The 121,896-nt window shown below is 40.0% G+C and overlaps 1 protein-coding gene across 3 annotated transcripts; it reads right to left on the minus strand.

The window, feature by feature from the left end:
- Nucleotides 1–9,064: 9,064 nt before the first annotated feature.
- LOC139156372 (calcitonin gene-related peptide type 1 receptor-like) lies at nucleotides 9,065–112,914 on the minus strand. 3 transcript variants are annotated; one of them, XM_070731907.1, is made up of 14 exons: nucleotides 60,972–61,036; nucleotides 60,001–60,042; nucleotides 54,041–54,123; nucleotides 47,295–47,454; nucleotides 44,128–44,238; nucleotides 40,084–40,196; nucleotides 34,300–34,391; nucleotides 32,948–33,074; nucleotides 26,606–26,759; nucleotides 20,416–20,476; nucleotides 20,230–20,296; nucleotides 14,835–15,053; nucleotides 13,771–13,812; nucleotides 9,065–11,398 (listed from the first exon to the last, which is right to left on the minus strand). In XM_070731907.1, the coding sequence occupies exons 3-14, from the start codon at nucleotides 54,089–54,091 to the stop codon at nucleotides 11,174–11,176; spliced, it is 1,422 nt and encodes a 473-aa protein (XP_070588008.1). In that variant the 5' UTR covers nucleotides 54,092–54,123; nucleotides 60,001–60,042; nucleotides 60,972–61,036; the 3' UTR covers nucleotides 9,065–11,173. The 3 variants fall into 3 exon arrangements, with proteins under 3 accessions (XP_070588008.1, XP_070588006.1, XP_070588007.1); XM_070731905.1 differs by lacking the exons at nucleotides 60,001–60,042; nucleotides 60,972–61,036 and adding an exon at nucleotides 112,644–112,914; XM_070731906.1 differs by lacking the exons at nucleotides 60,001–60,042; nucleotides 60,972–61,036 and adding an exon at nucleotides 112,176–112,440.
- Between the last annotated feature and the right edge of the window lie 8,982 nt (nucleotides 112,915–121,896).

Raw genomic sequence — 121,896 nt, forward strand, 5'->3', positions numbered from 1 at the left:
GACGATCTCCTTCTCCTGTTTGGGAACCTCACGGTTCAACAGCGAGAAGAGATCCACATACTCGCCCCGCCAAATAGCCTCCTTGACCGACGGGTGAAGGTGGCAACCTAGAGGGGTGGATGGAAGCCCGCACGGTATGGCCCCCGCTTTAATACAAGCGAAGGGGTCCCACACCGAGTTGGCCGCCACACCAAAAACACCCGCCCCATGGGGATATGGGAAAACCGGGAGCGGGGGCATGACAGGAGGAGCCGGAGGAACCCACCCCCCTGCCCCGGACACCGCTGGTGTCCCCACAGGACCCGTCCCAGACACCGTAGCAGCGCTGGCCGCCGGCGGCCCCGGAGGAGGTACCGGCGGAGCCCACACCTGCCCACAGGTGCCCGTGGGTGACCCCAAAAAGCTGGACCCACTCCCGACCCCCGCCGGGGGAAAACCCGGGGCGGGGGGAGGAAGAAAAGACAGGGATGTGTTGTGTGGTGCAGCCTCACCTGCCCCGTACGGGGTTGAAGACATCCACGGGGGGCCCAATGGTGCGGGGCCCGGGAAAGCCGCCATCGGCCCTGCCGGGGCCTGCCGCCCGAACGGAGCCGGCTGCCCAGCCTGGGCCGCCGCCGGCTCCCTCCCCAACGCTGCAGGCACTTGGTTGCTGGCCGCTCCGGGGACTGCACCGCTCCTCCACTGCTCGAGCTCATCGAGCCTCTCCAACACCCTGGCCCAAGACAAAGCAGGAGAAATGTCAGCTTGAGGGGCAGGAGGCAACGAGACCACCCCCCCCTGGTCAGGGACCACCCCAGCAGTCCCCTCCCTGCTGGCCCGGGCCCGGGCAGAAGGCCTAAGGGCCCTTCTGGGTCGCACCGCTGGCGGAGCCATCGGAGTAGAGGCAGGCCTCTTCTTAGGAGCCATCACCCTGCTCCTTGTATGCAATGAGCCAATAAAACTAGGCCACAACCCACCGCCCAGGTGGCAGGCCCAACTCCCCCAACGCAGGGCCCAACCTAAAGCCTAAGCCCCAGCAACCCTTCACCCCCTTTATCGGGGATAATACTAATGCGAGATATGACACAGTATTAATTGATCGATATCCCCCCAATGGCAAGCCTCCCTGCGCAGGCAGGCCTCAAAGGCCTGCAATCCAACCTCCCAAGACCGGGGGCCCAGACAAAACACCCCCCAGCACGCCCTCCTCCCAGCCGGGAGGAGGTTACCAGTCCCCCTCGGGCCCGAGGGGGATCCTGAAGCCTGCAGCCACGCGAAGAGAGGATAAGGCCACACGTCGTCCTGCAGGAGAAGAGCCAAAAAACCTCGTTGCGCAACGAGCAAAGCACTTTTCACCCCCTCGGCAGGCCACAAAATGGCGGCCGCGACACGAGGGAGACCCAAAATGGCGGCCGAGCAGCACCCAAGAAGTGTCTGCTCAGGCACCAGGTCCGGGCGAAAAGGCTCTCTTCCCGGCCTGCTGTCCCTTAAATAGGGCCAGCAGGCCACGCCCGGACCCGACGTCATGCCCAGCCACGTGGGCAGGGCCTTCTCGGCCGAAATCTCGCATCGCGAGATTTCGGCCGAAACCAAGATGGCGGCCGCCATCGGGAGGGCCCGAGTCTGCCGGCCCTCCAGCAAAAGCGCCGGGAAGCCGGTGAGTCGGCCGGCGATAATCTCATGGTTGAAATGGTTGAACACTGGGTCCTTGGCGCTCACTGAGTTCCTTTGGTTTTTTGCAGATGTTTCATTACCCAAACTGGGTAACATCACCAGATCTTAGACAGTTTGGGTAATGAGACCTGTGCAAGAAAGCAACCAAGCTCAGACACCGCCAAGTACCCCTCATGGGTGAGTTTTCCATAACAGTCTTTGTTTCACATCTGTAACATGAACACTGGTAGGAATATAAACAGTTGTTTTATTGTCAGCTCTTTTCTGTCTGATTCAAAGTTAACTGCACTTGCTAGTAACATTAGTATAAGGTTTCACATAAGGTTTCAGATAAGATAAGTTTCAGATAAGGAAATGCCAAGATTGAATCTGAGATCTTTGGCACACAAGTAACTGTTCTATTCTGCACAATAATAATAACAGTACAACTCACAAGGTTGTTGTGAAGTTTTCTGAGAAATACTGTGCACATAGGCCCTGTAAAAGGGCTAAAAAAATAATTACATAACTGATTTGCAGTATTTGCTTCCTCCTATAAAATAGGCCACTGAGAATATATACAAATTTTGATTTCATAAAAAATGAAATTGATTTATTAGCATGAAATACATTCCAAATTGTCTTGTTCCATTTTTTAAAGCATAGGAATGTTTCCAAAAAGTAATCTTACAACATATATCTTAATGTCTTAATATCTCATACAATTTTTCAGAATATTGTGACTCAGAATGAGCAAAGACACATTAGTCAGGCTATGCGCAAATGCCAAAACTAGTAACAGCTTCTTGTTCGGCTTTGCTGTTTTGTTTTGTTTTTTAAAATAGAGGGGGAAAGCTAGAACCTCAGTTGAAGTTCACCATTTTATTTTTTCTGGCATTGTCGAATACTGTCCTGGGGATATGACAAGTCAAAGAGTGTAGTTTCTTTGAAAATATACTTCAATAACAAAAGGTTAAAGTAGCTCTCTAGCAAGAAAACAAATGTCACAATCATTTAAAAATAAACTATTTTAAAAAAAAGATTTTGCATGTAACTCAGATAATTATTCACTTTAAATGTATATTCAGCCTTATTTAATAAACAGCTTGTTTAAATAGTTTTCATGATTGTTTTCCTTTCAACATTAGGTCCAATACTATAATTTGTAAAGCTTTTTTGGGGGTGGGTGGGAAGGATTTGGCTGTTATTAAATATGATGGAAACGATGAATTTCTCAAAGGACTGGAGGCTTGTGCAGCTGCCTTACTTTTCTCTCTGTTGTCCTCTCTTTCATTTTAGAATAAGCTCTCTAAGGCAGACCTGTGGTTTCCCATATCGCAATTATCTGTCAAAGGAAGGTGCCCTGAAGTAACTCCTCCATGTAACATTAAAATAAAATTAAAAAACAGAATTGGAAAACTGAGGGGAGTATAGTAGACAAACCACAGCAGCAGCCGAAGGCAGCTCATGATACCAAAATAAATTCAGAAAATATCATCTGAAGAATATGAAGATAAATTCAAAATCAATTGAACAATAATCTGTAAAAATAAATACTTTTTGTATAAAAGAAGAAAACTGAAACAAATATAAATCAAAAATAAATACACAAACATGCAGATTTTGGCACAATATGTAAACCAAGAGAGAAGCTCAGAGGGAAAGTACAGTATTTCTTATAGAAACTGAATTAAAATTATTGTGTGAATTATCTGATTTAGCCCAGGAGGAAATGATGAGCTCACTTGATGAGATCTAAATGTTTCATTTCTGCTGGACCTCCTAGGTTTTCTGTGAAGTTGACGATAGCTGTGGCTGGTGCTCTTTCAGATTTCAGCTAAAGCAGTAATTATTTCTGATTTATTTCAGTGTGATTTCTTCTTCCACTGCAGAAATATAATCTTCATCCACCATGAATGTATTATCTATTTCATTAAATGATTCAAGATTCATATTATTCCCACAGTCCCTAGATAGCATGATGTTTCTTTCCAGTTTTATGAAGATGATCTTGCCCTCCAACACATTTGGAATCAGTTCTTTTTGTTTTTGTTTTAAGTACAAGAATAAGCAGATTTTTTATTATCAGTGAATAACATCATCCAATGAATAGCAAATAAATCATGTCTAAGGACTTTGGCTTATAAAGATGCTGTCAGATTAATTATGAAGGAGTAGACATTTGACATTTTAGCATTGCATTGGCATCAAAACATGAACACAAACTTTTATTGATCTTGTCATAAAGAAGTATCAAAATTATAATTTTATGGAGCGGCCAGGGCAGTTTTGTCTAGTTAATAGTTCTACGTGCCACAGAGAATAGAATATATTTCCGCTCTGTCAATTTTTCCCCACATTTCCCACCAGAACTTTCGCCAGTACTTGGAACAAAAATCGTACAATTGTTCCCAACATATTAAAAGAACAATAGTTACAATAAGGAAAGATGCTACAGATTTGTCTTCCTGTGAGGCTTGGAATAAAGTAGTCTGAATACCAGAAAGAACAATGCTTGGGAAATGTAAAGGGTGTACCTAAAATTTTGAATGAAACTAGCTTAGCAATTTCCTCTCTGTGGGGAAGTCTAGGAGATGTTATTCTACCGGGAAAACAGAACAGAATTCCCAACAGTCAGTCAGTCAGTAGTCAATCAATCAATCAATCAATCAATCAATCAATCAATCAATCAATCAATCAATCAATCAATCAATCAACCAGTCTATCTGTCTGTCTGTTTGTCTATCCACCCATCCACCCACCCATCTACCTACCTACCTACCAAAATGTAAGGTGCTGAATTTACTTCTTGCAAATTTGAATTATTAAGGATAGATGAGTAGAGGGAAGCAAAATTCTTCCTCTTCTTAATCTATGAGGCCCTCTCATTTAAAAAGTTCTGCACAAATCTGAATGCAGCTCGCATTTTAAAAAATGATTTAAAACCCCCCAAACTTAGATATTTGATATTATCAGTTCTCAGAAAGAAAATTAAAGAAGAAAATCCACTACAAATGCCAAGCTCTTGTGAAAATCCACTTTAGTTTAATGTTTGCTTTTCCAACAGCCAATAGACTAGCCAAAGTAACCAAGGGATACTTTCTATTCATTAGCATTTTCTCATTTCTATAATTTAGAACAGTAGAATTTTACATTTCTCCTTTTTATCTGGCATTTATCATACTGTGTCAAAAGAAACAACAAATTACATCCTCATGCCAAAAATAGCACATCACTGTGAATTGCCAAAAAGGCTGACTTATCCAAGCAATCAGTTGTATTTCACATTTTAAAAAGGCCATTGATCAAAAAGTGATTTCCACAAAGAAACTGAATCATTTTTAAAAATCAGATTTGCCCTATTTTTACTTTAAGAAGCTTGAAACTACATTTAACAGAGAGAAGGGGTGAAAATCTGTAGCAGAAATTTTGAATAGTTTGGAGAACCGGTAAATACCACCTCTGGCTGGCCCCAGAATGGGGTGGCAAAGGAGATTTTGCAATATCCTTACCCTGGAGTGGGGTGGGAATAGAGATTTTGCAGTAATCTTCCCCTGCCACACCCACCAGGTCATGCCCACCAAGCCACACCATGCCCACCAAGCAACATCCACAGAACAGTTGTAAAAAAATAATTGGATTTCACCACTGCTCAGTTACCTAATTCAATTACATCAAACAGACAAGGAGATCTGATTAGCTAGAGTAGATGGATTGTCGCTATAAAATGTAAGTAACCACTGATAGCAAGGCTGTTTGAAACTGGCTACCTTTGTTCACTCTGTTTTCATTGAAATTCAATAGAATGTGCGTTGTTGTGTGTTAGTGTGGTTCAAACTACAACAGCACTGGAAATGAAAAAGTTGAGACACTGTGATGCTTAAATTTTATGCTTGGGATTGATGTTTCTTTGAAGCTCACACTCTCTTTTCACCCAGTTTATAAAACTCTTATCTTGGGTACCTCTAAATAAAGAGATTTTTATTACAACAAAGTAAGATCTCCACTATTGCACCCACTGGGCTCTGGTTTTAATCAGAATTCTATTTATTCTACCAAGGCAATGCTGCAGTTGTATGTTATGGCTCCAAAATCTTTATTGGCTGCCAGTGTCCTACAACTTTTTGAATGTAGTTGCTGGATTAATTTTCACAGCTGCTACTCTACTGTATGAAATATGTGGTGTGTAGTGTGTGTGTGTTCAATCATAGGGACTATGTTTAATTCATTAACTTATTTTGGTTTTGATCTCACCTTAAAAACCTCATTCCCTATTTACTGTAGGGCAGCCAGCCCAATATCACAATTGAAAATCTGGTTCTCATCATATGAATATAAGATTGCCTGTATCTTTTGGGTTTTAAAAATAAATTTATAGAGTAAATATTGAGAAATCCCAAATCCCAACATGATCTTTTAATAACAACAGGCACATTTTGCCTCATTTTGTATATGTATACTGGAAAATCCTTGCTCCGTGGTACTGTCTTGAAGCATAAATACTTGGAAAACAAATGAGGGAAATTGCCGAAATTTGGGGAGAGGAAACCCCATTCATGAAAAATGTCATCTCCCTACTTTTTAACAATCCCCACTGTCAGTCATTTCTACCACATCCTACTGTATTCATCAACATCCTTCAATGTTTAAGAACGGTTTGACAATGCAGTTGCAATGCAAGGAAGAACACACAGTAAATCTTCTATTGCCTTTCAACTTTGCAATCTTCTATTGCCTTTCAACTTCATATCTTTGGATACAACCCATTCATATTATCCTGCCTCTTCAATTTTTTTCAACACAGAATATTGTTTGAATTACAACACTTGTAAAATGAAAATGAAACAGTCTGCACGTTGATAACTACTGATGATGATAGTAAAACTAAAAGAAGACCAAGAATCACCCAGATGTTGAGGCTCTAGAAAGGTTACAGAGAAGACCAACCAAGATGATTAGGGGACTGGATGTTAAAATATACAAGGAACCGTTGCTGAATTGGGTACGTCTAGTTTAATGAAAAGGACTAGAGGTGTTATGATAACAGTCTTCCATTATCTGAGGGCCTGCCTCTAAGAAGAGGGAATCAACCTATTCTCCAAAGCCAGGATAAGAAGCAATAGATGGAAACTAACCAAGGAGAGAATCAACCTATAACTAAAAAGAAATTTCCTGGCAGTTAGAACAGTTTATCAATGGAATGACTTGCCTCCAGAGGTTGTGGGAAAAACTGGAAATTTTAAAGAATAGATTGGACAACAATTTGTCTGAAACATTATAGGGTTTCCTGCCGAACAGGGGGTTAGACTGGAATACTTCCAAGTTCCCTTCCAAATTTGTAATTCTCTTATTCTAGGAAACCTGAGGAAATTGTGCTTTTTGCTTATTCTAGGAATCCTGAGGAAATTGTCCTTTGTTCATAAACTGACCTCATTTTCAAAACAAAAACCAGAAATGTTCATTCATTTGAAGTAAAATCATGCAACGTTAAGAATTATTATTATTAGATACTAAAAGTAAAATAAATGCCTTTCTGCTTTATTCTCTTGCATGGTTTCAATGTCAAATTCTTATAAAACCTTTCAATTATAGTCTGAAATGCCAAAGAGCCGTCTTTTATAGTAATATTGATTGATTGATTGATTGATTGGATTTATATGCCCCCTTTCTCCGAGAACTCGGGGTGATATGTATAAAATAATAAACCATTTATAGTATTTATTATTTGCATCAAGTGCACAACAGCTACTTATGCTAGGTTCAAATAATTAAAGGTTTGGTTTATTCAAATTTATTCTTTGTCCAACATGCTCTGCTGACAGATATGCTTGAATAAGCTATCTGAGAGGGAACATTTTCATCATTTTGTTTCCATTCAAATGTAATGCTTTCAGACTTATGACAGCACACAAGTAAATTATTAACGTTTGGGGCAAGAAACAGTTAATAGATCCGTTTCCATTGTTTGCTATGAAATAAATGTTTCAGCTGCATGCATTGGTGTTCCAAATGATCTTCTTAAAACAGTGCCTTGCTCATTAATTTAAAAAAATAGTCTCAGTAAGTGGTTTAGCTGTAGCAAGTCTGTTCTGAATTGTCTTCAGATTTGTGCCAACCAAAATGACGCGACACTGTAATCTGTAGGAAAGATGATATCCTAGAACAGGATGTCAAACTGGCCAGATACATCACTTGCGAGCCATGCCCACCCCAGCTCTGCAAAGGCAAAAAAACTGTCATGAAAGTCACATGACGTGACACCATGAGTTTGACACCCGCGTCCTAGAAGATTACAACTTCTCAGAAGTTATCTTCTCCTACTTCATAGAGATGAAGTTACCATACCTATAACAAGAAGAGAAAAAGAAAAAAACCAGAACATGAGTACTTGGTTTTTCATGATGCAACTCTAAAAACAGATGGAAGAAGCATGTATTAGAATCAAAACACTACATTTGGTTGTGCAGGTTGGATCCAGATGTGATTCCAGATGTCAGCACATTGGACTTACTTTATGCAAGTAACATTAGAAGTCCAAATCCATTTTTTGAAAATATGATTTCTCTGACCTGCATTGTGTTATGCAGTTTTGCTTGTTACATTCTTTTTAGCCTTGGATTGAAGATGTGGAACGGACTTTCAAGGGTAGCGGGTTGCTGTTGTCATTGGATTCCGCTCTGTTTTGTTTCTGAGATGCAGCACATAATTATCCACTTAGATTTGGTTTGAAGGATAAAAGTTAACAATATTGTTTAAAAAAAATATCTTTTCCTAAGAAAATATTTTTGTAGCTTAAAAAAAAATAAAAATAAAATCATAGCCTGGACACAACCTTGATTGCAGTTGTGTTTTTCAAAACAAAGAGATGTGTCTGAAAATGTAATGCCATCATCAGCAATTATAATACCCCAATAAATGTAGTCCACTGTCCATGCAATGAAAAAAAATATAAGCCTTTACCAACTGTCACCTAAATTTGCCCATAGGATTATTGATAATAAAATCATCATTCTTTTTAAGTGGTTGGCTTTCTATATCAATTTTAGAACATGCCCCAAGAGCCTCAATCACCCATATGGTTAAACAAGAACTGTTTAATGGCTAAGTCGACAGAGGAAGCTAACTTGAAATGAAATCAGCTACCTTATAGCCTTAGTTGGAGGTAAACCCAGATAAAGCAGTTCTGAAGGCATCCCAAATATTAGCCAAACAACAGTTACTTGGTTGCAAAATGACAATTAGTGTGTATCTCTGAGAAAAGAGGAAATCCACATGCTTCACAATACATGGAGAGAGATTCTGCTGAAGATGAAGCCGCCTTGGACATTTTGTTCATTTATTTGGGGCATCGGAAGAACTTCAGTTATGTGCATGCATGATCAACTTGACAATTCTTGTGATTTCAAATTAAATTACAGTCAAGATGTTCTTATGAGTTTTGAATGAGTTTTATTTCACCTAACTTCATGTGCTCCTGCATCTTTATTTTGCTATTCAGTATACAAGATTTATCTTCCTTAAAAAAAAAAAAAGAATGTTTCACAAAAGCATGGGATAAAGTTCTTACCAACTTCTTTGAAAAGTTCTTACCAACTTCCTTGAAAGACATTTATCTTATTTATATCTTGCACAGTTCTGGATCAGTTAAAAATATAGCAACAGTGATTTTATCTATCTGGTGAATCACTTCTGTGTCTATATAAAGGCAGAAGAATAAAACCTGAGCACCACAAACCAGTTCTCCTATGCAAACCAGAAGAGGCTTCACTTCAGCGGGCTACAGCTACAATATTGCAAACAACTAAGATGGCCACAAATCCTGCTGACTTCGTTTGGCTTCCATGTTTGCGGATAAGAGTAGAGGACACTTTGTTAATGTAAAGTGCTAACTGTAGCCTCTGAAGGATTCTCTATAAGATCCAATAGGATCTGGGACATTTCACCCATTTTCTACAAATGAACAAAGTGAAGAAAGACAGCCCCCCCCCCAAAAAAAAATCAAAGGACTCCTGTTGGAAATCTGCCAGTACAACAATATTTTTTTTGCTAATTTCACTTTGTCAACTCCTCTTGAACTGGCCCTGGAGGGCTCCCTAATGATCCAGAGGAGATTAGTAGACACAGGGCTGTAAAAAGGAAAAATAATTTGCCCTTCTTTCCCTTCCCTCCAGTCATCAGTGGAAGGAAAAAAATGCACTTTTCTCATTAGCTCTTTTTTTAAAAGTTGAAGTCTAAACAACCCTACTTGTGCTTGGCCAACATCTATATGTTTGAGGCCAAAAGATTAACTCTGTTAGGTGTCTGAACTGGGATGCCCAGTATGATTAGACCATTAGACATTTGGCCTTTGCTCACCCCGCTAGGAACAACTCATTTCTTGCTAGGATATTGAGTGAAAATGTCTGTATCTGTGAAGGTTATAGTGGGATATGATCAACGTTGTTTATAAGTGTTCCACATTCTGGCTATCGGGATCATGGAGCCCCTGTGGGTATGCTATTTCTGTTACTGAACACCATCTTCTAATAATGATTACTCTCACCTAAGGTTCCCACTCAGATAAAAAGGGTATGAGCCTTATCATTCCACTTTGCTTTCTAGAAGGCTCAGATGTTGCACTGTCTTCTGTTGTTCTTATTAAAGCATCTGCCCAATCAGAGAAGCCTATTGGCACCTAATTTCTTTACTGAATACAAATCAACCACCAACACTGCCATAATACCTTCAAAACATGTCCTGAAAAAATACAGAGAGAGAGAGAGGGAGAGAGAGAGAGAGGGAGGGAGGAAGGAAGAGAGAGGAAGCCTACAGATGCACAGAAAATCCACCTTGTCATCACAGGAACCTAAGGGAAGAGGCATATTTGAAAATGTTGACCTTCATATGTTACTAAATTTGAATCCACTTTATTTAGAATATTGCAGATTGGTTTGTATCCATCTTTGTCAGATATAGAAGTTGCACAGTCAATCCAAAAAATGTTTTGCATTTAGTGATTTTTTTCCCCTTCCGGATTTAGACTGTGGTTGTTGGTTGCATTTAAGACAACAGAATGTGATAAATAGCGTATATACAAGTTTTGAAGCAACAAAATGGCTGCAAAATGACAACCCAGTCAAGATACAAACTGCTGAAAAAATACAGAACTTTCTTTGATTCCCTTCATACAAAATAAATTGCCCAATTTGTCTACACAGTAGAAGTTGAAGAGGCAAAATTTATCTATCTCCAGATATATTCATATGCAGAAAACATATATACAAGTACTGATCTAACTGGGGCATGATTGATCCCATTAAAATCCCAACCAGCATCTTTCTGAATGTTTTAAATCCAGAGGTTGAAGCTTAACATTCCAATGATTGGGTGTCATTAGCTCCAGTATATCAGCATTCACATGTGATTAATGCATGTGGGCATAATAAACAAATTGAAACTCATTGCATTCTTCAAGAACAGCCATTTCTGCCAAAAGTCACTGCTGCTCAGGGAGCCATCTATTTGAAATAACATATTGGTGAGAACTGACAGTCTTCTGTAATCACCCATACAGCTTTTCAGGTTTAAAAGCAACATTTTCCATCTCGTTAAAGCTTTTTCCATTTAAGTATTCACTGGGGCAGTCATGGTTAAAACTGAAGCTTTGGCCATCAGTGAAGGAGGAAGAAACTGTATAAGAAGCTGACCGGAGACCATCGGAGTGGGCATAACTATGTTCAAACTGGAGCCAGAACTGATTCCAGTGCCTCCGTAGGACAGACTGTACCTATTTTAGAAAAAAATATAAAAAAATAAGAGAAGTTAAAGGGAGGAAATACTGGGATTTATTTTCTTTCTCATCTACTCTGGATCAATAATCGCATATCATTGGTCAAGATTCAAGTCTATTGAACTCCCCCCCTTCCAATGACATAGAAGGAAGAACACAGCACTGAGCAGCTAAGTTATATAAAGACAAGAAAAGATATCTCAAAAAGTCAAGGTATAAGCGGAAAACATATACAATGACCTCATTTTTAGATGGTTCATTTGGTCACTTGAATAATTTAATGCTATACAAATTGTGGACGTAAGCTTTCTTTTTTAGCATTAATAGCTATTAAATATTGATTTATACTTATATTTCTACTTTCCATTTCCACTGCACTGAGGCCTGAATTCTGTAATGGGGGTTTACTCTGCTTAAGAACTTTATGGCCCCAGATTTACCCAAAATACCATTAATTGAATTTTAGTTGATCCCAATTCTGTAATAACAAAAAGAGCCTTTGATTTAGGTACTTAAAGACATAGAAATGTGTATGCAATGACTGTCATTTTGAATAACAGGAAAATGTTACAAAATATTTTCCAAAATAGTAGCTGTGTTAAATTGTTGCAAGAACAGTAAATAATCTCCAGGCAGCACAAAAAGATTAACACATGTATTATGCAATAACCTTTTATGGAATATGGCCCACCTGATTACTTCTAACAATTCTCATTGTTATAATTAGCGTTGAAATTGTTGGCTTGCAAGGAAGAATCTGTGGTTGAAAGACTGTTTTGAGAATCCACATATATCTCTCTGAACAAGTATAAGGTTGGAGAGATTACCTATGTATGTAATACACTACTGATAAAGTTTAGATGCTCAGCAGTGTGCGATACACTATATTTTTTTGGCTTAATCCTGCAGGAATTTTCAGTTGATAAATCTGATTTATATTTCCATCAAGCTGGTGGAAAAACTGTTTCCTGAATAGAGTTCACCTTGGTTAAAAATATGTTGGCTAATACAAATGAAGCCACAATAAGGTCTGGATTTGTTTACCCATTTCTTTGGAAGGATGTTCTGTTGTACAATAGTTTCCGTTCATACAATGTGGTAAGCCACCTGTGCAACAGGAAGTTTGATTTACTAGAGGCCTTGATGAAATGTGAATGGAATTCATAGCATCTAAGAAACAGTTGATAGCAGAAGAGAAAGACTGCAAATCTGCTTTGTTAAAAATTAAGGGATGTTTAAGGGAACCTTGCGGCTCAAATTAATCAGCTCCCAATCAGTGTTTCCCCATTCCTGATAATTATTTAGGGAAACAACAATTTTCTGTCAGGAATCATAAAGATTTATACTTTGAAAATTAATCAATACGTTGTAATGGTCTTGTGCTGGGGTGGTGCAGTGGTTAGAGTGCAGCACTGAAGGCTACTTCAGCTAACTGCTAGCTGTAGTTCAGCAGATCAAATCTTACCACTGGCTCAAGGTTGACTCAGCCTTCCATCTTTCCAAAGTGGGTAAAATGATGAACCAGATTGTTGGGGGCAATATGCTGATTCTGTAAATTGCTTAGAGAGGGCTGTAAGAGCACTATGAAGCAGTATATAAGTCTAAATTCTATTGGTATTACTATTGTAGTTTGAAACCATCAAACTATATCTGCAAAATCAGCCATGTTTACGTTTCATAGAAACATAGAAACATAGAACACTGATGGCAGAAATAGACCTCATGGTCCATCTAGTCTGCCCTTATACTATTTCCTGTATTTTATCTTACAATGGATATATGTTTATCCCAGGCATGTTTAAATTCAGTTACTGTGGATAATTCTGGCTTAAATTTATTTAGTTATTTTGTTTTTACTTGCAATAAGTTTATTATATTTGGTGCTTATATTTTAGAAAGACGTTGTTTCCCTTTTCAGCTACAGAAAAGAAATTATTCCAAAGAGAAAGTTCAGTGTGACTCATTGAAAGATATAGTGCAGTGGTGTCAAACTGGTGGCTCACGGGCCTGATGTGTCACACACACGCTACGCCCACTCCAGATCTACAAATGGGAAAATCATTATTAAATGTCATGTAATGGTAATGTGATGCAATGTTTGACACCCGTGGTATAGTGCATTTTATGTGTGAAAATGACTAAAATAGTAATGGAAGGAGGTAAAGATGGTTAATAGTTAATGGAAGACAATCTTCTTAAAATTCCAGGAAAGATGAAGGATTATTTAAGTTTGATCTGGAACCATCCTAAATGCTTTTTCTTTACTACTATTATCTCTATTTACTTTTGGAATCTTGAACACAGCTAGGTTTCAAAGCAGCAATTCAACTCATTCATACAAAAATAAATATATAATTGAATTACCATACCTCTCCATTAAAAAAACAGAAAATTGTTGCCACCAGCAAACCCTGCAGAATAAAACAAGAAATTATTACTTGCCTTACATATGTTTGTATTTATTTATTTATTTAATTTGACTTCTACGCCGACTCAGGGCGGCTTACAACAGTATGAAAAGTTACAAATAACAGCAGCAATAAAAAGATGTCAAGGAAAAAGACTAATTTCTAAAATCGTAATTAAAACTAAGACAATTAACTTGCATACATAATTAGTCATTCAAACCAATTTGATAAATGAATGATATTATAACCCAAACCAGGCATATTCTCTGAAGCCATTCCATGGCTATGCTTTTAGCAGATGCCTGAACTGCAACTCATGCCATTCCAGAGTAACCTTAATTATCAAGAATACTTTGGAGAAAGAGTGGCAGGCAGCTGGAAGCCAGTGGGGTTTTCAGGTCATACATATCATTTGATTTAATATTCATTGATCCATCCTAGTTAAATCAACTTAAATAGGACTGAAACAAGAAGATTCTAAAATATCTCCCCAGAAATGATATCTTTCATGCACTAGTTTCTCTGCTGGCTGCAGCTTTGATGTTATTTGCTCTAATGTGAAAATTGTACTTCTCTTTCTAATAATTTCACTTGGCTTTACTTTGGATTTTGTGGCTATTCTATAGCAAAATGTTACAGACTTTGCATTGGGTCATGTGGCTATTCCATAGTCAAATGTTTCTGGCTATGAAAACAGATCTTAGAAGGAGTTAAAGTTAACTACAAAGTTTAGAAGGAACTCACGCATGATTGTAAAAGGCCAGGCTATAAAAAAGAGTTTTACTCCCTTTTCATATCTTTAGAAAAACTGATCCTGAAGGCAAAAAAAATGTGAAGGACTTGTTCCCTTTCATTCTTGCATTGTCTTTTAGTTCTCAATAGGAGAAATCGGAGGAAAACAAATATTGTACTAAAATATGTATTTGGGGCTTCCAATTGCTGCTTGAATAAGAAATCAATTAATTTAATCATTTTGTATAGGTTCCAAGCACCAAAAATTCCCAACACTTCCAGATTTTTGATACCTGATAATGCATCAGAATATGCGTCACATATTTGAAAATCTCTATAGCAACACGACCTTGGGGCTGCCATGGGACCAGCACAAATTCGATGCCGAGTAGGGGCACCAATATGAGGGTGGCTCTGACTGCCTTCATGTAGAGATTGGATTCCGCCTGATGGGTGACTTTTAACTTTGTGATTAGAACACGGACAATGTTCAACAGGAAGAAGAGATTCACCTGCAAAGGGAAAGAAGAGCATTCTATGAAAGTTTATAATTTGAGCAGGGGGTTGGACTAGATGTCCTATAAGGTCCTTTCCAACTCTGTTAATCTGTAAAAAACTGACTTACAACCGTTTTTCTCAGTGATGACCATTGCTGCATCCCCATGGTCATGTGATCAAAATTAGGACACTTGGCAAGTATCTCATAATTATGGTGGTCCCTCTCTCTCCTCCAAATACAAAATAGTCATCAGAATTTGAGCCTTTTGACTCACAGCTGTAGCGTGAAACTATTTTAAGAGCAAGCTCCAGGAAAATAGAATTAAAAAAACCCTATGTCTCCCAAAGAAAAGCAATTCTGGTTCTCTAAATTAGGCTGAAGGAGGCTCCTTCCTGGAACCAGGAAGTAGACCATCAAAAGACCATAACAGCCATAGCCAATGTCACATATGTGATCACCATTCATTTCTATGAGTATTGGTTACCTAAGCTGTGACAATCATTTAATCATTCAAACTTCAATTCCTCTGATATTTGCCAGGTTCTCTACCAATCATCAGTTAAGAGGGACGTTACTGTAATCCATTTCTTTCTTTGGAAATAAAGTTGTCTTGTCAGGGAAAAAAATAAAGGGAAATGATGATTGTAGAAAGCATCCTGTGGAGGAAATGGCAAGATACAAGTTGGCTAATATGGTTGCTGATGAATGAGGACTGTGAGAATAGCCACTAGTGAAACAAATACAATTCTATTCTAAGCTAACTGTTTCATAAGAACCCTTATTACAGAAAAACTCCAATGATGAAGGCAAAACAGAAACATTGGTCTACTAATATAAACTTTTACATTCATTCTTGGCCTGAAATCCTGGAACAAATTCCATTAAATATAATGGAACTTACATTGCATTTGTTACTACTCTTTTGAAAGCAGATCTGTCAATGTTTACATCCTTTCATGATATTCATTGCCCCTTTCCATACCTTTTCCAATCATCATCATCTTCTTCTTTTAATGAACTCATAATCTTTTGCGGGGTGGAGTCTTGGCAACTGAATGGAACTAGCAAAGTGTTTGCTGGCCGGATGCCCTTCCTGTCACCAATGCTGAGTTTTGTTCAGCAGATATATTCTCATTGAGCCCAAAGAAATATCTGCCTCTATCAAACTCACAGCCTCCTGTGTGAGGCCGAAGCCATCGGTTGATTTGGAGACTGGCAAGAGCTCTTGTGAGGCGAGAGCACTACCTCTAGGCACTGCAACTTTTCCAATACTGTAATATTATATAACTCTTCAGTGGGTGCCCAGAATTACAGGAAATTTTCAAGAATACAACTGTATCAATTTATATATGCGACTTACCACTACTCATGATAATTTTTCGGATGTTTTTATACTACGGGAAGCCAAAATGACATCCAGTATTCAGTATTAGCAATAGCAATAGCATTTAGACTTATATACCGCTTCTCAATGCTTCACAGCCCTCTCTAAGTGGTTTGCAGAGTCAGTATATATTGCCTCCAACAATCTGAGTCCTCATTTTACCTGCCTCGGTAGGATGGAAGGCTGAGTCAACCTTGAGCATGGTGAGATTCCATCTGCCAAACTGCTGGCAGCTGGTGATCAGCAAAAGTAGCCTGCAGTACTGCACTCTAACCACTGCACCACCATGGCTCTTAAATTAAGTATTAAAACCAGTGATTAGGCAACAAGTGGTTTTCATTTGGTTTCTTTCCTAATGAACACAAACAACAGCTGAGGCCAGAATCTGATTAGGAAAGTGCTTGTTTCCCAAACATGTGAAAGGTAGAAATCTCACAAGGCACTTGGACGACTGTCCTGACTTCAGGCATTTATTTTTTTCAGAAGACAAGCAGTTGCTAGTAAGGAGAACTCCTTGTTCAAGCTGAGAAAATTGAGAAAATATGAGAAAATTGTTTATGGGACTTTGGCACACTTCTTGTGAATGCCACTCCCCAATGAGTTCCAGCCAAGACCTTTGCTGTGAGTATCTGCAGTGTCTACTGCGTCAGCCAAGATAGCTTTTTTCCCTATTTCTCCACAGTTTTCCTTTTTCTTCAGAGATCTCTCTTTTTTTTGTAATTATTATTTCATCACCTATGGCTTTGGCGGGTATTTAGAAGGTTATGGTGTTACAATGGCTAAGGTTGGCAGTGCTGCTCCTACTGTTTTCCATTACCGCGTTTTCTATCTTTCTGCAGTTCCCCCAAACTGTTTCCTGCTTTGAAAAGACCTCATGAAGCTATTCTCTCAGGCTCCCTTCACTGAGGATGAAAAGTGGAAAAGCTAGGAAGGCCACAGAGTATTGGAGATATATATATATTTACAATGAAAGTTGTAGCTGAAATTGAAGCCATCCCCAAAACAAGAGATTTGCCTGTCCCTCGCCCACCAACCACTTTGTTTTTGCAAGCAAGGCTGGGGAGGAAAAAACCCTGAACATCTGTTGAGCATGAATATGAATGGTAACCATAGAACTCCTAAGCATCACAGTGCTGCTATTGCATAACTAAATCAGCTTGACAGGAGTCAGGGGAGACTGGTGGAAACAGCCCCGCTCAGCAGGTACATTATCAGGCTTGCTGGAGTAACGTATCCTGCTCCATGCTAACGTCAATCTCTCCCAGGGGCTCAATAGTACAGAAACTCAACTCTTTAGATTCCAACCATTGAAACAGACTATCAGATCACAGAGATCGAACACCGACACATTTCACAACATTCACAAGAAATCCCTACCCTCAAATCAGGGGCGGGTTCCTAATTTTTTTTACTACCATTCTGTGGGCGTGGCTTATGTTATGTATGAGTGAACTTGCTGGCCATGTGACTGTGTGGAGTGGCTTGCTGGCCATGTGCCTGGGTGTGGGGTGGCTTGCTGGTCACATATTAGTTATTTCAGAGATGTTACTACTATTTTTGCTATTTTATATCTTGCATACAAAGTGTGTGTTACACATGGCAGCACAGCAAACCTTTATATGCAGAAAATGCTGTAGTTAAAAGACAAGCAAGTCTCATATAGCATTTTTGGTTCCAGTAATGGATTCCTTAGATGATTAAAAGTGTTAAAAGAACAGTACCTTTTAACAGTCCTCAATATTTTCAACTAAGGAATAATGGTATAAAACTCTATAAAATTAACAGTATAAAAGGTTATACTTTCAGAAAGCTTTGGGAAGCTTTAGGCAAAAGTAAAGGAAAAGTGTCAAATGTGAGCTTCTTATTATTTTCAAGTGAAGGGCCGGGGGAAATTCTTAAATGTCAGGTTTTCAGTTTTTCCAGGCAAGCAGGCAGTTGACTAAGCAGCTTTCAACAGGATGCAGGAAGAGAAGAAGGCAGAAAGAAACTTTCAGGACTTGCTCAGAGTTTGACATGCACAACACACTTCCACTGGATGTGGTGTAGAAACTGAGACTTTTGAGAAGGATCCTCATCTGAATCCTTAGCTTGGATGGAGCATGGGTCGATGTGGGACATACTCACTGGTTTGTGGGTTGCATATTCAATGGGATAGCCACCTCGTCTTCTTCTATCTATCTATTCTGGTCTATCGAGAGAGTCACCTTCATCCATGGTGCTCAGTCCCTCAGCTAGAAGCAGTGGCTACGGAGGTGAGGAGGGAAGCTCTTGGCAATATTGGCAGCGATGCCGCTGCTGCTCTTGAAAAACAGTAGTGCTGCGGCTAGCATCTCCTTGGATATCTCTGCAGGGACAGGCCTGGAGGCCATTATGTATGAGCCAAGGGTCTTCCCATAGCCTGGGCTCATTAAAGGTAGGAAGGGGTGGAAAGAGCTGGATGGTGGTGGCCAAGGCTGGCAGTGAAGAGGGGAGCTTGGCAGAGGTTGTAGAAGTGGGGGGACATTACCCACCCTCCAACAAAGCTCCCCGCAGGAGGAACAACAAGACCGCAGTGGGAACAGAGATAGCTACTGTCACACACACACACATCCAGCAGCCTGAAACATGCAAAGGTGCCTCAGATCACTGCTGCGCATTAAGGGCTTCTTGGGCTAGTGAGGTGAGAAGAATAGAGATAGCTCCTGCTGCCTATTCTGCCCCCTTTCACCAGCCTGAAACATGCGAAAATACCTGGGATCATCACTGGGCATTTGGGGCTTCTCGGGTTGCTGGGGGGGGGGAAAGGTAATGGAGATAGCTCCCCCCCCTCAGAATGTGTGACAATACCTGGGATCATCGCTGGGCATTCGGGGCTTCTGGAGCTGCCTGGGAGTGGGGAAATGGAGATATTTCCTACCACCTGTTCTGCCCCATCCATCAGCAGCCTGAAATGTGTGAAGACACCTAGGATCATTGCTGTGCATTCAGGGCTTCTCAGGCTGCTGAGCGGGGGACAGGCGCAGGAGCTATCTCTGTTCCCCACCCTCTCAGCAGCCTGAGAAGCCCAGAATGTGCAAAGATGCTTGGGGTCATTGCTGCACATTTGGGGCTTCTCAGGTGGCTGAGGTGGGGGGAATGGAGATAGCTCCTGCTCCATCCTCCCTCCCAGCAGTCCGAGAAGTCCAGAACGTGTGAAGATGCTTAGAATGATCGCTGAGCATTTGGAGCTTCTAGGACTGCTGAGAGGGGCAAACCAGAGATAGCTTCTGCCACTGGTTCCATCAACCACCCCCCCGGACCCCAGGAAGCCCAGAACATGCCTGGGATCATCGAATGGGGAAAAACATTCAGGCTGGAGCCCCCTAGAAGAACTACCACCACGGTCTTGATGCTCCTGCTCCCACCCCTTCTCTGCCTTTAATGAAACAGCCTGCGGCTGAGAGGAGGTGGCCAAGAGGCATATGGGAGGAGAGAGGTGGGGGAGAGCATGCCGTTCTCCATCTTCACCTCTCAGCAGGGAAGGGAGGGAATCAATGTACCTGGGCTGTCTGAGGCACAAATAGGAACAATGGGAGAGCCGCGCTCGGACTCAAGTCAGTTCCTGATGTTGGGGGGGGGGGCATGATGGTGAAATCACCAGTGGGCTGCCACTACTGGGAGGAACCCACCTCTGTCTCAAATGTAGGTGACCACATTCAATGTACTTTTTGTGTAGCCTATATCCATTTAAATAAAAGATGAACAGTCCTTCCAGAATGAGAAAGCATAAAACCAAGTATGTTCTTTAAAAAAGAAAAGAAGAGAAACTGTCTTTAAAGGTTCATACCAAAAGAGCCACGCAAATAGGACCATGGACGATGTACAGCAGATGAGTCTCTGAACTGATCCAGCACCTGCAGAATATTAAAACAAAAGCAAAAAAAAAAGTTAAAGAAGAATAATTTTGTCCTCTTTTTTGTAAGAGACTTTTTAAAAAAAAATAGAAACTCATTCAAAGACAGGAGTGACTTACTTGTCATCGAAATATAAGCTTCTGGCTACAGCATGTATGCAGGAAGGTATCAATGGGAATCCTGTGAAGAGCAAATGGTGGGTTTTTTACTGAGACGTTTCAACTTTGGGAGTGCAGAAGCAAGAGGTTGTACGGCCTTTGCCAGGATTCTCACAAGGATCACTAGGAAATACCACCTTTCCCTCCCAGCAATTGGGAGACCTCGCAATTAGAGAAAGGAGCTTCTATTGACTGGCAGCAGAAGGCAGTGTGATGGAAGAATCTTCCCATCTGCAATGGAAGAACCCTCAGAAGGGTCTTTTTAATGCCTTAATCTTGTACCTTCTTCCTCTATCTCTTATTGCCTAGGCCCCAATTCCCCTTTCCTTATGGGACTAATTGCTTTTGACTAAAAAAACACTCATGTAAAAACAGGGAAGAGCTACCAAAAGTTTTTACTACCTCACTGTGGGTGTGGCTTATACAGGACGCCCTGCATTTTCTTTCAACATCTTTCAGTGCAAATTGGGTGATCTGGGGTGGAGCTTCATTTTTGCTATCCCACTGCGTACACCCCCCCCCCCAGGCAGTAACCTACCGCTTTGTAAAAATATAATTAAATAAACGTGTATTGCGTTTCTAGTCACTCAACCACCCTTTTCAAATATATTAACCATTATGTATCTTCAGAATAATAGGCTGCTTTTGTGTCAGGCATCTCATCATGCAGCTTCCTTCATTCTGGATACCTAGCTATTGGAATACCCAACAGTCTGTGAACCCCGACTGAAGGAACAGTTTTCAGCAGGAAAATTTTAAAGGTGTAGGTTTTTATACTTATATATCAAAAACAAATCAAGAAAAAAGAGTGGGGAGAAAAGGGGGTTCTCTTAATCTTTAAGGACAGCAAGGTGCCCTTAGCATATTGCTGTCCTGTTCCCCCATACCGTTCCCTTCCTCCCAGTCCCAAGGATCACAACACAGCACCATAATCACATACATTGTGTTCATTATGAGATTTAGATGCAAAACTTAGTGAGATAGTATATACTTTGGAAGCTCTCAAATTAAGTCCTTAGTATCTGAGATTAAAAAGTTCAGGGATTGGGAGTTTTTCAACCAACCCTTATGCATGGCTACAGGTTCTTATGTTCCTATTCCTTTGTTACAATACAAGCATCAGAGCCAATTCACAGGTAGATAAAATTACTGGCAGTGGGACAAAGGTGGAAAACTGCCATTCTTGGAAATGCTTTCTTTGAATTACATTGTCAGCTGTGGTACCAAGACAGGGTCATTACTATAAGACTGATGCCCATTTCAACAGGTACTGAAAATTATCTACAAAAAGAACCAACTAACAATACAAGCTGTATGTCTATGGAGATTCTCAGTCATCCAGGTCATGGTTGTCCCAAAGGTGTTTTTTCAAGAAGCAACTGGACTTTCTTGTTTTTTCTGTGAAGACATTTCACTTCTCACCCAGAGCTGAAGAAGCTTCTTGGATGAGAAGTTAAACATCTTCAAAGAAAAAACAGAAAGTCCAGTTGCCTCTTGAAAAACACCTTTTGGAACAATATAGGATGTAGTTTATCAAAACATATGTAAATGTAGTTTATTAAAACATATAATAAATCTGCTGATCTTTAAGGGGTTATATAGTTTTTGTGGGTTTTGTTTTTCACTGGCTCTTCTGAATTTTGGGCATTTCCTTATCAGTTATTTCTACAGTTGCATCTTCTGGCTACTTTACTCTATGGATGTAAAGGGAAGATAAGACTACTTTTCTACACTTTCAATATAAGATTAATGTTGTATAGTATATAATCTGATTTTCAAACAGTTAATTGACCATGGACCATTCAGAAGCATATTGCCTAATATATGGCAGTGCAATTTTTTCCCCTAGAACTTTCTCTTAAAAAGGGAAGATTGGAGAATGGATGAAGATGATACAGTTGGGTCAGTGATGGCCAACCAAAGAGGCAGTCACCATGACCATTTTAAAAGCCGGTGAGTCTATTTCCCTCCCTCAAGGAGGAATTAACCACCCCACAACTCCTATCACTAGTTCTACCTCAGGGCCTTAATCAACTCAGGGCCTTAATCAACTGTATCATAGGTATGTACAGAGCTATCACAATATCATCATCTTTTTTTTTTTTGCTATTGTCCAAGCATGGTTATCCAGAGCTCTTCATACATGGACAATTTCCATTTTTTTTTAAAAAAAAAATACAATTTAACATCAAGTAAGCATTGTAACCATTTGACTTTGTTCCATGAGCCTGATTAGAAAGAGTTTGCTTGGAAATAGTCTTGTCAGGAAAGCTAAAAAACTATTTCTGTTTAGGAAATGAAAGACTATTGTTTGTTAAGCTTCCAATGCTTCTGCAACTAATTCTAACATTGAACAAACCTTCAGTCGGCTAAATAAGTTTGTTTTAGTTACTTTGCCATTAAGATATAATTTTAGCCAGATGTTAAAGCTCCTTGCACCTTTAATCCATTCATAAGCACACGAACTCTCCAAGTTTTCAGAGGGAGGCCACTAAATTCATGCATCCAGGCAAACATTCTAAGTGCTTTGTTGGAACCCAGCCCATGAAAGTTGACCACAACCATCTTTTCCCTTACCACCAGCCTTGTTTTCAAGCCAGTTTCATCAGAAGAGAAAGCAAGAAAGCACAAGTGGCTTGAGACCAAGTTTTTCTACTCAACTGATGTGGCAAGGGAATTATGAGTATTGCATCAGTAAAACATCTCAACATTTGACGCAATACTGGCAGTATAGAAATTCCCAAAGAAGTAGTAGACAATATATATAGAGAGACAATATATATAGTAGACAATGTACATATACATTTATATATATACATGTTTTATAAATGTACATATACATTTATATATAATATGTTTTCGTAGATTCTCACAGGTACAGATATGAAGGTCTTGGCATATTCGGGTTTCTTCCCATGTAAGTTTCAGAGATTTCTGGCGGCATTTCGATGAGGTCCCACTCTTCATCTTCAGGCTGGTGCTTTTGTCCTTGTGCTAGGGCAAACAGCCAGAAGATGACGAGTGGGACCTTATTGAAACTGTCCTTTTCATGTTGTTTTAGTTTTAGATAATGTTTTAGTCTTAGATAATGTTTGACTTCTTTTTATCGTTTTGTATCTATTTATATTGTAAGCCGCCCTGAGTCCTTCAGGATTGGGTGGCATAGAAGTCGAATGAATAATAATAATACATAATGATAGATAGATAGATAGATAGATAGATAGATAGATAGATAGGATAGAGATAGATAGATAGGTAGGTAGGTAGGTAGATAGATAGATAGATAGATAGATAGGATAGAGATAGATAGATAGGTAGATAGATAGATAGATAGATAGATAGATAGATAGATAGATAGATAGATAGATAGTGTACACACACACACACACACACACACACACAGGCTGGATGTCAGGTAGTTTACTCTGACCCTCAGGTTAGCTGAAATTACAGTTAGGTAGATACAAACCATTCTTGGTGCCTGCTCCTTTTCATTTTATCATCATTTATATTCATATTTTAATTATGTATATTTTAACCGTCTATATTTTAATTATATTTCACATCTGTTAGTTGCCCTTTTGGATGAAAAAATGGGTATGAATCAACTCAGCCAGTAAATAATTAAAATGTCCACAAGAATATTTTGGAGTATAGGGTTTTAAATTCAGATTTCTGATATTTTCCAACTCTGACTAGCTTCATCAAGTTAGTCTTGATGAGTCTTCGGAAAGGGGCGGCATACAAATCCAAATAATAAAATAAATAAATAAATAATCAATCCAATCTCATGGTGAAAGTAGATTTCAGGATGTGTATACAGGAGCTTATTACCTGCCTGTTCAAATTTCTCGGCTAGCCTTGTGATACAACAGCATCATGTGACTAGGAGTGCAAAATGGTAAAAACAGCAGGTATGGTTTCTTGGAGACAGCCACAGTTGCTCTCAAAATGCTGTCAAAATCTCATTTGAATTAAAGCAGCAACTGGCAGAAATGTGTTGGGTGGAATTCTCCACCGCAAATAGTTACTGAAGAATATTCTGGGAGAATATGTCCACACATCTGGAGGACATCGAATTTAGGAGAAGGCTAATTTTTTGCTTATTTGTTTTGTTTTATCATAAAAGGTAAAATACAAAACAGCAAAACAAACTAAGGCTAATTTTCTAAAGAAAATTTTCTCCTAATGGCTGATCCTACAGATATGTCCTCTATATATATATACACATTCATGTGAAATGAAAATAATCAAGACATTTCAAGAACTGGTTTGGAATTATATAAATCTGCATTGGATACTTTTACACTAGCAGAAATAGCTGTAAGTTTAACACACACACACACACACACACATAAACACACACACGGTTGATTTGTTTATAATTTATCGCACCACAGTTACCACTAATTACGGTAATAAGTTGAGTTGATGCCCATAGAGAATTAGAATCAACCTTAGCAATACATATGCTTTAATATAGAACAATTTATTTTTATAATACTGGCATTTGAAGCTATAAATCCAACTTGATTTAAGCCTTAATTCACCTAATTAAAGTGACATTAAAATGTCTCTGTACATGGGTCTCCATAAATTAAATCCCTCTGTTAGATCCACATTTAATGGATTGTTAATAGTTCTTAAAACAAGCATGTGTTATGAAAGAATAAAAATTGATCCCAGAAGCTACATAGCATCCAACACCCTTGATTTAAATAGTAGGCTCAAATCTAAATTACTCATTTTAAAAGCTTATGGTCATAATAACACTGCACAAGGTAGGCCTGTATTTATTAGCATAATTTTGTCTGTAACAAAGGTGGTTATTAGGAGGTTCCAATATCAAGAAAAATACCAGAGTCCTGTCCAACCCCAGAAATTATGTCTAGTCTTTGTCTCCCTGACAGGAGACCTTTTTAAGTATCATCCCTTCTTCTGGTATTAACTGTTCTTCTAATGCTGCCTCCTTCCTCCTATTTTTGTTGCCTGGGTCTACCACCTCTAATTTTCCACTTTCTTCCAAATTAATTGCTATGGATTAGCTTCTAGGAATGTTTGTTATCTCTTATACCTCTTAATTTTAATCTGTTTTCTTCCCTCTCCTCAACGGAACTCTGAAGTATTGAAGCTTATCATGTTCCCTCATGATGCCACAAGCACAGAGATCACCTCTTACATGACCCGAAATAATTCCTTTCCTATTATTTGCATACACTTTTAGCTAAATCTAGAAATCATTCCTAAATGCCTATAATATTTGATGATTAATCGCCATATCTGTTTTTCTAAAGAAGCGTTTTCAGTTGGAAAGAGCCTTTACGTGATTGGGGAAGAGAGTCAGAATAGAGAGAGATGGCACAGACTAGAATACATAACATGTTTGGAGTCTAAGATGCAAAACTGAACTTGAAATAAGCATCTTTAGTCAGCTAAAGTGATGGACCCCAGATGCATTAGCAACACATAAACAATCGCAAACAACAATTGTGGGTGTTGGGGCACGAGGTGCACTTAGATCACGGCATGATGCAAAACATCCAGGGGGAGAAAGGGTTCCTCCCTTCTGGAATTTAATGAGAGAATAAAGCAAATCAACGCCTATTGACCCATTAAAGAGGGGGGGAAAGCTTAGGTTTTTCAAGAGGTGTGGCTTCTTTTTACTCTGCGAACAAAAGAGGTCAAAGGAACTCCTGGAAAAATAAATGGTGGCCTTTTCCCCCACTGTAGGAATGGATAATACTTTTTTTTCAACAATTAATGTGGCCTGTATAAACACTCCTAAGATGGGAAACAATGAATAATCATGCCCCCATGCCCTTTTCTAATAGAAGACTACTTTTTCTAAATCAAAGAAGTCATTTCCTGCCCAACATATTCCCCATTTAGCTAAGATAAGATTTGTGAGTCAGTAAGACACACTTAAAAGCCACAAAATATATATTTCCAGTGTGGGGAGTGATATCTAATGTAAAATGATATATTGCATCTGTTGGTTGTGTGAATAAAGTAATGCAGGTTACAAATTGCTGCTGGATTTCCTTTGGATGATATTGAAATTCCCCTTGAAATAAAATGACAGTACAAGTGGGCCCAGAAAATGATATTAATATATTTAGGAAGCGGGAGGAGAAGAAGTAAAATATCTTACCCCATCCAAGGAGGTAATACCAAAGTAAATGCTGTTTTTCTGCAAATACAGCCACCACAATCAGAGTGTGCAAGTAAATGCCTTCACAGAGCATCCAGAAATAATTGCAAACCATTAAGTAAAAATGAATGAATTGTGCTACTTTGCATCCAACCTGTGGGAGAAAAGACCAATATAATTATACCGATATTCTTGTAATATGCAAAGGATAGAACCAATTCAATTTGTATTGAACTAGCAACAATGTAAACACAAAGAACAAACAAAAGAAAAGGCCCCTCTCTGCTTCAAAACACTATCATCATCAGTAATAGCATCTCTTTTATTAATTAAACATGAAACTCAGTCAACTGAACATTTTAAAAAGTGTCACAAATAACACTGACTGGTGCTAATGATTGATAGGGGTTGCTGCCAAAATCTTTGTGTTTTCATAGTTGTTGTTGTTATCATATCGTTATCATCATAATCATCTCTAATAATTTAAGAGTTTAATTTAATCTAATTTAAACTCTTGGGCAAGAATAAACAATAGATCTATTTCTGTCAATCACTCTTAGAAACAGAAATCCACTTGAACCCTTCAAGCTACCTGTCCAAAAACACAGAAATAACTCTGGCATTGTGAATAGAAATGTTCCAAATTCCATTTCTAAGACTGCTTTGTTCAAACCACTATAACAAGATGCTTATTTTCTTATATTGAGAATCTAGAGCAGTGATGGCGAACCTATGGCATGGGTGCCACAGGTGGCACACAGAGCCATATCTGCTGGCATGCGAGCCATTGCCCTAGCTCAGCTCCAACATGCATGTGTGTGCAGGACAGCTGATTTTGGCTCGCACAGAGGCTCAGGAATTTTACCCTCCCCCGGCTCCAGGGAAGCCTTTGAAGCATGGGGAGAGTGAAACATGAGCCTACTGAGCCCACCAGAATTTGGGAAACAGGCCATTTCTGGCCTCCAGAGGGCCTCTTGGAGGTGGGGGAAGCTGTTTTCACCCTCCCCAGACATTGAATTATGGATGTGGGCACTTGCGCATGCACGATAGCACGCGCCCACTGTTGTGTTTGTTTAAAAATATTCGCAGAAAATCAGCGATTGGTTAAGACGCGGCTATTCAGAAAATAGCCGCGAAAGTTAAATGTGTGTCAGTTGGGAAAAAGCCCGCGTTTTTAAAGAGTATAAAAGGGCAACGGGTTAGCCGTTGCCCTCATTCCGGCAATTCTACCGTTCCAGTGTGTTGTAATCTCTCTTGCTATGAATAAACCAGTTTGATTCAAACTACCGGAGTCCTGACTTTTTAGTGGCGACGAGGAGGTCGAACTCCCGCTAACGCAGCCATGAACTCGGCCATGGCTCCACCGCCGCCTGTATTCAACTCCGAGACGGAAGCTTGGACCTCGTATATGTCCAAATTCACATTTTTCCTGAAAGCGAGCAATCTACATGACGCCGATGACGAGAGGAAGAAAGCTATATTCCTCGCTTATTGCGGCACAGAAGTCTACAGCCTAGCCTCTACACTCGTTGACCCAGACACCCTGGAAACTGTCGCATGGTCAACTCTACAAGCAAAACTCGCCGCTCATTACCAGCCGACGACTCCTGTCCGCGTATACCGCCATCAATTCGCTCAGATGAGGCAAGCGGACGGAGAATCCACCAACGATTTTATAACTCGGCTACGCGCACTCCTTCCGAAGTGCAAATACAAGGATCCAGAGGAACAATTGATTGATCGCCTTATTTTCGGTCTAACCAATATCACGCTCCAGAAGAAATACTTAGTTGATGAGGATGCCTCTCTCCAAGACATTCTTAAGGCAGCAAAAGCCTCCGAGGTATCTGAAACATCTGTTGCCAAAATTAAACGCGCAACCTCCACCGTTCATCACATTCCTGATGAATCACCTTGGCACGCCTGCTCTCCTGATGAAAAACACTCGGAATCCGCTACTCCTGACGACACCTGTCTCCAAATCCGAAGAGCCTCCGACCATGATGCCAAAGAAGCCTCCCGTGCAGACAGATGTGCCGGCTGCAACGGAAATCACCCTCGTTTTCGCTGCCATTTCAAGGACGCCTATTGCCGCCGTTGCCAGCGCCGCGGCCACATCGCTGAAGTCTGCCGCGCCGCCAACCCAACTCCAGCAACTCAGCAGAACCAACGACCCTATTTTTCACCGAGGAATCGACGACCACCGTTTTCACGCAACGTTTCTCGCCCGGCTGACAACTCGCCCTCTTCTACCCAACGAGGTAACTCCCCTTCTTCCGTAAACTGCAATTTCCCCGCTGCGGAAAACAAACTATTTGTTTCTCTTTTCCTCAACGGCCACCCCTGCCAAATGGAATTAGACACCGGTTCCAGACATTCCATAATGCCTTGGGAAAAACTTAGATTATATTTACCTCGTGTAAAACAAACTGACTTGCAACCTTGGGAACCGGGTTTGAGTGATTTTCAGGGCCATTCAATTCCAGTATTAGGATGCTTAAATGTTCCTATTGCGTTTAAAAAATTTCAAGGGTTTTTACCTCTGTTAGTGGTTGACGGTCCTAAACACACATTATTGGGACTTAGATGGTTACAACCTTTAGGCATTGAAATTTCAGGGGTTAACAATGTATGTGACTCTTTTGACCCAAATGATTTGTTGAAAGAATTTCCCGAAGTTTTTTCTAGCACTCTGGGTAAATATACAGGCAGCCCCATATCGTTTAATCTGGACCCAAATGTATCGCCTATCCGATTAAAGCCCCGTAGAATTCCCATTCCACTTTTGCCTAAAGTGGATGAACAATTGGACAAATTGATAGCTCAGGGTATTTTAATTCCCACTGATCATGCCAAATGGGAAACCCCTATTGTAACGCCCGTTAAGCCGGATGGCTCTATTAGAATTTGCGCAGATTATAAAGCCACGATTAATAAAGCACTACAGCATAATGCCTATCCAATCCCAGTAGTGCAACAACTCTTGCACACCTTAGGAAACGGGTCCATCTTCGCGAAGTTGGACCTGGCACAGGCATATCAACAGCTTACCGTAGATCAAGACACCTCTGAGGCCCAGACAATCGTAACTCATAGAGGTGCCTTTAAATGCACCCGGCTCCAGTTTGGAGTCTCTACCGCCCCAGGTATCTTTCAAGGTCTGATGGAACGCATTTTAAATAATATTCCTGGGGTCGTCCCATATTTCGACGACGTATTAATATCAGCCACATCCAAATCTGAGTTATGGGACAGAATCAGGCGCGTTTTGACTAAATTTAAAGAAACAGGACTCCATTTAAAAGCAGACAAATGTTCTTGGGCTGTGCCCAAAGTTGAATTTTTGGGTTTTACAATAGATCGTTTTGGAATTCACCCCACAACTGACAAAGTTGATGCCATAAAAAATGCCCCCACCCCCTCAGATAAGACAGATTTACAAGCATTCTTAGGACTCCTTAACTTTTATTCCGTCTTTCTTAAACAGAAAGCGACGGTGGCAGAACCGCTTCATAACCTCCTAAAGAAAGACTCTGCCTGGACGTGGGGACCAAAAGAACAAGCCGCTTTCACAGCAGTAAAAAATTTACTTTCCTCCAACAGTGTCTTAGTACAATATAATGTAGCTATGCCCTTGTCCCTCACCTGCGACGCTTCACCGTTCGGCATAGGAGCCGTTCTCAGCCATAATTTTCCGGACGGCACAGAAGCCCCAATAGCCTATTATTCTAAAACTCTCTCGGCAGCTGAAAGGAATTACTCCCAGCTCGACAAGGAGGCGTTAGCCCTTGTCGCTGGAGTTAAACGATTTCATTATTATCTTTGTGGTCGGCCCTTTACGTTAATCACCGACCATAAGCCGCTTTTAGGTATTTTGGCGGGAAACAAACAAACTCCCGCCTTTCTTTCCCCTCGCATGACTCGTTGGACTATTTTTCTGGCCGCTTACAATTATACTTTAATCCACAGGGGGGGGAAAGAGATAGGAAATGCTGATGCATTAAGCAGGTGCCCCCAAACAGAATTAGTCAGTGATCCAGCCCCTGCCTCAAGCGTTTTATTAATTGAAACTAGTAAACAAACGTTATTAACAGCAACAGACATAGCCAATCAGACACAAATAGATCCAATTTTGAAATACATTAAACAATGGATATTAAAGGGATGGCCAATTGAACAACAACCGAACCAATTTCAACCTTTTAAGAATAGACAGTTTGAATTGAATGTGTTAAAAGATTGTATATTATGGGGAGACAGGGTTGTTATTCCAAAATCCTTACAGAAGCAAGCATTGCAGTTATTGCATATAGGTCACCCAGGAATAGACAAAATGAAGACTATTGCCAGAAGTCATTTATGGTGGCCAGGGTTGGACAAGGACATAGAGTCATGGGTGGGTGGTTGTGTACCCTGCCAGAGAACAAGACCCAACCCACCAAAAGTCACACCATCAGAGTGGCCAACACCAAGAGGGCCCTGGTCTAGAATACATATTGACTTTGCAGGACCGATCAGGGGCCAATCCTTTTTACTGGTTGTGGATGCATACTCCAAGTGGCTGGAAATTGAACTCATGGCATCCACAACTACTAGCGCAACTATAAAGGCATTAAGGAAAATGTTTGCCACACATGGTATTCCAGATATTTTGGTATCTGACAACGGGCCTCAGTTAACAGCCCGTCAAATGGAACTATTTCTTGCAGACCAGGGCATAAAGCATGTGCTCACTCCACCTCATTTTCCCCAAGCTAATGGACAAGCAGAACGAATGGTTAGAACCACAAAGGAAGCATTAAACAAAGCACCATTAGGAGATTGGCAACAACAAATTGATGAATTTTTAACCATTCAGCATATTACGCCGTCAGCGTCCACAAACAAAAGCCCGGCAGAACTTTTAATGGGCAGAAACCTCCGTTCTAAATTAGACAGAATTCACCCAAATTACCAGAATGACCAAAAAGAAATAAAAGTACAAAGTGAGAGACAGTTTAACATCGGGGATTTAATTTATGCTAAAGACTATGATTCCAACGATAAATGGAAAGATGGAACAGTACTAGATAAGACAGGTTTAAAAACATACATTGTAATATTAACAGATGGGCGTAGTTGGCATCGGCATGTCGACCAACTACGCAAGAGAATGAAGACTAACCCAGACATTTTGCCTACTGTAGACAAACCAATAGAGGACTTACCAGAACCACCTCGAGACTCCAGCGATGGCTGCTTGTTGCCCCTGGCGGCTGGCGAAGATCAAAATGCATCATCGCAACCAGGCCTGTCAGAGACTAGCCTTAGCGGAGCAACGGAGCCAGCCGTCCAGGCAAGCAGCTCCCAGCAAAATGAACTGCGCAGGTCCCAAAGATCTGTAAAGCCACCAATCCGATTGCAGGACTACGTGACGTGGATTAACACGTAATCATGGTCTCAGCTAAAGAGGGAGGGGTGTTGTGTTTGTTTAAAAATATTCGCAGAAAATCAGCGATTGGTTAAGACGCGGCTATTCAGAAAATAGCCGCGAAAGTTAAATGTGTGTCAGTTGGGAAAAAGCCCGCGTTTTTAAAGAGTATAAAAGGGCAACGGGTTAGCCGTTGCCCTCATTCCGGCAATTCTACCGTTCCAGTGTGTTGTAATCTCTCTTGCTATGAATAAACCAGTTTGATTCAAACTACCGGAGTCCTGACTTTTTACCCACACTTTTCCACCACTCAAGGAAAAAAAGGTTCGCCATCACTGGTCTAGAGGTTCCACTAAGCAACTACTTCCATCCATAAATTAAAAAGGCATATATGTTCATGGGTACAGTTCGCAACAATTTCTACCACGATCGGACTATTCTTAATCAATGGGATTAAGAATAGTCTGGTGGTTAAAGACACCTGGCTACAAAACAGAATAGTGTGAGTTCTAGTCCTGCCTTAAGAAATGGAACCAGTTGATAACTTTTAGTCAGTCTTGTTCTTTCTCTCTCTCAGTCCAATGAAGAAAGTATGAGCAAACAATTTCTGGAAAATATTGCCGAAAAAAATAGCATGGACATATCCAGTTGAAAGGACCCAAAAGAGAGATAGAAGGCTACTGTATAGATTACTATCAAGAGCTATTTTACCCCCATAAAAATATAACAGAATAATCAGGATTATATTTGGGGAGCATAGGAGGCTTCCTATAAACACTGTTCCTCTTTCATATTATTTCACTTATTATTATAATTGCTTAATTAGATGAAACTATACATATTTACATACAATGATGTTCCCCTGAGTTTAGTAGATCACATTGCTAGATACTTTATGAAGCAGCAAAAATACTAATGTGGTAGACACTTACTGGGCTATATTCAGCCATTGATTGGTTGTTGGTAACTCCTGATAGAATAATAATTGTTACAATAGAGTTGAAAACAAAAGAGAAAAAGAGATTCTTATGCAATGTGATCCTTTGGCAACTGAGGCTCCTGAAAGAAAATGAGCAAGAGAAAGTTAGAGTAGAGAGACAGAACTTGTGTTCTTATTTCTTTCCTCTGAGCAGAACAGTTTCTTGTTAGAAGTTTAATTGCTAATTGGAAAGTTGTTTTGTATTTGAAGAGCATTTGACCCTCTGAAAGAGCCAGAAAGAGCCCACAGTGACCTTATGAACTGAACACATTAACTTGCCGTTCAACGCTCTAAGTCTTGTGTGATATTGGATATTCCACAAATGTTCACTCTACAGTACATTGTGAGTGAAAAATTGGCCATAGAAATTAATTATTCCAGGAAGCCACTAATTTGGGAGAGTTATCCATATTAGAAAACTAGGGTGATCCGTATCAAGACAAAAGAAAATATTAAGCTGTATTCCGAAATAGGTTTAGTATCCTGGTTTATTTTGAACCTGACGATCATTGCTTTCTGGTTTGAATAGAACAAAAACAGAGGTTCTTTACCCAAAAAAGTAGGAATGATTTAATGGTATGCATGTTAAAAGATAACTACATATTTGTCTGAACATGATTGATGTACATTAAAGAAACAGTTGCAGGTATATAAACAACATTTATTTAAAGAAAAGAAACATTAAGGCAGAAGATGTATTCTAGATATAAGCCAAATTTCCTAAAACAATTTACTTGGATGAGATAGAAGAGCATTACGCTGAAATATTTTTGGAATTTGGAATAGTAATACATTGTTTGTATAATATAAAGAACAAAACAGAGGTCAAAGTGACTTGTGACACAGTGTGTACTTCTTATTAGTTTAATTAACTTCTTCTGATTTCTGGCATCTTGAAGGTCATTTACCACAGCAGTTTAAATCAATTGCCAGTAACAGTCATACATACAGGCTAAACACAAATTCATTTTTGGACTTATAACTTGCCAGAAAAATTGACATATAATCTATATTGTACTTGCAGGTTTGGTCACTATATACCCTTCCCAGTTAACAGCGCCTTCATATGTCTCTCCTGTATCAAAATTGCCATAAAATTAGGTACAGACTTTGGAATCATATGAACCAAACAGTTTTCTATCAAGTAACTTCAATAATTTCATAATAGGACAATATAAATACAACTCTTGCTGTATATCAGTACTCAGAATGCCAGAAGTAACCTATTATTAATTAAGTAACAGGTAATGGTTACTGTATAAGCTACAGAGGTGAATTCAATTTTAAAATGAGAATTATACTTACTTAAAATAGAAGAATATGCCAAGGGAAATAATCAGTGAAACAATTGAAAGGCTATGACCAATTATAGAGATGTAGTACAGATTCATAGCTGTCTGTAGTAAAATGTAGAAAGGAGAAAAAGCATTTAAGTACAGTTTACTAAGCATTAGCCCAAACATTATTTCAAAATAGTTGCTGGAGAACATCTAATATCTGAGAAATATTTCAGCATATCTTGGTCTAGAGGTTCCACTAGGCAACTACTTCCATCCATAAATTAATAAGGCATGTATGTTCATAGGTACAGTTCACAACAATTTCTACCACTCTAATCAATGGGATTAAGAATAGTCCGGTGGTTAAAGACACCTGGCTACAAAACAGAAGAGTGTGAGTTCCAGCTGATAACTTTTAGTCACCAGACTTTAGAGCTGGTGATAACAATTTCTGAAATTCTGCTGCTATTCTACATAGAGGCTAGCCTGATTATTTTATAAAATCTAGCTCTTTCTTTTTTTAATGGATGATCAAGTTGGCAGGAGAAGGGGTTGCCATTTTCACTTGTGGCCTCTCATTCTTAAGTCCCTCTGCTAAGAATTTATGTGGAGTTTTAAACTGGAACTTTTGTTTCTTTCTGATTGCTGAGGTTTTTTTTTTTTTAAAAAAAAAACTATTTTAAAAACTACTTCCTTTTGTCACTCTTTTTAGGAAAACATGATTCTGTTTTTTTATTTTAAATATTTCATTGTAGAAACATGGACAAAATGAGAATCTGAAAACAATATCTGAGCTTGGAGCCATTTCGCTCAAAATGTTCTACCAAATTGGCTGTGAACTGACAGACTGTACTAATCATTCCATGTCATCCCTATTTCTTTTTACAAGTGAGCATACTTTCTGAGTATATACTGTACTAAGTACAGCATACACATACACATACACATTGAGCTCATTTTCTACAAGTGAACATACTTCCAAAATGTTTTTATCAAAGCCATGTGTATTGTGGTATGATTTTGTAAACAGCCTAAGAAGGAAAAATTATACACTAAAGATGACATGGCAAATAAGAATTTCCCACTGTGTTATCAGGAGGAAATAAACAAATGCTAGCACAAATGCAAGTAAGGCAATTTGAGACACATGGAAACAACAGAAAATATTTCTGAAATAAAAAGATTAACAGCAAGCTTGACTTCTCTTATCTCTATCAAATATTTCTGTTTCATTGTAACACTCACCAGCTAACCCATCAACCTTTCTTTGTCGGGAATTATAGGGAGTTCATAGGAAGAGCACAGTTAAATTTAGGCAAACATGTTTTTTTTTAAGAAATGGGAGATTCTAACTCTAAAAAAATGTACTAACACACCATTATTGTTATTGCTTTGCATATTTTATTCTCACAACTCCTCTCTTGAGTAAGCTATGCTGAAAATGATTGATTCAAAGACTTCCAAAGAATCTCTGTGGTTGATTTTGAAGAAAGCAAGGATTTTCCCACTCCTGGTCCATCACCTTCACCATTGTACCACACAAGCTAGTGTGAAAATAACAATAGAAGTGTGTGTGTGTGTGTGTGTGTGTGTGTGTGAGAGAGAGAGAGAGAGAGAGAGAGACAGACAGACAGACAGACAGACAGACAGACAGACAGAGAAAGAGACAGACAGAGAGACAGAGAGAGAAAGGGGAGGAAGGGAGATGAAGAGAGAGAGAGAGAAGGAAGGAAGAGAGAAAGGGAGTGGGGGGAGTTTTTAAAGACACAATAGTGTCTGAATTAAAACCCTGTTGTATAATAATAATAGTATAGAAACAATAGCATAGTAAAATATAATATAGAATTACAAGTGAGTATAGAATATAGTATAATAATAGTAGTAGAATATAGTATGTAGAACAGTGCATAATATAGATTTTAATGGAAACAAAGCAGAGTACGAGACAATAGACATAAAAAGAAATCACTAATACATGTTTGCGGGTTTCACTTTTGTCTCTTGGATTTTTTTTTTCAAAATAAAGCTTCTTCCTAGCTCTCATGGGGAAATGCAAAAATCCAACTGTACAGTGTCCAGTGCTTTACAGATCTTTTGACCTTGAGTCAATCAAATTGAGTACGATTTGTAAAGCACCCATGACAGATACAAAGGACATGGAGCTGGCAGCCAAATCTGGTCATTGCAGCCCTGAATAATCCACACATAGAGGGAAGAGGCTGATAACTTAACCTTGCTTGGTCTTGAAATGATTCCAGGTTGGGTGTCACTTCTGGAAGTCAGTAGAATTGGATGCTCAGATCCTCATAGATTAAAAAAAGCAGAGCAAAGCCTGAATAGAGGTTCAGATTTCAAACCAGGCTGCATCACTGGTGAACCTCTTCATAGGTCTGCTGCCTGCCTTTGATTCTGCTGCTTAGTAGAACTTAAAAACACTACAGGATTAATTGGCCAGAATCAAAATATAGCTACGGGTGGGGTAGCAAAGTGCCTGGGGGAGGGGGGGATCACACAGATTGTCCTAAATGGAAACAGTATTATTTCCACTTTTGCTCCTGCTGCTCTATTTTTTGTTTTTATAGAACAGGTTCTCAGATTTCTTGCATATTATTAGCCATTCACAAACGAAGCTATCTCCCCCCCCCCCCCCCACTCTGGAATGAAGTCTCTAGGGTCAGTCAAGGTCTGTATTAACCGGTCTTTTAAAATTTGTAAACCAACTGCACTGTAATTCAATAGCAACTTCCTGGGAGTTAAGCTGGTAGGAATCTGAACATGTTCCTCAAGCTTCAAACAAATTTTGATTAGCCATGCTGTACTAAGGGCAGCTTGGCGAGTAGGCTGTCAATGAGGATTCATAACAGCTTATTGTTAGGATTTTACATTTGATCATTGCCCACTGTTTTTATTTTCTTGCCTTCTATTCTTTTTTACATGATTTTTCACAAATTGCAGCAAATCCAGGACATTAGCTCTATTCATACAGTTCATCCAGAATGAATGGATATTCGGACAAGAGAAATGGAAACACATTCAACTGAATGTCTAGTAAACAATACATGTTAACAAGTATTCACACTTCCCTGTAATTGGATAACCTGGGTTTTTTTATTGTTTCCTTAAATTTGTGGATGTGGTCAATCCTGACCCTACAGTACATTGAGGTTTTTAGTCATGGAGAAAATAATAGCATGACCTTCATTAGACAAAAGGCACTGGCAAAATTTAATGCTAATTGCAAGCATTTGTGAAGTTGTCAGAGTATATTCATGAACTGGAATAGGGCTTAGTAACTGTTGTATATACTCCTGGTCAGTTGAAGGATGGTGAAGAGTTTGATGACTCTGATACAGAGAGTGTTTATGAATTAGTGGCAGGTCCTGGGTTACAGGTGTCAGAACAGGTGGGAGGCCAGCCACAGGACGTTGCTATAAGTTCAGATTCCAGTGAAGAAGAGACAGATACTAGATGGTTTAATCCGCATTTCAGAAGGGTTCAAAGGCGCAGGGAACAAGTGTTAGGGAAGAGATATTAAGGGGAGGAATGGGTTAGTTACTGAAGTGACTTATTCGTCACGTCCGGGTGCCAGCGGGGAAGAAGGGCGGAGTTTTCAATGTTGTAAATTCATCATGGCCGTTTGCCGGTATGGCGACGAAGTAAGTTAGTTCTTTTTCTGAGATTTTACAGCTGTTCTTAGTGCTTTGAACTATGCTGCATAGACATAAATCTTAAGATAAGGGAGGAGGCCTGGAGGAATGTTCTTGTGTGCTCTAATTGCTAAAGATAAGGAATGTGATTGCCTGTAATGCATTTTGAATATGGAAGAGAGGAGAAATAAAGATGGAGTTTTTGTTTATGAAATCCTGCATTCAGTAAGCATTATTTCCAATTTAACCAAAGTTCCAACCAGAATCCAGAACAGTAACAAGATCAGCCAATATATAGTGGTAGCAACAGGTGAGCCAAATGGGGACTGTTTGGAAACTGAAACAGTATTTGTTTGTATGGAGGCCATAAGAGATGACTTGGAGCCTGGGCATGGCTTAAGTTCTCTGTTCTACACACACACACAGACACACATCTGTATTATATTAGCCTCTATATTATAACTTGCTTCTGTGAATATTATTTCTTTGATCATTGATTCTGGATTCTACTATATGGTATTGTATATAAAGACATTTTTATAATTGAATCCTGCTGAAGTTCATTTAATTGTGTAGTGTTCAGATGTGCTGCACACTCTGACAGGTTATGGGCCGAGAGCACACAGAAAGACTGGACTGTAATTAAGTTGAGGGACTGCCTGTGTTAAAAGAGAAACCAGGCAGAAAAGGTTTGCAGGATAGCTGCTGAATGCAAGGAGAGTTTTCTGCTTTGTTTGGGACAGAAAACTATATTGCTTGGGTTGCAAAGAAGGAATGTTTCCTGAAGGCTAAGGAGATCTGGGATATTGTTGTTAATCCATACCAAGCACCATTAGCATCTATAGATCAGAGGCAGCATGATAAAGCAATGGCCTGTATCAGTGATGGTGAATCTTTTTTTGGTTTGGGTGTCAAAAGGTTGCATGTGCAAATGATAGCATGAGTGCGCATGCCACACCAATAATGCAATGCCCTCCTCCCATGCATGCACACAACCCCTGCACTTCTCTCCTGCGTGTGCGCTCAAGCATCACTGAAACCTTCAGACTTCTGGTAGATCCATTGGACTGTTTTTCACTGTTCCCAGGGTTCAGAAAATCCTCCTGAAACACGAGGAGAGCGAAATACGGCCCAACTGGAAGTTCAGAAACAAACTTCTGGTTGGCCTGTTGAGCTGTTTTTTGCCATCTCCAGGCTTCAGGAGGCTTTCCTGAAGCCTGGGGAGAACGGAAACAGCAAAAAATCAGCTGGCCAGTGCACACACTCATGCTTGAGCTGACATAGGGCAACCCCTGATGCCCTCAGATATGGCTCTGCATGCCACCTGTGGCACATGTGTCATACATTCACCATCCCCGGCTGATATCATCTTGAGTTTAGAAGATGAACAATTTATCAATGTAGGAAGACTGCACAGGAAGTCTGGCTGAAGTTGAGAAGTGTGCATGTGAGTGGGTCTGCGTGCAATATTGTGCAATTATCAAGAAAATTATACAGAGCCCGTCTTGAATCACACGATTCTGTAGATCAGCATTTTGTACAAATGCAAACTTTATTTGTTGAGTTAGAACAGTATGGAACAAAGTTTCCTGAATCTCAAAAACTATTGTGGGTGTTAAAAATTCTGGATGAAAAATGGGACATAGTTTCTGCAGTGTTTGCATACAAACCAGAGCAGAACTTGTGTTTGGAGGCCTTAAAGGATTGTTTGATTGTGAGGAAAACCAGCGCCATTTTGTAAAAAGCCATGAAGAGAAATTCCTGATGTTACACATATTCATGTGTAAAAGCAAAAAATTTAAGGTTGAAATATGTTTATCTTTGTACTGTGCTAAGAAGTGTTGGAAATCACTGCCCCTTTTTCTTTCTTTTTCTCTTTCCCATTTTATATTGCACCCCCTTTCCCCCACTCCCTTTTCTTCCCTTAATTTCCCTTATTTTTCTTTCTATTTTATATAATAAAATAAAATCTTAATAAACATTAAGAGAAAGAGGCCTTGCTTAATTCAATGCACCCTCTTCCAGGGCAACTTATTCTAGGATGCAATCTAAATTAATTAACCTTACTGAAATATAGCAGCAAACAAATAGAAATTAACATAGGGGACATTTCATAATCGTTAGACTTTTTAAATGCTTTATTCTTCTGACAATGCAATTACCTGCCACTTATACTGTATTTCATAAGTGCAAAGGGTATAGTTTGTCCAAATTCTGTTACTCATAGGGTGCACAAACCAGTGTCCGCTTTCTTCACAGATCTTATAAACTTTTTCTTTTGGAAAAAAAATAAAGAGAAAAAAGTTAATTATAATTTCTGTGTTCCAAAATAGTTAACATTTCAATAAATGCAATAGCAAAAAGCATTGAAATGCATATATACAGTACGTATGCTAACATTTCCATTATTCCCTTTTGGTGTAAGCAACATTATGCAGAGCATAGAAAATGAGTAATAAATAGTAAGACAATTACATCTAAAGAATGAAATAAGAAAAAGAAAAGACTGCTTAAACTAATTTAAGCCACTTTTATTTATTCCATACTTTTATGCTTACAAACCACCCTTGCTTCCATCTTGCTGAAACACTGCTTCCGATATTACCATTTGATTTAGGATTTAATCCCATAAATTCCAACAAACCACAGCATTTCCATTCTTGTACTTTTTCTCAAATAATTTGAATAATTTGAATAACACATTTTTATTGTTGTTGTTGTTGTTTTTGTTGTTGTTATTTCTATATATGACGTTCAATTTTTTTAACATATTCTTTGCTCATTCGCATTCCTACTACATTCAATTCACTTTTATTTCTCTTCACTGATTAGTTCCATAATAATTGCTGAATTCTTATCTCCATATAGCAATTCCTTTATACATTGCCAATTTATTGCTTGCAAGAAATGAATATTAGCCAGTGGTGGGATTCAATTGTTTTTTACTACTGATTCTGAGAGTGGCTTGGCAGACATGGTGTGGCTTGGTGGGTGTGGCTTGGTGGGAAGGTGGAGGAAGGTTACTGTAAAATCCATATTTTCTCCCAATCAACTGGGACTCAGGAGACAGAATAGATGGTGGTGGGGCCAGTCATAGAAAGTATTTACCAGTTCTCCATAACTGGTCAGAACCTGCTGAATCCCACTTCTGAATATTATATATTTTGTCAATTTCCAGTAGTTTCAATAATCCATTAAAAAGCAAAAATTTACTCTAGTGTATCAACGATATTTCTTGAGCATGCAAATTCAATATAAAATACTTAATACTTTTCAATAAATATTTGAAGGTTTTAAACTACAGGGATACCTCGTCTTACAAACCCCTTGTCATATAAACTTTTTAAGATACAAACCCAGGGTTTAAGATTTTTTTGCCTCTTTTTCCAAACTATTTTCACCTTCCAAACCCAAGCCGCCGCCACTGGGATGCCCCACCTCTGGACTTCTGTTGCCAGCGAAGCGTCCGTTTTTGTGCTGCTGGGATTCCCCTGAGGCTCTCCTCCATGGGAAACCCCACCTCCGGACTTCCGTGTTTTTGCGTTGCTGCAGGGGAATCCCAGCAGCGCAAAAACGGGTGCTTCGCTGGCAACGGAAGTTTGGAGGTGGGGTTTCGAGGACTTCTGTATTTTTGCGATGCTGCAATTTCGCTGAGGCTCCCCTCACTGGGAAACCCCACCTCTGGACTTCCGTTGCCAGCGAAGCACCCATTTTTGAGCTGCTGGGATTCCCCTGCTGGGATTCCCCTGCAGCATCATAAAAACACGGAAGTCCAGAGGTGGGGTTTCCCATGGAGGGGAGCCTCAGGGAAATCCCAGCAGCGCAAAAACGGGTGCTTTGGCTGGCAAAAGGGGTGGGTTTTGGGCTTGTACGCATTAATCACTTTTCCATTGATTCCTATGGGAAACATTGTTTTGTCTTACAAACTTTTCACCTTACAAACCTAGTCCCGGAACCAATTAAGCTCGTAAGACAAGGTATCACTGTATTTCTATTCATTTTTCTCATATTGGCTAAGCATTCAGCCAAGGAGCACACATTTATCTGGTTTAGGTCTAGTAATCACGTATTTCTGGGCCAGTTAATTTGATCTGTTCCTTCCTTTTCCTATGTCACAAGGTTTCTTTCCCTATATATTAATTACCAAATCCACATTCTTCCTTCAAATCATCTACCTAAAAACATACAAATTCTTAATCAACACTTCTGTAATATGTTCCCAATATTTTTCATGTGTGTGTATATAAATAACCAAATGATATTATATGCACATTTTGTATCGCTCTCAGCTCAATTGTTAACCATTTGCCAAGATTTCATTTATTTTTATACATTCTTTACTTCCATAATATAGTGATTTTACTATATTTAGGAATCAGTTGGAAGTCCATATACCTATAAAATATTATGTAACTCATTTTATCATACACTTTCTCAAAGTCTGTGATGGTGATCCTATGGCATGTGTACCAGAGGTGGCAGACAGAGCCCTCTCTGCTGGCACACCTGCCATTGCTCCATGTCAGAGCTCTATGGCATTTCTTTCATGGGCTTCTGTTTCCCTGCAAACAACGAAACAGAAGCTCACAAAAGAAAAAGATCTTACCACACTGGATGGCGTTGGGATGATTAGGATTTTCCAGGCAGTGATGTCAAATTGATTAGTCTGTATTTCCTGGGTCTTCTCTTACTACCCTTTTTAAAACACTGGAAGAATGATAGCTCTTCTCTAGTTTTCAGACATTCGCTCTACACCCCACTGAGTCCGCAGTTCAGAGATCACATCAACTCTGGAGTGATGGTTTTAACCTGCATTCCTCTTCCATCCCCTAAATCCTTAAATTACTGAAAACTTCTCTTTAACTTTGTAGCAATAAAATATGCATTCAAACAGGTTTAAATGTACATAATTAAATGATGGATTATAATCAATGAAACTTCTTAAATGAAAAAGAAGCTCTCCTTAAACAGCAAAATAAGCTTTATTAATTGCTTGAAATACCCTACTTAAATGTCTGACATCGTAAGCTACCTCTGAACTTAGATGAAGTGTGGGAACAAATAACAAGTTGCAAATCTATCTATGAATGCTTGTTCTGCACATGAAAATTCCAAAATATTTCAAGAGATTTGGCACAGTTTGATTTTCTAATTATTTGAGACATCTTTGATCAAATGCCCATCTGGAATATAAACCTGCTGCTTCAAAACACAAAGAAGGCAATTTCTCAAATCCATAATATTGTTCTTGCATATATGACATGAGGCACAGTGGGCACAGCCTAGTTAGTAGCCAAGCATGAAAACAATCACAGAATCTGATTGAATTCCTATATTTGCTTCCTGCCTGGAATTATTCTCACCAGAGTTTGACAAATATTTAATGGGTCACATCATCATCATCATCATCATCATTATTATTATTATTATTATTATTATTTAGTAGACTAGTATGCCGCCCCTCTCCAAGGACCCAGAGCGGCTCACAACATCAATGCAAAACAATATGTATACAAATCTAATAGTTAAAACAGTAAAGATAAAAATCCCATTATGTTAAAAAACAGTCAGTCTACTCAATCACATCCATGCATAACATTTAACATTCAGAGAAGAAGGGGGCATGGTCTAGCTGCCCCATGCCTGGCGACATAGATGGGTCTTAAGGGTCTTGCGAAAGGCAAGGAGGGTGGGGGCAGTGCGAATCTCTGGAGGGAGCTGATTCCAGAGGGCCCAGGCCACCACAGAGAAGGCTCTTGCCCTAGGCCCCGCCAGATGACATTGTCTGGTCAACGGGATCTGGAAAAGGCCCACTCTGCCGCTGGGATTTGTGTGGCAGAAGGCGGTCCCATAAGTAATCTGGTCAAATGCCATGTAGGGCTTTATAGGTCATCACCAACACTTTGAATTGTGTCTGGAAACCAATTGTCAGCCAATGCAGGTCGCAGAGTTTTGGAGAGACATGGGTGTATCTGGGAAGACCCATGATGGCTCGCGCAGTATAATTTCTGTAGGGCTGACATGTGACACATGATACCAAATACATTCAAAGTAATAAGAATCCTATACTAGAAGAGCTTGCTTTCAAATTATTTAAAGATTTTCATAAAGATGAATTTGCATAATTCTACCCAAATTCTCAGCATTCAGAAAATATTTTTACTGGCTACCTAGTAGACACATATTACTGAAGTCTTAATCCTTACCTGAAGTGTCAAAATCCTGATAGTAGTCTGGACAGTTTTGTTCTACAGTTTTTCCTGCTGGAGTAGTATCCCAGCATAACCAACCATCCCATGTTCTGTTGCAATGTGGACCTGCAAAGTGAAGAGGCATCATTTGAAGTATTTCATCCTAATTTACCAAGGGGGGGAGGGTTACATTTTTTCTGTACGCATACAAATCCTTTCCTTGCAAAGAAACAAACCTTTGGATCCAATCATAGGTGGTATTCAGCAGGTTCTGACAGGTTCTGGAGAATCAGTAGTGGAAATTTTGAGTAGTTTGGAGAACTGGCAAATGCTACCTCTGGTTGGAATAGAAATTTTGTAGTATCCTTCCCCTATCATGCCCACTAAACCCCGGCCACAGAACCGGTAGTAAAAAAAATTAATTCCACCACTGGATCCAAACCAAACTCCTTATGATTGACATATGCAGTATTTGCTTCTAATAGCAGCCTTAGTGGTATAACCCCTTACTACCAAGAGAAAAAAACCCACCATCCATTATTCTTGCTTTGGGCTTACTTACAATTTGTTGGATGTTTACATCTTTCTAAGCTTTGCCATTCTGAGTTCTAAAACCATCATCTAAATCTTGACTATTAAAAACACTGCACTTGAGCAGAAAATAACAGAAAGGTTTAACGATGTTGTTCACCATCATGCTTTCTTACCCTGTAACTGTTACTCTACTGTAGGTTGATTATCAATAATGGCCAAGAATGTGGAATGCCTGTCTGGTTGATATTGACTGTTCTGCCGGCATCCTACTTATTTACTCAGCTTAATGAAAAGATTCTGTTGATCTAAGTTAATTAAAACTCTTCTGTTTGTCTAGGGTAAAAGTTAATTAGACACTCTTCTGCTTAGTTGGCAATTATACATTGATATGATTTTTCTGTATACTATGTGTCATATATTAACCATTTATCCATTGTAATCCAGTTAGTAAAGTTAATATTTTATACTTGCATAGACAAAATATTGTTATAAAGAAATAAACTCAAGTTCAAGAAAGAGAGCGAGCTTCTGAACATGGAGGCTGCTCAGCTCAGAGCAATTTCTTCCTAACTCGGACAAGCTCATGTCTCTGTTCTATGATACCTACACTCTACAATTTTGCTAGCATATTGCCTGGAAACACAATTGTTTTCCAGTAAATTTCCCTAAACCAAATAAACCAACTAAAGAAGGGGAAGGAAAGCAAATCTGTCTCACCATCCCAATCTCTGAACACTTCCTTTATATGCTGAAAACAGTGTTTGCCTTCTGAACCTGTGCAGATTTCTTAGCTGCAGATATCACTAGGACATCTATTACTTTTACTAGAAACTCACACCCAAGCCTAAAGCTGAGAACGGGGAGGAAAAGTTCTAAATATTGTGCCAGTCCCAGTTTCTCAGCCCAACTCTTTTCATAGCATTGTTATTAAAGGGAAATAGGAGGAGGAAGGAGTATTAGTTGTGTTGGCCGCCTTGAGTTATTTATAAATATAGAATGAATGAATGAATGAGAAAGTGCCAATGCAACCCAAATGAGTGACTATAGACCAATTTCATTGTTGAACGCCGATTATAAAATATTCATGTTGATTATTGCAAAAAGATTTAAAAAAATTCTAAACAAAATTATTCATTCATATCAGAATGGATTTTTACCAATGTGGCAAATTAGACACATTACTAGAACTATATTAAACATAATTGAATACTATGAAGTGCATCCAGAAAGACAAGTAGCACTGATCTTTCTGGATGTGCAAAAGATGTTTGACAATGTAAATTGGCTATATATGATAAAATTACCTTCCAAAAAGCCAGGGTAATTGTTAATAGTGAATTGGACAAACCCTTTGAAATAACTAAAATGGTTAGACAAGGATGTCCACTGTCATCCCTGCTTTTCATCCTAACAATAAAACCCCCATTAAATAAAATTGGCAAGGATAAAAATATTTTAAAAAATAAAGGAACAAAAGTAAAAAATGAAGAATATAAGATCCAGGCCTTTTTGATGACTTGGTGTTCTTTCAGGAGGACCCATTAGAAACAGGACAATTATTGATAGCAAAAATAGAAGAATATGGGGAATCTGCAGGGCTAAAAATTAATAGACAAAAAACAAAATTCCTGGCCAAAAATATGACAATAAAACAAAAAGAAGAATTGGAAATAAAATAAGGTCTTCAAAGCACACAGAAAACTGAATATTTAGGAATTACTTTAACTAATATGTGTTCATCTATCAAAGGAGGCAACTATATAAAATTAGTAAATCAAATCAAAATGGACTTAGAAAAATGGGGAAAACTACAATTGTCACTAGTGGGAAGAATATCAATTAAGAAGATGAACATACTTCCAAACTATCCCCATTAAATTAGACTCCAAAATTTTTATAGATTTAAATAGAGTAAAGTCAAAATATATTGGCAAGGGAAAAAAATAGAGAATTAGAATATTTGATTTGCAGGGCAATAAGAGCAGAGATGACTTTGGACTTCCAGATTGGAAAACATACTGCAAGGCTGCTTCCTTAGTATGAGTAAAAGAATGGATTCAGGCCAGCTGGAGGATTCACCTGCCATTTATTCCTCCAGCCAGCCTGAATCCTGATGTTTCCAGGACCCCCACCCGCCATTTATTCTTCCAGCTGGCCTGAATCCTGAGGTTTCCAGGACCCCCCCCCCATGTCATATATTCCTCCACCCACTCCCTTTCGTTGTCCCTCCCCGCCCTCTGTTCACCTCGCTTCTAAAGTTTTGGATTTTCCTAATGGGCTTGCACACATTATCCGCTTTTACATTGATCCCTATGGGAAACATTGTTTCATCTTACGAACGTTTCTTCTTACGAACCTCGTCACAGAACGAATTAGGTTCATAAGATGAGGTATCACTGTACTTCAATAAAAATTATTTTTTTAAAAAACCAATCTGCTCCTTTAGTCAGAAAAAAAATCCAGAATCGAAAGCTGTTATACTTTTTCCAAGTATTAAATCATTTCGGGGGGGGGGGGGGGGGAATGCAATAAGCATAGTATTAGTATGTAAAAACCATTTTAAATTCTATTTGCATGAATTAACAGATGTAATGCTTTAGTTAGGGAAAATAACTTAAGATAAAAATATATTGATATACATTGTTTACCTTCATATTCTTCAGTAGTTTGCGTAATTCTCTGATAACATTCAAACTGTGCTGTCATGATTTTATTATTTGTTACACCTAGTATTGTTTGATGGTCTGTCTGGTTCTTTTCACTGGACCAATTTCCTTTTTTTTCATCTGGAACAGCTGTGACAAAAGCCTGGACAAATAATTAGAAAAATTAGATTGTCACAGTTATTATTATTACTTAGATTTGTATGCCGCCCCTCTCCGAAGACTCGGGGCGGCTCACAACATGTAAAAACAAATCATAAGCAATCAGACAAATTTAAAATATTTAAATATTTAAAAAAACCCATATGCTAACAGTCACACACACAGACATACCATGCATAAATTAAACGTGCCCAGGGGGAGATGTTTCAGTTCCCCCATGCCTGACGGCAAAGGTGGGTTTTAAGGAGTTTACGGAAGGCAGGAAGAGTAGGGGCAGTTCTAATCTCCGGGGGGAGTTGGTTCCAGAGGGCCGGGGCCGCCACAGAGAAGGCTCTTCCCCTGGGGCCCGCCAACCGACATTGTTTAGTTGACGGGACCCGGAGAAGGCCCACTCTGTGGGACCTAATCGGTCGCTGGGATTCGTGCGGCAGGAGGCGGTCTCGGAGATATTCTGGTCCGATGCCATGAAGGGCTTTAAAGGTCATAACCAACACTTTGAATTGTGACCGGAAATTGATCGGCAACCAATGCAGACTGCGGAGTGATGGTGAAACATGGGCATACCTAGGTAGGCCCATGACTGCTCTCGCAGCTGCATTTTGCACGATCTGAAGTTTCCGAACACTTTTCAAAGGTAGCCCCATGTAGAGAGCATTACAGTAGTCGAACCTCGAGGTGATGAGGGCATGAGTGACTGTGAGCAATGAGTCCCGGTCCAGATAGGGCCGCAACTGGTGCACCAGGCGAACCTGGGCAAACGCCCCCCTCGCCACAGCTGAAAGATGTTGTTCTAATGTGAGCTGTGGATCGAGGAGGACGCCCAAGTTGCGGACCCTCTCTGAGGGGGTCAATAATTCCCCCCCCAGGGTGATGGACGGACAGATGGGATTGTCCTTGGGAGGCAGAACCCACAGCCACTCCGTCTTATCCGGGTTGAGCTTGAGTCTGTTGACACCCATCCAGGCCCCAACAGCCTCCAGGCACCGGCACATCACTTCCACCGCTTCGTTGACTGGGCATGGGGTGGAGATGTAAAGCTGGGTATCATCCGCATATTGATGATACCTCACCCCATGTCCTTGGATGATCTCGCCCAGCGGTTTCATGTAGATGTTGAATAGCAGGGGGGAGAGGACTGACCCCTGAGGCACCCCACAAGGGAGAAACCTAGGAGTCGACCTCTGGCCCCCCACTAACACCGACTGCGACCGGCCAGAGAGGTAGGAGGAGAACCACTGAAGGACAGTGCCTCCCACTCCCAACCCCTCCAGCCGGTGCAGAAGGATACCATGGTCGATGGTATCGAAAGCCGCTGAGAGGTCAAGGAGCACCAGGACAGAGGATAAACCCCTGTCCCGGGCCCGCCAGAGATCATCCATCAACGCGACCAAAGCGGTTTCCGTGCTGTAACCGGCCCTGAAACCCGACTGCTGGGGACCTAGATAATCGGCTTCTTCCAAGGACCGCTGGAGCTGGAGTGCCACCACCTTCTCGACAACCTTCCCCATAAAGGGAAGGTTGGAGACTGGACGATAGTTGTTAAGTACGGCTGGGTCCAGGGAGGGCTTCTTGAGGAGGGGGCGCACAAGCGCTTCTTTATAGAGTGATGGAAAAACTCCCCTCCCCAAGGAAGCGTTGGTAATCTCCTGGGCCCAGCTCCGTGTCACCTCCCTGCTGGCCGAAACCAACCAGGAGGGACACGGATCCAGTAAACAGGTGGCGGAACTCACAGCTCCAATGGCCTTGTCCACTTCATCAGGTGTCACCAGATCAAACTCTTCCCAGACAGGTGGACAAGTACGTGCCCCAGTCACCTCGACTGACTCGTTGTCAGTCGACTCTGTTTTACAATTGGAGTCGAGGTCGGCCCGAATCCGAGCGACTTTATCAGCGAAAAACGTGTTAAAGTCCTCGGCACTACTCTGCAAGGGCTCCCCAACTCCCCCCTGATTAAGAAGGGAGCGGGTCACCCTAAACAGAGCGGCCGGGCGGGATTCCGCTGATGCAATCAAGGCGGCATGGTACGCGCATCTTGCCGCCTTGAGCGCCACTTTGTAAGTCTTAATAAAAGCTCTTACAAGTGTTCGATCAGATTCAGACCTACTCTTCCTCCATCGCTTCTCTAGACGTCTCTTCTGGCGTTTCAACTCCCGGAGCTCCTCGTTGAACCATGGAGCTCTACGGGGTCTAGCGCCATGGAGAGGTCGCAAAGGCGCAATCCGGTCAAGAGCCTCTGCTGCAGCCTCGTTCCAGGCTTTCGCAAGAGACTCTGCCGAACTGTGGACAAGTGCCTCTGGGATAACCCCAAGCGCCGTCTGAAAGCCCTCTGGGTCCATCAGGCGTCTGGGGCGGAACATCTTAATTGGTTCCGCCTCCCTGCGGGGAAGGATTGGAGCCAGGAAGTCAAGCCGTAGTAGAAAATGGTCTGACCATGACAAAGGCACTACTTCTAAGCCCCTTAGTCTCAGACCATTACTCAATTGCTCGGAAAGGAATACCATGTCGGGTGCGTGCCCCCCTTCATGAGTCGGACCCTGTACTACTTGAGTCAGGTCCATGGCTGTCATGGTGGCCATGAACTCCTGTGCCAGCCCAGAGGTTTCGCCGAGTGACGGCAGGTTGAAGTCCCCCAAGACAATAAGTCTTGGGAACTCCACCGTCAACCCGGCTACCTCCTCGAGTAGCACAGGCAGGGCTTTTGACACGCAGCTGGGAGGCAGGTACGTGAGAAATAAGCCCACCTGAACCCCTAAGTCCAACTTCATCAAGAGTGACTCGCAACCCGCAATTTCCGGAGCAATGAGTCCACGTAGGCAAAGGCTCTCCCTGGCTATAATAGCCACTCCTCCCCCCCTTCCCTGGGGTCGAGGTTGATGCCATATCTGAAACCCAGCTGGGCAGATTTCAGAGAGAGGAACACCTCCCTCTGGGCCCAGCCAGGTTTCAGTAATACATGCCAGGTTGCCAAAATAATGGCAAACATTGTACAGAGTGTTAAGTAAATCGGATGAATTAATGCAAACCATTTCAAAGAGGGTAAATAGGTGCACACCAAGTAATTGGACAGAAGAGCATTAAAGAGGTTCACAATTTATTTTGTGAATATTATCTTAGCGGTACCTGAAAAAAAATTCTTCTGAATGTCTCTTTAAAGGTACAGTTTCTCTCTCCTCACCCCCCCTCTCTCTCCACCTCCCTCCCTCTCCCACTCTCTCTCTCTCTCTCCTTCTCTCCCAACAAAAATATCTTGATTTATAACTGTTCAAAATTAGTTTCAGGTATCTCAGCCTAATTTTGTAAATGACTCAAATCAGATATGTTAGCATTAAAGGAAGCTTCCAAAGGATTGTGAGAATGGAGCTGGATTTCATAAGACTTCAAAAGCCTGTTCGTCCAAACTGTGCAGTTTTTAGAGTGCAGCTTCTGAAAGATCATGAGAAGGGAGGCTACTTGGAAATTGGCATTAAGAAGGCCATATTGTCTGGTTTCTTGCCACCAAGGCATTTTATACTCCTTACCAATTACTGTGTCCACTTATTGACCCATGAGATTGCTTAATGACTTCATCCAGGACTGCTGAAAATATTGATCATTGAGTGAAATGATCATGTGACATCTTGCATAACGAATCAACAACCAATATTCCAGTCCCAATTATGGTTCTAAGTCCAGGACTACAATACCTCTATGATTGATATGTACACTCTTTTGTAGTGTATTTAATAACTGCAACCACTTGTAATAAAGTAGTAATTTGGGGTTTTTTACTTCTGTGTTCCACTGCTGACACCACTGCTACTTTAAGATCTCTTCTGCAACAATATTCTAATATTGTTATTTTGCCATTCAGAGTCGTTTTCTGTTAGTCCTGCAAAACCCTTACAAATTTCAGAAAGGAGGTTACGTCTGATCACAAACTATAAAATTCCAGTTCTTGTCTTGGCTAACATTCTGACTGGAGAAGTGTCCCAATGAACAATGAATATATTGACTTTGACTTTCTGTAATAGGGGAATGTAGGCATTATTTTATATTTTGCAGATTTAACATACCGTAAATCTTATTATTTTATCAATATAGCTTCAGTAAAAGTTTTGTAATTTATATATGCTTATCTTAGTTATGACACCTGGAGTTGTAGTCTCCAAATAAGAATCCTAAATTCCTTTCAGTTGAGACAGCTTAAAGGTAAAACTGATGTTATTTCCTGCAAAGGTTTTCTACTGCATTTGTTTTCATCTTTTTTCCTGTCAAAAAAACTGACCTGGGAGTTCAAATGCCACAGATTTGCCCAGCATATGATTGTGATTTTTAAATCTTCCCTGCTGGCTTCTGAAAAGCAAAGTGAACGGGGAAACTGGCAGAAAGTCAGAAGTTATGGTTATGTGAGGTCCCCACTTAATGATCCACAAGATTCTTGCTTAACAATAGTAACTGAGGATTGCTGGAAGTGCTATTGCTAAATGGTGTGGTCACATGATGTCATGCTTTATAACCATATTGCTTAATGATGGCAATTCCAGTGTCAGTGCCATTATTGAGGACTACCTGTATTGGCAGAATTCAGAAATCATAAGCCATGGTATGATTTATTTGTTTTTAGTTTTGCATGAAATGTCAGAACAGCCAGTGTGGTTTGTAACCCATAATTAATGGCACAGTATGTCATGGAAACCCAGTGAGCTGAGTATTATTTAATAAAACATGGTTAAAACATAGAATAGCATGATGCCTGTATAATGGGGCTATTGGAATGCAAGACAAGCAAATGGAAACATGCATGTTGTCATCATCACAACAACGTTGTGTGTCAAATGTCATCTAATATAATTGGGACCCTAGAATGATAACATTATTGCATATGTGCTCTCAAGAATGACTCTAAATGCAATGTGTATTAATGTTATATATATTACTGATCTATATACCATGTCTCATTAAATTAGAACTCTATAGATATGCTAAGCTACAACCCTTAAAATTCTCATCCAGAAGTTTTTGAGTGATGTCCCATCTGGAAGTCACCAGGCTGAGAAAGGCTGATAACAAGTAAATCTCCAAAATTGACTTCTTTCAAGCAGACATTTTCCTCAAGAAGTCAAAACTGAGACTATCCACACAAAGGCCATGTGCTATTTGGACAGGGAGTCTCTACTCACAATCGCTCGTGCCCTTATCACCTTGAGATTCGACTACAGTGGTACCTCGACATACGAGTTTAATTCGTGCCAGAGCCGACCTCGTATGTCGATCAATTCGTATCTCGAACCAATGCATTTAGATTTGGCTTTTCGCCCAGAGATAACTGGAAAAAATGGAATTCTTGCACCACCTAGTGGACGCTCTGCTCGTATTCCGAATTTAAGCTCGTATGTAGAACAGAAATTTTGCTTGCCTCTCTGCTCATAACTTGGAATACTCGCATGTGGAGCAGACTCATATCTAGAGGTACTACTGTACTGCAATGCTCTCTACAGGGGGCTACCTTTGAAGAGTGTTCAGAAACTGCAAATTGTCTAAAATGCAGCCACGCGAGCAGCCATGGGCCTTCCTAGGCATGACCATGTTTCTCCAACACTCCGCGGATTGCATTGGCTGCCGATTGGTTTCTGGACACAATTCAAAGTGTTGGTAGTGAACTATAAATACTTATATGTCATCGGGCCAGATTATAAGTCAGCCTTCTACAGGTCGCATCAACTAGACAATGTTGCTTAGCAGGGTCTAGGGGAAGAGCCTTCTCTGTGGGGTACCTGGCCCTCTGGAATCAGCTCCCCCTGGAGATTCGCACTGCCCTCACCATCCTCGCCTTCCGTAAAAGTCTTAAGACTCATTTATGTTGCCAGGCCTTAGCCTCCTAGCCATCAAATGTTATATATGGTAGTTGTTTCAATGGGTATGATTAATTTTTAATATAGTTAAGGATTTTAGAGTAGTTACTTACTTTTAATTAATTGGATTTAGCTTACTGTATTTTATTGTTGCTTTTTTATATGTGGCATATAAATCCAACAAACAAACAAACAACATAATTTGTGCTGTGTTTGATATTTTGATCATAACCACTGAGTGCCATGGTGGCGCGGTAGTTAGAATGCAGTATTGCAGGCAAACTCACTGCTTACTGCCAGGGGTTTGATCCTCCCCAGCTAAATTGACTTAGGCTTCTATCCTTCTGAGATTGGTAAATTGAGGATCCAGATTGTTTGGGATAATATGCTGACTCTGTAAACCATTTAGAGAGAGCTGTAAAAAACTATGAAGCAGAATGTAAGTCTAAGTGCTATTGCTATCTTGAATCACTCCAGTTACCTACTGCTAGATTTGTGCAGCTAGATTAGTTAAGGCGGTTGACCAAAGAATCCATTATAGTGAACAAACTGGGGTATCCTGCAAAGATAATGTATGTATATACCTGAATGATGATACTTTGTTTTTTACACATATGTATTTTATTACTGTCCAGCTACCTAGCTAACAGCAATCAAAATTGAAGAGAAATTGTCATTCATCTATACACACCATTATATAAACATCTGCAAATGTGCATGTAGAGGGAACAGACTCACCAATGTCAGAGCTAAGAGAGACAGTAGATGTACAGTCCAACCGGTTTCCATCACTAAATGTAGTTTGACAATTCAACAAAAAACTGTAGGTGAAAAAAAAAACAAAGCAAAGTATAAACATCTTAAAGTGTTGTGGTTTTGATCCTAATCACATTTACCAGGGAAATATCACACTGATCGTAATCTGGCTTACTCCTCAATAATCATATATAAGATTACTGTACGACTCAGCTTTCAATGGGAAGACTGAAGTTTGCTTAACTTTTAAGTGTTAACTTAACACTTAACTTTTCCAATTCAGCCAGTTAAACGTAAAAGCATCCAATATTGACTCAGTTGTGTCCTGGGGTGTTTATTAAATAGAATTTAAATAACAGTAGCAAACAGCATTTTGTCTTAACCCTTAGGGGAAACAAATCAACTGAAAAAAGACTGGCCAATTTGTCTGTGTTGTTTCCTTTTGTTTGGGAAGCTTGGGAAAAATGGAAATAAAAAATATAGGTCAATAAAGGGGAGGTCTCAAAGCTCCTGTAATATGGTCTCTAAAACCATAATGTCAGAATATTCCAATATGGCAACTCAGCTCTAATTTTGATCATTTCTCACACTCCCACCAATGGGCTATGGGAATTTGCAGGAGTTTATATCCACATTAAAATTACTTCAATTACCGTAACCAGTAAAAAAGATGAAGGCACACAGAAAAGAAGAGAACAATTTTTGAAACTGCTACATAATGTATCCACTGGGAGTGTTTCTTATTTTTTCTTTTAGTTGTAATAAACAATATAAAATAAGAAAGCAGTTCAGGGAAATTCTATAAATAGATGCCTGGTTCCCTTAATATTTCTCTTAAAGCCTAGGAAACAAGAATAATCCAACCCAATATAACATCTGGGTTCATATTTTGTCACCTAGTATTTTGTTCTACTTCCAATTTACTACCAAAGAGGCAACTATTATAAACACAGCTCTTTTATAGATGAAGAAATTTGCACTCAGGAATTGTTCTTTAGAGAATTAAATACTGTTCACATTCATTAATCTTATAGTTCAAAAACAATTAATACAATAATTAAATACAACTAATAGCAAGCAAAGGAAAAACAGTGACACAGTCTCTATCAATTAAGTGATAGTGACAAGTCTCCATTTAATTGGATAATAACAAGTCCTTATTCTCCATCACAAAAAAATGTTGATTTTCTCCTGCATTCTTGTATTTTAATGTTGCCTACAATATTTCTTTTCATTTAAGTGTCCCATGTTTGTCTTTACAGTCTATATAATGTATCTTCATAAAATCACTTTTACTCCCTCTTCCTTTCCTATTTATTTTTCCCCAGTATTCTAGAATATTACCACTTTCCATACTCAACCATTCATAATGAATATGATTTCCAGGAACCTTGATTTTCCCCATTCATTTGAACAGAATTTGCTCTCCTCTGCTAACTGCGGCTTTGATGTTTTCTGTTTAACATCAGACTTGGAATGGCTTGGTCTAACTCAGCATATGGATATGAAATTGCATGAAACTACCTTTGCCTTGTTTATTTCAGGTACTGGAAAGACTAATTTATTTATTTATTTTTGTACTAAACAGATTTACATAGATGCCTGTGTATGAAAGGAACTTGGGGTGGGAAAGATAAAAATAAAAACCAATTAAAGCAACAGTGTTGATAAAGCTGTTCTCCTGTTTCCATTTATTTGTATCTCAGAACTATTTGACTGATCCTTGAAAGGATACTGATCAGGATAGAATGCTTAGTAAGGTTCATCAAGACCCTTCCTTCCTTCCTTCCTTCCTTCCTTCCTTCCTTCCTTCCTTCCTTCCTTCCTGCCTGCCTGCCTTCCTTCCTTCCTTCCTTCCTTCCTTCCTTCCTTCCTTCCTTCCTTCCTTCCTTCCTTCCTTTCATCACTCAAAAAAGGAAGAAATATCACCAATAACAATATGGTGCTTGTATTAGCACAATACTCATATTTTATATGCCATGTTGGTAACTGGTAATACAAAAATATCCCTGTACTCAGTGAAAGGCTACCAATTTTTTTACTACCACACTGTTGGCATGGCTTATGCAGGACACCATGCATTTTGTTTCAATATATTTCATGCAAATTGTGTGCTCTGGGATGGAGCTGCATTTTTGCTACCCCACTGCGTTCCCCCACTATCCGGGCAGCAGCCCACCCCTGCCTGTACTGTGGAAACCTACATGTGTTTAGACCACTGGTGTCAAACATGTGTTGTTACATCAGGGTCACATGACATATTGAGATTTTTTCCCACTTCGCTAAACCAGACATGGGCATGGCCAGCTTGTGATGCATCCAAGCTTGCAGGCCACGAGTTTGACAGCCCTGGTTTAAACTCATGTAGTATTTTCCCATGGGAAAAGATCATCCAAGGGCATGGGGTAAGGTATCATCAGTATGCGCATGATACCCAGTTATACATCTCCACCCCATGTCCAGTCGGCGAAGCAGTGGAAGTGATGTGCCAGTGCCTGGAGGCTGTGAGGGTCTGGATGGGTGTCAACAGGCTCAAACTCAATCCTGACAAGGCGGAGTGGCTGTGGGTTTTGCCTCCCAAGGACAATTCCATCTGTACGTCAATTACCCTGGGGGGGAATTATTGAGCCCCTCAGAGAGGGTTTGCAACTTGGGCATCCTCCTCGATCCACAGCTAACATTAGAGCACCATCTTTCAGCTGTGGCAAGGGGGGCGTTTGCCCAGGTCCGCCTGGTGCACCCTATTGGGACCGGGAGTCACTGCTCACAGTTACTCATGCCCTCATCACCTCGAGGTTCGACTACTGCAACACTCTCTACATGGGGCTTCCTTTGGAAAGTGTTCGGAAACTTCAGATCGTGCAGAACGCGGTCGCGAGAGCCATCATGGGATTTCCAAGATCTGCCCATGTTTCGCCAACACTCCGTGGCCTGAACTGGCTGCCATCATGGGATTTCCAAGATCTGCCCATGTTTCGCCAACACTCCGTGGCCTGAACTGGCTGCCGTTCAGTGTTGGTTATGACCTATAAAGCCCTACATGGCACCGGACCAGAATATCTCCGAGACCGCCTTCTGTTGCACGAATCTCAGTGGCCGATTAGGTCCCACAGAGTTGGCCTTCTCTGGGTCCCGTCAAACAAACAATGTTGGCTGGCGGGACCCAGGGGAAGAGCCTTCTCTGTGGTGGCCCCGGCCCTCTGGAATTAACTCCCTCCAGCGATTTGAACAGTTCCCACCCTCCTCGCCTTCCATAAAACGCTAAAGACCCACCTTTGTCGCCAGGCGTGGGAATAATTACCACCTTCTCCCCCCCCTTTTTTATTTATTTATTTATTTATTTATTTATTTATTACTTAGATTTGTATGCCGCCCCTCTCCGAAGACTCGGGGTGGCTCACAACACGTGGAAACAAATCATAAATAATCTGACAATTTAAAATATTAAAGATTTTTAAAAAACCCCATATACTAACAGACATACACACAAGCATACCATATATAAATTAAACATGCCCAGGGGAAGATGTTTCAGTTCCCCCATGCTTTCGGCCTTACTGTATGATGGATTAGGTTGAATGTGTATGATTGTATCGTTAGGGATTTTACTACGTTATTAATGTTTTTCAAATTGATTTAATTTTTCTACTATTGGATTTTTCATGTATTGTATCACTGTTATGTTGTGAGCCGCCCCGAGTCTTCAGAGAGGGGCGGCATACAAATCTAATAAACTATAAACTATGTATTCCATTAATCTTTAGATTTCTTTTCTCCAACAGTCATGACCTGCATAGGATTTGTGTCAATAAAGAAAAAGTTGACTCCCTGGATTTGCTTGCTAACATTTTTTTTCTCAAACAAAGAAGATAATTCATACCAGAATAGAGATGAAGTCATTTTGGTATGGTTTAGTAAACATCCTATGCATGATTGCTTAATCTTAATAGAATTTACTACCCAATTAAGATGCAACAATATTAATTTTATTCCCTGTCTAATGTCCTTAACCAACTATCATAAAAAAACTCCGACCTTTTAATAAATGAATTTATATTACTCTAAAACCAATTACACACCTATTATATAATCATGACAGGAAGCTTGACTGATGCGTAGGGGCAAATGTTAATTGTAAAATACTTGGGTATTTCTTTGATACAAATTGGGCTTATTTTTTTTTCAAAGTTAGCAAATTGCTATGGCTATTCAAAGCATTAGAAAACACTTCACAATCTCCATTTCATTCCATATATATATACAGTAATACCTCATCTTATGAACTTAATTGGTTCCGGGACAAGTTTTGTAAGGTGAAAAGTTTGTAAGATGAAACAATGTTTCCCATAGGAATCAATGGAAAAGTTATTAATGCGTGCAAGCCCAAAACTCACCCCTTTTGCCCATTACTGCCGGCATTCAGATCCTTGCTCAGGGGCAGGGGGCAGCGGGTGTGTGGATGTGACATTCCCAGCGCTGCTGCTGCTTATGAAAGGAAAACCGCTGCCGCCGCCACTATCGTCTTGTGATGGAATCTGCCGGGACGTGGCTTCCCCACCCTTTCAGATGGCAGGGCTGGAGCAGAAGGGCGACTACAAAGGGGCTGGCTCAGCGAAAGCGCTCCGAGCTAAGCGGCTGCAAGAGCGCTTTCTCCGAGTGCTTTGGGAATGCCTGCCCTGTCTCTTCTGCAGCCCCTTTGCTGACAGCCCTGGATGAAAGCGCTCCCAGCAGAGGGGCTGTGAGAGGAGGGGGCAGGCATTCCCAAAGTGTTCAGCGGAAACCCTTTCACAGCCCCTTCGCTGGGAGTGTGTTCGCCAAGCCAGCACTCTCGCAGCCGCTTCACTGGGAGCACTTTCACTGAGCACTTTGGGAACGAATCTTCAGAGAGGGGTGGCATACAAATCTAATAAACTATAAACTATGTACTCCATTAATCTTTAGATTTCTTGCAGCCCCTCCACTGGGAGCACTCCATTAATCTTTAGATTTCTTGCAGCCCCTCCACTGGGAGCACTTTTGTCCTGGGCTGTCAGCGAAGGGGCTGCAGGAGAGGTGGGGCAAGCATTCCCAAAGCACTTGGAGAAAGAGCTCTTGCAGCCGCTTCATTGGGAGCACTTTCTCCGAGTGCTTCCAGAACCACCCCCTGCCTGTCCTGCAGCCCCTTCGCTGACAGTCCTGGACAAAAGTGCTCCCAGCGAAGGGGCTGTGAGAGTGGCGGGGCAGGCGCTCCAGAAGTGCTCAGAGAAAGTGCTCCCAGCGAAGCGGCTGGGATTCCCTTCATTTTTGCCAGCGCTGCTTTGAATCCCAGTGAGGGGAGCCTCAGGGAAATCGCAGCATCGCAAAAACATGGAAGTCTGGAAGTGGGGTTTCCCAGTGAGGGGAGCCTCATGGGAATCCCAGCAGCGCAAAAACGGGTGCTTTCCTCGCAACGAAAGTTCAGAGGCGGGGATTCCCAGTGGCGTAAGGCAAAAGGGGTGAGTTTGGGGCGTGCACGCATTATTCACTTTTACATTGATTCCTATGGGAAACACTGTTTCATCTTATGAACTTTTCACCTTACAAACCTCATCATGGAACAAATTAAGTTCGTAAGACGAGGTACCACTGTATCTCAAATGCGTCAACTACAAAAACTATAGAGTTTTTCTCTTAAAAAAGGGATCTTCAGCCAACAACTGCCTAGACTTTGTAACCAATAAATAAATCTGCCTCTTACAGTATTACATATTATAAAGTCCTGAGTGTAAAGTGTGTGCACGTGTGTGTGTGTATGCATGCATTTTTACACATGCAACCAATAAACTTTTCACAAAGTAATACTATACTGACATCATTTCTAGTATGCTAAATGGATTCTGTGGCACCGATTCCTACAGTGGAGTTTCATTCAATGTGATAATGGATTAAAGTTAAAGTTGCCTCCAGCTGATGAGAATACTTACGAAATACTAGGAGATGTGGAAATGCAGAAGAGTAGGGAAGCACTGTAGAAATACAATACAAGTAGGACAATGGTGAAACAGCTGGCATAGGCAGAAATGATGGACAGTACAGTAGAGCAATTCTCTATTCTCTGGTTGGTCATCAAAGGATCCAAAACGTATGTTTTTGATTCTGAGTATAGTTTGTTATGTCCAAAGTAGGAATTCTTTTTAACTAAGATTAATCTGAATCAGGCATAACAGCAGACTGTGGTTAGCTGAAAATTAGTAACAGCAGCCTCCTATTAAAACTTATAATGTGAGTGAATCATACAATTTGAATTTGCAATTTGATGGGTCAATAGAATTCAAATGTGTGATTCAAGGTCTTTAAACCTGCAGTTTGTATAATAAAGCCAAAGGTTCAACTCACTAACTATTATGTAGTCAAAATTTGCATATATGTCACTGATTGGCTGTTATAGTGGTGGAAGATTTAAGTGGCTGTCATTGGCTGAGCCAGTTGCAGGGAGCCCTTAAAAGCGGCTTCCTGGTAGCCTATCCACATTCTGTTTACTTTAGGGATAGCTAAATAAATGGTGCTGAATTGTTCCTGCGTCTCACCTCTTCATTTCCCATGCAATCTGACATTAACAGTATATGCATGCATATTCAAAAGAACATTTGTCTTTCCATCTTTTTGAAGGTATTTACTGACTCCTTGTGATGTAGAATCACCTTTGGATTTGGTCAATATCCAGTCTCCATAACGGTTATTTATATTCCAAGTTTCATTCTGTAGTAGTGTTCTGCTGGCATGTCCCAACCGCCCGTAATTACAGGGTAATTAGTCCAAAAAGACACACACCACACGACAGAAAGAAAACAAAGAGTCTTTATCAACAAAAAAGCAGAAAAAACTCCCTTTTTAAATGTCAAAGGGATTTTCTGGTACACACAAGGCACAGGTTAAATGCAATCCAATTTCTTACCCAGTAACTGGGAAATTGAGTCCAAATTCCAAAGCCCAGAAAGTCCACACACAGTCTTGAACAGGGAAACAGCAAAACCATGATCTTGACGAACTATGAATCAGATAAACGTCCACAAGGCTAAATCAGCACGCTGCTCTTTTTATCTGTAGCACTAATTACAGCAGCCCCCACCCAACCACAGGTGGCCTCACTTATCTCCTATAATAATCCTTCAGTTGTTCTCTTCTATGCATCACTCTCTGCATGCGTGGGTGTGTCATAAGTTCTTGTTCAGAATCCAGGGATGATAAGGAAGATTGATCTCCTCCTGGGCTGTCTGCCAAACTCCCCTCTTTCCTGTCACTCACGCTTCCTTGGTCAGAGGAGACTTTGTCGGCAGATTCTATCAGGAGCAAAACAGGCCTGTGGCATGTGGATGTTTCCCCCACATCCACCTCCACATTCCTTGGGGCAGGAGTTGGCCCAGAGCTAACCACAACAAGTAGTCAACCAAGAATTTGTGGCTTTTGGAGAGCAGACAGCAATCCTTGGTCTTTGGATAGTATGCCAAGAACAAAATTCCAAAGAGTAGAAAGGGCCAGACCAAAAGTGTGTGTGAGAGAGGGGGGGCATTGATTTGAGTAACTTTTTATTTTGGCAACTATCTGAACTCTCTTAGTTTTCTGGCAAGATTTTGGAATTGGTTTACCATTACCTGTTTCCTAGATCTGAAAGAGAATGACTAGCGGCTAGCCTAAGAGTACTCATCTGTCTAAGGCAGAACTAGAATTCCCAGTTTCTAGCCATGTTTCTCAAACATTATATCAAACTGGCTCCCTCATTATATTTCCTTAACTATACTTAATAATTATTTCTAACCATGTTCAATTTAATATAAAGCTTATTAAAACATTTTTACTAATTTTTGTTTTTCTGCCTAATTAAAAAGTACAGTTCAGTTGCAATTTTGAAGGGTTCTGTTTAATTCCCGGTCTTCAGGTTGTGCAACTTTGTGCTGAAATGTAAGACATCCAATAAAGACTCTTAGTTTCTGTAATACTGTATGATATGGCCTCAAGTAAAAAAAAGGCTTATGAATGTGTCAAAATATTTGATTAAAATATTGTTCTGCTGTACACATTAAAGCATATAATGGTTTATAGTAAAAATCACTGGGGAGTTCTTTTTTGTTGTTGCTGTTCTCACTGAACATTTTTTTATTTTTTAATAAATAAACAGGGTCATCTTAGCTTAAACATGTTGTCAGGGTTCCAAGTAACATATCCATAGCAAACAAAACTCTGAGGCCGGCAATTTCCTCATAGAATAAGTTTATTGAATATGTCATATTGGCACGAGCTGACCCTGAGTCTTCTTGTGGTTTTCACTAGTAAAAAGTAAAAGTTTGTCACTTTCTCAAAACAACCAGCCACATGGTCCAATCAGGATGCTGTCTAGTTGCTAAGTGACTCCAGTCCAGTCTTTCTGAGCACCTGCAAGAATGTCCTTGGTTCCCAAGAGAAAGTATTTTGTTTTTACTACAACACCCCAACTATCTCCATCCCCCACTCTCTGTACATCTCCTTCAGGGTGTCTGCACCAAAGTCTCAAAATGGCCTTAGTCAGGCCAGCTTCAGGGTTGACACATACCTTTTTTCTTTTTTCTCTTTGTCTTAGTTCACACATAAGAAATGAATTAATGTGTATTTGAAATTAGAACCAGAACTTCACAGAAAGGAAACTTTCCTGTTACACATTACAGCTTTTAAACTCTGTATTTGTGTAAGATGTGTTCCATTTAAAAAAGAAGGCAAAACCATTTTAGTTGTGCTAACCTTTTCAGTGAACTATTATCAACTCACGGCTGTGTTTTTTCCTGTTTTAAAAACATGTCCTCAATAGACAGTTAAAATAACTTTCTTTCCTGCATAACCTGGTGCCAAATACTTTTTTTCCCAATCTATTTAAAACAAGGACTGGTTAGAAAAGAAATGCAATGTCACGTCTGAGTGATTTCAAACAGTACAAAAACACATTTCCCAAATATTCACTTTTCCTAATAGCAACACGTGTGCATTACTAGATAGAATTACTGTGGGAATGGAAAAAAGTCAATTTGCAAAAAAAGTTACTGTCATCAGATCATCTCATTAAAAGAGTTTAGAGGACAGTAGTTAAACTGCCTACTGGTATAACTAACACATTAATTCCACTGAATAAAACAGTCTCTGGTTTTGCTAAAAAAGAAAGTAGATAGTTTAAAAATAGCTTCTGTTTCAGAAATATAATTAAAATTTATATGTAAACATCATGGGGAGTTTTACACTTTGGTATGTTTTATGCAGTTCTGCTTCTTCTTTTAAAAATAGAGTTATAAGTTTTGAGTCATGCAATAAATCTTGCTCTAAAAATGGAAATTATAAAAAACATGTAACCTGCTCTACTTGGACTTTGTTTGCATGATTCCACTGTCTGGATCCAGAAAATCCAACATAAAATAAAAGTGCTGTTTAGTTACTTACAGTAACTTTTCTTTGATGGGAGTTAACTGATAGTCACTGGTTTCAGAATTGTGGGTGCAACTGGGCAAATATCTGTCCCTTTTTAGCATAAACTGCATGCACCCCAAGAAGGTACAAAGCTTTAATTGTTGCAACGTGTCCACCATTTTGAAGACAGTGTCTTTCATTGTGGATGCCAATGACTTTGGCACAACAAATTCAGGTCCCATATCTTAATAATATGACAGATTAATTTATTTGAAAATAAAACCATTACACAGTCAATCATGGAGACTACAACTCAGGATAACACAAAAAATACAAAAGCAGAAAAAGTGTTTTATGTTCCTATAGGAACTTGTAACTGAATGTACCAATTTTAAATGTGATTCAATTCAATTTCTGGAGATGTCAACAAACATTTTTGCAAACAACAAGACAGATATGAGTCTTTATCAAATTACAAGAGGTTAATGTGTCTATCCAACAGAAGCTGAGTCACTGTAGTACAGATTTCAAAGCAAGAAGGTCATGTATTCAAGATAGAAATCAATCACTGGCCTCAGAGTTTTTACCATGCCTTTCCCCTTAAGAGAAGTTAGGTTTCTTGTTTCATAAAAATAATGTTAATGTGTAAAACAGCAAAATCTCAAGCAATTCTAAATCAACTGAAATACTGTATACACACAGATGGGCATGTTTCCACAAACATGAACACATGACAGGATCTGCAAAAGTAAAGAATTTGGCACAACCAAAAGAATATTGTAAGACAATTGCAAAAATCAAGTGTGATAGCAAAATGATAAATGTAATTAGAAATTCAGAAGAAATTGAGCTAAAACTGATGCTTTTACCCTTGGTAGGCAAGGTTAACAATTTTATTGTCATATAAGCCTAAGGGGGGTGGGGGAATAAATGATTAAATATTATCATGTTGTATTTATCTTAATTATACTCAAAACACAATCACTGGCTTGTAAGTAATGAAATTTAATGCTGTATCCTCATAAATTACCTACATGGAGTCACTAATAAAAAATAGCAACCCTGCTCTAATTCAGACTTTCTCTCTCCATCTCTGGGAGAGAGAGCATTGGATAACAGAACACTTAACTAGCTTTCTCCAAAAGGTCGTTGTGGATAAGAATATTTTCCTCTTTTGTTCACAAATGGCAGAGTAGTTTCAAGGGCTTGTCTATACTGTATATTTGGGGTGATTCGATCTCCCTCAGTTATTTACCTATCATTTCAAGTCTACTGGCAATGTCTTCTTGAGAATGTTACATTTATCAATGACTAGCTAAATACTCATGCATTGTTATGAAACTATGTGATGGGACTTGGTAAATTGACACTTAAAAACTTGAAAATTAATGAGTACAGTGGTACATCATCATACAAACTTAATTGGTTCCAGGAGGAGGTTCGTAAGGTGAAAAGTTCGTAAGATGAAACAATGTTTCCCATAGGAATCAATGTAAAAGCAAATAATGCGTGCAAATCCTTCAGGGAAATCCCAAACTTTAGAAGGGAGGTGAACAGAGAGCAGGGAGGAGCAGCTAAAGGGGACCGGTGGAAGAAGCAAGGCTAGGCTAAAGGGTGAGTGGGAAGGAAGAAAGGCAAGGGGGGCACCCCTTCCTTTTCTTTCTTCAAAAAACACCCTTTCAGTGCCTTTGCAAGCACCTTGTTCTATGCAAAATCTTTCCTCCTCCAAGCTTCCCCTCCCTTTTCTTCAAAAGACACCCTTTCAGTGCCTTTGCAAGCATCTTGTTCTCTGCAAAATCTTTCTTCCTCCAAGCCGCCCCTCCCTTTTCTTTCTTAAAAAGACACCCTTTCAGTGCCTTTGCAAGCACGTTATTCTCTGCAAAATCTTTCCTCCTCCAAGCCGTCCCTCCCTTTTCTTTCTTCAAAAAAGGGGAAAAAAAAGAAACCCCTTCATCCCAGCAGCAGCTGCTTGGGTTCGTAAGGTGAAAATAGTTCGGAAGAAGAGGCAAAAAAATCTTAAACACCGGGTTCGTATCTTGAAAAGTTCATTAGAAGAGGTGTTTGTAAGATGAGGTACCACTGTATTTAAAAAGGGGACTGTACTATTTCATTAGAGATGGTAAGCTAAGTTTTTGTTAGAGATGAAGACATTCTTTGCATAGAATAGACCAGTGGTTCTCAACCTTGGAGTTGGGACCCCTTTGGGGGTCGAACGACCATTTCACAGGGGTCGCCTAAGACCATGGGACAAGACAAATTTCCAATGGTGTTAGCAACTAAAGCTTCTATTCTGGCATCTCGGAACATATTTTTACAATCTAACCAATCAGGCGTTTACAGGGGGGGGGTGTCCCTCTGATCTCTTTCCAATCAGTTTAAAGACCTGTTGGAAGAATTGGTGCTAAACGTATAGTTGGGGGTCACCACAAGATGAAGAACTATATTAACGGGTCGTGGCATTAGAAAGGTTGAGAACCACTGGAATAGACTTTCAATTCATCCCTCAGATGAATTGCTCAGGACCTGTAAACAACATTCCTGGTTTTGGTCTCTGGCTGGAGGATGACCAAGCTGTCAAGTGAACTGACTCTGGAACATGCCACATAGAACTAGCCATGGGAAAAACAGGCACCTTTCCTTATTTGTGTTTTCCTAATTGCATCTGTAAATCTTTTCCTGTGTTTTTGCCTCTTTTCTCTTTAACTGGTGTTAGGAGGAGAAGGAATAGATTCATCTGAATTGAGGAGGGAAATAAGGAGGAAAAATCTGTTTCTGCCTACTAGCGTCCATTTGTATTAATCAAGCTAGCATCCTGTTAGTGTGTGAAGGAGTTGAGGAATGTTTGGAAACTCAAACAGTATTTGCTGTGTGAGCAATAAGGATTCAGGAAGGGGTCTCTGTGTGGTTTAATTCAACTGTTCTGTAGTAAAGCTGCTTGCTGCTGTGAAAGCAAAAGCAAAACTGAAAGTCCTCGGCTTGTGTTTTGCATTTGGATCAGATTTCCTTTCAGGTGGGGAAGGAGGAGTAGAACTCCTTAGCACAGAGCTTGTTAATAATAGCATAAGAAATACTCATGCTCCAATGATCATTTTGAAAAACCCTTTATTAGTGAGACCTAGAAGGTAAGAGGAACATGCATGGCAAATTTCAAGTTTGTAGGTTTTACAGTTCTGGAGATTTCATGATTAATGTGTGTGTGGGTTTTGCTTTTATATAATATAGATTCCCTATCCAGCAAGCCCAAGGCTGCATCTGCAATATGCAATATGCAAAAAATTTCCCTCATCTGATACGATTGATGCTGAATTGCATTAACCTTTGTTGCTGGTTTGAAAATGACGAGGGTACCTAGGCTTTTGATGGACTGGCACTCTTCTATCTGCTATTCCTGCTAGGTGATAGGATCTAATATTGTGCAGTTTTTCAGTTGCTTATTATTTTAAAATGCATTTTGAGACATTATCTTAATTAATCTATTCTAATCTACATTGACTGGAAAACTGTGCACACAGCTGAAAATAATGAATTTTCTTGACTCGTTTGTTATTGCGGTTACAACAGTTTAAACATACAGAGTCTTTCTTTAGTTACTGCCTAGTTCAGCAAACATTTTCAGTCACAACAGTGATGCAAAAGTAACTTTGAAGACATTTACAACTTCTGCAGGTCTGTGAGCAAAGGAAAGTTGAAGTAACATTGCCAGCATAGTTGTGGTTTCACTTTGTGCTTTGCCTGATGACTAAGTTGCTGGTCCAAACTGTGACAATTAAATAATGGAAGTGTCTTATCTTTCTAGCAGACTCAGAAGTCAGAGATGAAAAATGAATTCCAGAAAAAAAAATTATCACAAAGAGCTTATGTAGACTTATACATTTTGCTACTTCCATTGCCCTTCATAATGGTAACATCAATAGCCTTAATTCTAATACTCCACCTAGCCTAGTATTAGGTGGTGGTGGTGGAGTATATAATTTTTAAAAGGGCTAAGGAATCAAGGTGGCAAACTTGCAACTAATTCTAACTTTTAACATTGAGAAGTGTTTGGACATTAAAAATTATAAATGAATAAAGAAATACAGTGATCCCCCGATCATTGCGAGGGTTCCGTTCCAGGACCCCTAGCAATGATCGGGTTTTCGCGAAGTAGCGCTGCGGAAGTAAAAACACCATCTGCGCATGCGCAGATGGTGTTTTTACTCCCGCAGCGCTAGCGAGGAGCCGAAGATTGGGGTTCCTGTTTCAAAATGTCGCCGCCGGCATGGGCGGCTTGCCAGCACCCCCCCGGACCCCCAACCTGGGTTTGGGGGGCTGCTAGGAAGCCGCCCATGCCGGCGGCGACGTTTTAAAACAGCCGCGCGGCTTTCCAATGAGTCCCGAAGACAAACGTCAAACTTCCGCGTTTGTCTTCGGGACTCATTGGAAAGCCGTGCGGCTGTTTTAAAACGTCGCCGGCGGCATGGGCGGCTTGCCAGCACCCCCCTGAACCCGGGTGGCCGGGCGAGCAGCGAGCGAACGGCGGGTGGCCGGGCGAAGGGCGGGTGAGCGGCGAAGGGCGGGCGAGCGGGTGCTGGGGAGGGCTTCTCACCCTCCCGCCAGAAAGAGGGGGAGCAAACGGCGTGGGCAGGCTGCGGACAAGCCGTTTGCTCGGGCTGCTTCCCAGCTGAGTAGTCAGCTGGGAAGCGGCCCGAGCGAACGGCGTGGGCGGGAGAAGGGCGCGCGAGCCGCGGGCGCGCGGGCAGGCAGGCTGCGGACAAGCCGTTCGCTCGGGCCGCTTCCCAGCTGAGTACTCAGCTGGGAAGCGGCCCGAGCGAAGCGGCAGCAGCAAGGAGTTTGCGTGGGCGGTGGGGAAACTCCTCGCTGATGCCCGCCAAGAGGGGGAAGACCTAGGGAAGCCGCCCAGCAGCTGATCTGCCTGGCGCCATCTACGCATGCGTGCCCATAGAAAAAAAGGGCACGCATGCGCAGATGGTGTTTTGACTTCCGGGTTGAAAAATCGCAAATTAGCCTGTTCGCAATGGTCGGGGACGCAATAACCGGGGGATCACTGTATATGAAGAAACAATAGACATCATGATCTCCATTTTTTTAAAAAAAATGTATTGTATTAAGCTTTTGTCCGCCCATGTTGACTTCATCAGAGTGTAAAATTCCCATTGAAGAGATGCTTGGTTTGATGTAATGCCTGCCGATCAATTTAGTCATTGTCATTGCATTGACATTTACTCAATTGGCATTACATCAAAGGAAGCATCTCTTCAATGGAGATTTTACATTCTGATGATATCAACAGGGGCTGATAAAAGCTTAGTACAATAAATTTGTAAAGATGTTCTGGAGATCATGATGTCTATTGTTTCTTCATCTATAGCTATACCTGGAATTCGTATTTTTAGGACAACTCATTTTATATATAGGATGACTCATTTTACGTATACACACACACACACACACACAAACAATTTCTTTACACATATATTAGCATAATTGAAGCTAATGACAAGACTGTTAGATCCCATAACTTACCAGACTTCTATAAAGTTATTTAATAGCAAGTTAAATAAAGAAGACTAGAATTAAATGGTATTGATATACAATTGTTTCACACAATCCTCCTTCATTTGGGAGAGAATTCAAATATATCTCCTTTAGCCAGCAACGAAAAGAACAATGGGGCAATGAACAGAAGTAGGAACTCATAGCAAAAACTTGCGTGCATGCACAGATGAGTTTTCTTCACAAATAAGGCTGAAAATTTCATTTGTTCTTTGAAAAGCAGGCAAAAGACTGTGATGAATTTGGGTCAAGCTCATATACTTAAGGTGCGGTTGTGGGAAAGTCGGAAGCATCTAACACTTGGCACCTAAAGTCCAATTAGCAGTCCCTAATGTATAAACAGACTACCTCCTCCCATATCCTTTCAAAGTTACTCCACCCTGTCATTCTACCTGACTGTGCAAAGCAATAATATTGAAGCAAGCTAAAAATGAACAATTGTACATATTTTATTAGAACATAATGGGAAATCTTTGAAACTTAGCAAAGGCATTTATGAGAGGAAATTAAACTAAAAATATAAAGCATTGTGCACTAAAAAAACATTTAGTTAGGAGCAAGCAGTTCAAAACAGTGTGTAGCTATGCTATAATTTAAGAATTACTGAGGGGTCCATTTGTCACCTGCTTCCTCCCAGCCATCCCACTACACACACTAGAAATTTTATTTTTGGCACAAAGGAGATGAACTTAGACTAAACAATGCAATAAGATGAAAAGAAATGTGTATACAGCATTTAGAATCTTTTATCCTAGAGATGTATTGTAATTTCATGGCAATAAACTTTATGTCCATGCACCAACCAATAATATCTATAAATATTATATTATTTATTACCACAAGATGCAACAATTCTGCCAAGTTACAATCAATTCATCCTTAAATTCTGTAATTCTAAGAGCCACTGTTTGGTTTAATTTCAGAATTCACCAATCTATCCCAGTCAGAATGATCTGACTGGACAAGTGAACAAAATGAATGAAACAAAGATCACACTGGACCATCAGACCAAGTGCCTTCTATACAAAATCCAAATGTAACAGAGTTCAGGGTACATTTTTGAAGTTTTTTTAAATATAAATATCTTTAGTTATAGAGAAAACAAAATACAAAACAAATGATCAATTAAGATTTTAGTCTCACTGAACAGTAGTGATGAATTTATTTCACTATTTTAAATTTTTTAATATTTAATATAGGTCTAAGTTGCATTAACAGGAATGCAATGTCAAAACTGACCACTTGTTCAGCAGGTGTTCAAAGTTATCAATAAGATCTACAACCAGTTCACTGCAGCCATTGCAGTATCCCAAGAGTCACATGATCACTATTTTATCATGCAGGATACCATGTGCATTTATAAACCTTGCAGCCTCCCATGATCACCATATGCCATCCTCAGTCATGGAGAAACTGACAGGAGGTTGTAAATGGGGGTCATGTGATGTTGCCCTTAACAACTGTAACCAGAACTGATGAACTGACTTTGTAATTTGAGCATGATCATGTGATATTTCACTTTACAACCTGTTGCATAGTGATGGAGTTACCAGTGCCAACTGCAGTCAGTAATTAAGTGGGGATTACCTATATTGCAAGAAATATTTGATCGCTCAATTATGAACCATCATGGTCAAAATACTGAAGGCAAAAGCAGTAGGTATATATTTATGCAAAGGTGATAAGCAATCAAGCTCGCTACAGTTTTAGAAATATTGCCAAGAGTTTACACCTATTTCATGCTGGGCTTTATAAATTGCATATATGGGGCTAGATTATGAGCAAAGACTGGGTACAATTTGATAATAAGGGAGTCTATGGAGGGGGCGGCATACAAATCTAATAAATAAATAAATAAATAAATAAATAATAATAATAAATAATAATAATTTAGCTGACAAAAACAGTTTAAATTACAAAAAGTGAACCTGATCTTTCCAAAGCTTGTAATGGTAATTTAATTTAAAGCTAGCTGTTTTGATTTGTACCTGACTTATGTGGAAATGAATTCCTTAAAGAAAATCTTATTAAAATGTCCCATGAACAAGAGAGATAGTAGTACATTAAAGTGAATTTCAAATAAAGCTCTTCAATATCTAAAGCACTATGAGGTTATGAGTTAATTAGACAGTTCTGTACTAACATTTCAGTCTCCAAGACCTAAGGTCTCTGGACATAAGATTTATATCTGTTTCCAAATCTACACTCATAATCCATTGTTTAAGAATCTTTCTCAGTTCCGTATATTTCACTAGTGGTAAAAACTCCAATGAAAGACCACATTGTGTCTGATGAGACTTTCTTCCAGTTTAACTGATATTTGTCAAAGACTGTTGTGGGTGTCAAGCCTATTGGGCAAATTTTAATCACTGAAAATCAAACTTATTTTTCCATATTAGACATTTCTAGCTATTTTCAGAAGTTTGTATGAAGTACCTATTTAGAAATAGCATTATAACATTTAGAATTATATACCACTTCACAGTGCTTTACAGCCCTCTCTCCCAAGGCCACTTAATGGAAAATAATGGTGGCCATACAAAATATTGACTTTGGACCCTATTTGGACATTATCGCTTACAGGTGTACTCACTTTTGTTGCCAGCAGTTTAGACATTCTGTGACATACTTTAGATTTGCAATTTTTAGGAGAACCCTCATATAGGAAGACCTCTTACAATACTAGATAACACAGTATCAACAATAGCGATCTTCAAGTTTCTAGGTTCTATCATATCTCAAGACTTAAAACGGACACCTAACATCAAAACTTCATCAAAAAAAAGTACTACAAAGAATGTTGTTTCTGCACCAACTCAGAAATCTCAAACTGCCCAAGTAGCTGCTGATACAGTTCTACAGAGGAAATATTGAGTCTGTCATCTCCACCTCTATAACTGTCTGGTTCGGCTCTGCAACCCAACAAGACAGATACAGAATTAAGAGGATAATTAGAAGTGCAGAAAAAACAGTTACTGCCAACCTGCCTTCCATTGAGGACCTGTATACTGCTCGAGTCAAAAAAAGAGCCGGGGTGGCGCAGGAGGTAGAGTGCTGTACTACAGGCCCCTGAAACTGACTGTAAATCTGTAGGTCAGCAGTTCAGATCTCACCACCTGCTCAAGGTTGACTCAGCCTTCCATCCTTCCGAGGTGGGTAAAGTGAGGACCCGGATTGTGGGGGCAATATGCCGGCTGTTAAAAAGTGCTACTGCTAACATGTTGTAAGCTGCCCTGAGTCTAATGAGGAACAACATACTCCCAATTTTTAGATTTCCCTAAATGCTATCGGTTTTTCATAAGGCCTTGTTTTCTGGCCTAGGTCAATGATGGCTAATCTTTTTCTCTTCACATGTTGAAAGCGTGTACACAACCAGCCTGCCTCATTTTGGGCCTAACAGGCCTCCCCGCAGCCACCTGGGAATAAAAATGGGCTGCTGGGGGGAGGGACGGCACACTTCCCATGCCCCGTTTTGGACTAGCAAGCCTCCCTGCAGCCTCCTGGGCACAAAAATGTGCTACAGGGGGGTACCGCCCCCTGCCCGTGTTGCCCCCATCCCCATGCAAGCTCACATGACCATCCTACCCTGGTGCATGCATCTCCCCTGTGTAGCAGATGCCTGAAAATCAGCTAGCCGGTGGGAGGCGAGTGTGCATGCATGGTGAACCTGAACTGGGTGACAGTTCACATTCCTGCAGAGAGGGCTCTGTGTTCCACCTGTGGCACATTGTCCATAGGTGACTGTAGATCTGTAGCTCAGCGGTTCAAATCTCATCACCGGCTCAAGGTTGACTCAGCCTTCCATCCTTCCGAGGTGGGTAAAACGAGAACCCGGATTGTGGGGGCAATATGCTGCCTCTGTTAAAAAGCGCTATTGCTAACATGGTGTAAGCCACCCTGAGTCTAAGGAGAAGGTCAGCCTAAAAATTGAATAAATAAATAAATAAATAAGTAGGTTCGCCATCATGGCCTTAGGTATTGGATCAGGTTGCTGGATGAGCCCATCTTTGTGGTTGGAAACTGAATGTCTCATTTTCTTTTGGCTTACTTTTACCTTGTTGGCTTATGTTTTTGTTTAGCATCACAATTTTAAGGATGCTTAGTATATAAATAAACAGAGGCATATCCAATTTAACATCCTCACAGATAGCAAAAATTGCTTCATTTAGCAATAAACTGTCCTGGCTTGAGGAATTAGATTAACCAGTGAGTCCCTATGGTATATGTATTCGTGTATGTTTTCTAGCATTGGGAAACAAGTTAAATTAATTATTTCATTTTACACATCCCCCCACTTGTGATTTAAATTAGGTTGTTTGAAATCCTTCCCTCCTAAAATGTAATTATAGGGCTGGTTTTAATTAGAGAAAAAATAGAGTTAGGTTCTTGCTCAGTCATAATGTTCTCTGATTTGGTTTAGGCAAGCCATTTCTCTAGATTTAATTCACAGGACTGTTATCAAGAGGAAATAATCCCATTTAATCAGTTTATGACAATGAGAAACAATGCTTTGTTCTGGCTGATGCTACACGAGGACATGGAATGGACAAGGACCATAGAAGTAATTATTTTCCTACAGTTTAAAAAACCCCTTTGTCCTAATATTTGAAACAAATGTTTACAGCCTACCCTCCGTTCCTATTCTGAGTAATAGAACTGTTCTGGAAATTTTGAAATGGGAGATGTACAGGAAATAGACATTTCTGTTTCAAGTCAAATACATTTATTACAGTCGAAGGCCAGATACCAGAACCAGTTAAGAACATTCAAGAATATCCAGTTAAAAATTCTAGATAAAATAATAAATGTTTTATCTGTTATTTATTATATTAATCCAGAGTTTTTAACTGGATATTCTTGCGTGTTCTTAACTGGTTCTGGTCTCTAGTTTTTGACTAATAATTATTAATAATCTTACTTGACTTGATATTTCTATGCCTAAGGAAGACAACTGAGGAAAGTTAATGAGTTTCCTTGTAGAAAGGTGAAGAAGTAAAAGGGAGAGATGATGGAAGAAGAAAGATAATTGCACAAAATTTTGTTGAATAATAATTACTTTTGAAATAAAAATGATGGTAAAGAAATGACATTCTTGAAAAATACATTTTATTGCAGAAGCAAGGCTAAAATGGCAACATCCCTCAATGGCAACAATATATAAAAATTAAGGTGATTGGCAACTTCTACAAACATAACAGCTTTTTTTTCTGCTAATGCTACTTACTGTACACAGTAAGACTATTGTTAGATTCAGAACCTCTCCAATGGGGACAGAAGGAAAATGTTTTGCTACTAGTTAAAAAGCATGGGTGAGCTTTTCATCCTATTCATATTCAATATTCAAATCTAAGTGGATAGGTTCGGATAAAAAAATATGCATTTGTGAGTGACTTCATTATTTATTTATTTGACTTGATTGGTTTTTAAATAACTCAAGGCAGTGGACATACTGTATATAATATTTCTTCTTCCAATTTTCCCTACAAACAACCACCCTTTGAGGAAATAGTAAAAAATGGAACTAGAATTCAGTCTCCTGCTCTCTTTTAAATCTTCTCTATTATGTATAAAGCTCTTGTGATATGAACCAATTAAAATATGAAAAGTTTGGATATTTATCGATATAGATCATTCATGAGTGGGATGTTGAAATGTGGACGGATGTGTTAATTTCTATTTTGAAAACATTACAAATATTTAGAACCAAGTTAAGATTTATTAAATACCTGAGAATCACAAACTTCTTGGATTTAACTGAAGTTGAGCTTTGGCAAGAACATTATGATACATCCTGTAACAATGATGTCAATGGGACATTTTTGCAGTTACTGCTCTTCATAGTTGGTAGATAAGCTATAAATCTTGTAAATAGATACATAAAATAACTAAAGAATCTTCTCAAATGAAAATTGAGCAAGATCAAGATTAGGTTCTGCCATTTGGGAAATGAAGTCATAACCTTAAATCATGAATCTTTCTTAGCCTTCTTCACACCCCCACTTCTCTCAAGGGCAAAGAACTATGTTTATTGCACATAGTCTTGACACTCGCTAAACTAGCCACTTAGGTGTCCTGGAGAAAGTCATCAGATTTCCAGTGTTGAAAACATTGCATTAATACCAGACCTACAATCAAGCAGTAATACGCCAATCAAAGAACTACAAATTCAGAAAACAATTAAACAGTAAATAACAGCCTAGTCAAGGATCTACCAAGAAGAAAACAACCCTCCCACTAACACTGATAGGGCAAGGTGTTATATATAAACTGAAAGCAAATCTTACTCCCTCTAGATTTAATGTTACATATAGGATGATAAAATATTTTCAAGAAAACAACTAATCTCAGAGAGCACCAAGGGTCCACAATGTTGAAAAAAGTGAGTTTTACTTATTAGCTTCAACAGAAACAGGTAATTATATTTCCTCTACCTTAGGCAACAAATGTCCTAGAGCAATCCTCAGGAAGATGACAACAAGTGTGGGTGAAGTCCTGCATAGATAATCTGAATTATTAGTTCAGTTATATCTGGGGATTCACCATTAGCTACATAGAGGAAAGAGATGATACCAGGTACCCCTTTCCTTCCATCTTTCAAACAGAAGATACCATTGTGTAAAGAAATCTGGAATTGTTGTATTGGTGAAAATAAGTTCATATGTCCATCTCATGCTGGCTGAGAATTTGGGGGAAATCATAAATCCAACAATTTTCACATCATTACATAAGGAAAGCCTCAACTAGTTCCTATTTCAAAGGCCACAAACATTAAAATGCAGTATGAATTTCATCATTTTTTGCTCATCCATTTATATCCTATATCACTGGTTCTCAGTCTGTGGTCCGTGGATCCAGGAGGCCATGGTATCATCATAGGGAGTCTACAAATGTTTGAGGAAATGTTATGATATAAATCTGCAGTTAAGTTGGGTGTCCATGACTGGTCTGTGATTCAAGGGGAGTAGGTGATGAAGAAAAAGTTGAGAACCATGGTCCTATATCTACTCTAGGAAATTAAGGATGCACACAGAATAATTAGAATTCTCATTCTCATTTCAGTTTCACAATAACTCAGTGTAGTAGGTCAAACTGAAACCAGGGGTGAAATTCAACATTTCCCCCCACCAGTTCTGTGGGTGTGGCTTGGTGAGCATGACAGGGGAAGGATACTGCAAAATCCCCATTCCCTCCCCATTCCTGGGGTAAGGATATTGCAAAATCTACATTCCCACCCCACTCTGGGGCCACCCAAAGGTGGCATTTTCCAATTCTCTGAACTACTCAACATTTTCACTACCAATTCTCCAGAACGTGTCAGAACCTGCTGAATTTCACCCTGAAAGATAGTATTGGGCTCATAGTCATTTAGTAAGCCTTCTAGCTCAGTGGACTTTCTCATCCAATGTTGCGGCACCTTGTAATGCAACTGAGTTAAATAAGCAGGTCCATCTGAACTGAGAAAGAGTATTATATCTTTCCCTCTCTGTGTAGTTTATTTACAAAAAGGAATGTTTGACAAATTCCTCTCTATCATATTCTGACACAAAAGATGAATTTAGTATTTCCCAGACTTGAATATTAGAAAGCTTTTTCCAAATTTTGCAGTAAACTTTAAAAAAACACACACTTAAATTCATAATTTATGGATAAAATAGTTTTGAAATTATAAAATGGAATGTGTGATAATTTCTTATTTTGTCAGAATGTGAAATTGGGACAGACTGTATTTATGAATGAATTCATACAAAACAAAGTGTGGAAATGGACTGTTTGGATTCCCATTAAATAAATAATATGGATAAAAATACAGGAAATTTGCACAGATCTTTCCAGGACCAATGAATGGAAATCACAGCATAAGCAAAAGCTGTTTATGCCATTTCTGGCCAAGCCTTTCCTGAATGGATGCTAACTTCTACAAAGTGAATTCTGTTCACTGCTTTAACCTGAAGTATGGTGGTATATGGTTCGGTGGATCACAGCATGTTGGTATAAAATAAATTTACGTTGGATTTTTTTTCCTGTCCCTAGACAAAGATAGATCTTCCAAAAGTAATATTTAGAAGAAAATTGTCCTGATAAATTTAGTGGATTTGATTTAGCTGAATCTTAGTTTTTCCTCTGGTTTCACTTGACTTTCTCATCCAGATCTTACTTCCAACCCTGTGTTCAGCTCTTCTAAAATAAATAATCTAGGACATGTATTCAGTTCAGTACTTCTGATGTTAACAGGACTGGAGAAAACTAATACAGTATGTCTGGTTAATTGAAATATTAATTGAAATATGCCTGGTTAATATGAAATTTTTAAATTGGCACTTGATAATACATCATCAGTATAGTCCCCATATTTCACTGGTTTCTACAGTCAGAATTGTCAGGCTTAAAGCTGAACAAGTTACAGGCAGTCCTCAATTTACAGCCATTTGTTTAGTAAACATTTGAAGTTATAATGACACAATAAAAAAATGACTTATGACTAGCACTGATGGTCATTGCAGCATCCTCATAGTCACATGATTTGGGTGCTTGCCAACTGTTATGCATTTATGATGGTTGCAACATCCTGTGCTCATGTGATTGTCCTACCCAGCTAATTTTTGGCAAGCAAAGTAAAGGAAGTTGGCAGGGAAAGTTGCAAGTCAAGTTTGTGATGTTTCACTTATTGATCACACTGCTTAAGCATGAATTTTCTGGTACCTATTGAAGTTGTAAGTCAAGGATTACTTGTATAACAACCCTATTTTCGGATATAATCCCTAGGATAAGGCTTGTATAACTTTCAAACAAGAATTAAATGGGGTGACTAGATCCAAGTGAGAAGAAGCCTTCTGTACAATTAATAAATATGAATCCAGAGTTCTCACGCAATACATGAGTGACCAGGCTCAAATGATCTTGCTTTGGACATATTATGAGAATATTTAGCTTTCCGGAGAAAGTTCTAAAGATGGGAAAGATAGGAGAAAAGACAAGAGGTTGACTAGCATCTAGGAAGGTGGACTCGGTCATTGTGGTAATTGGTGCATCTGAGCGATCAGGTTAGGGACAGATTTACTTGGAGGAAATACTGTATATGTATGTGGTTGCAAAGATTGATAGAAACTTGATGGTAATCAAACCAAATCATAGAAGAGATGGAGCAGATATAGGAAATCCTTTGCTTTGACCAACTCTTTTAAGCACAGTACTCTGGTCTCTTTTGAAAATGGATTTCACATTAAATAAATTAAAGAAAACAAATTGCTTATGTGTTCAATCACACTTGGCTTAGAATAAATGTTCTGTTCTGTTCTGTTCTGGTCCAGTCTGGTCTGTTCTCTACTCTACTCTGACTCAGGAAACCTAAATTCAACACATCAGTCAGACATAAAGCTCACAAGGTGAACTTTGGTAGTGACTAGCTGAAATATATTCTCTTCAATTCCTTGAGGAATTGTGCAATGTGTTTATGTTACAAACAGACATTATAAATATTTTAAAAGAAAAGGACTCAATATAATAACAACCTTAACCAGGTTTATTTAGCCGTATCTATATGCAGATCAAGAGCAAATCATAGGACATTTTCCTTTTCTGGTCTAGGATCCAAACTGGTCATCGGGACAAGAAGTTTAATCTTCCTAGGTTTTTGATCCATCCTCTGGGAACTTTTCTCTACCAGAATATGTGCTTTGGGTTAGTCTATATGTAGTATTTATATGGTGCCTGATTGTGTGTGACTTTTTATTTTATTGATTGGGTGGTTGATGGCCACCTAATTTTCTGTTGTGGTTTGAATTACTACTAAAGAGGTGGGATAATTGGGGAAAAACTGAAGGTATTGGTTCTGAAATTATTATATGTAATAATTTTATTACAAATAATTTTTGTTGTTGTTGTAAGGAATAATGTAAAGAGATAACAATGTCCAGAATATAGGGCAGGAGAAAGGACAGGATATTTTTTTTAATTTAAAAAAAAGCTACCGGTAATCTCCTCCAGGGACTAAAACTAAATTAAAAAACTAAAGTCCATCTAAAGAAAATTAAAAAAGCAGAAATATTAACAACAGGTAGTCCTCATCTTACAGCAGTCTATTTAGTGACCATTCAAAGTTACAACAGCACTGGAAAAAGTGATTTATGACTGTTTTTCTGTTCACACTTATGACTGTTTCACTTACGACCATTGGAGCATCCCCATAGTCACATGATCAAAATTCAGACACTTGGCAGCTAATTCATATTTATGATTGCGAAGTTCTGGGGTCACATGATCATCTTTTGCGATCTTCTGACAAGAAAAGTCAATGGGGAGGTCAGTTTCACTTAACAACCGTGGCAAAAAAGATCATCAATGGGGCAAAACTCACTTAACAACTGTCCCACTTAGCAACAGAAGGAATGGGCTCAATTGTAGCTGTACATTGAGGAATATATGTAATGAAAGCACAAGTTTTTCAAAGCATCTTACATTTTAAAAAAGATATATGCATCCATCTGCTTTAAACTTTTGAAAAAGTAGAAACATAGAAATTGTATTTGGTAATATAAAATTCATATTTATCTTTGAGAACATCCCGGAGTTCAATTTCTCAGAACAAATATGCCAAGACTGAATTAACAATGAAAAACTTGCCTCAGGCTTTTTATCCCTACCTCCAACTTCTTTTTCACACATAGCATTTGTGGGCTTTTGCTTTTAATTTTGATTCTATGTGTACATAAATGTTAATGTATGTATTACATACAAACTATATTTTGCCTTTCACTTCTGAGACTATTTAATAGAGCTTATGATAAAAAATAATGAAATATCAGGGTGTTGTTTTTTTTAAAGCATAAACAGTTGGTTCTTCCTTGGTTTCCAGATGGATTTGAACACAGCTTTCTATGTTGGTCAAATTGGGCTGTTCTGAATTCAAAAATACAATATAGGAATTAATCCTTGGGAATTAAGTCTAACTATGGTCTGCCCAACAACCTGGTTAAGACAATTAGAAGCCATAAGGAAAAAGCTTATGAGACCAAGGAAGAAAAATGAAAGGTTAAATAAGGAAGCCTATAACTTATGCCTGATCTTTTAGAACAGAAGTGGGTAACTTATGACTTTTCTAACCATTAGCATAATTTTAAAAGCCCTGGGCCAGGGGTGGGTTCCAATTTACTTCACTGCTGGTTTGCTTCCTCCCACTCCGCATGGCAGAGCGCATGCTGTGTGTATGCATGCGCAATGCAAAACCCTCTATTTTTTTTTTTTACAAAAATACCAAAAACAAAAAGGCGACACTTGCTCAGTGCTAGAAACTCAGCTTTTGTGCATCTGCAGAATAATTTAAAGGAAAAAAAATCAAAAAAAGAGATGGTGGTGCCCACAGGCCAACACCAACTGATCCGGTTTGGTGACATCATCGTGACTTTACTAGCGGATTGCTACCAGTTCCCGCCAACTGGTTCGAATGTATTTATTCTGAACTTGCTGAACTTTTGTTACAAGTTATCTATCTTTAGAAAAAAGAGAAGAGCATGTTTGAAAGAGAATATGAGAATGTCAGAGATGGAAAATAATAATACCAATAGAAGACAGTAGAGGCAAGGGCCCTGAAAAAGAATGCTGATTCTCTGGTTCAGTTTTTGTTCTGGCTTAAACACCGCCTCCAAGATTAACCTGGAGTGAAGCTAATATGCAAGTGATGCTGGTTTAATACAACGATAAAGTATTGAGTTCATCTCTAGAACTTGCCATGTTAGACTGCAGTAAACAGGTAGTCCTGCAGTAAATAGGTAGTACAACAATTCATTTAGTGACCGTTCAAAGTTCCAATGCCACTGAAAAAAATGACTTATGACCACTTTTCACATTTATGACCATTATAGTATTTCCATGGTCACGTGATTTATATTTGGCTGCTTGACAACCAACTTCCATTTATGACAGATGCATTTGGCAGAGGTTCGTCCAAATTGGTAGCAAGCCGCTGGTGACATCATGATGATGTTACTGAACCAGTTCTGTTGGTGCTGGTCCGTGAACACTGCTATCTTCTTCCTTTTTTAAAAAAATATTTGGGGGGAAATTTTTTCAGAGATTTTTTTCTTCTGAGCATTTATAGAAGCTGAGTTTTCAGCACTGTGCAGGAATCACCATCTTCTTTTCAGCCTTTTTTGGAGGGATTTTTTTTTAAAAAAATTCATTACTGCACGTACGCATGTGCACAAGTACATGCTGGTCCTGGAGTCATGTGATTCCCCCTTTGCAACCTTCAGACAAGCAAAATCAATGGAGAAACCAGATTCGCTTAACAATCATAATACAGTAATACCTCGTCTTACAAACCTAATTGGTTCCCGAGGGAGGTTCGTAAGGCGAAAAGTTCGTAAGACGAAACATTGTTTCCCATAGGAAACAATGTAAAATGAATTAATCCGTGCAATGAAAAAAAATGCAAAAAAACGCCACCGCCCGGCTGTCACCTTTTGAAACATCCGGGCGCTTCTCAGCGTTCTCCCAATGCCGAACCCGGAACTTCGGCAAAAGTTCGGGTTCAGGTGGCCGCCGAGAAGCCCCGCCCCTCGGCTATCACCTTTTGAAACAGCCAGGGGGCTTCTTGGTGGCCTCCCGAATGCCGAACCCGGAAGTTCAGGTTTGGCGTTCGGGTTCAGGAGGACGCTGAGAAGCCCCCCTGCTGTTTCAAAAAGCGACAGCCAGGTAGCAGGGCTTCTCGGCGGCCTCCCGAACCCGAACTTTTGCCAAACTCCTGGGTTCGGCATTCGGGAGGCCGCCGAGAAGCCCTGCCGGACGGCTGTCGTCTTTTGAAACAGCCGGGGGGTTTCTCGACAGCCTCCCGAATGCCGAACCCGGAAGTTCGGGTTTGGCGTTCGGGTTCAGGAGGCCACTGAGAAGCCCCCCGGCTGTTTCAAAAGGTGACAGCCGGGCGGCGGGGCTTCTCAGTGGCGGCGGGTTTGTAAGACAGAAAAAGTTCGTAAGAAGAGGCAAAAAATTTCTGAACCCAGGGTTCGTATCTCGGGTTGTTCGTATGGCGAGGGGTTCATATCATGAGATACCACTGTACTAATATAATAACTACAGTGATTCACTTAACAAATGTGGCCAAAAATGTCATAAAATGGGGCAAAACTCACTTAACAAATTTCTAACTTAACAACATAAATTTTCGGCTCTATTGTGGTCATAAGTTGAGGACTATTTATACTAGGAAAAATAAAATTAATCATACATTTTGGTGGGGAAGGAGGAAGTAACCAACAGTAAATAATCTTTATTGTAAAATATATTGGTTCTTTCTAAACAAATTTATCCTAAAACATTGATTTTCTCTAAACAAATGACAACTATACACTTAATTGTCCTTCAATGTTTGTGTTGATGTGCACTTCACTGTATGGAAAAGATTAGTCATTTTATCAAATGGGTTTGAGAAAGGAAAAGGAAACAGGCTGCTCTGTTGATGGGGGGAAAGCCCAAGAGTGAAGAAAATGCAAAGATGTTTCCTTCCAAATGTGCAGATTGTGTGGAAAATGAAACTGGAGGTCAGGGTGAGGCAGGCTGGAAAGAGACAAAGGACAGGCATTCAAAATGATTCAGTGTGCTTGTTCCATTCAGGTAAATTAGTTGCTGTGTTAAGAAGCTGTTCCAACTTCCTATTGGTGATTGGGATGGGAATCTCATTAGAGTGACCTTTCTCTAAGGCTTTTTTTTTTACACAATAAAAACCAGCAAGATATAAATAATCCCAAGACAAAGACAAATGCCCTTTTCCAGGACATTTTTGTAGCTGTTTCCATTTCTGATATAAATAAAGGAAATATGGAAAAATATAATAAAATTAAGTGAGAGTAACCCACAACCTACTTCCACTTCCCTGCTTAGAGACACAGAAAGTAAAAAGCATCTAGGTTTTTATAAGCACTTGAGCCTGTTTTCCAGACCACAGAAAATGTTTTAAGTTTTGGCAGTTCTCAAGGCCGTCAAGGGAGATGCCCAGTATCCATTAATTTACAAAGGCTGAAGGAAATTGCCTGGAATATAATTTCTATAATACAGTGGTACCTCATGATATGAACCCCTCGTCTTACGAACAACCTGAGATACGAACCCGGGGTTCAGAAATTTTTTGCCTCTTCTTACGAACTTTTTTCTCCTTATGAACCCACCGCCGCCACCGCCGAGAAGCCCCACCGCCCGGCTGTCGCTTTTTGAAACAGCCGGGGGGCTTCTCAGCATCCTCCTGAACCCGAACGCCAAACCCGAACTTCCGGGTTCAGTGTTCGGGAGGCTGCCGAGAAGCCCCCCGGCTGTTTTAAAAGATGACAGCTGGGTGGCGGGGCTTCTCGGCAGCCGCCCGAACCCGGAAGTTCGGCAAAGGTTCGGGTTTGGGAGGCCACTGAGAAGCCCCGCCGCCCAGCTGTTGTCTTTTAAAACAGCCGGGGGGCTTCTCAGCGTCCTCCTGAACCCGAACGCCAAACCTGAACTTCCAGGTTCGGTGTTTGGGAGGCCCCCGAGAAGCCCCTGGCTGTTTTAAAAGGTGACAGCCGGGCGGAGGGGCTTCTCGGCGGCCTCCCGAACCCCGGACCCAGAAGTTCAGCAAAAGTTCAGGTTCGGGAGGCTGCCGAGGAGCCCCCCGGCTGTTTCAAAAGGTGACAGCCAGGCGGCAGGGCTTCTCGGCGGCCTCCCGAACCCCGAACCCGGAAGTTTGGCAAAAGTTTGGGTTTGGGAGGCTGCTGAGAAGCCCCGCCGCCCGGCTGTCACATTTTAAAACAGCTGAGGGCTTCTTGGCGGCCTCCTGAATGCCGAACCCGGAAGTTTGGGTTTGGCGTTCGGGTTCAAGAGGACGCTGAGAAGCCCCCCGGCTGTTTTAAAAGGTGACTGCCGGGCGGCGGGGCTTCTCAGCCACCTCCCGAACCCAAACTTTTGCCAAACTTCCAGGTTCGGGGTTCGGGAGGCCGCCGAGAAGCCCTGCCGCCTGGCTGTCACCTTTTGAAACAGCCGGGGGGCTCCTCGGCAGCCTCCCGATTGCCAAACCCAGAAGTTCGGGTTTGGCGTTCGGCGTTCGGGAGGCCACCGAGAAGCCCCCCGGCTGTTTTAAAGGGTGACAGACGGGCGGCAGCCTTTTTTTGCGGGGGGGTTTTCATTGCACGGATTAATTGACTTTACATTGTTTCCTATGGGAAACAATGTTTCGTCTTACGAACCTCCCCCGGGAACCAATTAGGTTCATAAGACGAGGTATTACTGTATTTATTTAATTATTAAAGGTATAGGTGCATAACATGCCTCATTTATTTGCAATGCAGTGAGCACTCAATATGGGTGACACATGACACATTGCAGCTACAACTTTTGTCTCCAGTGAAGTTTCTAATCTAGCCATATTATGCTGTCAAAACTGGCTGAGGGATGTCTTCAGATATAAATGTCTAGACTTCTGTAAACTTACTGCTAAACCCTAGTACAAAACTCAACAATATTCGCCATATAAAAGACATTTTATTAGTCCAATACATATAAAAAACTAGCAAATTCTAAAAGTTTAATACAAATGATTAACAAACAATTTGACTCATCAAAGAAATCGGTGAGACTGTTACATGGCCTTCTGATTGCTTGGAAAAATGTTCAGCACGACAAGCAGCAGTATCTAAGATAAAGACATAGGTTTCAGCTAGTCCTGTTTCCTCCTAAATATAGCCCAGTTTGCTGCTTACTTAATATGTGCTCACAAAGACCAAATTTTTCAGTAGTCAAGGAATGATGCAAGCTGCTGTCCAACAATATTTGGAATTTAAGATAGACATTCCCTGGATTATTTCTTGCCTTTTCAAGGAAGAAAAACAGACAAGATTGATTATTGTAATATCTTTTTTAGACAATGTCCACTCTTGTTCTTTCTCCTATAGTGCATGCATGCACACACACACATGCACACACGCAGAGAGAGGGAGAGAGAGAGCGTGCCACAGAGTTTTGCAGCTGACAACATGGTTTGCCAAAATGCCACAAACTATAGAAACAAGCAGCAATTATACAATATTGCAGGCTGGGATTTCCCCTCCCATAGGTTCTCAGCCAGCATAATTTATTGCTGAGAATTCTGGGACCAGAAGTTTAAACATCTGGATGGCACCAGGATTGGGAAAAGTTGTAATATGGCATGTCCTCAGATCACTCATTGACTAAATGGTAGCTTTTCAAAGAAAGATGTTGAAATTATCATTCCAATGAGCCAATTACAATTCCCAAACTATACTTTATGACCTCAATATCCAGCCACTTGTGAGGGCTTATGAATAATATCAGAACATGTGAAATTTCTGAAGTATTGAAGAATATTTTCTATTTCTGAAGTACTGAAGCATGTTTTTTCACTAAGTTACTAAACTATGATCTGGATTAGGAATACATTGTACTGTGTGACATTTTGAAACAGATCGGGGATCTAGCTAGTCCAATAAAGTAGATAAGCTGTTAAAGTAACTCTTCAAGGTTTCAAATAGTGAACTTTTCTGTTCCTAACCGGATATGTTTGCAATAGAATATAACCACTCTGTTCCTTCATGATTATAGTGTTCCCTCGATTTTTGCGGGGGATGTGTTCTGAGACCGCCCGCGAAAGTTGAATTTCCGCGAAGTAGAGATGCGGAAGTAAATACACCATTTTTGGCTATGGACAGTATCACAAGCCTTCTCTTAACACTTTAAACCCCTAAATTACCATTTCCCATTCCCCTAACAACCATTTACTCGCCATTATTACTGGTACTCACCACTGAATAAGACACTTAGTGATCCTGATATTTATAAATATAATTATTTATTTGCAAAAATTATTAGTTTGACGATGACATATGATGTCATCGGGCGGGGAAAACCATGGTATAGAAAAAACCCCGCAAAGTATTTTTTAATTAATATTTTTTGAAAAACTGTGGTATAGGCTATTCGAACCCGTGAAAACCAAGGGAACACTGTACATCAGTTTGGAAGTTGGAAGGCAGGAGTGGATCAAAATCACTCATTTCAGTTGCCTATAGACATCTTATAGAGGGAAAAAAAACCAGAAAGTCCAATTGCCTCTTGAAAAACACCTTTCGGGTAACCATGATCTGGATGATTGAGACTCTCCACAGATCTATTCTATGTTTTCCCCAACTTGCTAGTTGTCTATGGTTAGACTATGTATCATATGAGGAAGTTCTAGTGTGTTGAAATCCTCTCTCAGTTCCATGATTTTCTTTTAAAAATTAAAAGAATAAGAAATAAGAATAAAAAAGCTTTTGATGCCACTTTACTCCTGTAACAACCATCAAGCAATTAAAACAAAGCATGATGCAGCCAAAATGATTTGAAACAGAACCCCGTGTACTGACTCAATGACTTCCAGAAAAAAAAAATTGAATAGAGTAGAATAATAAATTTGGAAGGGAACTTGCAGTCTTCTAGTTCAACCCCCTGCTTAGGCAGAAAACCCTACATCACTTCAGACAAATGGTTATCCAACATCTTCTTAAAAACTTCCAGTATTATAGCATTCACAACTTTTGGAGGCAAGTTGTTCCATGGATTAATTGTTCTAAATGTTGGGTAATTTCTCCATAGTTCTAAATTGCTTCTATCCTTGTTTAGTTTCCACCTATTGCTCCTTTTTCTACCCTCAGGTGCTTTGGAGAATAGTTTGACTCCCTCTTCTTTGTGGCAACCCCTGAGATATTGGAACACTGCTATCATGTCTCCCCTAGTTCTTCTAGACATACCCAGTTCCTGTAATTGTTCTTCATATGTTTTAGCCTCCAGTCCCCTAATCTTCTTTGTTGCTACTCTCTGAACTCTTTCTAGAGTCTCATTTAAATAAAATATTCTGTGTTTAAAACATTGAGTGCCACACTCAAACACCAGTTTGATTTTAAGATAACAAAGTTCATTTGGCCAAAAATCACTAAATAAAGGTAGTCTTCAATTTATGACCAAAATTGAACCCAAAATTTATGTTGCTAAGTGAGAAATTTGTTAAGTGAGTTTTGCCCCATTTTATGACTATTCTTGCCTCATTTGTTAAGTGAATCACTGGAGTTGTTAAATTAGTAACTAACACAGCTGTTAAATGAATTTGTTTTCTCCATTGACTTTCCTTGTCAGAAGGTCGCAAAAGGGGATCACATGATCCTAGGATGCTATAACTATCATAAATGTGAGTCAGTTGCCAAGCATCTGAATATAAATATAGTGGGGATGCTGCAATAGTCATACGTAAGTCACATTTTTCAGTACCATTGTAACTTCGAATGGTCACTAAGCAAACTATTGTAAGTCAAGAACTACCTGCAATCATTTTTGAAATTTCTGGTCCAATACTTTTTTAGCTATTAGGAACTATTGGATTAAACGGAGAGGGGTGGCATACAAATCCAATAAATAAATAAATAAATAAATTTTATGGCATGTGGTAAATTTCCTTCAGTCCTTAGTGAAATACGTTTTAAACGTAAATGTAAGAATTTTTTGGATTAAGCATCAAAAGATGATTTTGGAAAGTTACAAATAGAGAAAGAGTCCAGATGGATATGAAGTAAGATTTTGGAATTAATTATAAGAGTTCCCCCCCCCCCCCCATGGGAATATGCTTTTGTTCAAATTCTTTTTTTTTATGATAGGATGGGACATTGAAAGTTGGATACTAGCAGGAACTAAAAATTACAATTAAAGAAGAACACTTAAATTTGACTAACAGATACAGCGTGGAGCAAGATGTTTTAACTTTGGACATATTGAAGGATGTTTTTGAACAAGGAACACAGAAGGTAATTTTAAGAGTTTTTATCTCTATAGACTGTGTTTAAAAGATGTCATGGGTCATTATTTTTTCAGACAAGACTGAGATTGATTTGAAAATGGATTTTAAAATGTTAGGTTATATGAATGATAGAGAAAAATGTGCTACTCAGGATATATAAAAGAAAGCCGCTGATGTCTTGATAATTTAAAGACATATATAATAAGAAACCAAGATAATGACCTGGATAATTTTCCTAGATTGGATTTACAAAAAAGGCTTGTTAATGCTTTATAAAATTTTGTGAGATGGAATATAGAAAAAAATGGCAAGAAATTTAGTTGTAGGACATTATATGAAGGGACTAAAGTTTAAGATGGTTAAAAGTTTTTTTTAAAGGGATATGAAGTTGGTTTATTTCTTCAAGGTTAACATAAATATATTGTCATCTAAATTGACATTTGCTAATATCAGAACTAAAATGATGAGGTGTTAAGGATCTGTTTATAGATAAGAGATGGGATATGGGAAGGAAAGATCATTTGTTGTATTTCAGGAGATGTAAATTACTAAAATTGCTACTACTTATGAAGAAGGAAAAATAATTTCTTCATATATTTCTTTCCTTTTTCTTTACTATACAGTAATACCTCATGATACGAACTTAATTGGTGCAAGGAGGAGGTTCGTAAGACGAAAGGTTCGTAAGACGAAACATTGTTTCCCATAGGAAACAATGTAAAGTCAATTAATCCGTGCAACCAAAAAACCCCCCGCTTTCGGCGACTGCTGGGAAGCCGCGTGGCTGTTTTAAAATGGTGACAGCCGGCCTGGGGGGCTTCCCAGCACCCCCCCAAACCTGGGTTTGGGGTTCGGGGGGTGCTGGGAAGCCCCCCAGGACGGCTGCGACCTTTTAAAACAGCCGCGCGGCTTCCCAGCTGTCTCCTGAAGCCGAACGCCAAAGCCGAACTTCCGCGTTCGGCTTCGGGAGACAGCTGGGAAGCCGCGTGGCTGTTTTAAAAGGTGACAGCCGGGCTGGGGGGCTTCTGGGAAGCCCCGCCGCCCGGCTGTCACCTTTTAAAACAGCCGCGCGGCTTCCCAGCAGTCTCCGAACGCCGGTTCGTAAGTCGAATAAAGTTCATAAGAAGAGGCAAAATTTTTCTGAACCCCGGGTTCGTATCATGAGTTGTTCGTAAGACGAGGGGTTCGTATCTTGAGGTATTCTTATTTTTCTTCTTCTCTATTTTCTTCTACTTTTCTTTCATGCACCTTTTATTCTTTCATTCTATTTTTTTTTAGTTTGCATTCATTTTCTTCATTGTGATTGTAATTTATTTTATTTTATATTTTATTTTATTTTATTTTATTTTATTTTATTTTATTTTATTTTATTTTATTTTATTTTATTTATTTTATTTTATTTTATTTTATTTTATTTTATTTTATTTTATTTTATTTTATTTTATTTTATTTTATTTTATTTTATTTTATTTTATTTTATTTTATTTTATTTTATTTTATTTTATTTTATTTTATTTTATTTTATTTTATTTTATTTTATTTTATTTTATTTTATTATTTTCTTTTCTTTTCTTTTCTTTTCTTTTATTATTTTATTTTATTTTCTTTTATTCTATTCATTTTATTTATTTATTTATTTATTTATTTATTTATTTATTTATTTATTTATTTATTTATTTATTTATTTATTTATTTATTTATTTATTTATTTATTTATTTATTTATTTATTTGATTGATTGATTGATTGATTGATTGATTGATTGATATGATACAATATGTATTTTAGAGATGTACCAGAGAGAATGTCAACTACATCAAAATGGCAGATGCACCTTGGCAATTGAAAACATAAACCTTTTTAACAGGTTTATCTCTTTTTAACATGCATTGCACACATTACATACATGTCGAAAGAGACAAGGCTTCAATTTCTCAGCCTGCCAGCATTTTGGTTTTGTTGACATACGCATACACAAGCGGTGGGTTACTCCCAGTTCAGACCGTTCTTAGAACCAATAATGCTGTCAGTGGGAGCCTCTGCCCACCCACCCAGGACACAGAAGCATCACATTCCACCCACCCACCCGCCCGCCCGCCCGCCCGGGATGCAGAAGTATAAAAGTAAATAAAGAAATGCATTAAAATGGAATGGAACGGAATATTGGAAAATAAAAGCATCCAACAACACTTTGTTGAATAGATCACTGAATCTAAGATTCTTAGGGCTAGTGCCGAGGTGGTGCAGTGTTTAGAGTGCAGCACTGCAGGCTACTTCAGCTGACTGCTAGCTGCAGTTCGGAAGTTCAAATCTCATCGGCTCAAGGTTGACTCAGCCTTCCATCCTTCTGAGGTGGGTAAAATGGGTTCCCAGATTGTTGGATGCAATATGCTGATTCTGTAAACCACTATGAATCAGCATCTAAATCTATGTGCTATTGCTATAGCTATAGCTTTCTCCTCTTTTTCATCCCAATCGAGGAACGATCTATTAGGAACAAACATTCATACCAGTATCTTGAATTACAGGATTGTGATAGTTAATCAGAAGGCCTGTAATACTTTCCCAAATCCAAAAGAAGCAGTGGGTGCTATACAGTCATTCACCAGCAATGTTGCCAGTTAAAATTTAGTGGCACAGTGTGTAACTTTAAATATTACAGAGTGAATAGCAAACATACTTGGCTAGAGCTTTGCAAAGCAGCCTTAGTTAGGATCCTAGCAACAACTAGCCTTTTTAAAGAAACAGCACAGAAAGAGAGAGAGAGAGAGAGAGAGAGAGAGAGATATCAAAGTAGACATAGACATAAATATAGACACATATACATAAAAAATAGCTCACCTTATTTTTCGGAGTATAAGACGCACACCCCCTTCCCCTAAAAGAGGGTGCAAATGTTGGTTTGCCTTATACACCAAATGCAGCCATTTGTTTGCTGTCCTGAAGCCCCACTGCCTGCAAAGAGCTCTTGGGGACTGGGGAATGGGAAAAATGCCAATTTTTGTGAAAAACAAGCCATTTTTTTGCCTTTTCCCCCACAAAATATCTCCAGGACCACCTTCTGCCGCACAAATCCCAGCGACCAGTTAGGTCCCAAAGAGTTGGCCTTCTCCGGGTACTGTCGACTAAACAATGTCGTCTGGCGGGACCCAGGGAAAGAGTCTTCTCTGTGGCAGCCCCAACCCTCTGGAACCAGCTCCCCCCGGAGATTAGGATTGCCCCCACCCGCCTTGCCTTTCGTAAACTCCTTAAAACCCACCTCTGCCGTCAGGCATGGGGGAATTGAGACATCTCCCCCAGGCCTATATAGTTTATACATGGTATGTTTGTGTGTATGTCTGGTTTTTTAAATAAGGGTTTTTAGATATCTTTAAATATTAGATTTATTGTACATTGTTTTTTGTTATTGCTGTGAGCCGCCCCAAGTCTGCAGAGAGGGGCGGCATTCAAAACTAATAAATAAACAAACAAACCAACAATCCAACAAACAAACAAACAAATATGGGGTGGATAAAGAGTCTGGTTCTGGCGCCCATCTTTCAGAAAAAATGGGGGCATTTTTGTCATCCCCTAGCACCCAAGAGCTGTCTGTAGGCTCTCCAGACCCTTTGTCCACCCAATTTTTGTGGAAAGACGGGTGAAAAATGGCCCCCATCTAGTATGACTGGAGGAGGAATTCTGATCATTTAAGCCTACTAGTCTTAGAGCTGTCAAGTTTGAATACCGCTGGTTTAGGGGTCCAAGGGCCTTCAAATCTGTCAAGTTTAAGTCTTGTGGACTTCAATTCCCAATCCTGAGTTAGTATGACTGGAGGAGGAATTCTGGGAGTTGAAGTCCACAAACCTTAAAGTTGTCAAGTTTGAAATTTGTCAAAAGTGTACATGGTTTTAAAAAGTATACATGTTTGTAAAAGGTATTCTGCTACACTGGTATTTTATTAAATAATATAATTACTACACTATTTGGCGCAGAATACTTTTTTCCTTGTTTTCCACCTCTAAAATCTAGGTTTGTCTTATGCTCCGAAAATATGGTACTTAACTGTATATTGACCCTTTAACAGTTTCTTTGCCCTTTTTCTCTCTGCTTGACATTGTGAAGAAAATCACTTTCCTGGCTTCCTCTGTTTAGTATGAGATTCCTAAATTTGAAATAGAATTCCCGATAAGGAATTTGATTGACTAGAGACGGTTTCATACATTTCCAACGTTTTATGAGCTGTCCCCTTCACACTGTTCTTCTATATGTCATAGTTATTTTCAACACTCTTTCCTTCATAGTCTACTCCACATAGGCTTTCATTGAGTTGGGATAAGTTTCACATCAAGGATTTTAAACTTAAAAAGAAGGCTCAAATGAAGAGCTTCAAACTGATGAAATGACAAAATCAGTTCAGAACATTAGCTATGCTTTCACAAGAGTCAGGTATCCTTCCCCCCTCCCTACGCTTATGACCTCCTCATCCATCCATAGCAAAAGCTTGCCAAACATTGAGAATGCAGTTATGCTGCTACCCATATAGCTGTTTTGAGATGTAGTTTTCCATGTGTTGTAATAGGACTCCACCCCAGGATAAACTTTGAGTGTCAGCAAATTCATGTCCATATCTATGTCATTAAGCAAAAATGCTCTACAGGTATGGATCAAGTTCTATCTTTCCAGAAAACATGAAAACAAATCATAAAAATGAATATATACATATATAAATATATATTATCAATACACCAAGGTGATCCAACAGAAAAAACATATAGCCCGTTTCCTGGTACAAAGTTGAATGGATCAGATCCGGTGGCCTGGACGTTAAATTCTCTGCCTTACAAGGCAGAGGACCCAGGATCAAATCCCAGTAAGGATATGGCTAACTGATGAGGCCAGAACAAGGCCGAAATAGTGCTATCCTAGTCTCCCTTAATTTTAAAAATTCAGCAAAAACATATGATACACACACACACACACACACATATATATATATACACATACGTGTGTATCACATATTTTTGTTGAATTTTAAAATTCAGGGAGACTAGGATAGCACTATTTCGACCTTGTTCTGGCCTCATCAGCTAGCCATACCCTTACTGGGATATGAATTTGATCCTGGGCTTTCTGCCTTGTAATATCTATCTATCTATCTATCTATCTATCTATCTATCTATCTATCTATCTATCTATCTATCTATCATCTACCTATCTATCTATCTATCTATCTATCTATCTATCTATCTATCTATCTATCTATCTATCTATCTTCATTTTTATTTTGTATTGTGTAGAGATATTTATTTGCATACAACCAAAAGAAAATATTGAAATGAAAGCAAAATGGTGTGTCTCCTTTTGGTGTATTTTATTTCATCTTCCCTGTGTTTATAAATCTGTACACACATTTATAATACTATTCACTGGAGAATGAAAAGGCACTGTAAAATAAACAGCATATGCAATATATTTGATAAATAAGTAAATAAAAGTAAATTGAATTTTCTAATGCACTTAACAGAATAACAGAGTTGGAGGAACATCGTTTCATACAAAGCTCACCATTATAAGAAATAACAAAATGAGACTTTTCATCTATACCCCACCTCATTCCCCCTTCCATGATTATTTTGGAAGGCTCTCCAACCCACATAGAATACCTATTTAGAAGACACAGGAAGCTGTAAGAGGAAAGAGAAATCAACAAAAATGCCAACCTGTTCCCTTATTTCAGTGACTATTGGATTGCAAAACTTGATTCAACCTACTACAGTATAGCAGAAAAACAAAATTGTCCTAAGAAATGGCCATACATTTACTTGCTTCAAGTTCATGGACCATGTGGTCAGTTAAAGGTATAATAAATATATGAAGCTGACAGGGGTAATTTAATTATTTTTTTAAGGCGGTGAATCAATTTGAATAATTAAATAAATAATTATGTGATACAGTACCTGAGAAAAGGGCAGGGAATTCTGGATTTTACTTTTGTCCAGTCAGTAATCATTGAGAAGCTTAGATTCCATAAGTCAACCTTACAACTTCTCATAAGGCTGATTATGTTGCTCAAGAAGATTATCCCACAGAAAAAGAGTAGGATATCAAATCAAGAAAATCACAGAGTTCAGAAAGAGAGAAAAAAATTAAGAATTTTAATAAATTCTTTTACCAAGCTTATTCTAAAATTGATAGCTGCCAATGGTATGTCGAAAGACCAGAATTCATTATTCTTCCCTTTGACTTTGGGCAGAGGAAAGTAAAGTATCACTTTGAAAAGGCATATGACTCATATAAACTTGCAAATTTCTATAAGAAGAGCAGCTAAGTCAATTTATCTATATTATACTGAATAACATCAAAGGATTTGTGAGGACCGTAAAATTTTGCATAACTAGAGCAGTTAGAACAAATGGTATAATCTTTACAGAAGCATTTGTATAATGTGGGAATGAATTTGGGAGACACAATCAAAGAAATAGTCTGTAACAGGAATATGGAGCCTTCCCCCCCAAAATTGGAGTATGATTCATATTTTATTACAGAAAAGTTTGAAAATGGAGATAAAGATGAAAGCAAAAAAATTTCTTTGGGGTTTAATGGGAAAGACCTGAAGAAAAAAATTGGAACTTTGCTACTATATATGTTAGCAGCAGTTTTTCACACCTTACAGAGATTCCAATTTACATACCTCAAATTAAACTAAAATACAATATAACATGAGATGCCATATTCTTAGTCAAATTAATCAAATTTTTCTAATTATTTATCCAATTTATTCTGGTATATATCATTCATCCTGTGCTACCTCCTTTCCATATACTATCATCCGGATTTTGGGTATTGTTCTTCACCTTCATTTGCATTTAAAGTGCTATAGCTATCTAGATTTCTCTTGGCTATTTGCTGTTTTTCATAACTATGTCATCCTGCTTCAGTCCATTTCTAGCCTTCTTACTAAACTCATTCCTGCTTTAATTTAACCCCCCCTCATTTTATTGTAGCTTTATTTAACAAAAGAAATATCCAAATTTACTTCTCTTTAAAACACAGGAAGGAAAGAAAAAAGACAAAAAGAAAAAAAAGAAACACTATTCATATCGTATCTTAATCTAGTTATAACAAGTCAATATACATTACACATAGGAGGAAGGGTTGTTGTTAGAAATGTTAAGATGTATTTCCTACTCAATTCATTTCTTTCATTTCTTTGGTTATATCAGTATATCATTTCTGCTTTAACAAATCAAAATCAATATAAATCAAATTGTTCCATTATTTTTGTGAAAAATATCTTCCATTAGAAAAGCCAGTGTATTAATATTCTTCCCTAATCTAGATATCTTCCACTGCCGTTCTTAGCGTGATTATCTTCCCTAATCTATAAATTCCACTGCCAATCCCAGTGTAATTGTCTTCCCTAATCTATGTGTCACTGTCATATAAGTGCAATAATCTTCCCTATTCTAATTATTTTCACTGCTAAATGCAGTGCAATAATCTTCCCTAATCTATATATTTCCCTAATCTATATATTTTCCCTAATTCTATATATCTTCCACTATTGAACTCAGTGATAATCTTCCCTAATCTATTCAATTTAGCTCTTCCTTGTTTCATCTGTCTTTCCCTATGATACCTAACATAATTAATACTAATTATTATCCCATATTGATCCTACTCCTGATATTGTATCTCTCTTCCCCTTTCTTTTCCCCCTTCCTCCTATTTTATTTATCATCATAAATATGATAATCAATTTATAATTCAATCAATCAGAAGAAAAAGAAAAAAGAATAAAAGAGAAAAGAAAAAATCCAAAATAATAATCATTCAGAAATAATCATTACCATTTTCAATTAGCTCATCCATTTTAAGCACAATAATCATAACTATTTTCAATTTTCTCATTCATAAACCCTTCAATTTTCGCCCCTTATTCAGTTCTTCCATTTTAACATTTTATATCTCTTGCTTATATATTTGTATATTTGTATAATATATATATATATATTCCAATAATAAACTCCAATAGATTAAAATATTGATAATTCAAATTCATTATATATACTCATTTCTTTTTATAATTTATAACTTTGTAAAAAAAAAACCTATCCTTTTCCTCTTTTTTATGGTACTGGTAACTTTTAGTATCTTCTGGATTTTCTTAAAAGTGTTTACTTTCGAATTATATTGTCCAATGTATTTTCAATCAAATCAAGCAGTTCAATCAGATCAAATCAAGTCAAATCAGTTCAGTTCAGTCATTTTCATCTTAAATATTTTCTTCCTTCCATGCAATAGTTGATCTACCTTCTCATAGCCAGTCAATGTTGAAGTCAAATGGCAAAATCTTTAAGGAAATAGCAAGCTGCTATGTTTCCTCCAGCCACATGATGGTACTAGATAACAAATTTTCCAGCTCTTTTCCAACTATTTCCGGTTTTAGTGTCTTCTTCTTCCGATATTTTACGTTTCTCCTTGTTTACATAAAAAAAAGAAAAATATAGCTTCCACAACAGGGATTCAAGGCTCCAGACTCCAAAAGGCAAGTTTAAAATAAAACCAATTAGATAGCTAAAAAAATTCCAATGATGGGCAATTCGCTACTTCTCAAAGCTTTTGCTGAAATGCCATCTTGCACAGATAGCTGCTTTCTTCAATCTCCGGCTGTTTTAGCTCCGTCCAGCAACCAATCGCAAAACAAAAGTCCAAAATCCCTTTTAGGCACTCTCATCTTACCACCAGTGACAGGAAATCCCTCCCTTTCGCTGTAAGCAACTCCTCCAGTTCTTTCCAGATATAACCCATTTGGCTTCCATCCCGGAGTCACGTTGGCTCTGCAGCTGTGTCGTCTCAGGCATGGCTGCCTGTCCCGGTTCACCACAGCCAGTGTGAGACACGCCAGTTCACCTGGCGGGGCATGTTGGCCCCTGGCAGGCCCCTGGCAGCACTCCATGCATCACTCTCCCTGCAGGAAAGATCCAGTCTGGTCCAAAAGGACCAGAACCCCCAGGCAATGGGAATTCGGGTCCATTCCCAAGGGAGAGGGAATGGCACTGCTGCTGCAGCCATCAGACTCTGTCCCTTCCTCTCCTGACCATTACCAGTCTTGAAGGACGGAAGGCTGAGTCAACCTTGAGCAGGTAAGGATTAAACTCCTGGAATGAGACGTGAGTTAGCAGGCAGTACTGCATTCTACACTGCACCCCCAAAGTATCGCCAGTATCCAGTATAAATTTTATGCATGGTATGTCTGTATGTATGTTTGGTTTTATAATAAGGGTTTTAACTGTTTTAATATTGGATTTTCATATGCTGTTTTTATTGCTGTTGTTAGCCGCCCCAAGTCTAGGGAGAGGGGCGGCATACAAACCCAATAAATAGATAGATAGATAGATAGATAGATAGATAGATAGATAGATAGATAGATAGATAGATCAATAAATAAATAAATAAAATATTTAAAGCAACAGTAAATTGTGGCTAATGTCTTACTTTACGATCATGGCATATTCCAAATACAATAACAATTGTAAACCTTTCATAAAATTAAATTCACACAGTATATAAACCATAATTATGTTAATCAAAGTGTGCCTAGGAAGCCCTTTCATACATCCTACTAATCGTGTGTATTAATCACAATAGCTGAAGCCTAAACCAATTCTACCATGGTATACAGTAATTAAGGACAATGTTAAGATCTAATAATATATGACATCCTGAGCTGAGAAGAGAGATACTTAGCTTTTGCACATTTCTTGTCTTACCAAACAGAGAAGTGTAAGTGTGGATGAGGCTATTTTATAATTACTGAACATTTTTTTCTTTAGCAGCATTTAAGCAAGAATATATCAGCAATATTAATAACCATACAGTTGTCAGTGATTTTGAAATATACCTGAAAATTAACAGAAAATAGTTTTAAAAGTTTGCCTGGTCACATTTTTAAATGCCTGCCAGAATGACTAATGCTGTACCTTTGGTGCAGAGGAAATGGAACAAAATAAAAGAGGAACAGGATGGACGTAGAAAGGAAAGAAAGGAAACAGGAATGTTTTATGTAGCCTGAGATTGCAACTTTTGGATGTGTCCATTGATTAATTATATTCACTGTGTCCTTCCAGTACAAGGACTGGTTGGTTAAAAATTCTATTAATAATATAATATAAGTGTACCATAAACTGCCAAGCCATTTCATAATCTCGAGGGTAGATTACAGCAGCACTTGGTTATATTCAAAATTTAGTCACATGTTGTATGTATGGTATTCTCATTAATAAGAAAATGTACTGAAAGTTTTACAAAGAACATAAAAACCAATACAAATTAATAAAAAACAGAAAAGAAAAACAAAGCAAAAAGACAAACTTGCAGAAAAGAAATAGCAAGCAGAAGCACCCAATTTCCTTTGGAGCAAATGTAAGTAGAATTCAGTTATTTCTTATATTATGATTACAGCTCAGTCTTTCTATTACGGTACTTTTTTCCCAATTACCAAAACCACAAATCAAAGATATATTGCATAGGTTCCGTCTGACTGTTTGACAGTTTTTATTTCTAGGAAATGAATAAATGTTAATTATATTTATGGACAGAATTTATGCATAGTGAGGGATAGAGCTTCCCACCTGAATTTACTTCCTACAAATTAAAGAAAGAAAGATGTTCCCAAATAAATGTGTATCCGGTCATTTGCTTTAATGGACCAAACTCTCAAATTGATTTGGACTAGATATGGTGACTTCAATTTATAATTATTGTATTCAAAAAAGAGGAACTGCATTTTTCAGAGTAAAATAGGTGGGGGAGGAATCTACCTACCTACCAGGTATTCATCTGGCTAGCGTCCTTAGTCTGTTCAGCTTCAGCACATTATGTTATCCCTAGATTAGGACTGAAAAAGCCTTTTTCAAAGGGAGTAGGAATGAAAACAAACCTGCAAAGACATAGAACAGGAAAAACTGCTTTGGAGGAAGTAGGAATACTAATAAATACTGCAAGAAAGGAAGATTGTTAGCACTGTGTTAGGCTGAAAAAGCTTTTTTCAGAGGGAGTAGGAATGAAAAGAAGCCTGCAAAGACTTAGGGCTGGAAAAAACCTTCTTCAAAGGGAGTAGGAAGCCGTAAAGATCGTTAGTACCTAGTTAGGGCTGGAAAAAAGCTCCCCCTCCCCCAAAAGCTACATTCGGAGTATAAGATGCACCCAGATTTTTAGCATCTTTTAGGGAGGAAAAAGGTGTGTCTTATACTCAGAAAATATGGTATGTAGATTTTGTTTACAAGAACATGCTTACCCTCCTCTCTCAATAAACAGTAGGATTTATCATCTCTTCCATTTTAGGCACAATTCAGCTATTATGTCTATACAGGCAAATTTCCTCTGCCACTTCAGATAACAATTAAAATTCAAGGTAGAAAACCTACTTCTATTGCTTAACTTTAGTTCATCACTGAGCCCCTAAGATAGTTCCAACACATGTGCATGAGGAACCATACACCCAGACCGATTTATTGAAAGCAAATAGATAATGCCCCTCAAAAAACTTGATTACTTCAGGTATACATTTTATCATGTGTGATGGTCCTGTATAGTAAGTGTGCTAAAACATATTGGATAAATATAATCATAACAATGCAGAAAATATTTAAAATACAAATACTAATGGAACCTGAAGTCTTTCTTCTAAGTATTATGGATAAATTGACAAAAAAAACTCAGTTTGGGATGTTATTTCCTTACATAGTGATGGCTGCAAAGGCTGTTTATGCTAAATATTTGAAAGAATATCGCCGGCCGACTCACCGGCTTCCCGGCGCTTTTGCTGGAGGGCCGGCAGACTCGGGCCCTCCCGATGGCGGCCGCCATCTTGGTTTCGGCCGAAATCTCGCGAGGCGAGATTTCGGCCGAGAATGCCCTGCCCACGTGGCTGGGCATGACGTCGGGTCCGGGCGGGGCCTGCTGACCCTATTTAAGGGACAGCAGGCCGGGAAGAGAGCCTTTTCGCCCGGACCTGGTGCCTGAGCAGACACTTCTTGGGTGCTGCTCGGCCGCCATTTTGGGTCTCCCTCGTGTCGCGGCCGCCATTTTGTGGCCTGCCGAGGGGGCGAAAAGTGCTGTGCTCGTTGCGCAACGAGGTTTTCTGGCTCTTCTCCTAGCAGGACGACGTGTGGCCTTATCCTCCCTTCGCGTGGCTGCAGTCTTCAGGATCCCCCTCGGGCCCGAGGGGGACTGGTAACCTCCTCCCGGCTGGGAGGAGGGCGTGCTGGGGGGTGTTTTGTCTGGGCCCCCGGTCTTGGGAGGTTGGATTACAGGCCTTTGAGGCCTGCCTGCGCAGGGAGGCTTGCCATTGGGGGGATATCAATCCATTAATACTGTGTCATATCTATCATTAGTATTATTCCCGATAAAGGGGGTGAAGGGTTGCTGGGGCTTAGGCTCTAGGTTGGGCCCTGCGTTGGGGGAGTTGGGCCTGCCACCCGGGCGGTGGGTTGTGGCCTAGTTTTATTGGCTCATTGCATACAAGGAGCAGGGTGATGGCTCCTAAGAAGAGGCCTGCCTCTACTCCGATGGCTCCGCCAGCGGTGCGACCCAGAAGGGCCCTTAGGCCTTCTGCCCGGGCCCGGGCCAGCAGGGAGGGGACTGCGGGGGTGGTCCCTGACCAGGGGGGGGTGGTCTCGTTGCCTCCTGCCCCTCAAGCTGATATTTCTCCTGCTTTGTCTTGGGCCAGGGTGTTGGAGAGGCTCGATGAGCTCGAGCAGTGGAGGAGCGGTGCAGTCCCCGGAGCGGCCAGCAACCAAGTGCCTGCAGCGTTGGGGAGGGAGCCGGCGGCGGCCCAGGCTGGGCAGCCGGCTCCGTTCGGATGGCAGGCCCCGGCAGGGCCGATGGCGGCTTTCACGGGCCCCGCACCATTGGGCCCCCCGTGGATGTCTTCAACCCCGTACGGGGCAGGTGAGGCTGCACCACACAACACATCCCTGTCTTTTCTTCCTCCCCCCGCCCCGGGTTTTCCCCCGGCGGGGGCCGGGAGTGGGTCCAGCTTTTTGGGGTCCCCCGCGGGCACCTGTGGGCAGGTGTGGGCTCCGCCGGTACCTCCTCCGGGGCCGCCGGCGGCCAGCGCTGCTACGGTGTCTGGGACGGGTCCTGTGGGGACACCAGCGGTGTCCGGGGCAGGGGGGTGTTTTTGGTGTGGCGGCCAACTCGGTGTGGGACCCCTTCGCTTGTATTAAAGCGGGGGCCATACCGTGCGGGCTTCCATCCACCCCTCTAGGTTGCCACCTTCACCCGTCGGTCAAGGAGGCTATTTGGCGGGGCGAGTATGTGGATCTCTTCTCGCTGTTGAACCGTGAGGTTCCCAAACAGGAGAAGGAGATCGTCCCGGGGGAGAAAACGAAGAAGACCAAGGTAACGAAATGCTTCAGCTCATGGCTGTATGCCTTTCTTACCTATGGGTCGGTAGTGATCCAACGGCAGCCGGCTATGGCCTCTGCCATGTTTAAGTATATAGACTTAATCGCCAGGGCCCATTTTGAATATAAGGGCACCATCTGGCGCCATTATGATAAGGGTTTCCGCATGAGGATGTCTGTGGAGCCCAACTTGCCGTGGGATATGGTGGTCCCGGACCTGTGGTTCCGGGCCACGCATATGTCCGGGAAGGAAGGGTGTGAGCGCACGGATAGTGGGCACTTTATGGAGGAGGAGCCCGGCGCGGCTTCGCCGGCCAAGGCGACTCCTGGTGTGGCTGGCAAGGGGGCCTCGCCCGCTTGTCATGAGTTTGCTGCAAAAGGGGCGTGTTTTCGTCCCTTTTGTAAATACAAGCATGCCTGCGGGAATTGTGGGGGGTCCCATGCAGCTTCAGTCTGTCCCCGCCCCAAGAAGGGGGCGGAGAAGAAAGGCGGGGGTCCAGGAAAACCTCCCCCACCAGCTGGGGGAAAAGGGGCCCAGCCCAATTAATGTTTCTGTGCTAGAGGGTTGGTTGATCGACTACCACCCTCGCCCGAGAGCCGAGTTGCTCTTGAGGGGCTTCTCTGAGGGATTTAGGATCCCTTATGTGGGTATTAGGAGGGCCTTCATGTCCGACAACCTCAGGTCGGTTGTCGGGCATGAAGACATTGTACGGGCTAAGATTCGAAAGGAGGTGGCTGAGGGCAGGGTCCTTGGGCCCTTCCCGGAGCCGCCCTTTCCGAATCTTCGTGTGTCCCCCTTAGGTGTGGTCCCCAAAAAGGCGAGTGGTGAATTTAGATTGATTCACCATTTGTCTTTTCCAAAAGGGGAGTCAGTGAATGACTTCATTCCTGACGAGCTTTGTTCCGTCCGGTACGCATCCTTTGATGCGGCCGTGGCTATGGTTAGGGAGTGTGGGGTGGGAGCCCTTATGGGTAAATGCGACATTAAGTCGGCATTTCGGCTCCTCCCCATTCACCCAGGCGACTTCGAGCTGCTGGGCTTCCATTTCGAAGGTGGGTTTTATGTGGATAGGGCATTGCCGATGGGCTGCTCTATTTCCTGCTCCCTCTTTGAGAGCTTTAGTACCTTCCTCGAGTGGGTGCTCAGGAGGCGGAGTGGCCTGGGGTCTGTCGTTCATTACCTTGATGATTTCTTGGTGGCCGGGCCTGCGCAATCTGAGCAATGCTTTGCTTTGATGCGGGACTTCGAAGCCCTTTGTGCTCAATTGGGGGTGCCTTTAGCCTCCGAGAAGACCGAAGGCCCTGCCACCAGGATTACCTTCCTGGGTATTGAATTGGATTCAGTGGAGCAATCTTCCAGATTGCCCCTGGATAAGTTGATTAAGATCAGGTCCAAACTTGAGGCGGTCCTGGGCTGCAGGAAGGTTACTCTTCGGCAGCTCCAGGAGTTGGCTGGGATTCTTAATTTTGCCTGTCGGGTAGTGGTGCCCGGTAGGGCTTTTTCTTGCCGGTTGTATGATGCGATGAAGGGGCTGAGTTTGCCCCACCATCGTACCCGCTTATGTGCAGGGGTCAGGGCTGACCTCTGCGTGTGGCGGGAGTTTTTGGAACGTTTTAACGGGTTGTCGTTTTGGCGGCAGGAGCTTCTTTTGGAAGCGGAGCTGCAGCTGTGTTCCGACGCCGCAGGGACTTGCGGTTTTGGGGTAGTGTTAGGTGACCAGTGGTGCTGGTCGGCATGGCCTCCGGAATGGAGTGCCTGTTCATTGGTTAAGGACTTAACCTTTTTGGAGCTTTTCCCCTTAATAGTGGCCTTAGAGCTCTGGGGGGAGCAGTTCAGGGATAAGACTGTGCATTTTTGGTGTGACAATCTAGCGGTTGTCCATGTTGTGAACGCCCTGTCCTCTAAGAGTGACAGGGTGATGCGGCTTGTCCGCCATTTTGTGCACAGGTCCTTGTCTTTGAACGCCTTGTTTTTGGCTAGGCACGTCCCTGGTTTAGATAACGGGGTGGCTGACGCCTTGTCCCGTGGTCAGTTGTCCAGGTTTCGGACCCTGGCCCCGTGGGCCCGAGAGTCGCCGGAGGTGTTTCCAGCCCACCTGTGGAGCCTGGGCGGGCTCTCGAGAGCTGGAGAGATGAGGCCTCCAGGGCGATCGCCTTATCGGTAGCTCCTAGTACCCTGCGAGCTTATCAGCGTGCAGGTAAGGAGTTTGGGGATTTCAGGCTGGGTAAGGGTTACCCTCATTGCTGGCCTGCCCCGGTTGAGCACCTAGCTGAATTCTGTGTCCTGCTGAAGGGGCGTGGCCTTTCAGTGAGGACTATCAGGGCTAGGTTAGCCGGCCTCGCCTTTCTGTCCAAGGCGGGGGGGTTTGGTGATTTTACGGGTGATTTTCGCATCCGGAGGATGCTGGAAGGTTGGGTGAGGGAGCGACAGGGGTTTCCCGCTGACGCTCGTCGGGCCCTGACGGTTCAGCAGCTGTCTCTGATTAATCAGATGTTTGGCAGTCTGTGCGCCTCTCCTTATGAGGCTCGGCTGTTCAGGGCAGCGACTTGCGTTATGTTTTTCGGGGCCCTCAGGGTCAGCGAGGCAATGGCCTCCTCGCAGTCTGACTTGTCGCTCCGCGCCTTCCAGCTCGCTGATCTGTCCTTTAGACAGGGGGGTGTCTCCCTTTTGGTGAGACACTCCAAGACAGATCAGTTACACAGAGGGGTTAGACTTGAACTTAGTGCAGCCGCCGATAAGTCTGTTTGCCCGGTGGCTGCTTTGCAGCAATTTTGTGTTTTGCGTGGGTCAGGGCATGGGTACCTTTTTATACACCAGGATGGTTCCCCCCTGACCCGGTATCAATTCTGGGCGATAGTGTCTAAGGCTATGTCTCAGGTAGGCATGGATCCCGCCGGTTATGGAACGCATTCGTTCCGTATTGGCGCCGCCACTAGCGCGGCACTTTCTGGTCTCCCGGCCCAACGGATTCAGGAGATCGGCCGCTGGCGGTCAGCGGCATATTTGGGTTATGTTAGGCCCGCTGAGGATCCGGGGCAGGGTTTAGGCTAGGTAACCTCTCTGTGTGTGTCCTCTTCCAGGTTCCCAGTCCAGGCAGAAACCGACGGCGCTGCTGTGTGGCCACAGCATGGTCTTCTGGGCCGGCCGCTCAGCTGCCAGAAGTGCCATCGGGACCCAGCTGTCGTTGGGACGGTGGGTCAATGTTGTTTGGATGGGCCGGAGGGGTATGCGGTGGGAGGGCCTCCTACCGACGCTGCTGGGTACGCAGCATCTCAGGGCGGTACCCGGCGCTGCTGGGCGGGCGGCTACCCAGGGTCGCGCCCAGATGGGACTGGGTGGTCGGCAGCCCATAGCCGCACCCAGATGGCTGGTCTTGCACCTTGGTGGCAATGACCTATGCCTGCTTGGCGGTCTACCGTTGATCGTCCAGGCGCGCGAAGACCTGCGGCGGCTTCGCACGTTGTGGCCCACCACGCAAGTGGTGTGGTCAGAGATCCTTCCAAGGATCGTTTGGAGGGACGCCATTTCCCTTAGGGCCATCCACCGGGTTAGACGTAGGGTGAATAAGGCCGTGGGGAAGACTGTCAAAGAATTAGGGGGGATTGTAGTTGCCCATCCCCTCATCACTGTAGATCGGCCGTGGCTTTACCGGGCCGATGGCGTTCACCTGTCAGAACAGGGGAACGCCATTTTCTTACAGGACCTGCAGAGGTCTCTGCGTGAGCTGGCGCAGATAGAGGGGGGAGTCGGGGGGCCAAGATAGAGATCTGACCCCCGCTCCGTGGCAGGTTAGGGGCGGAAATCTGGGTGGTTTCAGCAACTGCGCGTTCTCCCTTGGGCATCTTTGGGGATGATTGACAGGTTCTCTCCAAGACCATGGTGGGTGCTACCTGCGCACTTGGGGGGAACCTGTCTTTGGGTCCCGCTATTGAAGTCCCAGGGTAGGGGTGAGCCGGCGGGACCCCCCTCATGCGAGTGTATGGCAGGGTCTCAGGTGAGGGAGAGGTCCCTCACCTGGACCAGCATCGATTACGCCCATAGTTGCCCAGGAATGTTGACCTTTTACGTCATTTCCGCCCCGGAAGTGTTTGTTTGACCCTGCAGGTCCATTTGGTTCCGGGTCATAGTTAAGTATGTTGATTATGCAAATTATGCTAATTTATGCTAATTTAATTAATAAATTATGCAAATTTATTATAATAAAAATGACCCAAGTTTAAATCCAGCTCTGGTGTCCGAGTCGTTATTCCGTCTCTTCAGCAATATCGCCGGCCGACTCACCGGCTTCCCGGCGCTTTTGCTGGAGGGCCGGCAGACTCGGGCCCTCCCGATGGCGGCCGCCATCTTGGTTTCGGCCGAAATCTCGCGAGGCGAGATTTCGGCCGAGAATGCCCTGCCCACGTGGCTGGGCATGACGTCGGGTCCGGGCGGGGCCTGCTGACCCTATTTAAGGGACAGCAGGCCGGGAAGAGAGCCTTTTCGCCCAGACCTGGTGCCTGAGCAGACACCCACCCGCCCTTCCCTATTTTGCAGTGTGCTTCGGGGTCGCCTGCGGGGGCCGAATGGGAATTTTTTGCAGCCTCGCCCATTTAGGCCAGGCTGTTTTTTCGCCCATTCCACACTGGGGAGATGGATGGGCGGTTAGGGGGTGTTGGCATTTAATTAGGTTAATTGGCTTACCTCTGGTCATTGGGTAGGCAGGTTAGGGGCGGAAATCTGGGTGGTTTCAGCAACTGCGCGTTCTCCCTTGGGCATCTTTGGGGATGATTGACAGGTTCTCTCCAAGACCATGGTGGGTGCTACCTGCGCACTTGGGGGGAACCTGTCTTTGGGTCCCGCTATTGAAGTCCCAGGGTAGGGGTGAGCCGGCGGGACCCCCCTCATGCGAGTGTATGGCAGGGTCTCAGGTGTGGGAGAGGTCCCTCACCTGGACCAGCATCGATTACGCCCATAGTTGCCCAGGAATGTTGACCTTTTACGTCATTTCCGCCCCGGAAGTGTTTGTTTGACCCTGCAGGTCCATTTGGTTCCGGGTCATAGTTAAGTATGTTGATTATGCAAATTATGCTAATTTATGCTAATTTAATTAATAAATTATGCAAATTTATTATAATAAAAATGACCCAAGTTTAAATCCAGCTCTGGTGTCCGAGTCGTTATTCCGTCTCTTCAGCAAAAAGGGACGCTGACAATAAGTGGACTTTAAAATTGACTAAACTGGCAGCAATGGGAAAATTAACCACACTGATTTCAGATAATGGATTAGATACATAAGAGATTGGATATTCATTGTGGACTTTCTGCATGTTAAATGCAGTAACAGATGGTTAACAGAGGTCTTTTGAAGATGAGTTTAGTTACCTGTTTCGGTCTTATTTTGGGGGTTACCTGTTGACTACTTTTTTAATACAGTAAACAGATGGTGGGTCAATTTGACTGATTAATAGATTTCCACATCAATGACACCTTTCTACGTAACACGGTATTTTTATTAAATATGAATGGGAAATTTTAAAATTACTTTGTAGATCTGTTACATAAGGAAAAGAAAACGTACCAGATATTTCTGATATATTATTCAACCAGGTTGTACATTTCATATTTAATATTAGTGTCAACAATTAGATTTGTCATTGGTTAGTATTTTGTACACATTGGGGGTTTTTTTGTTTTTATTGGTCGTGTTTGTTGTCCCCCCCCCCCTATTTTTTATTTTAACTTTGGAAATATTTTTTTTAAAAAAAACCTTACATACATTATCAGACTTCCTGCAAATCTTTTTATAATGCCCATAATGCACAACTATTTATATATTTATTGGCAAGGCCTTTACTTCCTACTGACAATTGATATTCTTCTGAACATCTGAACATTCCTCAGTAGCTGATGTATGTCAGCAATATCATTCTTACAAAGGAACATTCTATTGCAGCATTGTTCTATAAGGCAAACAAACATTTCAATCAGCCTTACTCCATTATTCAGTTTATCCAATTCAGTCCACATGCAATGAAGCCAATGTACCCAATTTGGATGCCAACCCAATTTAGGTAGATGAATACAAACTGCAATTGTGCCTAATTTATTTTAATTTAAGCCATAGCCAATATAATTGCTGTCTATGAGAAACTATTCCAGAAACCATAGTTGATAAAGCCAAAAGGGAACAGAGAAAGAGGGGAAAGCTAGCAATAGAAATGTTTCTAAAAGAGTCAGTTATATAGTAGATTGTATTTTTTTTCCAATAAATTTTGTCTTCAAACTATTTAAATTGCAAAAATGCAGTCTCCAGAGTGACACCTGCTGGAGTCTATGGGATAAAAAGAATAATAGATGTGAATTTTCATCCTTAGATTCACAAAGTAAGCAAAAAGCTGTTAGCTCAGCAATGTTCTCTACTCATTAGAGAAGTTTTCTTTGGAACTTAAAAAAAAGTTATATTTAGTTAACTGAACAGAGATTCCAATTGTTGAACTGAAATCAAACAGGGGGAAATCCCAAACATTTTCTTGTATTAACTTCAATAAATATTCAACGGATACTATCTGAATCCACTCCATTATCATTCTATGAAAAATATATGGAAATAAAAACTTAAATATGAAGGGAAGTTTAGTTTGCATGTTGAGAACTAATGGATGTGCATGCATACGCATGCATGGTTATGTAACATACTCTATGTGTATATATTGTAAAAGGTCCCCAAGGAAGGATTTATGCAACTTTCTGTTGCATAAAGCAAAGGAATTTAGCAGGCATTATCTATATATACTTCATCTTAACCTTCTGTATGGTCTAGCTCCTTATTATACAACAGACTAAACATAACGTTAACTATTTGCTTAACTTCTTCCTCTCTCAAAGCTTCAATAAACAAATGATTTAATCCATTATGCTTCTATTAATAATAATCTGATGGCTCCAAAGAAAACAATTCTGGGATGACATTCCCAAAGAAAACAATTTGGGGATGGCAGGTCAAAAATTGTGTTATTTTCAAAACTTTGTTTCACAATGCTAGTAATAACAGTAGCATACACAGCATTACTCCTATTAGATACATTCCCATCCTTTCATTCACAGTGTCTGCAGTTATTTAATGTATATGTTTGTTTAAAATGAAATTTGTTGTGTTCTGAATTTTACAAAATCATGATACAGTAATTCATTTTTATTTTTAAACTTCAGTAGTTTGAGTTAGATCTGTGAGTTTTATATTACAGAGAAAAATATTTAGCTTTAGATGTATGCATGTAGTGAAAGAAAAATATAATGTAGTAAATGTGCTATCACATATGCCCACATAAAATTACTTGAGCATTGTATAATTAAACTGCCACTTTTCTTTAGAAAAACATACAGAAACAACATCCCAAGCTTTTCTGATTTCCCTTTCAGCACATCCAATCAAGGAAAAAGATTTACTGAATGCATAAAAGACAGGCATGTATATCTGAATCCTTATATGAAATATCCCAATGAAAGCCAGACATAGACAGGAAGAATTAGTTCACAGGTGAAAATATTTTCACTTACATACATCTCTCTCTCTCCTTTTATAATAATTCCAATAAGGTTGCTTATCTTATATTAAAATCAATACACAATTTGGCAACTTGTGTTAGAACTATCAAGAGCATCACCATCATAATCATCATCATCATCATCAATAATAATAATAATAATAATAATAATAATAATAATAATAATAATTATTATTATTATTATTTATTAGGCTTGTATGCTGCCCCTCTCCGAAGACTCCTTTATGAAGGAAGAGTGCTGATGGCTATCATTCTTGTGAGTCTACAGAGAGGGGCGGCATACAAATCTAATAAATAATAATAATAATAATAATAATAATAATAATAATAATAATAATAATAATAATAATATTATTATTATTTTGTCAATCATTCCCAAAACTTATTCCACAATTACATTCACATCCCTCCCCCCCTCATTTACAAAGACAAAATAACGTACATGTATGTTTCAGCTTATATAGTCAAAAAAGAATAGTACAACCAGAAATTTATATGAAGGAAGAACCTTCAGAAGTTCAGAATGAATATGGAAACAAAACCATATATACTGTTGTGCCATAAAGGTGTGGTTTTCCCACTTCTAAACTAGGATAAGATATGGAGGAATCCAGAATCTTTTTTCAATGTATGTAATGTAAACAACTGCATATTACATTATTTCCACATCTAAAATAAACATCAATAAATGATTGAGAGCCAAGCAAGAACTTCAAATATAAGAGCAGTGCAAGTGGTACCGTACCATGCCTGAGACGAACTTCTTTCAGAATTTCACTACTAACTCTGAGTCTTATCCATCCACAGTGCAATATGGATTAAATTTACCAGCTAGCTGGAAAGACTGCATCTAGACAATGCATGTCAAAAGTCTAGAGACTGCAATATGGTATAAATGTCAAGCAATATTTAATTTAGAACTCAAGGGCTGTCAGCTCCAAGCTGTTGTTTGTTTTGTGGTAAGTCTTTAAATGTTACCTTACAACAACCCTATTTTTTCCAGGTTGATAATTTAACCAATTAAAGTAAGACCATACATTTACAAAGTACACACTACAAATTTATGTTTTTAAATACAAATAGCGTATAAATTTTCATACAGTGACCAGGTTCAGGTATCTGGATAGTTATCATTGTTTATGACAGACAAGGTAATTTACCTCTCTCCCACATTTCATGCTCATATTTATAGCTATGTCTAGATGAACAGGAATGATTTGCATTTAAGATGTCAGTAAATTATACTGTGCATACCTCTTACAAAACTGATGGTACATTTTACTGACAATTGCTGAAATCCACATGGAATGGTGAATAACAATAATTATGCATCAACTATAAATTATGACATAAATTTAAGAGTTACAGAACAACAACCAAAACCCTTCCAATCCTTCTCTATACAAATTAAAGGAACAATAATTTTCCTCAAATGGCTGAGGAACTGAAAGAATCAAATACAAATTGAGTATTTTATGTCCTTCCAAAGAATGGTTTTAAAATTCTTAAATTTAACAAGTCCTTTCCAATTCAGGCCAAAAGTCCATTCATATGCTCCAGTTCTATAAAATATGATCGGCAATAGATCTACTAATTTATTTTTATAGACTTAATCAGAAAAAGCTTGGTTTTTTAGCCTATCTTCTAAACTGTTCTTACTGAAAATTCTTCCAAATGAAACAAACTGACTAAAATGAGAAATTTCAACTAATATTGTTGAGTTCCTTATTCTGGTCGATGGACCTTTTTGTTTTTTAATTATCTGCTGAAGATGCCCTCCACTTTTGAACAAGTGACTACAACTCTCATTTGAACTATTTTTTAAAAACTTTCTGTTCTTTGGCTTTCTTACATGCAGTCTTTTCCATGAGTTGCTAAAAAGCATCTTTGAGACCTTCCTGTGGCATGCAAGAATTGCTCTCATGAAAGGTTATTTATTGTGGGAAACAGGATGTTGTGTAAGATGGGCTTTTGTTGTGGTCAAACATCAAAAAGCTTGTCTTCTTCTGTTGAGGAAGGTTGGGATGGGATAGAATGGAATGGAATGGGATGGAATTAAAAATATGTTTTCAAAAGACAAAATAAAAGTGTTTTCTTGAGTTACATCCCACAGCCACAGAAATCAGGAACTACATTCAAATTTATATGCATTTTCTTTCAGCAACCAATATTCATATTTTGGCATGTTCACTATGGACAGTTCATCACTTTTGCACTTTCTTTTTTATATACTAAAAATCAAACATTCAAAAGGAATATTGGATGGATGGATGGATGGATGGACGGATAGACAGTCAAGATTTTTCTGAGTCAACCTATTATGTCATACCCATTCATATTTTCATAACTGCCAAGTTTTAAAACAAAAGATACAAGAGAAAAGCGACACCATTTATCAGCCTCCAACTCAGAGAAAGCTTAAGGAAACCACCTTACACCGACTTAACAATATTAATCATATTTAATCAAAAGCAGATTCAATGTGAAATTTGCAATACATATAAAGACATTAGGATTAAACTACAAAGCTTAAATACGTAATAGTTTATACACATCTAAACCTCCAAGTGGCCTCAACCATCACAGAACTAATGACCAGATGAATAGAATAGGAGAGGAGAGGAGAGGAGAGGAGAGGAGAGAAGAGAAGAGAAGAGAAGAGAAGAGAAGAGAAGAGAAGAGAATAACAGGGGACTTTGGAGGTCAAACCTCATCCTTAGGCAGGAGACCCTACACCACTTCAGATGATCACTAAGGGATAGAAATCCTTCCATTCCCAACCATTCAATCAAAAGTGAAGAAGTTTCTTGGAAAGCTTTCAAGGAAATAAAACCAAACAAACAAAGCAGTAAATCTAGTTGCCTTTGGAAAAGCACCCTTTAGATGACCCTGACCAGGATGATTGAAAATCTGAGAATCGCCATAGACATAAATCTAAAATTAGCTATTGGTCATATTCGTCTGAAATCAATGGACAGTTTCACTTCAAAGCATTACTAACGCACCTCTGGCAAAACCAAATCAACCTGCAGGTTCCTGTTTAAAACATAAAGAGCATTGCCTGATTCTACGCAAGGATAAAATGCAACAGCCATAGATAGAATGGTATTACCTTCACTGCAAATAGCCAAAAGTGCCCCCAAAACTTTGCCCCCCAAACACCAAGTCATTTACTTCTGATATGTCCCACGTCAGATGAAGCTGTTAACGTAACATTTTGTTCTCTGTGTCACAACACACACAAACTTTCCATCTCCCTTTGGGACCAAAGGGGCAAATGGGCCAGCCGCGCTGCTCAAACTCTCCATGCCGAAATGCATCCACTGAAAGTGGAGTTGGATGACTAGGAGGTCGCTACAAAAGACTCGTCCTCGCTCAATTCTCCCGTTCGCGTGTTCTCGCGTGTGCGTGCCTGTGTGTTTGTGTGTGTGTGTATTTTAGAAAGAGATGCTTACAGAACTTGGTCCAGGATTCGATTCAGAAGATCGTTTCTTCCTCACACACACGCGCCCGCACGTTTCCAAATTCGCTAGGTTTCCAGATTCGCCCCCTTTCTCACGATTTCTGGGACAGCCGAACGAAGCACGAGCACGCGTTGATCAAAGAAACGCCTAACCCACCCGTTTAGTTTACTTTTGGATCCGGGCTTCTTAAGCCGCACCGGAGAGCGCTCGCTTATATTGGCGAGGCGATTCATTTATTCAGCGGCGCCGGGAAAAAGGGGCGCTCCTTCCTCCGCCTCTTCCATCCGCCTCTTTCTTCTAAAGCGAATTGGATGGGAAATTCCCTCCTCCCGCTTCTTGCGAATCTTATTCCCCGAAGCAACTGTAGAAGCTTTGCGTTTCTCTCTTTCCGCCTCTCCTATAATGTTTCACACCATCTTTCCCCCCCCACCCACCCACCCCCTTTTTCTTTTTACTCACCAAAAGCTTGTGCCTTCCTTTCCGGACTTAATAATCAAGAATCAAATAAGTTTGGCTTTTCCCGGTTTTGGCTAGCAAAAGTTCCCGCCACCCCCAAAAATGAGGTATTTTATATATTAGGGGGGGGGGAAACCTCAAAAGGAGTCGAAACGGTTAAAATAAGAAGAGTCAGTCGCGATCCCGCTAAGTTGCTCTTTACGGATCTGGGTTACAATCCAATCGGCAGAGGTCTTCAAAGCGGACGACGGCCGGCTTCTGCCGCCAGGAGCGCTCAGGCGCCTTGTGAGGTTGTAACTTATCGGCAAGCCGAAGGGGAAACATCCCCGCTTCCTGTTACATCAGGAGGAGACCCCGCCCGTGTCGAGCATTTAATTTCTTTCTTTCTCAAATAACGGGCTGAGCTTTCGCTCTCCTTTTCTTCCAAAGCCACGCGGGTCTTTCTGCCTGGGTTGGAAGCCTGCCTGCCCTTCTCTCCCTCTTATTTCACCTTGGATCTAGGCATCGACTCCCATTAACCCTTGCTGTGCGACCCTGTCGGTAGAGGTCGGTGGGAGTCGAGATGGCAAGCGGCTGATTGAAAGGCGTTTGGGACAAGTGCCCCCCCCCCAAAAAAAAGCACGAACTTGAAGATCGAGGCTTTCCCGTTGGCAAGAAAGGAGAGGTAGATAGAAGCGCCCTAGGGAAGCTACATGTTTCCACGGAGGGGTAGAATAGAATAGAATTAGAATGGAATGGAATGGAATAGGAGAGAAGAGAAGAACGAGAAGAAAGAGAAGAGAAGAGTTGGAAGGGACCTTGGAGGCCTTCTAGTCCAACCCCCTGCTTAGGCAGGAAATCCTACACTGCTTCGGACAAATGGTTATCCAACATCTTAAAAACTTCCAGTGTTGGAGCATTCACAACTTCTGGAGGCAAGCTGATCCACCGATTAATTGTTCTAACAGGAAATTTCTCCCAAGTGCTAAGCTGCTGCTCTCCTTGTTTAGTTTCCACTCATTGCTCCTTGTTCTACCCTCGGAACTATTTGGAGAATAGTTTGACTCACTCTTCTTTGCGGCAATCTTTGAGATAGTGGAACACTGCTATCATATTTCCCCTGGTCCTTCATTTCATTTAACAAGCCATGCCCAGTTCCGGCAACCGTTCTTCATATGTTTTAGCCTCCAGTCCCTTAATCATGTTTGTTGCTCTTCGCACTCTTTCTAGAGTCTCAACATCTTTTGTACATCGTGGTGACCAAAACTGAATGCAGTATTACAAGTGTGGCCTTACCAAGGCATCATAAAATGGTATTAACTCTTTAAGATATGTGGTCTTGATTCTATCCCTCTTTTAATGCAGCCTAGAACTGTGTTGGCTTTTTTGGCAGCTGCTGCACACTGCTGGCTCATATTTAAATGGTTGTCCACTAGGACTCTAAGATCCCTCTCACAGTTACTATTGTTGAACAAGGTATCACATATACTATATACCAGTGATGGCGAACCTTTTTTTCCTCGGGTGGCAAAAGAGCATATCACACATGTGTGAGTGTCCACACCCATAATTCAATGCTTGGGGAGGGCAAAAACAGCTTCTCTCACCTCCCGAAGGCTCTCTGGAAGCCAAAAATGCCCTCCTGGAGCCTCTGTGCGAGCCAAAAATCAGCTGGCTAGCACACACATGCACATTGGAGCTGAGCTAGGGCAATGGCTCATGTGCCAGCAGATAAGGCTCCGCGTGCCACCTGTGGCACCCATGCCATAGGTTCGCCATTACTGCTATATACTGTTTTTTTGTTTTTCTTGCCTAAATGTAGAACCTTACTTTTTTTCACCATTAAACTTAGAATCAGGTAGAAAACCTGGTGTTGGAGCTCAAGCCTACTTGTCCCCTTGATGGTTTGAATTGTTAAAATAAAGGTTTACAGCAGAGCTTTGTTTGTTTGGACTATCTAAACTTCCAACTTTAGATAGTCTATACTAAGCAAGCTTGGAAAGGTAAATCTCTGGTCACAATGCCTGACCCAAATTGGAGTCCAAACTATCCCCATCTCTATTCTAGACTGTTACAGATTCCAATCATAGAAGTTTTGAAAACTATGACTTATCACTTTGTTGTTTGTCTGTATACTGAGCGCTTATGAACCAGAAACAATTTTTTTGTGCATCCAAATCACTATTGGCCAATAAAGAATATTCTATATTCTACCCCAAACTTTCCTGCAGAGGAAGAAAGAGAAGCTACAGAAACCCTGAATCTCAACTGCTTAAGTGCTGTGTTATACGTTGACTCGAAGCCTGTCAGGTGAAACCTGCAATTCAAAAATCCCATCATTAAATGCAAAAGAACACTTGGTTGACCTAAGTAAAGGTCATTTTGTTTCTTCAGCATTAACCTATTTCACATGATTGTTGTGAGCAAATATGAGATGATAGAAATGGTGGACACGACAGAAATAATGTTTAATTCCTCAGATTGGGTGGGTTCCTCCTGGCTTGAACTGGTTCATGCGAACCTGTAGCAACCCGCTGATGATGTCATGTTGATGTCACCAATTTGATTCAATTGATGCTGTTCCGTGGATTTTTTTCCATTAATTTTTTTTCTTTTGAGCATATACAGAAGCCGAGTGCAGTGTGCGTGTAGTTGCCATATTGGTTTCGGCTTTATCCCCCCCTGGATTTTTCAGCACTACGTGTCCACGTTGCACAGAAGGAAATGAACCAGCAGTGAGGTAAATTAGAACCCACCTCTGTCCTCAGAGAAAGGTTGGAAAGACTTCCCTCCAAATGTAACTTGATGATAAATGAGAAAGAATAGGTTTAGGCAGGTTTCGTATAACTCAGCTGCAGGACATGTAGTCCTCGACTTAAACAAGTTTGTTTAAGGACCAAAGTTACAACGGCATTGAAAAAAATGTGATTTATGATTGTTTTCCACACTTATGACTGCTGCCGCTTCCCCATGTGATGTCCCACATGACATCACATGGTCATATGATCAACATTCGGATGCTTGGCAAATGACTCATATTTATGATGGTTGCAGTCTCCCAGGGCATTTTTATCTGCTTTTCCAACTTCCTGACAAGCAAAGTCAATGCAGAAGCCAGATTTACTTAACAAATGTGTTAACCAACTTAATAACAACTGTGGCAAGAAAGGCTGTAAAATGGGGACAAAATTCACTTGTCTCACTTAACATAAATCTTGGGCTCGGTTGTGATCGTAAGTTCAGGACTACCTGTATTTTCCAGGCCCAACATCTAGTTTAAACACACTTGCCTATGATCATTACAGCTAGCTAATTCACTGATTCCTCTAGCTCTGCAGTTCAGGTTTGACCTTCAACCATTCTCCATTTTGATATTACCTACTGAGGAGAAAGAATAAATGAAATGGCATGGATTCACACACCCACATCATCATAGCAGTTGGAAAATAGAATTCAGGTGTCATCTTGTCATCTTGACAAGGGGATATGAAAGGTGTCAATTCCGCCTACTCCCCTGAACAGCTTCCTTATTATGTACAGCTAAAAGCTGGAAGTCAGTTGAATTTGTGCAGTAAAACAGGATTGTTTTATAACATTGTCATATAACTGGTGATAGGAAGGAAAAGAAGAAAGGAAGGGAATATTCAAACCTTTGACCCCAAGACTGAGTTTACATACAGTGTAATAACATACCTACTAAACATTAACACACTACTAAACATTACAAAGCTACCTGAGTGACCTTGGTCCAGGCTTTCTCTTTCAGTCCTATGAAGGAGGCAAGGACAGATCACTTCCAAAATCTTTCTGAGAAAACTGGAGAGACTAGTCCAGGCTGTCTGCAGGAGTCAATACTGTTTGAAGGCACACACACTTCAACCCCCAAAATGACATATATCTTTAAAAAGTGGAGTGTGTGGAGGGAGAAAAACCACATAGTTAGGACTATATTGTACTCTTTTCTTTTTAAAGAAAGCAGTCTTAAAACTGGTACTTCCATGGAAGAAAAAAAGAAATAAGCTTTACTAGGCAACAACAAGGAGGTCCCATCCCTACTCTGAAAGGGTTCATAGAAGAACAACAAAGATTAGGGGACTGGAGGCTAAAACATATGAAGAATGGTTGCAAGAACTGGGCATGATCTTCGGAGAGGGGTGGCATACAAGTCTAACAAGTGATAAAATAATAATAATAATAATAATAATAATAATAATAATAATGATGATGATGATAATGATAATAATACTACTACTACTACTACTACTACTAATAATAATAATAATAATAATAATAATAATAATATGAAAAGAAGGACCAGGGGAGACAGTGTCCCAATATCTCAGGAGTTGCCACAAAAAAGAAGGAGTTAACCTATTCTCCAAAGCACATGAGGGGGTAGAAACTAAACAAGGAGAGAAGTAACGTAGAACTAAGGAGAAATTTCCTGATAGTTAGAACAATTAATCAGTGGAACAGCTTGCCTCCAGAAGTTGTGAATGCTCCAACACTAGAAGTTTTTAAGAAGATGTTGGACAATCATTTGTCTGAAGTAGTGTAGGGTTTCCTGCCTAAGCAGGGGGTTGGACTAGAAGACCTCCAAGATCTCTTCCAACCCTGCTCTTCTTATTATTATTAGGAGTGTAAATGGGACCAGAACCTAAGTTGTTGCTCAAAGCAGTCATTAAGTGACATATCATAAGATTGCTTCACTCAATGACTACTATCTTGGCACTTCCAGTTGTGGTTGTTAAGCAATCTCAAAGGAAAGATGGATGGATGGATGGAGGGAGGGAGGGAGGGAGGGAAGGAAGGAAGGAAGGAAGGAAGGAAGGAAGGTTGGTTATTGTCTCTCTGTGTATTGCTGAATTATAATATGCATTTGTCTGCTGGCTGAGCTGACACTTTCATCAACATTTTAACATCAGGTTACTTACTACTTTTGAATTATAGGTTTTTGATTACTTTTAAATGAAATAGCCTGGCTTAAATATAAGCTATAAGGGTACAATTTCTTGAAGATCTAATCCCAGAATATCTGAAAACTGGTGACTTATTTGAACTTTGCAGGTGTTTTTTTTATTACACAATCACTGGTTTTGTGTTTTACAAAATTAAGGAGTCAGATGGAAAGAAGAAAAATGTGAATATGTCTCAATATTTGTACACTGCCCAAAGTCCCTTTGTGATGGAAATGGGAGGTTTTATAATATGATAAATAAATAAAATAAATGAAAAAAACCTGTTCTCCCACTCTCTTTCAATTAATTTCCTTTCCTAAGAAGGGCCACACCTAAAGTTTATCTGAAATTTGATTTTGATCTTTGGCAATCCAGATGCTCAGTCAACAAGCTAAGTACTTATTTAACCTCATGACATTTGAAACCTTATCTATATCACAAGATGAAATAAGATGAGGATAAAACACTAGCAATTTAGCTTTTTTTTCCTTATCAAAATATAGGAAAGATTACTTAATCTTCAATTTCTTTTATTGTATGGCCTACACTATATTTGGCTTCTAGTTTCCGGTTGGTTATCTATAGACCACAATTTATATATTCTTACATAAACTCTATTGTAGTGTAGAGAACCAAGAGCTGTGAATGCATAGTTACACAGAGAGAAATTTCATAATCAGCCTCCAAAACTGGAAATATAATAGCTTGAATTAGGGTAAAATGATCACTGTAGCTTACATTTCACAAGGCTTAATATGCTATGTAATACTGCCATCTAATGTCTAAACATTGACCTGTCTGTAACATTAAATTATTGGAGGTGTTTCTATTGCCATGGTAGCATGTTTATTCTGGGCAATATTGTTTGGATACCAATATATAGAAATAAGACTTAACTAGAAAGACATAATGCAAACCTTTCCCTGCAGAATATAAGGGCTAAAATAGGAAAGGGATATGAGCTGACTGTTAGAAATCTTTCTTCCCATGCAGTGGATATTCAAAATGGGGTTGGGAATGTATTTGTATGAATGTAGGGCTGTGCAAAGCTTTGAGGAGGTATATGGAGATTCTCAGTCATCTGGATCAGGCTTATCTCAAAGGTGCTTTTTCAATAGGCAACTGGTCTTTGTTTTTCCTTGGAGATGTTTTGCTTCTCATCTATGAAGCTTCTTCAATTCTGAAGTTCTGAAGCTTCTTGGATGAGAAGCGAAATGTCTTCAGAGAAAAATGAAGTCCAATTGCCTTTTGAAAAAGAAAATTTGATGACACTATACTACTATGCGGCGGTCCTAACAGGTATTAAAGAATGGCTCATATTAGAAAATAGAAGAATTTTAACATTAAAAAGGCATATCCTTTTGCTTGGGTGGTATGCTTATATATGGTACAAAAAAACCCCCACAAGACACATTCATACTTCAAAAAACACATACTTAGAAACTCACTATTGCAAATTTGGTTAGATATCAAAAAACATCATTACCAAATGATACCAGAATGGATCTCTTCAATAAATTCAATTTATCATCCGAACCTAATACAATTTGAAACAATAATAAAATATAAAGACTTACTGAATGAACAATTGAAGTTGAGATCCCAAAAAGAATTAGGAGAAATATTGGATTGGTGGACGTATGTCCAGATATATGATACATTCCAAAAAAGACAATAAAGATCAACACTTTCAATTATGAAGGAATGACTAGACAGGATACTCATGGGTACGGAGTAAAAATCAATAGAGAAAACTAACAAATTTTTAATCAGATACAAAACAGAAGAGGAGAAGGAGATTAAACTATGATTAATTGGGCAAAAAATGCTGGACATCCAATAGATTTGGACAAATGGGAAAAATATGGATATCTAATTGGCAAATTATAAGATCCACTGAATTCAAGGAAAACTAGTTGAAAATATTCTATTGTTGGCATCTGTCTCTGTTGTGACTATAAAAGATGTATCCGAACACATCACCTAGATGCTGGAAGTGCAAAAAATAAAATGGAACATTTTATCATCTATGGTGGATATGTTCTGAAGCAAAATGGTATTGGAACAAGATAGATATATGGCTAAAAGACATTATAAAAAATGAAATTGAAAAAAACAGAGCTATTTCTGTTAGGTATCTATTTTGTAACAGGATTACAAAAAAGAAATTTAATACTTAATTATTCATATTTTGACAGCATTGAGATTGGTGTATGCGCAACAATGGAAAAATGAAGAGACCCCCAAAGAAGGAACAATAATTTTAAAAATTATGGACTGTGCAGTAATGGACATGCTAACAAGGAAGTTGCATGGGAAAGAAGATTCTGATTACTACAAAATATGGGATACATTGTGTAACTGGTTAAAAGAAAGAAATGATAGCAAAGTTAAAGTATAGAGATACTGCTCAGTAGTTAAACACTTGTAATAACTCTATTTACAGTACAGGGCGTGTGCAATCATAACATTAACAAAGAAATGTATAAATGTAGATAATAATGTCTGGTGGGAATGAGATTGTAAATAACCCAAATAATTGTTGCATGTTTGTTTTTGTCTTGTGTGTGCAAAATAAAAATCTTGAAAAGATTGAAGTAAAGGAGATCCACATTACAACAGCCCCCTGAAAGCATTCCCCTTAAGTGGGAATGCTTTCAGTTTATTTTGTGAGCCTATATACCTCCTATGCATTAATGGGTTATGAATGTGTACTCAACACATTTAACAACGATTTACACAGTTCACTTAGTGCCCATTCAAAGCTACAACATAATTGTAAGAAGTGACTTATGACATTTTTCACACTTACAACCATTTTAACATCCCTATGGTCATGTGATCAAAATGTAGACGTTTGTCAACTGACTCATATTTATGACCATTGCAATGTTACTGGGTTACTTTGTGAATTTCTGACAAGCAAAGTTAATGGAGAAGCTCAACTCACTTAAAAACTGTGTTACTAATTTAACAGCTGCAGTGATTCATTTAACAACTGTTGGAAGAAAGGTCATAAAGTGGAGCAAAGTTCACTTAGCACCCGTCTCACTTAGCAGCAGAAATTTTGGGCTCAATTGTGGTGGCAAGTTGAGGACTATCTGTATGTGTCCAAAGAACATGGGATGAGAGCACGGGGATTTGTGCCTAGAGTCAGAAGTCTGGAAGTTGATTTGTTTGATGATCCATCGATTTGTTTTTGTGGCAGTCCACCATATCCTCAAGTGTCTTCTCCAACACCAAAGTTCAAAGGCATCAATGCTCTTCTTCTGCTGTAACTCTTAGAAGTAAGCAGATAATCAAGCACATAGACACATAGGCACAAGGAGATTGACTATGATTAATAGAACTTATAGGACATGCTATATAATAAATCGTGCTTTTGCTTTATACTCCAAAATAAAAACAAGATTTATTGTAGGCTTTCGACTTCTGCAACGAATTGGCTCCCTAATGAGACTGATTTTGAGTGTCATAAAAAAGCAACAAATTGTTAGCTATTTAATTTATTATTATTGTAGCTTGTCTCATACTGGGTGGGAGATGAGACGTTTCTACAATATTCTGCCTTTAGTATCAGAATAACCTGATCAGCCATAATTTCCTGAAGTAATGATAAATTGATTTCCCCCCCAGGAACTTGTTTTATAATGAAAAGGACAAATCAAGATTGTCCAATCTGTTCTCCTTTAACTTTATTGGGTTTAGACTCATCATTATCAGTGACTGAGCACCTTACAAGAATAAAATCCCAAACAATAAAAAAAACAATTCCCACTCACCCTGGTGACAACGATCAAACAAACCTCTTAATGGGCTCCATATCATTCTGGGATACCCAGGACCATTGGCAGAACAGTGTATTCAGCCCTTATAAAAGAGTATCAGTACTGAAGCCAATATTATCTCTAAGGGGATGATGTTCCAAAAGTAGGGAGCCACCACAGAGAAGGCCCTTTTTGATCCTGCCAGATGGACAGAGGTGGGTTCCTCCCAGTTCAGACTGGTTCATAAAACTGGTAGCAACCCACTGGTGACATCACTGACCCAGTTTGGTTAGTGCTGGTCTGTGTGTGCTGCCATCTGTCTTTTGATTTTTTTTGTGAATTTTGGGGGGGGGGGTTGGAATTTTTCCTATGTTGTTGTCCTCTGCGCATGCAGAGGTTTCTTTGTGTCCTTGGAAATGGCCCCACTTGCCAACCTCATGTTTGTACGGACCTTTATTGCTTCTTCTGAAGCTCAGCTGTATAGCTCTGCAGCTGTTTTTCATGCTAATTTCCTTGTTTGCAACATGGAAGGACTTGAATGCAACTACAGAG

The sequence above is a fragment of the Erythrolamprus reginae genome, chromosome 1 (genome assembly GCF_031021105.1).
Source record: "Erythrolamprus reginae isolate rEryReg1 chromosome 1, rEryReg1.hap1, whole genome shotgun sequence".
Taxonomy (NCBI): domain Eukaryota; kingdom Metazoa; phylum Chordata; class Lepidosauria; order Squamata; family Dipsadidae; genus Erythrolamprus; species Erythrolamprus reginae.

Excerpts from the sequence above, each read along its gene's own strand:
- LOC139156372 (XM_070731905.1), bottom strand. The coding sequence starts at position 54,091 with ATGGAAACCGGTTGGACTGTACATCTACTGTCTCTCTTAGCTCTGACA. Across the intron at positions 44,239-47,294 it reads AACTACTGAAGAATATGAAG|GTCCACATTGCAACAGAACA; the intron begins GTAAACAATGTA and ends TTCACTTTGCAG. Across the intron at positions 40,197-44,127 it reads TCAGGATTTTGACACTTCAG|AAAAAGTTTATAAGATCTGT; the intron begins GTAAGGATTAAG and ends TTTTTCCAAAAG.